The 144179-nt window shown below is 40.8% G+C and overlaps 1 protein-coding gene, 4 long non-coding RNA genes and 1 pseudogene across 25 annotated transcripts, besides 4 other annotated features; 4 read left to right on the plus strand and 2 right to left on the minus strand.

Annotated features, from left to right (window-relative positions):
• Nucleotides 1-12600: 12600 nt before the first annotated feature.
• On the minus strand, nucleotides 12601-17442 carry LOC105375323 (uncharacterized). Of its 4 annotated transcripts, none has more exons than XR_927595.2 (4): nucleotides 17197-17442; nucleotides 14616-14736; nucleotides 13548-13723; nucleotides 12601-12726 (listed from the first exon to the last, which is right to left on the minus strand). It is a non-coding gene; the product is annotated as an uncharacterized LOC105375323 (long non-coding RNA). The 4 variants fall into 4 exon arrangements; XR_927597.2 differs by having other exon boundaries at nucleotides 13910-14736; XR_001745021.1 differs by lacking the exon at nucleotides 17197-17442 and adding an exon at nucleotides 15301-15370 and having other exon boundaries at nucleotides 13910-14736.
• Nucleotides 17443-19684: 2242 nt separating this feature from the next.
• On the minus strand, nucleotides 19685-35656 carry LOC105375322 (uncharacterized). 14 transcript variants are annotated; one of them, XR_007060347.1, is made up of 8 exons: nucleotides 32678-35656; nucleotides 25886-26364; nucleotides 25263-25569; nucleotides 23558-23663; nucleotides 21392-22311; nucleotides 21112-21224; nucleotides 20774-20849; nucleotides 19685-19899 (listed from the first exon to the last, which is right to left on the minus strand). It is a non-coding gene; the product is annotated as an uncharacterized LOC105375322 (long non-coding RNA). The 14 variants fall into 14 exon arrangements; XR_007060345.1 differs by lacking the exons at nucleotides 21112-21224; nucleotides 21392-22311 and adding an exon at nucleotides 24939-25062; XR_001744923.1 differs by lacking the exon at nucleotides 32678-35656 and adding an exon at nucleotides 27513-27807 and having other exon boundaries at nucleotides 21112-22311; nucleotides 25886-26129.
• Nucleotides 32113-32162: an enhancer, noted in NCBI's record as "active region_26055". NCBI's record gives its function as "activates an Ori minimal core promoter by ATAC-STARR-seq in GM12878 lymphoblastoid cells {active_cell/tissue: GM12878}" and the evidence as "EXISTENCE:reporter gene assay evidence [ECO:0000049][PMID:35858748]".
• Nucleotides 32953-33112: an enhancer, noted in NCBI's record as "active region_26056". NCBI's record gives its function as "activates an Ori minimal core promoter by ATAC-STARR-seq in GM12878 lymphoblastoid cells {active_cell/tissue: GM12878}" and the evidence as "EXISTENCE:reporter gene assay evidence [ECO:0000049][PMID:35858748]".
• Nucleotides 39141-81814, plus strand: ZNF736 (zinc finger protein 736). 2 transcript variants are annotated; one of them, NM_001170905.3, is made up of 4 exons: nucleotides 39141-39333; nucleotides 61439-61565; nucleotides 62067-62162; nucleotides 73270-81814. In NM_001170905.3, the coding sequence occupies exons 1-4, from the start codon at nucleotides 39331-39333 to the stop codon at nucleotides 74325-74327; spliced, it is 1284 nt and encodes a 427-aa protein (NP_001164376.1). In that variant the 5' UTR covers nucleotides 39141-39330; the 3' UTR covers nucleotides 74328-81814. The 2 variants fall into 2 exon arrangements, with proteins under 2 accessions (NP_001164376.1, NP_001281184.1); NM_001294255.2 differs by lacking the exon at nucleotides 73270-81814 and having other exon boundaries at nucleotides 62067-62548.
• Nucleotides 39194-39373: an enhancer, noted in NCBI's record as "active region_26057". NCBI's record gives its function as "activates an Ori minimal core promoter by ATAC-STARR-seq in GM12878 lymphoblastoid cells {active_cell/tissue: GM12878}" and the evidence as "EXISTENCE:reporter gene assay evidence [ECO:0000049][PMID:35858748]".
• Nucleotides 48098-48298: a silencer, noted in NCBI's record as "peak6529 fragment used in MPRA reporter construct". NCBI's record gives its function as "represses an SCP1 promoter by STARR-seq MPRAs in K562 erythroleukemia cells {active_cell/tissue: K562}" and the evidence as "EXISTENCE:reporter gene assay evidence [ECO:0000049][PMID:32103011]".
• On the plus strand, nucleotides 80270-81579 carry TRIM60P18 (tripartite motif containing 60 pseudogene 18; annotated as a pseudogene).
• Nucleotides 81815-95701: 13887 nt separating the features above from the next.
• LOC105375321 (uncharacterized) lies at nucleotides 95702-110509 on the plus strand. 4 transcript variants are annotated; one of them, XR_007060355.1, is made up of 2 exons: nucleotides 95702-96780; nucleotides 99747-110509. It is a non-coding gene; the product is annotated as an uncharacterized LOC105375321 (long non-coding RNA). The 4 variants fall into 4 exon arrangements; XR_001744931.2 differs by lacking the exon at nucleotides 95702-96780 and adding an exon at nucleotides 96791-97293; XR_007060353.1 differs by lacking the exon at nucleotides 95702-96780 and adding an exon at nucleotides 97300-99253.
• A 15575-nt stretch (nucleotides 110510-126084) lies between these two features.
• Nucleotides 126085-138273, plus strand: LOC105375324 (uncharacterized). The gene is made up of 3 exons (XR_927599.2): nucleotides 126085-126560; nucleotides 127149-127258; nucleotides 137151-138273. It is a non-coding gene; the product is annotated as an uncharacterized LOC105375324 (long non-coding RNA).
• The last annotated feature ends 5906 nt before the right edge of the window (nucleotides 138274-144179 follow it).

Consider the following 144179-nt stretch of genomic DNA (forward strand, 5'->3'; position numbering starts at 1 on the left):
AGAGACAGGGTTTCACCATGTTGGCCAGGCTGGTCTCGAACTCCTCACCTCGTGATCTGCCCATCTCGGCCCCCCAAAGTGCTGGGATTATAGGCGTGAGCCACTGCACTTGACTGAAAAAGTATTCTTATATTAGTGTTTTCAAAACTTTCAGAAACTTTAGACCACTCAATGAATAATGATGTACATTTAGATCACAAATTTTAAATAAAATAATAGGCTTATTCTAGCTTTTTTTTTTTTTTTTCAGATGGAGTTTTGCTCTGTTGCCCAGGCTGGAGTGCAGTGGTGTGATATCGGCTCACTGCAACCTCTGCCTCCCAAGTTCAAGTGATTCTCCTGCCTCAGACTCCCAAGTAGCTGGGATTACAGGCACCGGCTATCACACCCAGCTAATTTTTGTGTTTTTAGTAGAGACGGAGTTTCAATATGTTGGCCAAGCTGTTCTCGAACTCCTAACCTCAAGTAATCCACCTGCCTGGGCCTCCCAAAGTGCTAGGATTGTAGGTTTGAGCCACTGCACTCAGCTTCATTCTAGCTTTTAATATAAAAGATATTTTTCAAAAGTACCATTAGTGACTCTTTTAAGTAATGGGAGGAATAAGGTCATTAGAAACCATTTACCAACCAAAATATTTGTGATAGGCTTTGTTTTGAGCCCTTTGAACCCTAAATGAAGTTCTCTATACTATCTAGGGGTGAAAAAAGTTGTTTTTAAATTCTGCTTCATTTCTAATAAATTAGAAAATTCAAAGCAAAAATGTTAAATAAAAAATGGAAAAAAAAATTGAGTGAGAGGGGGCTGGCCATAAGGGCTAATATTAAAGCTCGCTATCTGGTGGTCCCTGATTACATCCTGGTTCTGCCACTTATGGGCTGTGTGACCTGGAGACAGTTTCTTGACATCTCTGTGCTTGACTCTTCAGCTGTACAGTAAGGATAATACTGCCTAAATCCTAGGGTTTTGATAAAATTAAAGCAATTAATACAAATGAAGGTGTCAGAAGAGTGCCCAGCATAGAGCGAGTGTACAGAAAATTTATTAGCTCTGGTGATTTGTAAAGTTTTTTAGATCAGGACCAATGTTAAGCCTGGGATCAACAAGGTGGCCACACCAGGGGGTTGTAATTTATGTTCATTTTAATTGGTCAGTTTGGGATTATAATAGTCGATGGATATTTTTAATACTATCCTTGGCAAATTTTCATATATTCTCATACAGCATGAATATAAATACTAAAAAGAGATCCCTCATCTTGTTCTGCTCTTTACCACTCTAGTAACACTAGAGAATAAGCACTTAAATGCTGAGTGTTGTCAGTTTTAAAATTAGAGAAAGAGGCAAATTGTTTTCTGATCTATTTGTTTAATAAATTCTTTTTTGCCAGCTAATTTTTTATGTTCACTTTATAAATTTAAAGGTAGTTTAAAATATATATTTAAATAACTTTATAAGTGAAGAAAATCATTTATGTTGAGAAGATTTTACTTTAAACAGTTGCTTTAGAGTCTGTCTTTGAAAGTATTCTATTATCAAATAAGGCCAGGCACAGTGGCTCACGCCTGTAATCCGAGCACTTTGGGAGGCTGAGGCAAGTGGATCTCCTGAGGTCGGGAGTTTGAGACCAGCCTGACCAACATGGAGAAACCCCGTCTCTACTAAAAATGCAAAACTAGCTGGACATGGTGGCACATGCCTGTAATCCCAGCTACTTGGGAGGCTGAGGCAGGAGAATCGGTTCAGCCTGGGAGGCAGAGACGGCAGTGAGCCGAGACTGCACCATTGCACTCCAGCCTGGGCAACAAGAGCAAAACTCCGTCTCAAAAAAAAAAAGAAAAAGAAAAAGAAAGAAAGAAAGAGAAAGAAAAAGAAAGAAAGAATTGTATTATTCTGAACAGTAATAATTAACATTTTATTATTGAGTGGTAGGTTCAGACTATTCACAATATCAAAAGTTTACTTATCTACATCACTAAGTAAGCAAGCCATGTGTAATTAAAAATATATGTATATTTTCCTGAAATTATAAGATATGAAGAAACATTTATTTCTCTGGCCCAGTTTTTTAAAGTTAATTTAAAAAAAAACATGTATTACTAGTATATTTGGTTGACTAATCAAAATTGTATACATTTATGGGGTACAGAGTAATGTTTTGATATATGTATAAAATATGAACTAAGTCAATTAACATATCTATCACCTCACTTACCTAGCATTTTTTGTGGTGAGACATTAAAACTTACTGTTAGTTATTTTGAGATATACAATACATTATCATTGACTATAATCACTCTACTGTGCAATAGATCTCAAAATCTCTTTGTCCTGTCTGTAAAACTTTGCATTCTTTTATCAACAACTGCCTCTGGTAACCAATTATTCCACATTCTACTTTGTAAATAACAAATACAACTTTATTAGATTCTACATACAAGTGAAATCATGCAGTATTTTTCTTGTGTGTCTGGGTTATTGTACTCAGCAAATATTCTCTAAATTTATCCTTATTTTTTCAATTGACAATATTTCCCTCTTTTCAAGGCTACATAGTATTCCATTGTGTATACTATTATTCTAAACGTATATACCACCTTTAAAATAAAATTGTAATTCAAATATATATTCATCTATTGGTTGGAAAACTCATGTGTAATGGAAAAATATTTGTGTGAAAGCATGTATCAACATAATTCAGCATATAAATATCTCATTAATAATAGCTAATTTGTACTGAGCACTAACAATAACACTATACATGTGTTAATAAATTTTGTTGTCACATTGATGTGGTCTGGCTGTGTCCACACCCAAATGTAATTTTGAATTTTAGTTCCCATAATTCCTATGTGTCATGGGAGACACCTGGTGGGAGGTAATTGAATCCTGTGGTCAGTTTCCCTCATTCTGTTCTCATGATAGTGAGTGAGTTTGCATAAGATCTGCTGGTTTTTATAAGGGACTTTTCTCCCTTTTGCTCAGCACGTTTTCTCTTCTTATCACCATACGAAACAGGATGTGTTTGCTTCCCCTTTCATTATGATTGTAAGTCTCCTGAGGCCTCCCCAGCCATGCTGAACTGTGAGTCAAATTAACCTCTTTCCTTTATAATTTACCTAGTCTTGGGTGTGTCCTTATAGCAGTGTGAGAATGGACTAATAGACACAGTAACCTAATAACAAAGGTATTATGAGCCTCAATTTATAAAGAAAGAAACAGAGCCAGAGAGAGAAATAACTTGCTCACAATAGCAGAGCCAGTATTAAAACACAAGCAACTTTGACTCCAGGGATAATACTCTTGAATACAACAATAAAAACCCTTTCAAACAGAAAAGAAGTTACCTTTAACATCCATTCTTAAAAATTTGACAAAAATTAAAAAGGATACATTTGTATTGTTATATATGTATGTATGTGAATATATAATATAAATGAAAAATACTTCATATAAGCCAGAAAAAGATAATTATTTTAATGAATAAAATTGGAAAGCAGTGAAATTATTATTCGCAGATGATATCTTTGTTTACTTAGAAACACAACAAAAGCAACTGAAAGGCTATTTTAGGTATCTATTCAGGAGGGTAGGCAAAATTCTCAGATGACCCTCAGGTTCCCACTTCAGTGCACACCTGCTGTGTATCCTTTTCTCCTGAGTGTGAGAAAATGTGTGTGACTGTGGTGGGACATTTTTCACGTAATTAGGTTACTAATGTATTGGCTTCCTGTTTATCATAAGAGAAATTATCTTGATTAGACTAAATTTAATCGGAGGTGTTTTTAAAAGAAAAAGCACCTCATGGAAAAACACCCCTGCTTCCCTGAAATTAATCAAACTTCTAGGTAAGCCATGTTGTAAGCTGCTTATGGTGGCCACATGGCCAGGGATATATTTGTATACTGCCTCCATTTCTGCCTTCAACATGTTGCTTTCTGTAGGGATAATTGGAGGATCTCATGGCAGAGAAAAGAGAAGAGATCTCACTTATGCAAGAAATAATCACCCTTCATCTGGGACAGCTTAATAAAAACAGAGGCCAGAACATGACCACATCGATGGGAAACAAAGGCAACTTGGTTGAAAGGGCTCACTGGCATTAGGAAGCAATGTCTACGCAGCTGAAGTAAATGATCAGCCTCTGGGATACCAGTAGTCTACCAACAAGGCTGAATTCATTCTCATTCTGATTAAATTAGCATTTCTGTTCCATTCTGTTAACTCAGTTTTACATAATTCATGACAAAAATACCAGGCAGACCAGTAAGTACTCTCCTAGAATTGAACTTATCGTGAAAAAGCATACCCAATTATTTAATTTCAACACTGGAAAATGTTGAAAAAATAATGAACTTATCAATAATAATTTGACATTGAAATTTCAGAGAATTCTACTCTTCTGTAATAGAATATCGAACTTTGAACATCTTAACATATTTCTTGAATGCACAAATTGTGATGTAGATCATTTCTCTTTTAGATTAACACAATAAGACTAACAATTAGAGAGAACATTTGAAATAAAATAACAGTCATCAGAACCACATCTTTCAATGCCTTGGCATAATTGCCATGCTCTTTGAAATGGTCAAGAAGCAAAGACAAGATTTTGGCTTTGCCCAATTATTAAGTACTTGACCTTTTAAAATCTAATATCCTGGCTAAAAAATTAGGAGGGAATATTTTTTAGGTGGCTGCCTACAGTGTCAAAGGCAATATGAGAAGAATTTTGATAGTTAGGCAGGAAAATGCATATTACATACCCACACTACTCTTCTCTGATTTGCTTTAACATTGAAAGATTGGAAACTGCAAATCTAGTCCCTCAATTGAGGGTAAATTAACAAAGGTTCATGTCTCAGCTGAGCAAGTTATTGTATGAAACTTATAGGTAACAGATGTCATTAGCTGCAAAAAACAAAATAGTATGACTACATTCAGTAACAATCTAGCCATGCAAATGATAGACCAATTAGATTAGTATCCTAATAGTGCATGAAAAAAGAATTTATGTGCAATATTGTGACCCTCCCCCAAGCACTTTTTCTGTCTCCTTACAGAGATACCAGTTTTTCCTGAATGACTCAGGGTGAATACTGGGAACTGAGAATGCTCAGTGTTCAGAGTTGATACCGGGAACATAGTTAACCACATTTCTTCTATGTTATAAAGAAATTTTATGAATCTTACTCTGCCCCAGAAAGGCTTTTAGCAAAAGATTGTTCATGTATAACACTCTATTTGGATTCACGGAAATTTTAAATATTCCATTTAAGTCAGAGACACTGAAATGTCAACCAAATTTCATAAAACATATTTGAATGAGATCAAGCCTTTCTTAGCTAAGAATTTTATTTCATTAGTACATTTAGAGGAAAATAATAAATGTGTGTACTTTAGGCCAGATCACAGTGTTTGCCACATGGGAACGATTCAGACAAGTGCTCTTCATCATTACTCTTAAAGTAGCACTAGCAAAACGCCCATTTCCTGGCACCAGCTGGCCTGTTTTTCACTGATATGAAGTGCAGAAGGCATTGAAACAGTGAAGAAGGGTGATATAAATGGAATGAAGTACAATTGTTAATAAAAAGTAGCATGACCCATAGTTAACCCGGACCACACACAGACTACTCACCAGTTGTCAGGGAGTCAAACACGTGTATCTGTGGACCAAACCGATGACACTTCTCCACACCTACCAAAGGGAATTGGGTTCCCACATGCACTTAGGAAAAAAGAAAGACCACGTGGGCACCAGATATTGGGTGAAATTCACCCCCGATATTTCACGTGGGTCCTTTTCTACTTTCCCCTAAGTGTCGGCTGGTCTGAGAAATAAAGGGAAAGAGTACAAAGAGAGAAATTTTAAAGCTGGGTGTTGGGGGGAGACATCACATGTCGGCAGGTTCCATGATGCCCCCCAAGCCACAAAACCAGCAAGTTTTTATTAGTGATTTTCAAAAGGGGAGGAAGTGTACGAATAGGGTGTGGATCACAGAGATCACATGCTTCACAAGGTAATAAAATATCACAAGGCATATGGAGGCAGGGTGAGATCACAGGACCACAGGACCGGGCGAAATTAAAATTGCTGATGAAGTTTCAGGCACGCATTGTCATTGATAACATCTTATCAGGAGATAGGGTTTGAGAGCAGATAACCGGTCTGACCAAAATTTATTAGGCGGGAATTTCCTCGTCCTAATAAGCCTGGGAGTGCCACGGGAGACCAGGGCTTATTTCTTCCCTCCGCTATGACTGTAAAAGACAGCCATCTCCAAAGCGGCCATTTCACAGGCCTCCCCTTAGGGATGCATTCTCTTTCTCAGGGATGTTCCTTGCTGAGAAAAAGAATTCAGTAATATTTCTCCTATTTGCTTTTGAAAGAAGAGAAATATGGCTCTGTTCCGCCCAGCCCACAGGCAGCCAGAGTTTAAGGTTATCTCCCTTGTTCCCTAAACATTGCTGCTATCCTGTTCTTTTTTCAAGGTGCCCAGATTTCATATTGTTTAGACAATTTGTGCAGTTAACGCAATTATCACAGGGTCCTGAGGCAACATTCATCCTCAGCTTATGAAGATGATGGGATTAAGAGATTAAAGTAAAGACAGGCATAGGAAATCACAAGAGTATTGATTGGGGAAGTGATAAGTGTCCATTAAATCTTCACAATTTATGTTCAGAGATTGCAGTAAAGACAGGCATAAGAAATTATAAAAGTATTAATTTGGGGAACTAATAAATGCCCATGAAATCTTCACAATTTATGTTCTTCTGCCATGGCTTCAGCTGGTCCATCCATTTGGGGTCCCTGACTTCCCGCAACACTGAACCTTGGTGTGAGAGTCACCATCCTACCTGTGGACTGCATTCACGTATGAGAGTCACAATTCCAACTTTTGACTGCCTCTGAGTGTGAGATTCAGGACGTTGTAAGGAGGCTGTGTTCAGGTGGGAGGATGAGAATCCTTATTGTCAGCCAGGTGTGCATATGAGAGTCAGAATCTGACCTGTTTGCTGGTTTCTGTTATGACACTCTCTGTACCACCTGAGGGTTTTATATGGCACATGTGAGACTCACAATCTGCTTTGAGACCTTTGTGCTTGCCCAGGTGTTTCTTACAATACCAAATGTAGGATCTCACCCATTGCCCTAAGCCCAGGCATGAGAGTAAACATCTCTCTTATTTTTGGGTCCAGGTAGGAGAGTCATTTTTGTTCCTGTTATCTGGTTACAGAAATTGGTCAACATCCCTCCTGTGGCTCAATCCACATGTGACAGACATGATCCAACTGTGGACTGTGTCTGTCAGTGAGATTCAGGAACTCACTATTTTGCTGTCTCCTATGTAAAGGTGACAATTTTAACAGTCAGCTGAGTGTGCATACAATAGTCACAACCTCAGTGTGGTACTGGGTCCTATGATGACACTCTCTGTACCATCTGAGGGCTTTACAGAATATGCATGTGTGTGGTAATCACCTGTGATATTTTTTAAAGTAGAAAACCCAGAACTTTATTTTTTGGCCTAATCCCAGCTATGAGAGAGAGCCAACACCTCTCTTATTGGTGGGGTCCAGGTATAAGAGTCATCACTGGACCTGTAAGCTGGGTCCAGATATGATCCACCATCTGACTTTTGGCCAGATCCACATGGGATGTGACCAATATTCTAACTGTGTATTGTGTCCTCATATGAGAGTCAGGACCTCACCAGTAACTTTTGTCAATGTGTGAGGGAGACAATTTTAATTGTCTGCTGGGTGTGCCTATAAGAGTCACAATTTTACTTCTGTGCTGGATGCTGATATGACACTCTTTATATCACCCAAAGGCTTTATAGAATACGCATGAGTGTGATATATTGTGTGATCTTTCTACATGTAGAAGACCCAGATCATTGCCTGTTTTTCTAAGCCTAGCTAGAAGAGTTAAAATTTCTTCTATTGGCTGGGTTCACATATGTGAGTCTTCATTACACCTGTGAGCTGGGCCAAATGTGTGACCATCCCACCTGTGGGCAAAGACTAGGCTGGAGAGTGGCATCAACTAGGTGGTGGCCCAGCGATATGTCAATATTTTTACTAAGGGCAGGGTCCTGACAATAAAACTTACATCTCCTGGGTGCTAGGAAAAGCAATATGGCACAATCCACCCTGTAAACATGTTCCAGGTAGAAGACGGTCACACCATCTAGGTGATGGGCCCAGTGATATGTAACCATTTCTCATGTAAACAGATTCAAGGCAAAGAAGAGTCACATAACATAGGTGATGGGCCAAAGGATATCTCATGGTAACCCCTGTGGACTGGCCCAGGCAGAAAGGGAGAGTCACATCGCCTAGGTGATTGGCCCAGAGATATCTCACAATACCCCGGGAGGGCAGAGCCCAAGCAGGAAAGTCACATTATCTAGGCCCTCAACCTAAGTATAATTTACAATCTAAACCGCAGGTGCAGCCTAGGCAAAGAGAAAAATCAGTCAGATACTGAGTGAAGGTATATGTCACAATCACACCTGTGAAAGTGTCCAGAGATACAATTTACAATCTCTCACATGCCCAACTTCAGGATCAGAGTCAACACCTCCTGTGAGTTGCACCCAAAAGGCAAGTAACAACCTCAACAGTGGACTGGATCCGTGTTTGAGAGCCACAACTCCACCTGCAGACAGTGTTCCACTAAAAAAGTCAAAATATCACAGGGGTGCTGAATCTTGGTCCAAGAGGTGTATGGAATCCATATATGATGGTAACAATGCCAACTTTGACTGCCTCTAAGTGTGAGATTCAGAACCTTAACAGTGCACTGTGTTCATTTGGAAAGTGACCATAGTGTTGGCTGGTTGTGCATATGAGAGTAACAATTTCATCTGTGTTTTGTGCCCTTTTATAATGCTCTCTGTAGTACCTGAGGGCATTATAAGGTATGCACAAGAGTCACAATACTCTCTGAGATTTGCATGCTTGTGTGGACACATGATCTTACTGATTACTTTAAGCCCCGAGGGGAGAGTCAACATCTGTTCTATTTGCTGTGCCCAGGAATGAGATTTATCACTGTGCCTGTGAGAGGGGTCCAGAAATGAGTCACTATCCCACCTTTGTGCAGATCCATATATGACCGTCACAATATCAGCTTTGAACCGCACCCACAAGAGATTTAGGACCTCAGCAGTGATCACTGTCTGTGTGTGAGGGTGACAATCTTAATTTTTGACTAGATGTGTATATGAGATTAACAATCTTAACTCTGTGCTGGGCCCTGTTTAGACCTACTCTGCCTGTACCACCTGAGGGAATTATACCAGTTATACCATATGTTAGGGTTTCATAGTCCTCTGTGACCTCTGTACAGGTAGGAAAAGCAGGACCTTACCCATGGTCCTAAGTCTAGCTATGAGTCAATATCTGTCCGATTGGCTTGGTCTAAGCATGAGAGTCAACACCATGCTTGTAAGCTGGATCTAGAAATGACTCACCATGCAGCCTGAGGCCAGATCCACATATGACAGTCACAATTCCAACTCTGGACTGCATCCATGTGTGAGAATCAGAATCTCACCAGAGCGCTTTGTCCACGTGTGAAGGTGACAATTGCGATTGTTGGCTACATGTGTCTACAAGAGTCACAATCGCCCCTGTGTGCTAAGCCCTGTTTATCACTCTCTATACACCCCAAGGGCTTTATAAAATACATGTGAGTGTCATAATCTTTTGTGACCTTTTTATAATTACTAGACCAAGGCTTTTAGTTGTTGCCCTAAGCCTAGCTATTAAAGTCCAAATTTCTCCTATTGGCTGGGTCCATGTAAGAAAGACACCATCATGACTGTTGCCTGGGCCTAGATATAGGTCATAATCCCACCTGTGGGCAGAATCAGGGAGGAAAGTCACATCACCTGAATGCTGGACCAGGGAAATGTCAATATCCTTCCATGGGCAGGACCCATGCAGGAAAGTTGTATCACCTTTATTGCTAGGCTTAGTAATATGTCACAATGCCCACTTAGGAAGAACCCAGTCAAGAGCCATATCACCTTGGTGCTTAGCTTAGCAATATATCACAATCCTTTGTGTAGGCAAGGCCCATGCAGGAAAGGGGAGTCACAACACCTAGGTGCTGGGCCCAGTACTGTGTCACACTCCACCCTGTTAACAGGGCCCAGTCATGAGAGGAGAGTCATACCACCTAGATAACATGCCCAGATTATATGTCACAAATCTTACTGGAGAAAGGGATAGTCAGGAAAGTAGAGTCTCATCACCTAGGGGATGGTCTCAGAGATACCTTACAATGCCTCTTGTGGGCAGGGCCCAGGCAGGACAGTCACATCACCTAGGTGTTTGGGCCAGGTATGTCACAATCCCAACTGTTGCCTGAGCTCAGGCAAGACGGTAAAGTCAATCAGGTGCTGGGAAAAAATTATATGTCAGAGTCACACCTGCAGTAAGGTCCAGGGATGAGATTCCCAGTCCCACATATTTCCTGGCTCAAGGTATAAGAGAAAACACCTTTTGTGAATTGTATTTAAGTACACAAGTTACAATCTCAATTGTGGACAGAATTCATGCATAACAGCTCCAGCCTCACCTGCAAACACTATCTCATTAGGGCAGTCACAGCCTCACAGGTGTGCTGAGTTTTGGTATAAAATCATCATTCTACCTGTGAACTGCATCCATGTAACAGATTCAACTTACAATGGATGTGGGAGTGATACTCAGAACCTCAACAATGGGCTGTGTCCATATGGAATGATGACATTCCTCACTGTATGTTGTGTGTGCACAGAAGAATCACAATGTCACCTGTGTGATGGGCCTTTGTATTATACCCTCTGTTCTACTCAAGAGCTTTTTATTTTTTATTTTTTTAATGCATGAGAATGAAAACCTGCTCTGAGACCTTCATACTGGTATAAACTCATGATCCTACATATTGCCCCAAGTTCAGGTATGAGAGTCAACGTTTCTCTTATTTGTTGGGTCCAGATATAAGAGTCATCAGTATGCCAGTAAGCTGGGTCTAGAAATTTGTCACCATCCCACTTGTGGATGGGTCCATATATGACAGTCACAATTCCAACTGTGAACTGTTTTTGTGAGTGACATCCAGGACCTCATGAGCAGATTCACATTTAATAGTTACAATCCAAACTGTGGCCTGTGTACACATGAGTCACAGTCTCAATTTTGACAGGAGCCCTGTTTTGACACTTTTTGTACCACCTGAGGGCATACAATATGCATGAGTGTTGTAATTCTCTGAGACCTCTGTAAAAGTGGGAAATCCAGTACCTTATCCATTGCTCTAAGCCTAGATACAAAAGTCAACATCTCTTCTATTAACTGGGAGCAGGTATGAGAGTCATTGAGATGCCTATGAGCTGGGTCCAGAAACGAGTCACCTTCTGACCTATGGCCAGATCCACATATGACAGTCCCAAATTCAACTGTGGACTGTTTGCACATGTGAGATTCAGGACCTCACCAGTGGGCTTTGTCCATGTGTGACAATCCGAATTGTTGGATAGTGTGCCTCATATGAGAAGCACAATTTTACCTCTGTAATTAGCTCTGATATGACTCAAGTATTTTATAGAATATTTATGAGTGTCATAATCCTCTGTAATTGTGATACATTTAGGAGACCCAGAACCTTACTGATTGTTCTAAGCTCAGCCATGAGAGTCAGAATCTCTTCTATTGGCTGGGCTCTCATATGACAGTCATTATTATTCCTGTGATCCGTACCTAGGTATATGCCAGAATCCCACCTGTGGGCAGAACCAGGCAGGAGAGTCACATCATCTGAATACTGAGCCAGGGGTATATTAGTATCCCCCCCTGTGAGTTGAGTGCTGGTAGGAAATTCACATCACTATGGTGCTGGGACCAGTGATGTGTCAAAATGACCCCTGTGGGCAGAACCCTGGCTGAAGGTTTACATCACAGAAGTGCTGGTCTCAGCAATATGTCACAATCCCCTTGTGAACAGGGTCCAGGCAGGAGATGATAATCACTCCTCTGGAAATGAGACCAGAGGTATATCGCAATGCCACCTGCAAGAAGGGATTAGGCAGGAGGGTCACTGTACAGAGGCTATTGGCTTAGGCATATGTCACAATTCAAACTGTGGGCTTTATTCAGGCAGTATAGTCTAATCAGTCAAGTTCTGGCTGGGAAAAGTTATTATGTCACAATCACACCTGTGAGAAGGTCTAGGAATGGAATTTACATTCCTGAACATGTTCTGGGTCCAGGTATAAAAGTACACACCTCATGAACTTTTACAAACCTCATGTGTCCAAGAATGCAAATCACAATTTCTTTGCTTTTTTATTATTTATTTATTTTAATATTTTATTTTTTTTGGAGACAGAGTTGCACTCATGTTGCCCAGGGTGGAGTGCAGTGGCATGATCTCGGCTCACTGCAACCACTGCCTCCTGGGTTCAAGTGATTCTCCTGCCTCAGGCTCCTGAGCAGCTGGGATTACAGGTGTGTGCCACCACACCCAGATAATTTTTGCATTTTTAGTAGAGACGAGGTTTTGCCATGTTGGCCAGGCTGGTCTTGAACTTCTGACCTCAGGTGATCCACCTGCCTTGGCCTCCCAAAGTGCTGGGATTACAAGCATGAGCCACCATGCCCAGCTGCACATCACAATTTCAACAGCAACTTGAATCCACGCATGACAGCCAAACCTCAGACAGCACCTATTAGGAGAGTTAGAGCCTAACATAGGTGCTGAATCTTGGTCAGAGACTCATCGTCTCCCCTGAAGGCTGGATCCACATATAAGAGTAAAAATACCAACTTCTGACTGCCTTTGGGTGTGAGATTCAGAACCTCAACAGTGGGCTGTGTCTATGTGGGAGTGTGACATTCTTTACTGTTGGCAGTGTATGCATATGAGAGTCAAAATCTCAGCTGTGTACTGGACCTTGTTATACTACTCTTTGCGTCAAGTGTGGCTGTATATATGTGTAAGACTTGCAATGCACTCTGAAACATTTGTGCCTATATGAACCCATGATCTTACTCATTTCTCCAAGTCTAGGGATGAGATTCAACATCTCTTCTATTGACTGGTTTAGATATGAGACTCATTGCTATGCCTGTGGGCTAGGTCCAGCAATAAGTCACCACTTAACCTGTGGCCAGATCCACATATGACAGTCAAAATTCCAACTGTAAACTGTGTCTATTAGTGACATTCAGGACCTTAACTGTGGGCCCTGTCCATGTGTGAGATTGACAATTTTAACTGTTGGCTATGTGCTGGGCTCTGGAATGACATGTTCTGTACCACCAAAGGGCATTATAGAATATGCATAAGCTTCCTCATACTTTGTGATCTTACCAGAAGCTGGAGACTGAAGACATTATACATTGTCATAAATCCAGCTAGAAGAGTCAAAATCTTTTCTATTGGTTGCACCCATGTATGATAGTCATCATCATGCCTATGAACTGGACCCAGATATATGTCACAATACCACCTGCAAGCAGGGACTAGGAAGGAAAGCCACATCACCTGAATACTGAGCCTGAGTAGGTCAATGCCCCTTCTGTTGGAAGAGTCCTGGCAGGAAGGTGACATCATCTGGCTGCTGAGCCCACTCACATGTCACAATGCCCTCTGTGGGCAGGACCAAGGCAGGAGAGTCAAATGATCTGGGTGCTGGGTCCAGCAGTATGTCACAAATTACCCTGTGGACAGAGCCCAGGAAAAAGAGGAGACTCTCATGACTTAGGTGATGAGCACAGAGATATATCATGATGTTCTGTGAGAAAAGGGCTCAGAAAGAACAGTTGCATTACCCAGATGTTTGGCCCAGGTGTATGTCACAATCCCAGCTATATATAGGCACTGCTAAGACAGAAAAGCCATATCACCTGGATGCTTGGCCCACTGATTTGTCACAATCCCTTCTGTAGGCAAGATCCAGGCAAAACAGACAGTAACATCTGCTAGGTGCTGGGCCCAGTAATTTGTCTCAATTCCCCATGTAAGAAGGTCCAAGGCAAAAGAGGAGATTCATATCACCTAGGTGATAGGCCCACGGATATGTCCAAATTCCAAATGGGGGTGGGGCCCAGGCAGAAGAGGAGAGTCATGTCACCTAGGTGATGAACCCAGTAATACGTCATAATGCCCCTGTGGGCTGAGCCCAGGCAGGAGAGGAGAGTCACATTAGCTAGGTGATGGCTGCATAAGATATTTCTAAGTCACCTCTGAGAGACTGGCCCAGGCAGGAGAGTCCCATCACCTATGTGCTTGGCCTAGGTATATGTCACAATCCCACATTTAGTCTGAACCCATGCAGAAATGTAAAATCAGTTAGGTGCTGGGCAAAGGTATGAATCAAAATCACACCTGCAGAAAGGTCCAGGGATGAGATTAACAATATTGCATATGGCCTGGCTCCAAATATAAGAATTAGCAGCTCTTGTGAATTCTGTCCAAGTACCTGAGTCACAACCTCAACCGTGGACTAGATCTGTGTATGAGACCCCCAACCTCATCTGCAAATAGTATCCTGATAGGGGAGACACAGCCTCACAAGGGTGTTTGATCTTGATTCAGAAGTCATCATCTTACCTGTGATCTGGATCCATGTATAAGAATCACACATCCAACTTTCAATTGCCTCCAGCTGTGAGATTCAGAACCTCAACAATGGGCTGTGTCCATATGGAAGGGTAATAATCCTTACCATCAGCTGAGTGTGAAAACAAGAGTCACAATTTCATCTGTGTGCTGGGCCCTGTTATGAAATTCTCTATACCTCCTGAGAGCATTGTATAATATGTTTGCGTGTTGTAAGGCTCTTTGACTTTTGTACAAGTAAGAAACCCAGGACATTACCTGCTGCCCTAAGCCTAGTTACTGAAGTAAACATCTCTTCTATTGACTGGGTCTTGGTATTAGAGTCCTTACCATGCCTATGAGCTGGGACCAGAAATGAGTCACCATCCCACCTGTGGCCAGATTTACATGTAACAGTCACAATTCCAACTGTGGACTTAATCAACATGTGAGATTCAGGAGCTTACTAGTAGGCTCTGTCCACATATGAGAGTGACAATCCTAATCTTCTGCTGGGTGTGCCTATGAAAGTCACAATTTCACCTGTGTTCTAGTTTGTATTATGATGCTGTCTGTACCAGCCAAGGACTTCATAATATATGTGTGTGTGTAGGAACCTTCTGTAACCTTTCTACAAGTAGGCGATTCAGGACCTTATCATTTGCCCTAAACCTATCTATGAGAGTCAAAATCTCACCATTTGGCTGGTTCTACATCTGAGAGACATTATAATTTCTGTGTGCTGGGCCTAGGTAGCAGTCACAATTCTACCTGTGTGTGAAAAGAAGGCAAGAAAGTCATATCACTTGGGTGATGGGCCATTGGTATGTCACAATTCTTTCTGTTGACAGTCCATAAAAAGGAGTTACATCACCTGGGTGCTAGGCTCAGTGATAGGGCACAATGCCCTGTGTAGGCAGGCTACAGGCGGGAGAGTCACATTACCTGGGTGCTTGGCCCAGTGGCATTTTTTTTTTTTTTTTTTGAGACGGAGTTTGGCTCTGTCACCCAGGCTGGAGTGCAGTGACTCGATCTCGGCTCACTGCAAGCTCCACCTCCAGGATTCACACCATTCTCCTGCCTCAGCCTCCTGAGTAGCTGGGACCACAGGCGCCTGTCACCATGCCTGGCTAATTTTTTGCATTTTTAGTAGAGACAGGGTTTCACCATGTTAGCCAGGATGGTCTCAATCTCCCGACCTTGTGATCTGCCCACCTTGGTCTCCCAAAGTGCTGGGATTACAGGCATAAGCCACTGTGCCCCGCCCTGGCCCAATGGCATTATAATCCCTTATGTAGAAAGGGCACAGGTAGCAAAAAAGAGTCACATTACCTAGTTGCTTGGCTCAGCTATATGTCACAATTGTTTTAGTTAGCAGGGCACAGCCTATAGAGAGCCACATCACAAACTGGTGAGCTCAGTGACATGTCAAAATGCTTAATGGAGGCAGAACATAAGCAAGAAAGTAGAGTCAAATCACTTAAGTGATGGGCCCAGAGACATGTCACAATGTCCCCTATGGGCTGAGCCCAGGTCAGAGACTCACATCACCTAGGGGCCTGGTTCAGGTATATTTCATAATCTCAACTCCAATTGTTGGCTAGGCTTCCACAGGACAGAAAAATCAATCAGCTGCTGGGCAAAAGTATATGTTACACCTGCAGGAAGGCCTGTGAATAAGATTCATAATCCCACACATTTTCAGGGTTCAGGTATAAGAGTCAACACCTTCTGTGAGTTTTGTCCAAGTATGTGAGACAGAATCTCAATGGTGGACAGGATCCCTGAATGAGAGCCTCAACTCCATCTGTGAACAGTATCTCAGTAGGGTAGCCATATGCTCACAGTTGTGCTGAATCTTAGTTTGAGAGTCACCCTCCTAACTGTGGACCAGATCCACATAGAAGAGTCACAATGTCACCTTTCATCTTCCTTCAGATGTAAAATTCAGTGGGCTGTGTTTATGTGAGAGGGTGTAAGTTCTTACTGTTGGCTGGGTATACACACAAGGGTAACAATCTCACCTGTGTGCTAGGCCCTGTTATTACATTCTTTGTACCACAGAAAGCTTAATAGGGTATGTGTGAGAGTTTCGGCCTGCTCTGAAATTTTAGTGGTGGTATAATCCCATGATACTACCCATGGCCTTAATTAAGCCCAGGCACAAGAGTCGATACTTCTCTTATTGGCTGGATTCAAGCATGAAAGTTATCACCTTGCCTGTAAGCTGGGTTCAGAAATGAGTCACCATCTTATTTGTGGCTGGATCTACATATAATAGGTACAATTCCAACTGTAAACTGTGCCTACAAGTGAGATTCAGGATCTCACCATTGGTCTCTGTCCATGTGTGAGGGTGACAATCCTGTCAGCTGGGTGTGCATAGGAGAGGAATAATCTTATCTCTGTGTTGGGTCCAGTTATGACACTCTGTGTACAGCCTGAGGGCTTTATATGATATCTTTTAGTGTCATAGTCTTCTGTGTACTTTGTACAAGTAGGAGACTCTGGGCATACCCATTGTTCTAAGCTTATCTACAAGAGGCAAAATCTCTCTATTGTCTTAGTCCAGATATGAGCGTTATTACCTTACCTGTGTTTTGGGCCCAGATATATGTCACAATTTGAACTCTGGGCAGGAACCAGGAAGAAAAATCCCATCACCTAGGTGCTGAGTACAGCAATATGTTAAAATCCTCCTTACTACAGGGCTCGCCCTGGCAGGAGAGTCACATCGCCTAAGTGCTTGGCCCAGGTGTATGTAACAATCCCATCTGATGCGTGCTGGGCCCACACATGAGAGTCACATTACTCAGATGTTAGACAAAGGTATATGTCACAATCACACCTTCGGTAAAATCCAAACATGAGATTCACAATCCAGCACGTGTCTCAGCTCCAGGTATGAGAGTCAACATCTCCTGTGAGTTGGGTTCAAATACATGAGTCACAATCTTAACACTGAACTTTATTTGTGCATGAGAACCCCAATCACACCTGCACACTATGTCTTGGTAGAAAAACCACAGCCTATTAGGTGTGTTTAATCCTGGTATCAGAGTCACCATCCAACCTGTGGACTGCATTCATATACAAGGATCACGGTTCCAATTTTTGACTGTCTCCGGTTGTGAGATTCAGAACCTCCACAGTGTGCTGTGTTCACGTGGTAGACTGACAATCCTTCTGTCAGCTGGGTGTACATATGAGGGTCACAATCACAGCTGTGTGCTGGGCTCTGTTACAACACTCTCTGTACCACTGGAGAGCTTTATATGATATGCATGAAAGTTGCAATCAGCTCTGAGAACTTCATTCTGCTATGGACCCATAATCTTACCTGATTTTCTATTTTGAGGTACAAGAGTCAACATATTTTTTTGTTGGCTAGGTCCAGAGATGAGAGTCATCACCATGCCTGTGAGCTGAGTCCAAACATAGGTAACAATCCCACCTGTGAGCACTGACCAGGTAGGAGGGTCATATCACCTGGGAGCTGGGTCAGGAATATGTACCCATTGTTCTAAGCCTAGCTACGAGAGCCAAAATCTCTATTGTCTTGGCCCAGGTAGGAGAGTTATTACCTTAACCTGTGTTTTGGGCCCAGATATACATCACAATTTGAACTCTGGGCAGGAACCACGAAGAAAAATCACATTATCTAGGTGTCCCCTGTGGGAGAGGTCCCGGTAGGAGAGTAACAACTTCTTGGTGCTAAGCCAAGTGAAATGATTCAGTGCCCCCTGTGGGCAGGGTCCATACAGGAGGGTAGAGTCACATCGCCTAGATGCTGAGTTCAGCAACATGTAAAAATATCCCCTTAGGGCAGGGCTCATGCAGGAGTGTCACATCTTCCAGGTGTTTGGTCCAGGCATATGTCACAATCCCTCCTGAAGGCCACACTTGGGCACAAAAGGAGAATTACACCACCAAAGGGATGGGCCCAGAGATGTCACAGTGCCTCTGTGGGCAGGGCCCAGGTCACATCACATGGATACAGGGCCCAGGGATATTTACAATCCCCACTGGGCACGGCCCAGGGAAAATGTCATGAGCCACATCACCAGGTGCTGGGCCCAGTGATATATTACAATCCCCTCTGAGGACAGCATCAAGGCAAGAGTTACATCACCTAGGTGCCTGTGCCAGGTATATGTCACAATTCTATTTGTGGGATTAGCCCAGGCTAAAGTGGCAAATCACTCAGGTGCTAGGAAAAGGTATATGTCAAAATCACAACTGTGGGTGTGAACCAGAAAACATGTTACAACACCTGGTGCTGAAGCAGGGATATGTAAAAAGTATTTCTGTTGGCAGGGCCTAGGCAAAAAAATAACATCTCTTGGATGCTGGGCCCATTGATATGTCACAATTACTTTTGTGGGCTGGGCCTAGGTAAAAAAGGAGGGTCATGTGGCCTAAGGGACTGGGTCCAGGGATATGTCACAATTCTCCTCGTGGGACCCATTCAGGAGAGTCACAGCACTTGGGTGCTGAGCTTAGAAATATGTCATGCCAGGCGCCGTGGCTCATGCCTGTAATCCCAGCACTTTGAGGTGGGTGGATCATTTGAGGTCTGGAGTTTGAGACCAGCCTGACCAACATAGTAAAATCCTGACTCTACTAAAAACACAAAAAAATTAGCCAGGCATGGTGGTGCATGCCTGTAGTCACAGCAACTTAGGAGGCTGGGGCAGGAGAATCACTTGAACCTGGAAGACAGAGGTTGCAGTGAGCCGAAATCACACCACTGCACTCCAGCCTGGGTGACAGAGCAAGACTGTGTCTGGCGGGGAGAAAAAAGGAGTACGTCACAATGCCCTTTGTTGACAGGTCCCAGACAAAAGAGTCACATCACCTGATAGTTGGGGCCAGTGATATGTCACAATTATCCATGTGGGCAGGGCCCAGGAAGAAAAATGACAGTCACATCACCTGAGTGCTGAGCCCATTGATATGTCAGAAGTCTTGCTGTAGGCAGACCCTATGTAGAAGAGGAGAATCACATGTCTTAGGTGCTGGGTGCAGTGTAATGTCACTATCTTTCTGAGAGCAGGGCCCAGGCACATCAATTACACCTATTAGGTTCTTGGCCAAGTATACGGCACAATTTTATTTGTGAACTGGACCCAGTCTGGGGAGTCAAATCACCACATGTTGGGCAAAGGCATATGTCACAATAACACTGTGGAAAGGTCCAGTGATAAGTTCCATCATCCTGCCCATGTCTTGACTCCAGGTAAAAGATTCATCATTGTGCTTGTAATTTGGTCCCAGGTATATGGCACAATACAACCTGTGGGGAGGGAAAGGCCAGAAAAGACACATCACTTGGGTGCTGGTCCAGAGACATGTCACAATCCCCCTTGTAGGCAGGACCCTGGCAGAAGAGTCACATCACCTGGCTGCTGGGCCCAGTGATATATCAAAATCCCCCTTGTAGGCAGAGCTTAGGCAGGAAAGGAGACTCACTTCACCTAAGTAATTAGCCTAGACAGGTGTCACAGTGGCCCTCATGGGCATGGCCAAGGCAGGAGAGTGACATCACCTTGGTGCTGGGCTCAGCAATGGGTCACAATCTCTCCAGTGGGCAGGGACCAGGCAAGAAAGGGAATCCCATCCACCTAGGTGCTGGGCTAAGTGATATGTTCCAATGCTTCCTGTAGGAAGAACTCAGTCAGGAGAGTCACATTATGTGGGTGCAGTACCCAGCTAAATGTCACAATGCACTCTAAGCACAGAGCCAAGGCAGTAGAATGAAGTCACATCACCTACATAATGAACCCAGAAATAAGTCACAATGCTCTTTGTAGGCAGGTACCAGGCAGGGGAGTCACAGCACCTGGGTGGATGCTGGTCACAGTGAAATGTAAAAATGCCCTTGGCAGGCAGGGCCCAGGAAGGAGTTTCACGTTACTTAGGTGGGTGGCCCAGGTATATGTCACAATTTTATGTGTGGGCTGGGCCTAGGAAACAGTCAGATCACTCAGGTTCTGGGCAAAGGTATATTTCCCAATCACACACTTGGGAATGTACAGAAATGAGTTTCACAGTTTCACACGAGTCCTGGCTTCATGTATGAGAGGCAACCCCTCCTGTGAGTGGGGTTCAAGTAAAGGAGTTACAGTCTCAACAATGCACAAATCCATGCACAACAGCCCCAATCTCACCTGCAGATTGTGTTCTGATAGGGAACTCACAGCCTCACAGGTCTGCTGAATCATGGTTTGAGAGTCACCAAACCACCTGGAAACCAGATCCACATATGAGAGTAACAAATCCAACTTGCAACTGTGTTTATGTGTGAGATTAAGTGCCACATTCATAGGCTCTGTTTATGTGTAAGAATGAAGAGCCTGTAGGCTGGGTCTGCATATGAGAGTCACAATCTCAGCTGTTAGCTAGGCCCTGTTATCAACTCTCTGTATCACTGTAGGTCTTCCTATGATAGTCCTGAGTGTTGTAATGTTCTGTAAATTTTATACAAGTAAGAGACCCAGGACATTACCTGTGGCCCTAAGCCTGGCTACAAAAGTCAAAATATTTCCCACTGGCTGTGTCCAGGTAAGAGAGTCATCATTGTGCCTGTGATCTGGACCCAGGTATATGCCACAATTTCACCTGTGGGCAGGAACAAGGCAGGAGAGTCACATCACCAATGATATGTCACAATGCCCACTGTAGACAGCGCACAGGCAGGAGAGTCACATCATCTGAATTCTTGGTTCAGCAATACATCAAAATCCCTTCTGTAAGTAGGGCCCAGGCAGCAAGAAGAGTCACATTACCTAGGTGCTGAGCCTGGCAATATGTCACAATGCTCCCCGATAGCAGGGCCCAGGAAAGAGCAGAGTCATATTGCACAGCTGATTGGCCCAGAAATTTGTCACAATCTCCACTGAGGGCAGGGCACAGGAAGAAAAGGAGAGTCACATTAACTAGGTGATGGGCCCAGCCAAATGTCACAATCTTTCCTGTAAGCAGGGCCCAAGCAGGATACTAGAATCACATGACATAGGTTATGGGCCCAGTGATATGTCACAATCCCTACTGAGACTAGAGTCCTGGAATGAGAGAAAAATTACACCACTTCTTTGATGTGCCCAGAGATATGCCACAATGACCCCTTTGGGCTTGCCCATGCAGAACACAAGAGTCACATCATCTAGGTAATAAACCCAGAGTCACATCACAATTTTTCCTGAAGGCAGGGCCAAGGCAGGAGAGTCACATCACCTAGGTTCTTGGCCCAGCAATATGTCACAATCCCTTCTAAATGCACAAGCAGGAAAGAAGAGTCACATAACTTAGGTACTGGGCACAGAAATATGCCACAATCCCCAATGGAGGCCAAGACAAGGCAAGTCAGTAGAGTCACATCACATAGGTGATAAGTCCAAAGATATGTCACAATGTACCCTGTGGTAAGGCCCAGGCTGGAGAGTTACATCACCTAGGAACTTGGTCCAGGTATATGTCACAGTCCCAACAGTTGGCTGAGTTCAAACAAATTGTAAAATAAATTAAGTGCTGTGTGAACATATACGCCACAATCACACCTGCGGGAAGGACCAGGAATAAATTTCACAATTCTACATATTTCCCAGCTTTAGGTCTGAGAGTCAACACCTCTTGTGAGTTGCATCCAAATACACGAGACACAGTCTTAACATCGGACAGGATCCGTGCATGAGAGCTCCATCTCCACCTTCAAACAGAGTCCCCATAAGATAGGCACAGCCTCACCAGGGTGCTGAATCTTGGTCTCAGAGTCACTATCCTACCTGTTGACCAGATGCATGTATGTGAGTCAAACTTTCAACTTTTCATTGCCTCTGGGCACGAGATTCAGAACCTCAACAGTGAGCTGTGTCTATATGGGAGAGTGACTATCCTCATTGTTGGCTAGGTATGCATAGGAGATTCACAATTTCCTCTATGTTTTTGGCTCTGTTATGACACTCTTTGTACCATCTGAGATCTTCACACAACATGCTTGAGAGTGGAATTCTGCTCTGAGAACTTTATGTTTTTATGGATCCAAGATCTTACCCGTTACCCTAAGCCCAGGCAGAAGTCAACATAATTTCTCTTGTCTGGGTCCAGCTATGAGAGTCATCACCATGTTTGTGAGCTGGGTCCAGAAATGAGTCACAATCTTACCTGTGGTCAGATCTGCATATGACAGTCACAATTTCAACTGTGAACTGTGTCCACAAGGCAAAGTCAGGATGTCACTAGTGGGATCTGCCCACATGTGTGGGTGACAATTCTTACTGTCAGCTGGCTGTGGGTATGAGAATAAGTCTCAACTTTGTATTGGGCTGTGTTGACACTCTCTGTACCACCACAGGGCATTATACTGTATGTGATTTTATGTTGTATGTGTTGTGATTTTTTTTGTGACCTTTGTACAAGTAGAAAACCCAGAACCATCCCCATTTTCCCAAGCGTAACAATGAGAGTGAACGTCTCTTCTGTTAGCTTGGTTCAAGTGTAAGAGACAACACTGTGCCTGTGAGTTAGTCAAGAAATGACTTCCCTTTGACCTGTGGCCAAATCCACATACGACAGTCACGATTCCAACTGTGGTCTGCATCCATATGTGAGATTTATAACCTCACCAGTGGGCTGTGTCTAGGTTTAAGGGTGACAATCCCATTGTTGGCTGGGTGCACCTATGGGAGTCACAATCTCACCTGCGTGTTGGACCGTGTTATGACATAGCTTATACCACCCAAGGGCTTTGTAAAATATTTGTGTCATAATCTCCCATGACCTTTTATAAGAAAACCCAGAACCTTACCTGTGTCCCTAAGTCTAGCCAGAAGAGTAAAAAAATCTGTTGTTTTGGTTGAGTCTATGTATGAGGGTCATTATCATGTCCACTAACTGGGCCTGGGTATATGTAAAAATTTCACCTCTGGGTGTGGATCAGGCAAGAGTCACATCACCTGAATTCTGGGCCAGGAATATGTCAACATTCTTCTTGTGTGCAGTGCCATAGCAGGAAAGCCACATCGCCTGAGTGCTGGGCTTAGTGAGATGTTACAACGCCTTCTGTGGACATAAAATGATAGTCACGTCACTTATATATTGGGTCCAGAAATATGTCACAATTCCCACTGTTGGCATGGCCCAGGCAGAAGAGTCACATCATTTGGGTGCAGGATCCAGCGATATGTTACAATCCTTACTGGAAGCAGGACCCAGGCAGAAGGGAAGAATCGTGTCACCTAGGGGATGGGTCTAAAAATATATCACAATTTACCCTGTGGACAAGGTTCAGGCAGAAAAAGATGGTAACATAACCTAGGTGATAGATCTGGAGATATGTCCAAATTTCCCCTAAGAAAAGGGCCAAGACAGGAGAGTAATATTGCCAAGGTGTATGGCCCAAATATATGTCACTGTCTCATTTGTTGGTTTTATCCAGGCAAAATAATCAAATCTCACAAGCTGGGCAAAGCTATATGTCACAGTCACACCTGTAGGAATGTCCAGAGATTAGATTCACAATCTCACATTGGTCCCAACACCAGGTATGGGAGTAAACACTTGTGAGTTGGGTACAAGTTTGCAAGTCAGAATCTCAGTGGTGACCTGGATTCCTGCATGAGGGCCCCAAGACCCCTGCAGACTTTTTCCTGATAGAATAGTAACAGCCTCACACATGTGCTGAATATTTGAGAGCCATCATCTTTTTTTGTGGAACAGATTCACATATGAGAGTCACAGTTCCAACTTTTGACTGTCTCTGAGCAGAAGATTCAGAAGCTCAGCAGTGACTGAGCTGTGTCCATGTGGCAAAGTGACAATCCTGACTGTTGGCTGTGCCTATGAGAGTCACCATCCCACCTGTGTGCTGAGCCCTGTTATGACACTCTCTGTGCCACTCAGGAACTTTATAAAATATGCACGAGTGTTGTAATCTCTGATCTTTCTACAAGTAAAAGACCCAGTAAATTGCCTATTTCCATAGCCTATTTAGAAGAGTCAAAATATTTTCTACTGTCTTGGTCCAGGTAAGAGAATCATCATTATGCCTGTGAGTTGGGCTTATGTATATGTCACAATCTCACATATGGGCAGGGACCAGGCAGAAGTTCACATCACCTGAGTGCTAGGCAAGGAATATGCCAATATTTCCCATGTGAGCAGGGCCCAGCAGGAGAGTTAAATCAACTGGGATCTTGGCTCCATGATATGTAACAATTTCTTTTAGGCATAGCCTGGGCAGGAAAGGAGAGTCACATCACATAGGTGCTGGGCACAGCAATATGTCTCAATGTCCCCTTTAATTATGGCTTAGGCTGGGGAGCAGAGTCATGTCACCTAGTTTATGGGCTCAGTAATATGTCACAATCTTCAGTGGGGCTCGGCCCAACCGGCAGTGTAGAGTCACATCTCCTAGGTAATGAGCCCAGAGATCTGTCACAATGCCTTCTGTAAGCTGGGCCTAGAAAGATAGGGAAAGTCACATCACTAGGTGATTGGCCCAGAGATATGTAACAATTTCTCCTGAAGGCAGAGCCCAGGCAGGAACATCACATCACCTATGTAGCCCAAGTATATGTCACAATTTCAACTGTAGACTGGGCCCAGGCAAAAATGTAAAAGCAATCAGGTGCTAGGCAAAGGTATATGTCACAATCATACCTGAAGAAAGATCCAGAAATAAAATTTCTAATCCTGCACATGTCCCAGCTGGAGGTTTGTGAGTCAACACCTCCTGTGAGTTGAGTCTACACATGCAATTCACAATCTCAACAGTGGACAGGATCCATACATAAGAGCCTCAACTCCACCTGCGCACAGTGTCTTAGTAGGGCAGACACACCCTAGCAGGAGTGCTGAAGTTTTGTCCAAGAGCTGAGGCAGGAGAACTGCTTGAACCTGGAAGGCGAAGGTTGCAGCGGGCTGAGATCATGCCACTGCACTCCAGCCTGAGTGACAGAGCGAGACTCTGTCTCAAAAAAAAAAAAAAAAAAAAAAAAAAAAAGAGTTATAATTTTACCTGTCAATCAAATCCCCATATGAGAGTCACAATTCCAAATTTTGACTGCTACCAGGTGTGAGATTGAGAACCTCAAGAGTGGGCTGTATGCATGCATTGAGGGTGAAAATCTTAATGATTGGCTGGGTATGCCTAGGGGAGTCACAATTTCACATGTGCACTGGCCTGTGACAACATCTGTGTACCACCCAAGGTCTTTATAAAATATGCATGAGCGTCCTAATAGTCCGTGACCTCTCTATATGTAGAATACCCAGAAGCATACCTGTTGTAATAAGCCTAAGAGCAAAAATCTCTTATTGGCTGGGTCCACGTATGACAGTTATCATCATGCCTGTGAGCTGGACCTAGGTATATGTCACAATCCCATCAGTGGGCAGGAACCAGGTAGGTGAGTCACGTTACCTTGGTTCTGTGCCAGGGATATGTCACAATACCCACTGTAGGCAGAATGCAGGCAGGCGAGTGACATCATGTGGGTGCTTGGCCCAGTGATGTCTTAATCTTTTCTGTAGAAAAGGCCCAGGCAGGAAGAGAAACTCTTATTATCTACATGATGGGCCCAGTGATTGTCACAATCCCCCTTGTAATCAGGGCCCAGACAGGAGAGAAGAGTCATATTGCCTAGACAAAGGGCCTGGTGACATGTCACAATCTTCACTTGGGGCAGGACAAAAAGAGAAGGGTCACATTATCCATGTGATGGGCTCAGAAATATGTTACAATGTTGCTTGTAGACAGGTCCTAGGGAACAGAAGTCAGTCACATTCCTAAGTGATTAACCCAAAGGTATGTCACAATACCTCTTAAAGGCAGGACCCAAGAAATAGAGTCAAAGACTGGGTGTGGTGGCTCACGCCTGTAATCCCAGCACTTTCGGAGGCTGAGATGGGCAGATCGCTTAAGGTCAGGAGTTCGAGACCAGCCTGGCCAATATGGTAAAACCCTGTCTCTACTAAAAATACAAAAATTAGCCAGGCATGGTGGTGTGCACCTGTAATCCCAGCTACTCGAGAGGCTGAGGCAGGAGAATCGCTTGAACCCGGGAGGCGGAGGTTGCAGTGAGCTAAGGTCACGCCACTGAACTCTAGCCTGGGTGACAGAGCAAGACTGTCTCGGGAAAAAAAAAAAAAAAAGAATATATTACATGAGTCCCCTAGACCTAGAAGGTGCTGCTGAGGTTAACACTGCACAGGGCATGAGAGGCATATTAGTCTTCCATTGCTCTGTAACAGGTCACCAGAAAATTAGTGGCTAGGAACACACCCATTTATTAGCTCATGGTTCTGTAGAACTTATGGTTCAGAGTCCGGCAGGCTCCACTGGGCTCTCTGTTTTAGTTTTCAAAACGCTGAAGTCAGAGTAGCAAACAGTCTGGGCTCTCATCTAGAGGTGCTGGGAAGAACCCATTTCTAAACCCATTCTGGTTGTTGCCAATTTCCAATTCCTCATGGTTGTAGGACTGGGATCCTTGTTCCCTTGCTCGCTGCTAGCTAGGACCCACTCTCTGTAAGTAGATGTTTCCCCACATTTTTCTCAAATTGCCCCTCCATCTTCCAAGTCAGCAAAAGCACATCACATTTCCCTCCTACTTTGAATCTCTGACTTAGAGAAAGCTCTATGCTCTCAAAGGCCTGCATAGTTAGGCCAGGCCGACCTGGATAATCTTCCTATCTTGAAACATAACACAATCACGGGACTGAAATCCCATCATATTCAGAAGTTCCCGAGATTTGGACATCTTTGGGGAATTTTAGAAATTCTGTCTACTACAAGAGCTAGGACTCAAAAAAGAGGCTTGGAATCCTAACTGGCAGGTCTTTGACAGCAGCCAAAAATCCAAATGAGACTTCAGTGAGGGTAAAAGTGGGGTCTGAATTCTGATTACCCACCAGGAGGTTTGCCTTTGCACTGCTTGAGTGCACACATTTGTAAAAGGTCTCACACCCACTCCGTTATTTCTTTGATCTCCTAGGGCATTCTGATGGTCATAGTAATTTTGAAGGCCAGGCTCTTCCTTCCTCTGAATTGGGTCGGTGAACCTTCTTGCTGTCCCCATGAAGGGTCCCTGTTATGTTCCATGACAGCCCAGATCTGGAACTCAGTCCAAACAAGCCTGTAATCCCAGCAATTTGGGAGGCTGAAGCGGGTGGATCACCTGAGATCAGGAGCTGAAGACCAGCCTGGCCAACATGGCAAAACCCTGTCTCTAGAAAAAATACAAAAATTAGCCGGGCATGGTGGTACGTTCCTGTAGTCCCAGCTACTCAAGAGACTGAGGCAGGAGAATTGCTTAAACCCAGGAGGCGGAGGTTGCAGTGAGCCGAGGTCGCGCCATTGCACTCCAGCCTGCGCAACAAGAGGGATACTCCGTCAAAAAAAAAAAAAAAAAAAAAAAAAAAAAAAGAGTGTTTTACCATTTATTAGGAGGGCAAAAGTTTTATTTTCATCCATATTTGCGTTGTATTTTAATGCACAGCAGGAACTTATAAGAGAAAACCCAGAAAAGTAATTAGGGTAAGTCTGGGCGCTGTGGCTCATGCCTGTAATCCCAGCACTTTGGGAGGCTTAGGCGGGGGGATCACCTGAGGTCAGGGGTTTGAGACCAGTCTGGCCAACATGGTGAAACTCTGTCTCTATTAAAAATACAAAAAGTTGGCTGGGCATGATGACAGGCGCCTGTAATCCCAGCTACTCAGGTCGCTGAAGTAGGAGAATCTCCTGAACCCAGGAGGCAGAGGTTGCAATAAGCCAAGATTACACCATCGCACTCCAGCATGGGTGAAAAGAGCAGGACTCCATCTGTCTCAAAAAAAAAAAAAAAAAAAAGAATAGAATAATCACACCTGCAAAAAGTAAGTGGATTAGCTTTACATAACAAACTTTAAAGGTGAGGACTGGCCAGGCTCCGTCCCTCTCCAGCTCACTCAAAAAAACTAACAATTATCAAGGGTAAGAAATAGAAAAGGGAAGGCCCAGCTCCAGCTAGTTTCCACCCTCCCCATGAGGCTATTTTTTTGCCAGTTTTGTATCGACAAGAAGAAAATGGAGTGAGAATGAGATCTGTACCCTTCGGGACTCTGGCAGTGAGAAACAAAGTAGAATATGAGATATGCTTAAATATCCTAGAGAAAGATTTCTAGGTTAAGATTTGAAATGCTCCAAAAACTTGTGTGGTGTTAATGAAATGACTCAACCTCTGGGTGTCAGTTTCCTAACCTGTAAAATGGGGATCTATGCCTACTTCATCAAATTGTTGCCAGAGTTAAATTCTTTTTTTTGAGACAGAATCTCGCTCTGTCGCGCAGGCTGAAGTAAAGTGGCACAGGCGTGAGCCACCGCACCCAGCCTAAATTCACTAATATTTAAAAATGGTGGTTACTGCAAGTGTCCACATTATTAATAAAATAGTATCAGTGGCTGGGTGCAGTGGCTCATGCCTGTAATCCCAGCACTTTGGGAGGCCGAGGCAGACGGATCATCTGAGGTCAGGAGTTCGAGACCAGCCTGGCCAAAATGAGGAAACCCTGTCTCTACTAAAAATACAAAAATTAGCTGGGCATGGTAGTGGTGGGCACCTATGGTCTTAGGTACTCCAGGAGGCTGAGGTAGGAGAATCACTTGAACCCAGGAGGCAGAGGTTGCAGTGAGCCAAGATCCTGCCACTGCACTCCAGCCTGGGCAACAGAGCAAGACTCTGTGTCAAACAAAACAAAACAAAACAAAAAGGTATCAGACTTCAAAATATATAAAAGAGATAATATTGATGAGACCAAAGACACAATTCCCAGATTCATAAAGAGTCCAGCAATATCCGAATGAGAAGACTGACAAGTAAGTTGAATTCTTCACAGCTCCACTGGAGAGAATGAGCATGGGGGCTCTAGCAAGATAAGTACCTGGCCAATGTCCAGTCACTAGTCTAGTAAGGGTAGAATCCCTAAAGACCCTGGGAAATACAGTTAAACAACAGGCTAACAGGAAAAAAAGTGGAACAAACCACACAACCCAGCAGATACTACCAGGAATGGGAGAGCAGAGGAGGGTCAGAGCCACAAAATCTAACCAGAAGACACCAAATTGCAAGGAGCTCCTGCTCCGTGCACAGCAGCTGTGGCTGCATCAGGACCAATCTTCTCAGACAGCTGCCGTGAGATGGCTGACAGCACAGTGTCTTTGCAGCCACACACCAAACAGCAGTGCATCTAAACACAGGTCCCAAGACTCCTCTCCGTTAATCCTCATTTTAAAATGATGTGTAGGTTCACATTACAACATTCCCTTTCAACACTTGTGAGCAAGTGTAATCAGACACCCTTACCTAAAGAGGGAACAGGGAGTAGGGTGAGAATACTGAGGGATAGGGGAGGGATGCAAGCACTTTACCACACAGACTGTGACTAAGGGCCTTACTTTTAAAAAGAGCAGCACCCAGCTGGCGTGGTGGCTCACGCCTGTAACCCCAGCAGTTTGGGAGGCCAAGGAGGGTGGATCACCTGAGGTCAGTAGTTTGAGACCAGCCTGGCCAACATCATGAAGCCTTGTCTCTACTAAATATACAAAAATTAGCCAGGCGTGATGGCAAATGCCTGTAAAGCAAGCTACTTGGGAGGCTGAGGCAGGAAAATTGTGTGAACCCGGGAGGCGGAGTTTGCAGTGAGCCGAGATTGCACCACTTCACTCCAGCCTGGGTGACAGAATGAGACTCTGTCTCAAAGAAAAAAAAAAAAAAGACTAGAGCCCCAGTATTGTGCTGTCATCTCCCTATACTTCCTCATCTTGCCACCTGCATAGATGACACATGGTTTCTCTTCCTTTCTTTACAAAGGCAGTGACGAATCTAGGTGTAATTAATCCTGAAGTGGTAAATTCTTCACAAGTTTCGCAAGTACAGTAATAGATTTCCATGGTCACAATCATGTTTTCCCATTTTTTTTGATAGTGTACCACATTCAGAAATCACAAATGAAAAACTATTGGAATGTGTGACATGAATGAACTATCACTTCCCTGTAGATTAACACCCGGGTTATTACAGATTAGATATAAAAACAAGAAAGCTTGTACCAACTTTCTGAAAGTAACTTTCTTTTTTTTTTTTTTTTTTTTCTGAGATGGAGTCTTGCTCTGTCGCCCAGGCTGGAGTGCAGTGGTGCAACCTCAGATCACTGCAACCTCCACCTCCTGCCTCAGCCTCCCATGTAGCTGAGATTACAGGCACACACCACCATGCCCAGCTAATTTTTGTATTTTTAGTAGAGATGGGGTTTCACCATGTTGGCCAGGCTGGTCTCAAACTCCTGGCCTCAGGTGATCCACACGCCTTGGCCTCCCAAAGTGCTGGGATTACAGGTGTGAGCCACTGTGCCCCGCCAAAAGTAACTGTTTCTGAGTACTTAGTATTTTAGGGACATCAATTATTAAGAGGCTACATGGAAGCAGAAGTGCTCCTGGATGTTTCCACTATCTAGACAGAACATTTCAACAGATCAGTCCCAGCAAGTTCAGTTCCATCCCTGACTGCAGAAGGTCATGAGCTTTCCATCCAAAGCAGAGATGTTAAACCTCACAGGTTCAAATGCCTTCCAAATGATCTACACCTTGAAAGTTGCTCCCACAAAGCTGGAGTGCCATCTGTTCCAGAGAGAGCTGGTCACCATCTATGTCTTTGAGACACTGGCCAGTCAGGTCTAAGGTGAGATGAAGCCATGATCACATGTGTAAAATATCAAAACAATCATTACCTTTAGGTTGATTTTTGGAGGCCTAGCCCCTTAAATGGGTTGGTAAAAATGGCCCACCCAGACACATGCCTGGAAACACTGGGGCTTTCTCCTCTGCTTTTAGCAGATCCCGGGTAAGCCAATAATTACTCTCCCTCATGTCTCGACTTCTACTTCCACGAAAAAGGGGTCAGTGAGGTTGACATTTTCACCAAACCACAGCCCATGTTACCCACTGCAAAGCTCAAGTTGTTTACGGGCGGCCCAGGCAGCAAATTTCTCCCAAATGCTGCTGAACTGGCGCTCTGCCTGGAGTAAGCAGAGGCCGGTGGCACAATGTACAATGTCTCAGACAGCCATCAGGCCAGTTTCTGTAGTAGTTTAGGAAAGCAGGCGGCTCCATGGGCTGAAGGAGGCGCGATGCCATGGAAAAACCAGCGGATAAGGATAAAGAGAGGAAGAGCTGCTCAGCCGGAGGTAGGACCTGCCAGATTTGGGCAAAAGCCCAGATTTATCCCTTATATCTCTCTCCAAACTCACTCCCCATGGAGACAGGGCAGCAGGGGGTGAGCGGGCAGCACTGCTTTGCCAGGTCCACACCACCCTGCCCCTCCCACTGAGCCCGGTGCCTGCTGGAATTGTAGTCCTGCAGCCAGGCGACCAGAGAGCCGGGAGCCGTTAAGAGACTACAACGTCCCCGCACGCCCGGCGAGGTGCGCAGCGCCCTGCCTCTCTTTCTTCTTCTTTCTTCTTTCTTCTTCTTCTTCTTCTTCTTTTTTTTTTTTTTTGAGACAGAGTCTCCCTCTGTCGCCCAGGCTGGAGTGCAGTGGCGCGATCTCGGCTCACTGCAACCTCCGCCTCCGGGGTTCAAGACTGCCTCAGCCTCCCGAGTAGTTGGGACTACAGGCGCCCGCCACCACGCGCGGCTAATTTTTTGTATTTTTAGTAGAGACGGGGTTTCACCGTGTTAGCCAGGATAGTCTCGATCTCCTGACCTCGTGATCCGCCTGCCTCGGCTTCCCAAAGAGCTGGGATTACAGGCGAAAACCACCGCGCCCTGCCGCCCTGCCGCCCTGCCGCCCTGCCTCTCTTTCTAAAGCTATGCCCAAACCCCGAGCCCGGAGCATGCCGGGATTGTAGTCCTGCAGTCCTGCAACCTAGGGACTGCGAGAGGTTAAGAGACTACATCTCTCAGCATGTCTAGCTAGGCGCGCACCGCCGTGTCCCCAGGGCTTCGCACCGCCCCCAGACTTGCGCATGCTGGGATTGTAATACTGTCGCCTTGCCACCAACGGGCTACGAGCGGTTAAGAGACTACAGCTCCCAGGATGTACGGTGATGGCACCCGTTTGGACTCCGCCCCTCTGCGCGTCTAGAGCTGTTCTCCCGTGCGGAGGGGATCCTGGCTGTTCCCAAATCTCGCCTGCCTGCGAGGAGCCAGCGTGGCCCGGGCAGCTGATCTCAACCTGTGATTGTGACATCACCCCTACCTGAGGAAGCCTCTTCCAGCCTGCTCAAGGTTGCCGTAGTTAGGTTTACCCTCCCTTCCTTCCCTCACCCCGTCCTTTCCCTCATCCCTGCCCCTTCCTCTGTCCCACGCGGCTTTCAGACATGCATAGTGCAGCCCCTCAGTAAAGGTGCAGCTAATGGCCCGTGGGCCTAGCAGTTGTCAGGCCTTTTGGGAGCCCATGATGGGAGCTCCCTGGTAAGTGAAACCGTCAATTAACTGCCTAAAATGACAATACCCCGTCTCTGGTATCTTTGCACTTGCCTCTTCAAAGCCACCTTTTCCTTTCTCTCTCTCTGGACTGTCACAGATCCTCCTCTGTACCCCAAGAACACCCCATTGGATTTCCGGGCTGGCTGCTTGGCCTACACACCTGGGTCAGGCCTCTCGCAGGGATGCGCCTGCCACTGTAATAAAGAGGAGAAAACGTCACACGGGAAAGGCCTGACTCCTTCGTACAATCAGAATACTCAACTGCACAGAGAAGGGACCCCTTTAAGCCACTTTGGGAGCCACATCCACCACTCTGTGACTCCCACACAGGCTGGTTCCCAGGTATCAGGTGTCCTAGTGTTAACACGGGCCAAAAGGACAAAACAGGACCCTAGGTCCTTCCCAAAACATTAGGAAAGTTTGTGTACTGAGGTAATGTACAATGTCTTTTTGCCCTGAATAGGGCTCCCTTAAAAACTCTTTTAATAATCATTTTTAAATATATCTCTGGAACCACTTTTAGTAATTTGCTGAAGGAACATAAAAGTAATTACCTTAATTCATGTTTTTCTTTTAGTTTTTCAGATTAACTAAGTAATTCATATTGTACATTTCTGAAATTGAAGTACGCACAGCTTCAATTCTGTGCAGGGAGGATGCAGCAGGAGAGAATATCCTGGGCACATCTTTCTGGAGAATCACTTTTACTACAAGATTTGTAAGAAACAAATTTATTTCCAAGGTAAGAAATTAAAACTCTAAAACAAGGCTAGAAAGTCATCTGCCTTTAATAACCCTTAGTCATCTGTGCCTGATATGTGAGACTTTCTCCAAGATAAATCTCTCAAGGATAACCTATTTTCCATCATTATAATTAGTAAAAATTAGAAATTTTAGAAAGTCAATTGGAAGCCCTGTCCTGCCAGTTTCTTAAATCACAATGTGGCCTTTGTACGATTTTACTTGGATTTTCTTTTTGGAATCTGTTGACTGCTTGGATATAAAATGTGGGGTTTTGACAAATTTTTGCAAGTTTTCAGCTATTGTTACTTTTGCACCCCATTTAATTTTTCTGTCCCTTCACTCTTTCTAGGACACAATCTGCCCACAGATTGTAAGACTCTGTTCATTTTCTTCAAACTTTTTTTACTCTTTTTTTCAGATTGAATAATTTCAATTGTTCTGTCTTTTTCTAATCTATGAATCAACCTAAAAGTACTATTTAAAATTTCATTATCTTTCTATTTGGTTCTTTTTAATAATGTGCATTTCTCTGCTGAGATTCCACATGTATTCATTCATTATGAGAATTTTTTTTCTTCACCCCATGACTATAGTTTTAATAGCTGCTCTCAAATACTTGACTGCTGATAACAACATCTTGGACATTTTGGGGATAGCTTTTAATGCCTATGTTTTATCTTGTGTATGGATAACATTTTTGTGTTTCTTCTCATGTCTCTTAAATTTTAAAATTGTATTTTAAAAACTGTAAATAATACTTATAGAGACTCTGGATCCTGTTGTATTCCTTTGAAGAGTGTTGTTAGTTTTTGAAGAGGGAGTTAATTTGGCTGGATTCAAATTCAAATGCCTGTCTCCCTTTCCGTGGGCACAGCTAAAATTATCATTCGCTTCTTATCCCCACATATATCATATGTATGATATATAGATGTGTGTTTCTATATAATATATGACATTGTATCCAGATTTTACCATTATTTGTAAGAGTAGTGTTCAACAAGCTACTCCACTATTACTGAAAGCCAAAACCTCAATTTTATATTCTTTTTGGATTTTACATAAATGACATTATATAGTATGTATACTTTTACATATACTTTCTTTTGTACATCATATTTGTAATATTCATCAATCCTGCTGTAGATATGTAAGTACTGAGATTACAGGCATGAGCCAACGTGCTCAGCCTAAAATATTTTAGGAGGTTAAGGTGGGAGGATCACTTGTGGCTGGGAATTTTAGACCAGCCTGGGCAATAGAGTGAGACCCTCTCTCTACAAAAAAATTAAAAATTAGCCAGGCACGGTGGCATGTGTCTGCTATTCCAGCTACTCAGAAGACTGAGGCAGAAAGATCAGTTGAGCCCATAAGTTCAAGGCTACAGGAAGCAATGATTGCACTCCTGCACTCCCATCTGGGTAACAGAGCAAGACTCTGTCTCTTAAAAAATAATATAAAAATTTAAAATAATTTTATACATTATGTTAAAATACACATAAAATTAACTATTTTAACCATTTTAAAGGTTTCCATTGAGATGAATTAAGTACACTCATTATTTTGCTACCATCATTTCCATATATAAAAAGCATATTCCATTTTTTGAAACTGAAACTGTACCCATTAAACAACTCCTTATTCTCCCTGTAGCCCCTGGGAAACACTCTCCTACTTGGTGTTTTCTATGACTTTAACTACTCTTAAGTACCACATATGAGAAGAATCATATAGTAAAGAAATCATGAGGAAGAATGATAAAAAATGTATCACATGCTTATTAATTTTCAATAAAAACACCAACAGAGATCAGTAGTACCTGTTGATTATAAATAAACAGATAAATGAGAAAAAGGAATTGGCAGTGTGCATTGTATTTATGACAATGGGGCCTCAAGTACCATAGCAGTGAGTCCTCTGCCCCAGGCACAGGGCTGGTCAGTGGTGGAGCTGGAAGCCCAGTGTAGCTGTCTGACACCCGGATCCCATGCCTAACCCAAATGTCACTGAGCCCTAAGGCACTTCGCTCCTGCTGGTCCAGGCAGTGTCCCCTAAGATTCATCATGGCATGTTCTCCATGGCCTTAAGGAGTTGCTGGCCTACTGGGATAAGCGATCCAGCTGGCAGGACAGGTTGTAGCTACAAGTCATAGAGGCAGATGTGAGGTCTCTATGTAGGAGTCACACCCCTAGTCTCCTTCCCAGTGCCTGCCCAGCTGGAGTGCTGGGCCCCCGGGGTCACCATGCAGCAGGGCCTGACACTGACCAGGGAGCCATGGCCACAGGCTCTTGGCAGCTGGCCCAAAATAAATATTCTCCATAACCTCTGCCGATCTGCTGGACCCTCACCTCTCAGTCTCACTGAGCCACTCCGTTAACTGGAGGCAGACCCAAAATTGCTCCACAGGCTGAAGGTGATAATTGTCTACAGCCAGCTGAAGCAGCTGCATCTCCTGGAGAACTTTGATCTCCTGCAGCTAAAGGGGGGGACAAGTGGAAGATGCGGATAGGAGGGTCCAGGAGACAGGGGATTATGAGATTTCAGGGGACAGGCCTCGAAGGGACACCCAAAAGTGAGTAGTCATCCCCATCACCACCCGACAGCACAGGGTGTTGCCTCCATCCTGGACACATTTTCCAGTTATCTGGTGATGGGAAACCCTGCCAGAAAGGATTATATGGATGGGAGTGAGCCTGGGATGGGCAGGGCTGGAACCAGAATCCTGAGGCTTGGGAGAAGAGAATCAGGACTACACCCTTAGATCTCAGCACTTGGCAAACTTCCTCTCATGAGAGCGTCACGGCTGCCTCTGTGAGCTGAGGTATCAGGCCCCTCTTCCCTATGAATGTTGAAGATTCCACACCAGCCACCAGTCCCTGTTCCCTGAGTGATGAAGCTGCAGAGCTGTCTGCTTGCAAAGCCCAGTGAGGTTTTGCCTGAGCTGGACTCAGACTCTCCCTCAGATGGTGCCAATGGAAGGATAGTAAACTTAGGCCTCTCCAAGGGCAGGCAGCTCGTATGTGGCTGAGCACTTTTGTTTTTTGTTTTTTGGTTTTTTTTGAGATGGAGCCTCCTCTGTCACCCAGGCTGGAGTGCAGTGGCATGATCTTGGCTCACTGCAAACTCCGCCTCCCAGGTTCAAGCAATTCTCTGCCTCAGCCTCCTTAGTAGCTGGGATTACAGGTGCCCACAACCACGCCCAGCTAATTCTTGTATTTTTAGTAGAGACGGGGTTTTGCCATCTTGGCCAGGCTGGTCTTGAACTCCTGACCTGGTGATCCACCATCCTCAGCCTCCCAAAGTACTGGGATTACAGGTGTGAGCCACCGTGCCTGGCCTGGCTGAGCACTTTTTTAAATGGGAGCCCTCAGTTTTTATGTCTGTCATCAAAGAGAGTTGGGGTGGGAGGTCCCTGAGCCTCAGCTCCCATTGTCCCCTTTGAACCCCAGAACCTGCTGCAGACCCAAGTCCTGCTTTGTGCACATCCCCTGCCCCTGGTGGCCCTGGCAGTAATGCAGTATGAAGAGTGTGGGGAGGGGACCTAGTCAGGGTCCAAGGGGCCTTTCTGATGACCATTGGCTGACTTCTAGGGAAATGTAACACCCAGAAAGAAAAGGAAGGTGAGCAGCTGGGGCAACATTGGGAGAGAGTGGGGAGGTGAAAGTCAGCAACACCCTGTGCTATCAGGTGGTGATGGGGATGAGTATCCACTTTTGGGTGTCCATTCAAGGCCTGTCCCTGAAATCTCATAAGCCCCCATCTCCTGGACTCTCCTATCCACATCTTTTACTTGAAAAAGCCAAAGACACGCAGCTGCCTCTCTCCAACTCTCTCCCCTCTTCCTAGCTGGCCTCCAAAAACATGAAGCACTCCCTTATTAACTCTGTGGTGAGATTTTAACAAGTCACAATGTTATGTGGTCCCTAGCTCCACCGTTTCCCAAATCCACTCAGCCCAGCTCTTCCAGGCCTTTACTCTGATTTCTCTTATAGAGGCATTTCAGGGACTGTTGCCACAGGAGGGAAGGGCTGAGGGAGAAAGGCCCCTTGCTCTTTTGATGTGGAGGCCTCCAGCTGGGAGGGAGGAGCTCTTCCCTCTGAATCCCTGGAGCTCTTCCCCATCACAGGTACCTGCCTTTTTGCTGCTTTAGCCTCATCTGGGCTTTCTGTGGTTTCTTCTCTAGGGTGGCCAACTTGGGTGTCTTCCTCTGCCAGGGTCAAGGACAAGGTCAGTGATATTATGCTCCCTTCACCCAGTTATGCCCAGTTACATTGACCTGGTACCCTGGATAACTGGTGTGAGTCAAGCTGGTCCAGTGCTCCTGCCACCTCCAGTAAACTCTGATTCTAGATTCACTCCCTGCTGCAACACTCACTGTGTGTGGAACCTTGGGCATGCAGCCAGGCCTCCCTGAGACTGTTTCTCAACTTGAAAGTGTGATGGGAACCACACCTACCTCACTGGGCCTCGTGAGGACTCAGTTATATGTAGCCGTCACCATTGTTCTCATCATCATCTCTCTCAGGAAGAGCCAGGCACAAGCACTCTCAAATTTTTCTCCTTTGAAGCTCCTCATTACCCTGTGAGGCTCATCATCCCTACATTTTTTAGATAAGAAAACAGAGGCCCAAAGAGGGCAGTGACTTGCCCAGGGCTCTACAGAAGAGGCCGGCTCCTCCCCACACCTGGAGGCCCTGACCTAGCTGACTTTACCCCACAGCCCAGCACTATCCCTGACTAGGGTCCCATCTTGGTTCTCCATGCTTGTTTAGGTCCTCAGGCAGGCTCAGCTTTGGTGGGAAAGAGACAGGGTGTTTTGGGAGGCCTGGGCGAGTGGCACCTCTAACCAATCTGCTAGGCCCTCACCTCTCAGTCTCACTGAGACACTCCATTAATTGGAAGCAGACCCAAAATTGCTTCACAGACTGAAGGTGATAATTGTCTACAGCCAGCTGAAGCAGCTGCATCTCCTGGAGGACTTTGATCTCCTGCAGCTAAAGGGAAAGACAGGATGCTGAGACAGGGCCTGCAGCATACACATAACTATAATTCAGAATGTAATATATACACACACACGAAAATATAATCAGAAAGTGATATAATCTTATATGCAAGGTTAAATACAAATGTCTCTCAGGCAGGGCCAGGCCCCCAGCACAGGGAGGACTCGCCTGAAAACGCTGCAGGCAAAAACCTGTCACCCTTGCCTCATTCAGCCCAGTGTCTGATTACATCTTCTGTCACTTAGGATTGAAACGGGTGGGGCCTGGAGCCCTAGCCAATCAGTGGCGCCAGCGTGAAACTGTCCAATCAAGTGCGCAGCTACAGAGGAAGAGGCGGCCTCTTCAATATGGCGGGGCCTTTGTCTCCTAGCTTCCGGGCTCTGATCCTAGTTCGCGTCTCCACTGTTCCATCTCCTCCGTTCCTGGAGTTCCTCGGTGACTCTACTATAGCTTCTGTTATCCTGTGACCTGCAGGTACTGGGAGATCCATAGGGAGGACGGCGGAACATCTGGAGGCTGGGAAATGGTGAGTGCGTGGAGTGGGTGTCCCGAGAATGGGGAAGAGGCTGTTTGAATCCGGCCGGAACCGGCTGCGGTGGTATCTGGGCCTTCTCGCGGTCTGCTCTGGAGTCTGCATCCCCGAGTCCCCGCGGGCACAGCTCAATCCTCATTTCCCTCCATCGCAGATTAGGGGCTGAGCCAGCAGCCAAAACGCTACGTCTTGTTTTGTCCCTAAACTCGAATTTCTCCCCAGCTCAGATCCCTTCCTGGGCAGCTCTGTGCCGCAACCTCGAGTCTCCCTCCTCCAGATTGTGTGGGGGTGTTGGGAGTGTCATAAGACGGGAATTCTCATTTAGGGTCTGGAGTTCCTCCGTGGAAGAAGCAGTGGGCCGTGGGGTCCCTAGTCCCTCCTTTCTCCTTTTAAAAATAAAATCATGGCCCTTTTTTAAATTTATTTATTTTTGAGACAGTGTCTCACTCTGTTGCCCAGGCTAAAGTGCATTTCGGTTCACTGCAGCCTCCACCTACTGGGCTCAGATGATCCTCTCACCCCAGCCCCCCAAGTAGCTAGGACTAGAGGGGTGCGCCACCACGCCTATTTTGTTTTGTTTGTTTTTGTAGAGACAGGCTTTTGCCATGTTGCTCAGGCTGGTCTCGAACTCCCCGAGCTCAGGTCTCAGGTGATCCGCCCGCCTCGGGCCTCCTAAAGTGCCGGGATTACGTGCATGACCCACCACCCTAGCCTAAATTGAGGCAACTTTAGGATATAATTTGGATGTGTTTTCCAGCCCAAATCTCCTATTTAAATGTAATCCCCCATGTTGGAGGTGGGGCCTGGTGGAAGGATTGTGGGCCCGGATTTCTCACGAATAGTTTAGCACCATTCCTCTTGGTATTGTCCTCTCAATAGTGAGTGAGTTCCCTGAAGTTCATCATTTAGAAGTGTACAGCACCCCACCTTGCCTCTTTTTCAAGCTCTTGCTTCACCTTCATCCATGATTTTAAGCTTTCTGGGTGGGGCCTCCCCAGAAGCAGACGCTGGTGTTATGCTTTCTATGCAGCCTGTGGAACCATGAGCCAATTAATCCTCTTATAAATTACCCAGTCTGAGGTATTTATAGTAATGCCAGAAGCGATTAATACAAATAGTTTACTTGCACAAACAGTAATTTATCAATCAGAGAACACCCAGCTATGATTTGTTGTTTGGGGGCTCAAAGGAGGGTCTTGGAACAAAAGGTTGTTTTTTTTTTTTAAGAGGTATGAGGAAGCAAACCAGATTCAATATTTGATTGGTTACAGTTACGTATTGCATTTGCAGCCCTCCGGTGGAAATGTCCTGGTTATGTAATTAGAGCTTTTTATTGGCAGCTTGTGGTTGGTTAAGCCTAAGTTGTTTTGTTGTTGTTGTTGTTGTTTCTCAAAGTTAATAATTTACCAGAAATTCCTTCGACGTAGTTAGGTTTCCTTAGGCAGAATCCCAGGGCACCATGGCCACTTCAGCCTAATTGCTAGCTATTTAATTATTTTAATGCTCCACAGGGTCGTTGGTTTTCTCTGCATTTTTCAAATGTTTGGCAAGCAGGGTCTCAAATCTAAAACTGTTCTCCCAGCCTAACTGTTCTAGGGACTGTATAAAATTCTAAATTTCCAATTTCTTTCCCACATTCCCAAATGCCAACTATCCCTCTCCAAATCACATTATGAACTATCAGTTCTTTATTTAATTTTAAAACGGATGTGGCATTTTGTTTATTTTTGTTTAACAGAGCCGTGGGTGGCTCTTTTTAATATATTAGTCTGTTTGTGCATATTTCACAGGACAGAAAAGCAAAGAGTAGTCACCTGACACTGCGCATCTCCTCTCATCTTCTCTAGGCACGCGCGCCTTCCCAGAATGTCTTTGGATCCTTTGCAGGGTGATGTGTCCTCAGTCACTCTCCTGTGTTTTCCTGGTCCAAGTATTACAGCTTTCTGGGGATGATCCAAGATACCCACAAGGACCATATCTCTTGGAGTGTCTAGCAAACATTAGCCCCTGGGTCATCTCCTTTCAGAGAAGAGCCTGAGGCATTGGGTGGAGCCTCTCAGGGGAGCAGCTGGATGCCCTCGTGCTGAGAGCAGTTTCCTGATTCACCCTTCCTCTAAAAAGCTAACTGCTTTAACATTAAGATTTTTTTCCCCTCAATCCTAGTTTTCATTTCTTGCAGACACATTGGTGGTCAACCAATCAGGTGCTGATATTGAGGGGAAAAGGCACAAATGCATCTTGCCCTCTGGTTTCTCTCAGGCTTGTGAAGGAGAATAACTGTCCCAAAGTACAGGAAAGATCCACTCTAGTGAGGGAGTGTATAAATTTGCAAAGCAAAATACACATCTGCCACACAGGGGGCAAGTGCAGTATCTTTTGGGAGAGTGATGATCAAGTACTTTAGTGAGCAGAATGGGGGTGGGAGAATCTCTCAAGTGATTGACACATGAGTCTAAAACATTTGTGTTCCAGTCAGCACTACTTCTCCCTGTGTTTGTCACCTTCAATATATATGTTCAGTTATTTCAACTTCAGTTTTTCATTAATTGTATAATGGATTTTATCATTAGAGCTTGAAAGATTAAAAAAAAAATTTTCTAAAAGAAAAGAGGTAGATTTTAGAAAAAAATAGTTTATATTCCATTGGTTGAAAATTCTCATTTACCTTTTATATTTCCCACAGTGAGTGTAGTAAGATTCCGCGTCTGTTCTATTTAGCATGATTTCAAACAGAATCCCAGGGCTTAGCTTTGGGAATGCTACCTGGGAAAAGACAGAGGAAATGTCTCTCTCATGATGCCTGCAGAAAAATAAATACATTTCTACAAGAAAGTGTGGTAGATTAACACGTAAATTACAAAACATTCATGAAAACATCAGTTTCTCTCTTGTGCAGGGTGGAGAATTTGTGACAGTGGCCAACTCATTTTTTTAAAAAATTTCTACTTTGTAGGAAGTATTTATGTGTACACAATAAAAAGATATTTCCCACCATACATACATATCTTTGCTCAGGTAATATATGTAACCTAAAGCAATATGATTGTCTAGTATAATCGTAGCCAGTGAATCAGTAGCTTTTTTTTGAGCTGCAATGGATGTAACAGTTTTATCAGTAATTTTTTCTAAGCTTATAAAAATATTTTTAATCATGTGTTCATGGGAGGTGACACCTCACCAAGGCAAAAACATTTTTTTCCAATAAAATGAATGAAGCTGTTTTTTGAAAGCCAGGCAGATAATTAGCAGATTTTTTTCAAATAGAATCTTAATCTAAAACAGATTGGTGGCCATGCCTGTGGAAAAGTTAGAGAGAATTTGTCCAGTACTGGGTTTTTTCAGAGCTATGTAGAGAGAGCAGTGACCAGATATTTTAAAAGACATTACCCTTCAATTTAGTGGCACAGGTACTGGCCAAGAAAATCTAATATGGTTCCTTCCAACAAATTTGGAGTAAATCTTCTTCATAAAAGTAGAAAATCAAATTTTATTTTTATATTATTAATATTAAAGCTAACCTTAGGAAAGCATTATAAACAGATGTATTCAATCTCAATCAGCTTTGACCATACAAGATTTCTGTAAACCTTTTATAACCCCTTAAAATTTTATTTTTCTCTTTCTCCAGCTTTCTATATCCATTAAGTTTACCTCATTTTCTTTATCTTTTTTCTCTCAATTTTATGTATTTTTTAAATAACCTCTAAACTCAGCAAAATTGCCGTTTCTTTAAGAAAAACCACATTCTCACATCTGTTTCTAAAATATTTTTTTTTCATCAAGAAACACATTTTCTTTGTACTGTGTATGTAAAGTTGTTTCTCTCCTTAACAATAGTTTTAGTTACGAATCTTGGGCAGAATTTTAATTTTTAATAATCTTAATTTATAGTGAAAGCCTGAGAAGTAAGCAATTTTAACTATTAGTCATGAACTAAAATTTTATAAAGATATATTTTCTAATTTTTAGAAACATAGGATTTTAAATGGAAACATTTTTAATGTGGAATAGGGCATACTAACAGATCTAAATATCTTTGGTTTCTGTGAAGAAACCAAAAATATTTAGCTTAAACTTGTATTTAAAAATTAATATCTTAGCATTTTGTCTTACTTGGAGATAATTTAGATGTTTAATGAATAGCCATCATTTAATGTAGCTTAGCAACAGTCTACGAGTGTAGTTTCCATAAAGATTTGAGAAACTATTTAAATTAAACACATTACAAAACAATCAGTATTGTAAGTTTATAAACTTTTGTCCCATTTACATGCTTTATTTATTTATTCTTAACAATTATTTTTGTAAAATCTCATGAAACAGACTAATATACTCATCTAAAGTTAAACTTCCTATTATCCATTTTTATATTACCATGTTGGGCAAGTATCATAAAAGCAATAAAGTTAAATATATACATATTTTGCTGAGAAGTCAAAAGACTTTTTTAAAATTAAACTAACAATATTAAACTAGTCATGTTTACCAAAAGATTTACTCAATTCACATATTCTTAAAAATATTGGGCTTATTTTTTTAATTCATGACCAGTTATCTTTAAGTTAATTCAGTACCATGTAGATAATACACAAAGACATTTATAGACATATATATACATGTAGACACAACATATAACTTACTCATGTTTGTATCTAAAAGCCCTAGAGAGGGAGTTCATTGTAAAAGGGAGTAGAGCTTCAGACCTGAAAAGAAACTGTTTACCCACAACTCTGGGGGCTTCATGAGGAAAAACAGAGGTACCCTGCCAAAAAGGAGAAGCCTGTGGCACTTTATCTGTGCTCTTCAAGGGGTCTCAGGCTGCTAGAAGTTTCCTTTAGTTGTCCTCTATAGTGACAAAAGGTTTTAAGTGGAACATGAGACAGATAGAAGTAAATGGAAGAATTAATTCCAGAGGAGACAGTTTGAGAAGACTTTGTTTTCCAAAGAGCCAGTAAAGTTTTACATTATCCTTGCAAAAATCATGTCGGCAAGAGAAGAAACGGACACATAGAGATGCTAGTCTAGGGAGAGAGAAATTCAGTTAACTAAAGACCTTATATGGGAAAACCATAGGCCTCAAATACGTATGTATATGTATGTGTGTGTGTGTATATATAAAATATGTGTATGTATGTATGTGTGTGTGTGTATATGTATGTGTGTGTGTGTATGTGTATATATATATATATATATATATATATATATATATATATATATATATGCCTGACTAAGCCTGACTGTCAATTCTAAATAAATGGACTTTTGACTGTAGAGCTTTTAAATTTTTTAAAATTAGATTTTACCCAGGTAAATAGAAAACATTTCTTCCCTTTTTTTTTTTTTTTTTTTTTTTTGAGACAGAGTCTTGCTCTGTTGCCCAGACTGGAGTGCAGTCGAGCGGTCTTGGCTCACTGCAACCTCTGCCTCCTGGATTCAAGCAATTTTCCTGCCTCAGCCTCCCAAGTAGCTGGGATTACAGGTGCCTGCCACCACGCCTGGCTAATTTTTTGTATTTTTAGTAGAGACAGGGTTTCACCATGTTGGCCAGGCTGGTCTCGAACTCCTGACCTCGTGATCTGCCTGCCTCGGCCTCCCAAGTGCTGGGATTGCAGGTGTGAGCCACTACGCTCAGACAAAAACATTTCTTTACTTGTCTTTTTCTTTCTAAAATTTATCTTTTTCTTTCTAAAATTTACATCAAGAAGGAATTTTGGAGATGGGGCATTTTTGTTTACTGGAGGCCTAGGGTAATCACTATTCAAAGCTGTTTCTCTTTGAAATTTTTCAGTAAATAGTTTTCTTTTTTCCAAACCACAGTATATGGTTTTATTTAGTTCCAGAGAGAAGACTAAACAAACAAAACAACAAAAGTTTCTATTACACTCTAAATATAAACTGAAATTTTAAATTAAAGGGATACCTGAACTAGTGACTAAAAACCAACACAAACATTCATGAGGCCAAATCCAAGAAATCCTGTATGACTTTAAAACTTCAGAGAAATAACAAAAAAATTGTAGCTCTTCTGTAATCAAAACTTCTCCTAAGAACAGCTTACTGCAAGTGGGTTGCAATCTATATTTTCAGGCCACATTTTTTAGTATCTCAGCTTCTCAGTTTACCATCTACCCACAAAGGCCAGACACAAGATTTTAAGAAATGGTTGGTAAAACAGGAGAATGAAAGCTGTCTATGGGAGTAGACAAGTTTACAAATGTGGACTCCAGAAGGTCAAGAGCAAAAATCAAATAATAAAAACAAATACATTAGTAATTAATTATTATGTATGTAATGTTTTTTTGCCTAAGCTAGAGATAATTCATTGAGAAATAAAATTTTGAGGTTTGGTCTAAAAAAACTTCAATTTTTTTTTCTCCAATTTGATCTCAGCTAGAATGCTGTTTTGCTAATTCTCTGGATGTTAACATTTCAAATACATGGTAAGATTTACATCTCCGAGAGACTGAGAAAAGACTGGAAAAAGTTAAAGTATGTATTGTAAATCCTGCAGCAATCAAACAGGCATTTTGAACATTTAAAAGGTTTTTTTTTGAGGAAGTGAAAGAGCCCTCTTAAAATGTACTTTGAAATCTCTTATTAGAATGTAGCCAGGCAAAACAGAAAGAAGGCCTTTCATTAAATTTCATTCTAAAACCTGCCGTTTCCAATTGTGCATGGAAATATATTAATTTAGAAATGTCATAAGACCTTCATTTTTGTCATTGCATTTTGGGGTCATCTGAAGTCATGTCGGTACATTTACCCAGGCATTTGCAAGATGAAGCTCCATAGGTATTATACATAAGTTCAGCTTATGTTTCTAAGGCATGTTACCTAGAAGGAAAAGAATGGTTTTGATGATCAGTTTTCCATAATTTAGAAACTTTTCAAAGGTGATCATGGCCAGAGCAGTGTACCAGGTCTAAGTGTGCTGTGTATGAGCATCACTCCTCAAGGTGTCACCCAAGAGTTGCTGATTATAGTGCTGGGTGAGCAATGCTTATGTTTACTTCCAGCTTAGTTAAAAGTCTCTGCAGGTGTTTTTCTTTTGGGAGGACCCTGTGAGACTGGTACAAAGCATTGAAAATCATCCTAACACCTCTACAAAGTCTCTAGTTGCCTAGAGCACCCAAATGAGTCAGTTAAAGAAATTGCCTTTTATCTTTGGGATGAGAGAATTCACTCCCATGCACCTTTTGCTTTGAAGGTCCCAAAAAGTCAAGTTCAAATTAGAAGCAATAGAAAACAGCTGTGTTTTTTAAAGCATGTTACCTAATTTTAGAACAAAAGAAGTAAAACCACCAGGGCTAGACTGCCAGTATTATGACCCAGATTTTCTGTCTTGAGACAGTAGCAGAGAAAGCAGTTAAAAATATTGAAATTAAAATCTCCTGACTTTAGCCAAAAATGGAAATATTTTTTCTAGAAAGTGAGGGTTGAAAAGAACAGCTCAAGCAAAGTCTTGACCTCATGAAATAGTAGGGAGATCTGAATTCAGGAGGACTCACCCCTTACACTCAACAATGTACTGGGAGCTGGAAGAATACAAGGGGTTCTCATTGACTAGTTTCTGAGTTCAAGAGGGATGTTGGATGGTTGGGGGTGTCCCTCTGAATCCTGCTCACAGCACCAGAAATATCAATCCAAAGGAAGAAGCAGGGGCAAAAAAATAAAATTTTAAAGAATTTACTTCAGCCAAGGTGAGGACAGCTGCCTGGAAGACTCAGATGCATGTTACCTAAGATATGAACTTTGGCCTTTTTAATACGGTTTATAAAGTAAGAAGCAGAATAAGTAGTCAGCCATTGTCAGGAATTCTCGTTAGTTTGCAGAAATAACATTGATTAGTGATAAGCTGTATGTTGTTGAACTACAGTCTGAATTTAGCAATGAAATAGCTGGATCATATAATTCTATGTTCTAAACATAGAAGAAGGTACATTTTATGGTTTTTTTTTTCCAAGAAATGTCCACATTGTTTTTTATAGTGGCTACACCATTTTACATTTGCACCAGGAGTTAAAAATCATTCTAATTTCTCCCTCTTCTTTTTACCGCTTGTTCTTTTAGGGATTATGCTGTTGTTTTTCATATAATAGCCATTCTCATGTGTGTGAAGTGGTATCTCAATATGATAGAACATCAATTTTTATATTTATTTTATAAAGTTTTATTTTTTATGCTGCCACTATGCTAAATCTTGGTATTTGTCAAATCTCTTGAGTTTCTAGGTATAGTATATCATCTACAAATAGAAATTATGTTTTTATTTTTTTCCTTTGGGAATCATGTTTGATAATGCTATGTACAATATGCCAAGCACTGTTCTAAGAAGTGTTAAGATAGTAACATCAAAATACATTGTGAGCAGGAGTGAAGATACAGACATTTCTAAAATTACGGCTGAGAATGTGACAAAAGACATCTAATAGAGAAGAAAGTTCGCTTTAAAAAGGACCTGAAACTTATTCTCACAATTAAAAAGTCAACTTTTATAAGTTACACAGCCTCTTTGTGTCTCACAGCTCTTATTTGTGAAACAGATAATAATAACAGATTATTTATCGTTGAGTATATTAAGAGACAGAAGTAATATCCTGACTTGAAAATTAAAATATTTATTAGTGTAATTAACTGAGATAACAGTAATAAGAATATGTCAATTATTGGAACAGATTAGATAATAGTTTAATAGGACCATCAACATTTTAATTCTATAAAAAATGTATGTCTTTCTGTTTACTCTTTACAAAACTACTTAGTCACTCTCTATTACTTAATTACTAAAGCCTCCTAATTCTTAGTAAGGCCTTTCTAGGGCCACCTAAACTTACAGTCTTTAACCACACTGTTTATGGATTCCCTTCTTTAGCGCCTTCTTTTTTTCCTTATCTTGCCTGGTGCAAACCACAGTTTTGCTCTGCTTTTCTGTCTTATGTGTTTGTATAAAGACATCTGCCTTTATGTAAATTCTAACCAATTACAGCTGTGACATTTTCCTCGAAACATGTAAATTCTGTGAGTTCTTTTTTATTTGAAATCTCTTGTATCTTTACCATATTATGGGCACTCATTTGAAGTAATAAATATTTTTTAAAAATACCGGATAAGAAATTTTGAAACACAGTCAACAAATATTCATAACAAATATTAAACTACAGTTGCTTATTGAGCATGAAACACTTGTGATTACATTTCAATAGGTTCTGTGCTCTCAAAGTATGTTTTAAAAATTTATTTTTTTCAATTAAACTTAAGCAGTATATTGTTTTTAAAAGTAAAACAAAAAAAAATACTATTCACAATAGCAAAGACATGGAATTAACCCACATTGCTTTCAACAGTAGACTGGATAAAGAAAATGTGGTAGGTATATACCATGGAATACTATGCAGGCATAAGAAGGAAAAAGATCATGTCCTTGACAGGGACATGGATGGAGCTGGAAGCCGCTATTCTCAGCAAACTTAACACAGGAACAGAAACCCAAACGCTGCATGCTCTCATACTAATAAGTGGAAGCTGAATGATGAGATACATGGACACCTTGGGGGAACAACACACCCTGGGGCCTGTCAGGGGGCGGGGAAAGCATCAGGAAGAACAGCTAATGGGTGCTGAGCTTAATACATGGGTGATGGGTTGATCTGTGCAGCAAAGTACCATGACACACATTTACCTGTGTAACAAACCTGCACATCCTGCATATGTACCCCGGAACTTAAAAGTTGATTTTTTTAAAAAAGTAAAAAAATAAATACCTAAAAGCAGGGGGTATTTGTGGTACAAAAATTCATAGTAAACACATACCAACTATTTGAAAACATAATCTTATCTCTTAATGCAGTTATATTCTGCTTTATTACTTACATATTATAAAATATGGATTCATGGCATAATTGTCAAAGGCTTCCATCTATTCCTACCACATATCCATTTTTGCTGATTTTGTTCATTTTCTTTTTTTGTTTTTGATTTGTTCATTTTCCAACAAAGCTGGGATAAAAACATCTTCATGCTCATGCTATAATAACTTCTCACAATATGCCCTGGGTTACTCAAAAGAAAATGGAGTTGTTTTGCTCATGTTTTTGACACTTGAGTCAATCATCAACAAATAACATAAGAGGAGCCAAGGACATGTGCGTGCCTGTGAATCACTCAGCAAGTGTCAGGCAGGCCCCGGGCTGAAGGGAGACTCCAGGTGTCTCAGAAAAGGGAGGTTCTGCTCTAGTGCACACAGACTGTCACACTGTAAATTGTTCTGTGATGCCATGTTTCTCCCAGGGTCAACAGGAACTGAGGACACATAGGAAGTGAGTTAAGAGGGCAGACTCCTCCCATTTAGCTACCAGTATGTGATTTTGCCCCCCCGGACACATGCACACTATATAATAATGTGCTCACAACCCTCTTAGGACAAATCTCCATGCTCACATTTCAGCCAGATACAAGTGCCTAGAGGACTTTAGACTTATCCCTGTCCTCAGACGCTAAATCTGTGGCAACAACCTGCTCCATCCAGTCAACTGGGCTTCTGAGTCACCTGATCATAGTCTCATCTACCTGCATAGACACAGAAATAAGCCAGAGCCTAACCCTTTCTGAGCCACTATCTGTAGCACAAATTAGTCTTTCCACTAACTCTGGACTTTCCCCTGCCCATAGGTCCTATGAAACTAAATAATTCAAAATTTAAGCTGTTTGATACTCTAAATTATTCTGGGTCTTAAAGGAATGTAAGTACAAAATCTGGGTAATATGACAGGCAGCAGTAACAAGGCAGCTGTAACCTTTGTTTTTCTGTTTATGGATTACACCTACTTCTACAGCTGCATTCTTTTGTCAGGTGTTGTCAATGGCCGAAGTGCCCCATGGAAGACCTCTTTCCCCTTCACTATTGACTTTCGTTATAGATTAACCTCCCTCTTACCTATGGCTATTGCATTGTCTTAAGATGAAATGTTAAATACACGCTTAGGTTGAAAAGGAAAGAAAAACCAGTTGTAAAAAAAAAAAAAAGTTGGAAAAATACATTGTAACCAATTAATTTTTTGTAAATCTTAAGCCAGCCTTGTATAGAAACTGTTGTAGTCTTGTTAAATTTGTTTTTCGCCTGTAGAAATAAGAACTTAACTTTCACCTATGAAGCACTCATCTTATTTCACTAGAGCTTTTGTCTCCTGGATGACTATTTCTAGCTTTTCACTTGAATAAACTCTACAATTGGATTTTGAGGCTTTATTGATTATTCAGATTATTTCAGATTAACAGTCCTTCATAGCATCTTTCTTCTGCCTTTACTTCCTGACTAAACCCTCTTTCATGTGAACAAATTGTACCCAATGCCACTCGTCGGGTGCCTGATTAAAATGCCTACTGGAAATCAGATGTCCATGAGTTCAAGGTCATGGCCTTAGACTTGGCTGTTGTAAGGGCAAATACAAATTAGAAATACCAGACTTAAATTATGAAACTTGAAGATAAAAAAAGACATTTTACTCTCCTTTTAAAAAATAATTTAAGAAAACTTTTACATGTAAATTTATTTTGTGTCTCTGTTAAATGTATGTACATCATTTAAACAGGTAAATAGGACTTTGTCAGCCTTTTTAACTTAGAAATGTCTTTCTCTAGGACCTGGAAACCATTGCATTGAAATGTAAATGGATTACCTTTCTGTCCTACAGTAGGTAACTTCATAAAATATTATGAAGCCAAGGAAATCTTATTTTGCTTTTGAATATAGCCAATTTAAATTTTCATTGAATATACCCAATATACATATAGGCTTCTCAATTACCCGGTTAATTTAAGATGAACTATATATGACAAATTATGCTGTTAAGTCTTCTACTTAAAGACTAAATATGGTGATTTTTATCTCTGCTTTTGTAATCTCAGCAGATTGCCTATGATGGGTATCACATTGTGGTTTAATTATGTAAAAAAAAAAATTTTCTTTCTCTTGTACCATTTTAGAGTGTCTCTGAAGTTGGAGATAATTTTGTTTTTAATTATGTTTTCCAAACACTGTACAGAATTACCAGACAGGATATAAACACAGGAGGTACACACAAGGCTTTAGTTCAGAGAGGCTTTTCTCTCTTTGGCTTGCCCCAAAATCTGCAGGCAGAATATTTATCTGCCTATTTTTAATACACAGTCCCTTCCAGAGCACTTCAGCCAGATTTGTAGAAAAATAGCTTCACAGCAGAGCAATCAGCCATTCCAGCCCCATCTTTCAATGCACTTGGCACCTTCAGACCTGAAAGTAATTCAAACACCATGGGACCCTGAATCCCAAATCTTTAGCCAATGGGCTAATGTTTTGTAAATTTTATCTTTTCAAAAAACTAACTTTTCATTATGTTTCTTCTGAATTTTTGTTTTTATATTCATTTATTTCTGCTATAGTTTTTATTTTTTCCTTCTAATTTTGGGTTTGGTTTGCTCTTTTCTAGTTCTGTATGATATATCAATAGTTTATTTGGAGATTTTTTTTTTAACTTTTTTTGATGTAGGCACTTACTGCTATAAACCTTCTTAGTACTTCTTTCATTGTATTCATAGTTTTGTTATGTTTTCATTTTCATTTGTTTCAAGAACATTTTAAATTTTTTTCTTAAATTCCTTATTGGCCTACTAGTCATTCAGGAGCATATTTTAATTTCTCTGTGTTTGTATAGTTTCGAAAGTTTTTTCTGTTAGTGATTACTAGTTTTATTCTATTATCATCAGAGAAATTACTTGATATAATCTTATTTGGGGGGAGATTATTTTAAGAGTTATTTTGTGACCTAGCTTATGGTCCATCCTTGAGAATAATCCAAGGGCTGAAGTGTAGCATTTGTATTCTGTAGCTTTTTGATGAAATGCTTTGTAAATTTCTATTAGGTCTATTTGGTTCATAGTGCAGATTAAGTTCAATGTTTATTTGTTGATTTTACTATCTGGATGATCTGTCTACTGTTTAAAGTCTCTGTTGCACTGGAGTTGATCTCTCTCTCTTTAGCTCTAATATTTGCTTCATATATCTGAGTTCTCCAATGTTAGGTGCATATAAATTTGCAGTTGTTGTATTTTCTTGCTGAATTGGCCACTTTATTATAATAACTTTGGTTGTCTCTTTTTATAGTTTTTGTCTTAAAGTCTGTTTTGTTTACCGTAGCTATTCCTCCTCTTTTTTGTTTCCATTTGCATGAAATATCTTTTTCTATCCCTTTATTTTCAGTCTTTCTGTGTCTTCATAGGTGAAGTGTGTGTCTTGTAAGAAACAAATTGTCGGGTCTTGGGTTTTTTGTTTGTTTGTTTGTTTGTTTTAACTCATTTGGCCAATTTGTGTCTTTTGATTGGGGAGTTAATTTATATTCAGTGTTGTTATTAATAAATAAAGACTTACACCTGCCATTCTGTTATCTGCTTTCTTGCTGTTTTGTGGTCTTTTCTCTCTCCTTTTCGCTCTCCCATTCATCCTTTCTTTTAGTAAAGATGATTTTTTCTAGTGGTACGTTTTAATTTTTAGATTTTATGTATGTGTGTCTATTACAGGTTTTTTATTTGAGGTTACCATGAGGCTTGCAAATAACATCTTATAACCCATTATTTTAAACGGATGGCAACTTAACACATATTGTAAAAATGAACAAACAAGAAAGCAAAGAGAAAACTAATAAAAGCTACAGTTTATCTCCCAACTTTTTAACATTTTATTGTTTGTATTTATATCTTATACTGTCTATGTCTTAAACTTGTTGTGGTTAGTATTTTTAATAACTATAACTGCCTCAAAAGTAGAAATATGAGTTATGGCCTTAAGGAGGTAGAGAAAGAGTTATTACTTTTCATAATTACAAGTAGTTATAGACTAATCTTTTAGTCTTCTCAAAATATGAATAGTTTACACACCACATTTATAGTACTAAAAATTTTGTCTTTGTGTCCTTCATATTACCAGTGAGTTTTGTACCACATGTTTTCTTATTGCTCATTAATGTCCTATTCATTTAGATTGAAGAACTGCCTTTAGCATTTTTTGTGGGACAGGTCTGGGGGTGTTAATAAAATCTCTCAGCTTGTTTGTCAGTTGTTTTTGTTTTTTTTTTTATGGTAGAAGGATATTTTTGCTGGATGTATTATTCTAGGATAAAAGTTCTGGCCTGTAAGATTTCCATCTCCTGGTCTGTAAGATTTCCACTGATGAGTCCACTGTCAAACATATTGGTGCTTGTTTGAATGTTATTTGTTTCTTTTCTCTGCTGCTTTTAGAATCCTTTATCTTTGACCTTTGAGAGTTTTATTAAAGATCTTCAGGTAGTCGGCCGGGCGCGGTGGCTCACGCCTGTAATCCCAGCACTTTGGGAGTCTGAGGTGGGCGGATCACAAGGTCAGGAGATTGAAACCATCCTGGCTAACACGGTGAAACCCCGTCTCTACTTAAAAAATACAAAAAATTAGCCAGGTGTGGTGGCGGGCTCCTGTAGTCCCAGCTACTTGGGAGGCTGAGGCAGGAGAATGGCGTGAACCCAGGAGGTGGAGCTTGCAGTGAGCTGAGATTGTGCCACTGCACTCCAGCCTGGGCGACAGAGCGAGGCTCTGTCTGAAAAAAAAACTTCAGGTAGTCATATTTAAGTGAATTGTGCTTGGTATTCTATAACCTTCTTGTACTTGAATATTAATACTTTTTTTTTAGGTATGGGAAGTTCTAGTTATCCCTTTGAATAAACTTTCTACCCAGAACTTTTTCTCTACCTCCTCTTTAAGGCCATATTTCTTAGAGTTGCCCTCTTGAGGCTATTTTTTTTTTTTTGGTCTCATCTGACTGTATCTGTTCAAATAACCTGTGTTCAAACTCACTAATTCTTATGCTTGATCAGTTCTGCTGTTGAGAGACTCTAATGAATTCTTCAATGTCTTTTGAATTTTCAGCACCAGAATTTTTGCTAGATTCTTCAAAATTATCAATTTTATTGGATCCAGATTCTGAATTTCTTTTTCTTCTTTTTTTTTTGTTATTTTGAATTTTGCTGAGCTTTTTTGAATTTCCTGTCTGAAAGGTTACATATCTCTGTCTCAGGATTTGCACACTAGTGCCTTATTTAGCTCATTTAATGAGGTTGTGTTTTCCTGAATAGTCTTAATTTTTGTGAATGTTCATTGAAGTCTGGGCATTAATGAGTTAGGTATTTATTTTAGTTTTTGCATTCTGGGCTTTTTAATACCTGTCTTTCTTAGAAAGGCTTTCCAAGTATTCAAAGGGAATTGAGTATTGTAATCTGAGTCTGATCATTGCAGTCATATCTGCATTAGGGGGCACCCCAATTTGAATAACACTGTGATGCTTGCAGACTTGTAGAGGTACCACTTTGGTGGTCATAGGTAAGATCCAAGAGAGTCTCTGGGTTACCAGGCAGACTCTTTTTCTATTTTTTTACATTCTGCCAAATAAATGGAATCTCTCTCTCTCTGCATGCTGAGCTACCTGGAGCTGGAGTGGGTGTAACACTAGCACCCCTGTGGCCACCATCACTAGGACTACACTAAGTCAGACCCAAAGCCAGCACAGGACTGGCTCTCACATAAGGCCCACAGTGACCACTACCTAGCTACTACTGATGTTCACTCAAGACCCAAGTTCTCTTCAGTAGGTGGTGAATCCAGCCAGGCTCATGTCCTTTCCTTCAGGGCAGTGAGCTCTGGGCTGGGGGTAGCAAAATGCCTTTGGTAGCAAGAACATGGAGTCAGAAACCTTAGGAATCTACTTGGTGCTCTATTCTGTTGTGGCTTAGCTGGCACCGAGGCCATGAGACAACATCCTTCCTACTCTTTTTTCTCTTTTATCAAGCATAAGAAACCACTCCCCATGGCCACCACCACCCAGAGTCCACAACAAGTACTGCTAGGCTACTGCTGATATCCACTGAAGACCTAAGTGGTCTTCGGTCAGCTTGTGGTGAACTCTGCCAGGCCTGCTTCTTTTGCTTCAGGGAAGTGGGGTTTTTTTTGTTTTGTTTTTGAGACGGAGTCTCGCTCTGTAGCCCAGGCTGGAGTGCAGTGGAGTGATCTTGGCTCACTGCAAGCTCCGCCTCCCGGGTTCCCGCCATTCTCCTGCCTCAGCCTCCCAAGTAGCTGAGACTACAGGTGCCCACCACCGCGCCGGCTAATTTTTTTGTATTTTTTAGTAGAGACGGGGTTTCACTGTGTTAGCCAGGATGGTCTCCATCTCCTGACCTCGTGATCCGACCGCCTTGGCCTCCCAAAGTGCTGGGATTACAGGCCTGAGCCACCGTGCCCGGCTGGGAAGTGGGTTTTTTTTCTGACCTAGGGTGGTTCCAGAAATGTCATCCAGGAGCCAAGGCCTGAAATCAGAGACCTCAGGAGCTACCTTGTTACGGCTACCCCACTATGGCTGAGCTGCTAATCAAGCTTCGAGACAAAGTCCCTTCTTCCCTCTCTTTTCCTCAAGCAGGAGTCTCTCCACATGGCTGCAGCAGCTTGGATTGCACTGTACTGGGTCTCACCCGCCGAAGGGCTGCAGCAAGTTACTGCTTACTGGTTACTGCTGATGTTTATTCAAGGCCCAAGGGCTCTTTACTCAGCAGGTGATGAATGCTGCCAGAACTGGTACCTTCCCTTCAAGGCAGTGTGTTCTCTTCTGGCCCAGGGTATGTCTAGAACTGTCACTCAGGAACTAAGTCCTAGAATAGGAGCCTCAGGGCTTTTTCTGATGCCATATTCTACTGTGGCTGAGATGATGTCCCAATTGCAGGACAAAGTTTTTATTAACTCTTCTCTCCCCTTTCCTCAAGTAGAAAGAAAGATTTTCTCCTGGAGCTGTGAACTGCACTGCCTGTGCCTAGGGTAAGGGTAATAATGCAGGCACTTTCTTGGCCATCCCAGTAGGCATCTCACAAGGTCACATGCACTTCAAGTTTTCTGGCTCTGAGCCTAGCAAAGCACCAGGATTTGCCCAGGAGTTGCAGTCCCAGTGGCTTAGACTGCCTTTCAAGTTTATTTAGAACCCCAGAGTGCTTTAGCCTATGGTGGTGGGGCTACCTGAAACTCAGGTTTTGATTACTGAAATGGACAATTCCTCTCTGACTAGGGCTAGTCTGAGTGCTCCCTCTGTAGGCTCTGGCTGAATTCTGCCCCATGCTGCTTTCTGCTATGACAGGCAGCACTGAGTTTTACTGCACAGTCTCACAATCACCGCACTCTCCCTTCTGTAAGCACATGGATTTTCTCTCTCTGCTGAGCTGCACTCCCAGGGAATGGAGGAGGGCTGCTGTTGGCAATTAACAGCTTTCTTTTTTACCCTCTTCACTGCCTCTTTGATTTGATGCTAAAACTAGGTCCTGTGATCACTCCCCAGAGTTTTTTGCTCTTATGAAGATGCTTCTTATTTGGATAGTCATTCTATTTGGTGTTTTATCTGGGGGATGATTGCTGGAGGGTGCTATTTAGTCATCTTGCTCCACTTCCCTTGCAGCCATGTTGTTTGAATTAAGTGCCACATATGAGGCTAAGGTGAGCCCGGGGTCAATCACGAGCGCTTTCAGATACATTCACGAGAGGTGAGTTTAGCTTTAGTTCCAAATGAAGATCATAGAGACTGCTCTGCTTGGATTTGGTAGAGGCAGGTCAGTGTGGCCCATATTCCCATTGCTGCAGTAGAAATTTCTGGCATCTGTGGCAGAGAAAGGCAACTGAGTGATGGAAAGGGGAAACTCACATTTTGGTTTTTATGTAGGATTTTACTGGTTCTGAACCTCTCTTGTGATAAAGAACAAAGGCAGTCTTTATCTGCAATTCTAGGTCCTTCTGCCTGTGGGTGTGGTGGTTTCAGGGGAGGGAGTTTTGCTCATGCTTCAAAGGCATATTCTCAAGAAACAGGTGTAATTTGTGCAGATAATCACACCTGGGAAGGGATCACAGAGAAGGAGAAAAAGAAAGAAATGGCTTATTCTGAGGTGAATGTGTCTCAGGTCAGAGACTGTCCAACTTTTTCTTCTGAAATATCATGTGTGTAGAACTTGCAAATGTTTACTTCTCTACTGTCGGGGAACCTGCCCCCAGTCTTTCTATTTTCCATAAGTGTCGGCCGGCTGAGAAATAAAGAGAAAGGGTACAAAAAGAGGAATTTTACTAGGCCACCAGGGGTGACATCACATATTGGTAGGACTGTGATACCCACCTGAGTCTCAGACTAGCAAGTTTTTATTAAGGGTTTCAAAAGGGGAGGGGGTGTAAAACAGGGAGTAGGTACAAAGATCACATGCTTCAAAGGGCAAAAAGCAGAACGAAGATCACATGCTTCTGAGGGAACAGGACAAAAGGCAAAACAGAACTGATAAGGGTCTGGGTTCAGCTGTGCACGTATTGTCTTGATAAACATCTTAAACAACAGAAAACAGGTTTCAAGAGCAGAGAACCCATCTGACCACAAATTTACCCGGGCAGAGTTTTTCCCCACCCTAGTAAGCCTGAGGGTACTGCAGGAGACCAGGGTGTATCTCAGTCCTTATCTCAACCACACAAGACAGACACTCCCAGAGCTGCCGTTTATAGACCTCCCCCCAGGAGTGCATTCCTTTCCCAGGGTATTAATATTAATATTCCTTGCTAGGAAAAGAATTTAGCAATATCTCTCCTACTTGCATGCCTGTTTATAGGCTCTCTGCAAGAAGAAAAATATGGCTCTTTTTGCCCGACCCCGCAGGTACTCAGACCTTATGGTTGTCTTCCCTTGTTCCCTAAAAATCACTGTTATTCTGTTCTTCTTCAAGGTGCAATGATTTCATATTGTTTAAACACATGTTTTACAATCAGTTTGTACAGTTAACACAATTATTACAGTGGTCCTGAGGTGACATACATCCTCAGCTTACGAAGATAACAGATTAAGAGATTAAAGTAAAGACAGGCATAAGAAATTACAAAAGTATTATTTGGGAACTGATAAATGTCCAAGAAGTTTTCACAATTCATGTTCCTCTGCCGTGGCTCCAGCTGCTCCCTCCATTCAGGGTCCCTGACTTCCCGCAACACGCTACTTGTGATGTTTTGCCTTATCAGTTTAACTCCTTTTTCACTTTTTATTCTCATGATAGTCAAGGGGCTCTGAGAAATACTTTTTCCTTATATACCAGAGCCTTCTCCTTATTCCCTACGTCCCAGCTTTTAATAAGCCGTGAAAAAATTGTCACCATGAATTTATACCTGCAACATTACAAATGTTTCTTCTGTGGCTGTCGAACATGGAAGGGTGTGGAGACCCAAGATTCCTGTTTGAGATGGGATCAGGTCTTTGGTTATCAGTGAAGAAGGAGACCATGTACTGTTTAGCTTCCATTAAATCTATGCAAAACTGCTTATAAAAATGCACATTTAATGAGAATGGTCTTTATTGCCCAGGATAACTCAGAAAGTTCTGAATAAAAAATAGAAGAGACTTCCTCTCTAGGATGCTAAAGCAAGGAAGTAAAAGAGGACACAAATGGAAAAAAAAAATCCGTGCTCATGGATAGGAAGAATCAATATCATGAAAATGGCAATACTACCCAAAGTAATTTATAGATTCGATGCTATTCCCATCAGGCTACCATTGATTTTCTTCGCAGAATTAGAAAAAATACTTTAAATTTTATATGGAACCAAAAAAGAGCCCATATAGTCAACACAGTCCTAAGCAAAAAGAGCAAAGCTGGAGGCATCACGCTACCTGACTTGAAACTATACTACAAGGCTACAGTAACCAAAACAGCATGGTACTGGTACCAAAACCGGTATATAGACCAATGTAACAGAACAGAGGCCTCAGAAATAACACCACACATATACAACCATCTTATCTTTGACAAACCTGACAAAAATAAGCAATGGGGAATGGATTCCCTATTTAATAAATGGTGCTTGGAAAACTGGCTGGCCATATGCAGAAAACAGAAACTGGACCACCCTCCCTTACACCTTATACAAAAATTAACTCAAGATGGATTAAAGACTTAAATGTAAAACCTAAAACCATGAAAACTCTAGAAGAAAACCTAGGTAATACCATTTAGGACATAGGCATGGGCAAAGACTTCATGACTAAAACACCAAAGGCAATGGCAACAAAAGCCAAAATTGACAAATGGGATCTAATTAAACTAAAGAGCTTCTGCATAGCAAAAGAAACTGTCATCAGTGAACAGGCAGCCTACAGAATGGGAGAAAATTTTTGCAATATATGCATCCGACAAAGGGCAAATACCCAGAATCTACAAGGAACTTAAATAAATTTACAAGAAAAAAGCAATCCCATCAAAAAGTGGGTGAAGGATGTAAACAGACACTTCTCAAAAGAAGATATTTATGCAGCCAACAAACATAAAAAAAAGTTCATCATCACTGGTCATTAGAGGAATGCAAATCAAAACCACAATGAGATACTATCTCACACCAGTTAGAATGGCGAGCATTAAAAAGTCAGGAAACAGATACTGGCAAGGATGTGGAGAAATAGGAATGCTTTTACACTGTTGGTGGGAGTGTAAATTAGTTCAACCATTGTGGAAGACAGTGTGGTGATTCCTCAAGGATCTAGAACCAGAAATACCATTTGACCCAGCAATCTCATTACTAGGTATATGCCCAAAGGATTTTAAATCATTCTACTATAAAGACACATGCACACATATGTTTATTGCAGCACTATTTACAATAGCAAAGACTTGCAGCCAACCCAAATGCCCATCAATGATAGACTGGATAAAGAAAATGTGGCACATATACACCATGGAATACTATGCAGCCATAAAAAAGAATGAGTTCACGTCCTTTGCTGGGACATGGATGAAGCTGGAACCATCATTCTCAGCAAACTAACAAACTAACACAGGAACAGAAAACCAAACACCGCATGTTCTCACTCATAAGTAGGATTCAAACAATGAGAACACATGGACACAGGGAGGGAAACATCACACACCAGGGCCTGTCAGCAGATGGGGGCAAGGGGAAGGAGAGCAATAGGACAAATACCTAATGCATGTGGGGCTTAAAACCTAGATGACGGGTTGATAGGTGCAGCAATCCACCATGACACATGTATACCTATGTAACAAACCTGCACATGTATCCCAGAACTTAAAGTTTAAAAAAAAAAAAGTTTAGCCAAAAATTAGAGATTACAGAACATGGGAGATATTTGTAGCTTACATTTTGCCTAAAACTGATGTTTCTTCATGACTAGACTCAGATTGTTGACCCTTTTTTGTGTTAATGTTAATAATAGCACAGTAGTCTTGTATCCTTCTTTGTTAATCAGCACCTGATACAAATTTCTTTTAATATAGTTGATCTTAATTTATTTACTTGGTAAATACGCTTTCTGACAGATATTTTTCACTCTACAGTTCATTATTTTTCTCTATTAATAGATACCTTGGGGAGTTTATCAAGTGATGTGCAAAAACAAGATTTAGCCATGTTTAATCTGACAGCTCTTCTTTCTTCCTACCTTCTCTTTGCATATCGCTTGCTATGGAAAATGAAGGCTCTCGTCTTTCTTTACTGGTCAAATAAACTAAAAACCTAGGCTGTGCCACTTACTGAATTTTTGACAAAATATTCTCCTTGGGCCAGAAGCAACGATACCACTGGCAAACTTCTTACAAATTTGGAAACTCAAGCTTTACGCTAGATCTTCAGAGTCAAAATCTAGGTTTTAACAAGATCTCCTGTTCATTGCTATACACAATAAGATTTGAGAAGTATGCTTTTAACTCACCATGAAGTTTCCATATGGGAACTATAGACAGCTTTTCTTGTATTATGTAAATGTAGCATTAAGAAATGTACATGCCTGTGTTAATGTCCTTTATTTTATACTGTATCATCAAGAAAAGTATTGCACATACACTGGTTTCATGATCTTATGCCATCTTTTCTCAGAGTTAAAAATACACTAGAGAATATTTCTGTGCTAGAAAGTATCCTACTGGATAACTCCAGTAACTCATATAAGTCAGAACCAGCTATCTTTATTCTCATTTTACCTGATGTCAAATCAAGAATTCTTTCTATGGTCACTTGGTAAATATGTTTTGTTTTCCAGGGAGTGTTGACATTCAGGGATGTGGCTGTAGAATTCTCCCCAGAAGAGTGGGAATGCCTGGACTCTGCTCAGCAGCGTTTGTATAGGGATGTGATGTTAGAGAACTATGGAAACCTGGTCTCCTTGGGTGAGAATAACTTCAATATACAACTCATATTCTACATTAAATATTTTATTTTCTTCTGATTTTTTTGGAGGTTCTGCTTTGCATAAATGAGTTTCAGAATCCTGCTTCAAAAAGAAAAAATTGGGTATCTGTTGAGGTAGAAAATATAATCTTCAAGATGTTTCATCTTAACATTAATCTTTCCCTTTTTTGAGCTCATCTGTATACTTCAGTCTAAATTAGTGGTAATATCAGAAATTTAGTAGCATAAAATATTGTTACCCACACCTAAAAATGCAATTTTCACAGCTGATTTTTGATTCAGTATTACTGGGTAATAGAGCTAAGAACCACAAATTTAAAATACTTTCTAAATATTCTAAAGTTTCTGTTAGGAAACAGTATATTAAAATTAATTTTCTAGAGTCTTCTATAATGTTCTCTCTTCTCTACTGAGCATAGTACTAGATTAGTAATCAGATTATCCTAGCAAGAGTCATGTTTTTTTTTCTAATAAAACAGGTCTTGCTATCTTTAAGCCAGACTTGATGACCTGTCTGGAGCAAAGAAAAGAGCCTTGGAAAGTGAAGAGACAGGAGGCAGTAGCCAAACACCCAGGTAGGTGGGAGTGAATGAAGCAGATGACACAAATGACGGATCCCAATGTCAAGGAGGAAGCCAAACCTTTAAACATGCTTCCAGAAGCTCTGCTCCAGTGGAAATGGTTTCTGAGAAACCTTCATTTCTTTCTCTTGCTTTAACATAGGGACATTTTTTGTCCCATTCTTGTGAATTTTCCAAGCACTGTACTTCCCCTTCAGTAATGTGTGTGTGTGTGTTGTGTGTGTGTTTTGTTTTGTTTTTTGTTTTTAGTTTACAGCAATAATGAAAGTCTTTCATGGCTTGACAGAAAATGTGTGATTTGACTGCTTTTCCATTGCTTTGGGGAAACAGCAATATCTGTATTTTTGAGAAACTATATTAAACCATTTTTTTAAGTTCTGTTTTTGGATAATGTCTAAATATTTAAGTTTTGGTGATATTACAGTTTGGATCAGAAATCCCAGGAATACCACAAAAAGATGTGTGCTTCCTGCTTTATAATTTTCTATTCTATGGAACCTTCAAACGTGATTTTACAGAAATTTATACTCAGTAATTATATCAAAACACTAAGCATCTCCCTAAATGAAACAAACTCTAAAATTGTGTTACTTCAAATGTTATTCTTTTCATATAAACAAATGTTGGTAAATATGGCCAAATTCCTCAACTGTATGTATTATAGTTCATTGTATCTACTTCATACGTTTATTAAATATACTATGTCATTGGGGAGCTTAAAACATTGCTGAGTATTTTTTTTGTTTTGTTTTGTTTTGTTTTTTTTGGTTTTTTTTTTTTTTTGAGACAGAGTTTTGCTCTTGTTGCCCAAGCTGGAGTGCAATGGCACGATCTCGGCTCCCTGCAACCTCCGCCTCCCAGGTTCAAGCGATTCTTCTGCCTCAGCCTCCCTAGTAGCTGGGATTACAGGCATGTGCCACCACACCCGGCTAATTTTGTATTTTTTAGTAGAGACAGGGTTTCTCCATATTGGTCAGGCTGGTCTCGAACTCCCAACCTCAGGTGATCTGCCTGCCTTGGCCTCCCAAAATGCTAGGATTATAGGTATGAGCCACTGTGCCCAGTCTGCTGAGTACATATTAAACTCTCAATTTTAACTTTATTTTAAACGACATCGTTTTGTGGTTTTATTTAGTATGAAGCTCACTGTGATTGTGTCATTCATATGTATATATATAAACACATTTATATACGCATGTGTATGACACACATATAATCCCAGTAAGGCGAATTTTTTCACAAATAATAATTGAATACCTATGTATTGTATACAGTGTATTGATTTTGTATGTGTATACATAAAGAAATGATTAATACAATCAAATTAATGAACAAACACATTTATGACCTTACAAGTTACCTTTTTTGTAGTGAAAACAATTAAGATCTCTCAGCAAATTTTCAGCATACATAACAGTATTACTTTCAGTAGTCATAAAGCTGTACCTTAGGTTACCATAACTTGTTTGTCTTTTAACTGAAAATTTGTACCATTTGAACAACATACTCCACTTTCTCCACCTCCAGGGCCTAGCACTCACCTCTATACTCTCTTCTTCTAGGAGTCCAACCTTATTATATTCTCCATAGAAGTGAGATCATACAGTATTTGTCTGTTTCTGTGATGTTTCACTCGGCATAACATCATCTAGGTCCATCCATGTTGTAGAATGTCAGGGTTTTATTATTTTTTATGGCTGAATAATATTCTATTTTGTATACATGCCATGTTTTTTTTTTGTGCAGTCAGTTTCCACAAACACTTTAGATTGCTTTTGTATCTTGACAATTGTGAAAAATGTTTCAATGAACATGGAGGTGCAGGTATTTCTTTGAGATAGTAAATTTATTGTATATGCAGAAATGAGATAGCTGAATTGTATAGCAGTACTATTAAAAAATTTTTAAAAGAACCTACATACTAGATTTCATAATGTCTCTAAAAAATTGTACGTCACTAAAATTGTACAGCATCTTTTCTTTAATATATTGTCAACACTTGTTATAAATCTTCTTGATATTAGCAGTCCTAACAGGTATAAAGTAATATCTCACAATGAATTTAATTTGCATCTGCCAGATTGGTGACATTGAGCACCTTTCTATATACCTGTTGCCCAACTGTATGTTTTCATTTGTAAACATTTATTTAGTCCTTGGCTTATTTTTAAATTTTGTTATTACTATTATAGTTGTTGCCTTTTATTTGCATGAGTTTCTTATATATTTTTGATACTAACCACTTATCAGATATGGTTTTCTTATTCTATTTTTTCTTGGTTCTACAGAAGTGTTTTAGTTTGATGCAGTTTAATTTGTTTATATTTGCTTTTATTGCTGTACTTTTGCTGTCGTATCCAAAAATTCACTTCAAGACCAATATTAAGGTTTCTTCATATGTTTTCTTTTAAGATTATTAAGAATTTATGTCATTCATTAGAGTCCTTATTTTATATTTAGTTAATTTTTAAATATTGTAAGAAAAGTGGTCTAATTTTATTCTTTTACTTGTGGATATTCAGTTTTCCCAGCCCCAAGTGTGGAAGAGACTATATTTTCTGCATTATGCATTCTCAGTGGCTCAGTGTCAAAGATGAGTTGATCTTACAAGGATGGATTTGTTTCCGGGCTCTCCATCCTGCTCCACTGATATCGGTGTGCATTTTTATGCACACATCATCCTGTTTTTATTACAGTAGCCTTCATATGTAGTTTAAAATCAGAAAGTATAATGCCCCTAGCTTTGTTTTTAATCCTCAAAACTGCTTTGGATATTCAGTGTTTCTTGTAATTCCATATAAATTTTAAGATTGAATTTTCTATTACTTCGAAAAATTGTACTAAAATTTTAATAGGGCATTTATTGAATCTAAATTTTCCAATTTTATAAACTGCTCTCAGTAGGTACAAATCTTCTCTTGGGTCAATTAGCTGATAGAATCTTCTTGGGTATGCAGTGGAGAGGGGTTATATGTGGGTCACATGGCTGTTTCTTGGTCTGTTGTGGAGTTTGCTTTTAGTGGGTTTGTTACCAGGAGCCTGGGTAGTTGTTAATCCTGTCTTATTTCTTGGCAGACGGAATTGCCTTTAGGACTTGGATCTGTAGGGCCAGCACTAGGGCAGTGTTCTGCAGTACGGCTGGTATATGGTGTGCCTGATGTGTGTTTCTTACTGAGTATGTGGCAAGATTTCCCCAAGTAACTCTTTGAGTACTTAAGTTGGCAGAACTTGCCACAAACTGTGACTATCAGTGCTGAAACTGAGTCACTGAACTGTTTCAGAGAGCACAGTAAAGGCCAAGGTCTGCAGACCTACTGCTGTAACCACAAACAGGCATCTTTCTCTGGGTCTCTGGATATGCAGAACCACTCCTAGGCTATGGCTGGAAGGAGCTGGAGATGGTTATGGAGTCACTACAGAATTTTAAGTCAAGTCAAAATAGTTGAACCATTTCTTGACCTGTAGCCAAAGAGCAAGGGTTTTCAAGTTTGCCACCTATATGAGGACCTGCCTTTTCAAAATGACTTCAATCAATCTTTAGTTCTAGCAGGTTTTAAAACCCTCTCCTTGAAAAACAAAATTATTATAAAGGTCTCTTCTTTGAGAAGGAGTCTCACTATATCACCCAGGCTGGTCTCAAACTCCCGGCCTAAAATGATTCTTTTTCTGCCTCAGCCTACAAAGTTGCTAGGATTACAGGTGTGAACCACCATGTCTGTCAACATAATGGACTCCATGTAGTAGTTCTTATAAGACTTTTCTAGGGGTAATGAACACCCTTACCTTTGGTTCATGTTAGAAAGTCTTTATTGTTGTCTTATTTTTAAAGTAAATTTCTCCCAGATTAAGTATCCTTGGTTGGTAGCATTTTTTTTCATCACTTCGAAATTTAGGAAGTTCTTAGTGAGTCCCTTTTTTCTTCAAATAACCTCTCTGTGACTTTTCTCCTGCATTCTTCTTCAAAGACTCCTTTCATGAATACATTGGTCTCCTTAATCATATCTAATAAATTAGTTACATATTCCGTGTTGATGTTTTTCAACTTTTTTTGTTTTATTTTTTCATGACTCAATGTTTATAAATGTCTTTAGTTTTCTGATTTTTGTTTTCTGATCATTAATTCTGTTGTGACTCTACAAAATTTTTCAACAATTATTTTTCTGCCACAATTTCTACTGGTTTCTTTTTTTAAAATCTTTGTTCTATTTTTGTTATTGAGCATACTTAGTATCATTATTTTGACATCTTTGTCAGATAATGCAAAGATCTTCTTAAGGATTGAGTTTTGGAAATTTATTTCTTCAAGTGGGGTATGTTTTCTGTCTTTTTTTTTTATGTTACGTGATCCTTTTATGAAATTTGAAAACTTAAAAACAGCCATCTAATCTAATATTTAAAGACTTGCTTAAAGAATGGCTGTAGCAATGAGCCACGCTATAGATTTTTTAGTGCTTCACAAACATGTTCTCAGTTATGTCTTTGAACTTTTGTGTGTAATTTCTAAGTTAAAGAGATTTTTTCCTCATTTTCTTGTCAGATTCTATAATCTTTTGCTTCCTTAGATGACTGTGGCATGGCAGTTCCTCTAGTATTATAACAACATTCACCTTCTAGCAGATACAAACTGTAATTCTCATTACTCCATCATTTTCATGTTAAGGGAGACAGACTCTATTAATCAGAACTTTAAACAGACCTGTTGTTTTAGATTTCTCTTGAGGATAATACTGGGAGTTGATTGTGTTTTACTTAGACCAATTGCTGTTGAAGGAAAGAAAGGTTGTGTTGGAAAGTCTTTAAGCTAGACCTGGTTACCTTCTGCAGCATAGAAAGTATTACTGGAATGTGAAACGAGTGGAAAGAATAGCCATACACTCAGATAGGTATGAATGATTTAGCAGATAACACATGTGAAAGGTCCAAAGGTGAAGGAGAAAACAAGAGTTTAAAATGTGGATTGGGAGGCTGTTCTCCAATGGAATTGATTCTTGAAAAGCCTCTTAATGTCATGGAGGACAATTTTTTGATGTATGCTTATTAAGCTTTTGAATTCTTTAAGTCTTCTATCCATTTAATCTGCTGGTGCATTCACAGTGAGAGACAACTCCTTTTTATGCTGTAAGGATCTAAATAATCTAACTGCTCTTCTATTGCTTTGAGGGATCTGGAAAATTTGTCCAAATTTTTGGAGGTGTTTTTAAAAATCTGTGCATTATGTTAGAGAGGAGTAGGGAGATTTGGTTAAGAGATTTGAGAGAGGCCCGGAACAGATGTCATATGTTTCTGCTTTATAATTTCCAATCAGTTGATCATACAGAAAATGAAAGTGAGAACTTTTATCAGAGCACAAAGCATCTGATTAAGTACAAGAAAATCTAAACATCTATTTCACTTCAAAAGTATATTTTTCTTAGTAGGAACTAAACTTAGAAATTTAAATTCTATATGACAATTGCCTCTACTGTGGAATAGTTGATTTTATCTACTCACCTCACAGAATTCCTAAAAACACTAATACCATAGGTTACTTAGAACACTGTCCAGCACATAATAAACATAATAAATTCCAAATTGTTACCTATTTCTTAATAACTATTATTTTATAATTTTATCTTCTTTACTATGAAGACTACTAGGGCTGTGTCTTATATATATGTTTTTCTTTCTGATTTGTGTGTAACAACTATGCCTGTAATTTCACAAGTTCTGAAGTAATGTGCTCAAATGTATATGTTGTATAAAAGGTAAACTAGATAATTAATAGGCACACCATATATTATAATCTTTGATTTATGTTTAAGTTTACTGCATACAAAAAGATACTAGCATTTTCATCAACTTTTCTCAAACTTTGTCTATGTGATTGTATAAATTTATTTCTAATTATTTTATTTTATTCCATATTGTACTGTATTTATATTGTTTATATTATTTTAGTAATGTAATGTTTTGCTTCCAAAGGTTGCCTTGCCTTTACATTTTGTGCAAAAATAGCAGCTATACATTAATGACATAATAAGTATGTCTAGTATTATTTAAGTGCCTATTCATATTTTCTCATCAAAGCTTTTTATGAATGATTATAATGCATTTTCTATAAAATGTTATTGCTTTCACTGTATACCAGTGATTCAAACTTTATTGTCTTCAACAGCAATGACATGAAATCACTCTAGTTGCCCATCAGAGGTGGATTGGATAAAGAATATGTGGTACCTATATACACATTGAAATACTACACAGCCAAAAAAAATTGTGTTCTTTGTAGCAACACTGATGCAGCTGAAAGCCCTTATCTTAAGTAAATTAATGGAAAAAAACCAGAAAGGCAAATACTGCATGTTCTTACTTACAAGTGAGAGCTAAATATTGAGTATACAAGGATATAAAAATGAAAACAATAGACACTGGGGACCACTAGAGGAGGAAAGGAAGAAAGAGACAAGGCCTGAAAAGCTACCTATGGGGTACTGTGCTATCTATCTGAGTAGTAGTAGCAGTTATCCCAAACCTTAGCAATACATAATATACCCATGTAACAAACCTAGACATGTGGCCTCTGAACCTATAGGAAAAGTTGAAATTAAACAAAAATACCAAAATATGTGCTCTTTATAAATGTGCAGTCACAGTTAAAATGCATGGCTATCTAGAATAATTATTGTTTGGTAGTACACTATGTTGATTCAATATTTTTTGGTTAATTTTTTTTGTTAAATTTTGTTCCACCATTTTATATTTTAGTGGCTTATGTTTTACAGTAGCCTATGTCACATTAATTAATTGTGTTTTTAGTTTTTATGTATCATAATTTTATATGACAATAATTCAACTCTGTACACATTAAAACAATGTTTGGACAAAAGTCAGATATTGATCAGTCATACATATTTTGCCAATATAATTATTTCTGTGTTTGTTTGCCTGTGTAAATATTACCCCTATTTTATGACTTGTATATTTGCTTTTTTTTTTTTTATTTTTTTGTTAGTAGTCAATGATTGTTTTATTCTTAAGTGTAAGAAATACAAGGGCCGAGCATGGTGGCTCACACCTGTAATCCCTGCACTTTGGGAGGCGAAGGTGGGCAGGTCACCTGAGGTCAGAAGTTCAAGACCAGCCTGGCCAACATGGCAAAACCCCGTCTCTAGTAAAAATATAAAATTAGCCAAGTGTGGTGGTGCGCGCCTATAATCCCAGCTCCTGCAGAGGCTGAGGCAGAAGAATCACTTGAACCTGGGAGGCAGAGGTTGCAGTGAGCCAAGACGGCACCACTGCACTCCAGCCTGGGCTTCAAGAGCAAAACTCTGTCTAAAAAATAAAAATTAAAAAATGTATACTCTTTAATATTTTCAGTTATATAGTTCAGCTTTGTTAAGTATATTGACATTTTTAGCAACATATCTTTAGAACTTTTATTTTTGTAAAAGAAATATGCTATACACATGAATCCACTACTCATTTTTCCCATTGTCTGGCCCTTTACAAACATCATTCTATTTTCTGTTTTTAAGGATGTAACTATTTTACATATTCCATGTAAGTAGATTCATACAGTATTTTTGTGTGTGTGGCTGGCTTACTAATTTAGCATGTTGTCTTCAAAATTTGTCTTTATAATAGATATTAGAAGATTTCCTGCTTTTAAAAAGCTGATTAATATTCCCTTTTTTATATTTTAAATTATATTTATCGATTAATTTGGTAAGGAAAGTTTAAATTGCTTTTACCTATTGGCTTTTGTGGATAATGCTTCAATATGGTGTACAAATAACTCACTTGACCATATATTCAAGAGTTTATATCTGTGCTGCATTGTGTTTCATTACTTTGGTGTTCTACATTTATACCAGTACCAAAGTGCTTTGATTGATGTAGTTTTGTTTTGTGTTTGGAAATTGTTAAGCATAATGCTTCCAATATTTTTCTTCTTTTTAAAGATTGTCAGGCTTTTCATGTTACCTTGAGATCTTATGTAATTTTGTGGGTTTTTTTTTTCTTTTTGGAAAAGTAAAATTTATTTTATTATTTATTTATTTATTTATTTATTTTTGAGATGGAGTCTCGCTCTGTCACCCAGGCTGGAGTGCAGTGGCGCGATCTCGGCTCACTGCAAGCTCTGCCTCCCTGGTTCACACCATTCTTCTGCCGACGCCTCCAGAGTAGCTGGGGCTATAGTTGCTCGCCACCGCGCCTGGCTAATTTTTTTTTTTCTAGTAGAGACGGGGTTTCACCATGTTAGCCAGGATGGTCTCGATCTCCTGATCTCATGATCTGCCCGCCTCGGCCTCCCAAAGTGCTGGGATTACAGGCGTGAACCACTGTGCCCGGCCAGGAAAAGTAAAATTGAAAATTGAAAAGGGTGTGTTGAATGTGTGGGTCACTTTAAGCAGCATGGACATCTTCACAATGTTATGTCTTCCAACCCTTGAAAAAGAGCATGCTCAAAAGTGTGTTGTTGGTTGGGTGCGGTGGCTCATGCCTGTCATCCCAGCACTTTGGGAGGCCGAGGTGGGCACATCATAAGGTAAGGAGATCGAGACCATCCTGGCCAACATGGTGAAACCTTGTCTCTACTAAAATACAAAAAATTAGCTGGGCGTGGTGGTGCATGTCTGTAGTCCCAGCTACTCAGGAGAGGAGGCTGAGGCAGGGGAATCACATGAACCCAGGAGGTGGAGGTTGCAGTGAGCCGAGATCGTGCCACTGCACTCCAGCCTGGTGACAGAGCAATACTCCATCTTAAAAAAAAAAAAAAAAAAAAGGTGTGTTGTTTAATTTTTATGTTTTTTGAATTTTTCAGCTTTTCTTCTGTTACTGATTTCTAGTTTCATTCCATTTGGACCATAAATAATTGTCCGTAAAATTTCAATTAAAAAAATTGTTAAGACTTGTTTTGTGGTGTCACAGGTCATCCATCTAGGAAAATGTTTCATGAGCTATTGAAAAGAATGTGTATTCTGCTGTCTGTATACATTTGTTAGGTGTAATTATTTTATAGTACATTCAAGTTTTTTGTTCCCTCATTGATATTCTGTCTTGCTTTATGTATTAGTGAAAGTGGGATGTTGATGTTTCCTTCCATTATTATATTGCTGTCTATTTTTGCTTCAGTTCCGTCAATGTTTGCTTTATGTGTTTGGGAAAACTGTCTTGTATTTATAGGTTCTCAGTGAATGAACCCTCTTATTATAATTGAATGTCCTACTTTGTCTCTTGTGAATTTTGACTTAAAGTAAATTATATGAAATATGACCATTTTCAACTTAATAAATTGTTGCCTCTTCTCTCATTTGGTTAACACTTGCATAAAATGTATTTTTCATCCTGCCATTTTGTCTTTTTTTTTTATTAGATCTAAAGTGAATCTCTTGAAGACATGATATAGTTAGATCTTGATGTAGATCTTGATATATGTCATGATATAGTTAGATTTTTTTTTTCATTTTGGAAGATACTTTTGCTGGATATAGTATTCTTGCTTAGACTTTTTTTTTTTCCAGTGCTTTAACTATGTCATCCTGTTCCCTTCTTGCCTGAAAGATTTATGTTCTTAAATTTACTCGTAATCTTGCAGAAGCATGCATATAAATAACACGTCTCTTTCTTCTTCCTGAATTCCAGATTCTCTTCTTGTCTGCGACTTTTAAAACATTGCTTGTGTTATGTCTTGTTAGAAATCTCTTTGTGTTATCTTAGTTGAAGTTTGCTGAGCTTCTTGATTTTCTTATATTTTTTACTAATGTTGAAGTGCATATTAGTCTTTTTTTGTAGTTCTACTACACAATTTTTATTTCTTTCTGTGCTTTTTATCTTTTTGTTGGTTTCATTTTTGTTATTTCATTTTGTTTTTTTAATTTCCATTTTACTCATTGAGCATCATTGAGATGTAATTTTGATTTTCTAGGGTAATTTATTTTTTTCTTTTAAAAAATAGATCAAGACTTTAATTCAAATTGTCTCACATAATTTTTACATCTCCTTTTTTTAATAATTGATTTCTGGATATTCTTTTTTTTCTTTGAGCCATATTATCTTGATGTTTTGTTTATGTTGTAATGTTGCAATTTGTATAATAAAAAGCCACATGTCAAAATCTGTATTAAGTGACTTTTGTCTGAGGGAATATGATACCAATTTTTTAGGCTAGGGAGTCTTGGAGTCTCTCAAGCCTGTTCTATGGATGTTTTCTCTGAGCTTGTGTGTTTTTTAGTTAAAAAATGTTCGCCTTTTTTTTTTTTTTTTTTTTTTTTGAGTGTTACTCTTGTTGCCCAGACTGGAGTGCAATGTTACAAGCTTGGCTCATTGCAACCTCCACCTCCTGAGTTCAAGCGATTCTCCTTTCTTCTGCCTCAGCCTCCCAAGTAGCTGGGATTACAGGCACCTGCCACCACGCCCTGCTAATTTTTGTATTTTTAGTTGAGACAAGGTTTCACCATGTTGGCCTGTCTGGTCTTGAACATCTGACCTCAGGTGGTCCGCCTGCCTCAGCCTCCCAAAGTGCTGGGATTACAGGTGTGAGCCACCACTCCTGGCCATTCCCTATGTTTCTTATTGAGATCCCTTAGTCACTTGCTATACCCATTGTCTGTCTATGATACTGAAGTCTTTCTTCTCTTGTAACAGTCATTTACCTTTGGTCTCAGCTGTCCGAAACTGTCAGTGCATACCACCTTTCCTTTCAACACTGTCATGGAATATAGAAATTAGTCTTTGGTAAGGTCTCAATAAGCCAGAAGCATGGACACATGTGCCACTATTTTATTTATTTTTGGAGGGGGTAGACAGGAGTTTGGAGTCTATAGTTAGAGTCATCATAGGATGAAGAATGGCTGTGGTGGGTAAATATGAAATACTTTTATTACACTTCTATGTGGTTCTTGGCGTTTTGCTCACTTGGTGTGCCGCAAATGCTTAACTGGTTCTTAGACTTCTCACAAAGGCATTTTGGTCAGTATATTTCTGTTAGGTTTATATGTCTATAAGAATATAGAGCCTGTGGTATTTTATTATCGTTTTATTAATTGCTTTGTATAATTATATATTTGTGAAGTATATTCACCTGAGTCTAATGAGGGAGAATTTTATTTTTTTTCTCCAGCTGGTTCTTTTCATTTTACTGCAGAGATATTGCCGGATCATGACATAAAAGATTCATTTCAAAAAGTGATTCTGAGAAAATATGGAAGCTGTGACCTTAATAATTTACATTTAAAGAAAGACTACCAAAGTGTGGGTAATTGCAAGGGGCAGAAAAGCAGTTATAATGGCCTTCATCAATGTTTGTCAGCTACCCATAGCAAAACCTGTCAATGTAATAAATGTGGCAGAGGTTTTCAGTTGTGCTCAATCTTCACTGAACATAAAGACATTTTTAGCAGAGAGAAATGCCACAAATGTGAAGAATGTGGCAAAGACTGTAGGTTGTTCTCAGATTTTACTAGACATAAGAAAATTCATACTGTAGAGAGATGCTACAAATGTGAAGAATGTGGCAAAGCGTTTAAAAAGTTTTCAAACCTTACTGAACATAAGAGAGTTCATACTGGAGAGAAACCTTACAAATGTGAAGGATGTGGCAAAACTTTTACCTGCTCCTCAACCCTTGTTAAACACAAGAGAAATCATACTGGAGACAGACCCTACAAATGTGAAGAATGTGGCAAAGCCTTTAAGTGCTTCTCAGACCTTACTAATCATAAGAGAATTCATACTGGAGAGAAACCCTACAAATGTGAAGAATGTAACAAAGCCTATAGGTGGTTCTCAGACCTTGCTAAACATAAGATAATTCATACTGGAGACAAACCCTACACATGTAATGAATGTGGAAAAGCTTTTAAGTGGTTCTCGGCCCTTAGTAAACATAAGAGAATTCATACTGGAGAGAAACCCTACATCTGTGAAGAATGTGGCAAAGCCTTTACCCGCTCCTCAACCCTTTTTAACCACAAGAGAATTCATATGGAAGAGAGACCTTACAAATGTGAAGAATGCAGCAAAACCTTTAAGTGCTTCTCAGACCTGACTAATCATAAGAGAATTCACACTGGAGAGAAACCCTACAAATGTGAAGAATGTGGCAAAGCATCGAGCTGGTTCTCACACCTCATCAGACATAAGAGAATTCATACTAGAGAGAAGCTCCACAAGTGTTAAAAATGTGGAAAAGCCTTTACCAAGTCCTCATACTGTGTTCAACATCTGAAATTTAATACTGAACAAATGCAGTATAAATGTAATGACAGTGGAAGAACATTTATCATCTTAGAGGGTCTCTAAGAACTTACTTTATAATCTGGTTGCTTATATGTTGGGTACATATATAGCCCTTTGCTATTATGTAATGCCCTTTTTTTTTAAATCTATGTTAATTTCAAGTCTGTTTTGTCAGAAACTAGGATTGCAACCCCTGCTTCTTTTCCTGTTTTCTATTTGCTTGGTAGGCTTTTCTTTTTCCCTTTATTTTGAGCTTATTTGAGATGGGTGTCTTGATTAAAGCATACCATTAGATCTTGATTCTTTTTTCAGCTTGCCATCTGTGCTTTAATTTGGGTATTTAGCCCATTTACATTTAAGGTTAGTATTCATATGTGTGGATTGGATTCTGTTATTAGGATCTTAGCTGGCTATTTTGCACATTTGTTTCTGTGGTTGCTTTATAGTGTCCACAGTTTGTATACTTTAGTGTGCTTTTGTAGTGACTGGTAATAGTCTTTTTCTTATTTAATGCTTTCTTCAGAAGCTCTTTTAAGACAGATCCTGTGGTAACATTTTCTCAGCATTTGCTTGTCTGAATAGGATCATATATATTTTTTACTTCTGAAGCTTACCTTGGTCAGATATGAAATTCTGTGTTGGAATTCTTTTTTTAAGAATGTTGAATATTGGCCCCTATAATCTCTTTTGACTTGTAGGATTTCAGCTGAAAGATTTGTTGTTTTCCTGATGAGCTTCTTTTTAGAGGTGACCTGGCCTTTCTCTCTAGCTGCCTTTAACATATTTTTTCTTTCATTTTGACCCTGGAGAATCTCATGATTATGTGTCTTGAGGATGACCTTCTCCTGGGGTATCTTACTGGGGTTCTCCACATTTCCTGCATTTGAATGTTGGCCTCTCTAGGTTGGGGAAGTTCTCATGGATGTTATCCTGAAATACGTATTTCAAGTTGTTTTCATTCTCCCCATCACTTTCAGGCAATCTCTTGCATCATAGATTTGGTTTCTTTACATAATCCCATATTTCTTAGAGGTTTTGTTCATTCCTCTTTATTCTTTTTTCACTGTTCTTGTCTGTCTGATTTCAGAAAGCCAGTCTTGAGGCCCTGAGATTCTTTCCTCTGCTTGGCCTATTCTGCTGTTAATATATGTGATTACATTATAAAGGTTTTGTATTGTGTTTTTCAGTTCTATCAGGTTGGCCACATTTTTTCTCCAGACTGGCTGTTTTTTCCGTCAGTTCCTGCAATTTTTTTTCCTCCCTTGCATTGGGTTGCAAATTACTTTTGTAACTCAGTGAAGTTTGTTTCTACCCATATTCTGAATTCTACTTCTGTCATCTTAGGCCTTGCTGGAAATGTAATTTGGTCATTTGGATGAAAGAAGTCACTCTGGCTTTTTGTGTTTTTATCTTTGCACTGATTGTGTCTTATCTTTGTGGGCATATCTTTGAGGTTGCTGACCTTTGGGCTTTTTTTTTTTTAATCCTATTTGATGGTCTTGAGTATTTGATTGTGGTATAAGATGGATGCAGCCAACAGGCTTTGTTCCTGGGAGGTTTTTTTTGTTTTGTTTTGTTTTGTTTTGTTTTGTTTGGTGGTGGTGGTGGGTGGGCAATGCTCAGCTCACAACTCAGAGGCTGCATACTCTAACTCCGGGGGACTTGTTTTGAGCCCCAACTGTGTTCTCTGGCTCCTTGAGATTTGGAGTTTGCGAGTTTGTGGGATGAAGGTGCCATAGCTGGAGCAGAGTGCTAGTGGATATGGGATTTCTGCCTGTCTTTGGGTACTCACCTCAGTGGCAGGAGCAAAGCAGCTGGGAAGGGAGTGGGGGATACCTGCTGGAGGCTGTGTGCTGTTGCACTAAAGGTGGTGTTGGCTTGGGGCAGGATACTGGCCAGTAAAGGTTTTGATGCCTTCTCTGTGCCCCCCAAGAAAGAGTGATTGTTCAGAGTGTGGGAGGTTACCCTGTTCTCTGCACAGTGTTAGCACAAAGGCAGGGGTGGAGTTTTCTGGCTCTCTGCCCACCAAAGTTTCATCTACAATGGCAGTTGCTGGGGGTGGCGGGGCATATTGCATTCCCATTTGCTGGTGGGGCAAGCAAAGCCAAACCTGCCTTTGCAGACATGTGCCAGCAAAGAAATATCAGGAGTTGCCATGGTGTCACGGGAAGCTGCAGTATGGGGAAGAAATGTGGGCTGGTGCAGTCATAGGGGCTGCTTTGCTGGAGCTCTTCATGAGTCAGGCATGTCCCTCCAGTGCAGATGCTCTGGTATGAGCTTCCAGGGTACCTGAGACTGCCCTGTAAGCAGCTGTGGCCAGACTGGGTCCCTGGGAGAGGCCAGCAGACCAAGGAGTGCTCAGTTGGACCAGCTTCTTCTGATTTGCAAGACCATCCTGCAGAAATTAGGCCCAACAGTTCCCGTAGGGCTAAAGTCTCTTATGGGAGACAGTTGAGCCTAGAGAAATGGCCATCACTGGCCACACTTTACTACAGATGCTCTTGCACCAAACCCTCTGGCCACCACATGAGCTGGCTTGCTGCATTATCTCTTTGCTTGTCTTCTGGGGGCTGCATCTCAGAGAGATGTAGGTCAGCAATTACTCAGTGCAGCCAGCCCAGGATGGAAGATCTTTACTTTTGGCCAAGTTAGGGGTTTACTGTCTGCTGAGGAGCAGTGGGTAGTTTGTGGGACCCATGGAGGATGGGCTGGCTTCCTCTCCTTGGGTAAACTGCAGTTTGAGGTGTGAATAAGGCACTTAGGGTTTGGGATTTTTTATTAGTCTGAGGGTAGCAAGGACAGTTGTACTGCAGAGGCCCCTGGAGGCTCTGTCCAGGGAGTTGCTAAGCTGCTACTGGCTCAATAGCTCTGGCAATGATTGGCTAGTGGCCCGGGCCTGGAGAACCTGCCTCGTGAGAATATATGAGAACAGGCACTCACGTAACAGTCCGACCACTTCTGAAGGGCTGCTGCAGTATGCTGGGTGTCCACTACAGTTTCTAGTCACCTCAGATTTTCCAGTACTGGAAGTTATCACCACTGAATGCTGCAAAACAGCAACAATGGCAGCATGCCCTTTTCTCTGGGAGCGCCATCCCAGGGAGGTATAGACCTGTTGCCAGCCCAAAAGCACCTGTAGGAGGTAGCTGGAAGCCCCTGTTGAAGGTCCTACCCAGTGAGGAAAACATGATTGGGGACCCACTTAAGAAAGCAGTCTAGCCATATTTTTGCAGGACAGCTCTGCTATTCAGAGGTACCACTTCCACCCCCAGTTTATTTGGATTCTCCAAAGCCAGAAGGCTGGAACAGCTAACTCACACAAACAGCAAAAATGGCAGCTCACTCCTCCCTCTAGGAACTGTATCCCAAAGAGGTTTCAAAACTCCATCAACCAAAGAGCGCTGGTGGTGGTAGCTGGAGACCCTCATTGGGAAGTACTTTCCAGTGAGAAGGAATGAAACGGGGGACCTGCTTTAACAGGCAGTCTGGCCATGTCTTTTTAGAGCACCTGTACTGTGCTAGGAGATCCTTTCCGCCCCCCGGTCAGCTTGGGCTCTTCAAAGCCTGAAGGCTGGAATGGCTAAGTTGCTCAAGCAGCAAAGATGGTGGCCCACTCCTCTTTCTGGTAGCTCCATCCCAGGGAGGTGCAGTGCTGCTACCAATGGTTGGCTGGAATCTAAGCCAGTAGGTCTTACCACGTGAGGCATTGTTGAAGTGGGTCCTACAGACCATCACTATCAGCCCCCTGGATTCTGCCTCTTTCCTATGGGTATGTTCAGGGGTGTAACCTGCTTTGCTCGAGTTGCAGCTACTTTTTCTGGGAAGCCTGGAAAGCCAGTATCTAAGGCTCTTGAATCTGCGCAGGCCTAAGTGGCTTATCTGCTGAGACTCCATGTAGCTCTGTGTGTTAAACTGAAGGCCTTGGTGAAGTGGGTTCATGAGGGTATCTCCTCACCTGAAGGTTGCAGAGATCTGTGGGAGAATCATGGGTTTCTAGGGTCACACATGCACTCACTGCTTTACTGGGTGGGGAGGTTCCCTTGGCTCCATGTTGTTCCCAGGTGGCCCATTGTCCTGCCTTGCTTTACTCCATTCTCCATAGATTGTTTCTTTGATTATTCCCAATGCAAGTACCTGGATGTTTCAGTTGCAGGTGCTGTATTTATGTATACCTTGCATTCCTGTCTATGAGAACTGCACAGTCTAGCTGCTTCTAGTCAGCAATCTCGATCACTTTTCTCTAAAGGGAACCTACTTTTTTATATTAAAAGGATTCAATATTTTTCAAAAGCAAATTTCAATATAATTTAACTCTTACATTTGATGCTGTGTCTTCATTTCTAGAATTTATGTGAAAGAACATGGTCAGTGGTTGCACCAGAGTTGTGAGAGGTTCTTCTATATTAGATGGACAGATTTATATACTTTTCCATGGAGGATTAAGTAAACTGAAACCTAAGACACACGAAGAAATTCTAAGTGGAAAGGCCACTTATTAGTTTACAGCAGTATCGTAAGTGACAGGATGATAGGAGTGTGGTAAGTGATCAGGATAATAATCTGCTTAGTAAGAGAAACAATTTGAATTTTAGAAGGAAATTGCCTTACCATTTGCAAATTAAGGTAATTAAAATACAGTGAATTTCAAAATGCCTTTTTAATGACAATGTGTGAACTTAATTTGTTTTAATAAACCAAAATTATTGTTATTGTGTTAAGGCTATTTTACATTGAATGTGTATCTTGCCACTGATGTTAACTTATCCCATCTTACCCAAGGTTGTAGGTAACAATATACTATTGGGTGACAGTGGACTAACATCTCTAGTGATCCCTTTGTCAGTGGTCTTTAACTTAAAATAATTTAGAGAATATGGTTTCTACAACTTACATTTTTGTTTACTTGTAACTACAGATTATTATGATGGTTGTAATGAAGATTATGAGTATAATTGGAGCTATATGTTTCTGAATTCTGAACAACTATTTATAAAATTTTATCCTACTTTTTTCTGTTGAACATATGACTTCTCTGGTCTGCTAAACACATACAGACCTTTAGTTTTGGTTTACATGGATTTAAATATATAGATATATCACTGTAAAATAAACTTCAGGTGTAACAGATTTATAGAGAAAGTAATCATATTTGTTTATGGTTGTGTACCTACTTTGAGAAGAAAAGAAAAATATTAGAATGAACAGATAATTTTACAAGTGTTGATCACTTACCAGCAAACCAGAAACTTCAGAGATTTTGAAAGCAAATCTATTTTCTCTGCTGTGTATTAAATTCATTTATCTAAAATGTTATTGCTCCTGGCTTAGAATCATCTTGTGCAAATTCTTTTTTTGTTGTTTGTCTGTTTGCCTGTTGCTCACCATAGACATAATTTTCTTTTCATAAAACATTCTTTGTATAATCACCTCAGAGATTATGAAAGTGACTTTGATAAAATTTAATGGTGTTCACAAAATAATTTTCACGTGAGTAATTTCACAGTGCGTGTATTGTATGTTATTTAGTGTATTTTATATTTTGTTTCAATTAGAGAATGCTATTGAATCCAGTTTTTGTTTAGTTACTGTTCATTTTACTTTATAAAATTGACATAATTGAGTTTATTAAATTTATTGGGCCAATTTAAGTAAACAGTTGAACGTTTCATAAGTCATGAGGTCTTTTTGGCATATACATGAAGTAAACAAAGACAATACTAGCTATGTAATAGAAGCTACATAATTAGAAGTAAATATTCTTTTTGAAATTGGCCTGTGGTCTCAGGTGAAAAATGGAAAATATCTATAGTAAAAAAAATGACATTAATTCTGCATATGAAGAGAGCATAATTGTACCCATGCCACACAATTGACTCACAATTGAAACAAGATGAAGAGATGGACATTTTAGCAAAACTAAGTGAAAACCTTGTAAAATTTTCAGATTATGTTTCTACATTTAAACATCTACTGGGGGAGGCAGAGGCCAATTCTATGCAGTCAAACCTGGAATTGCTGACACAGGTTAAGAGTATGCACCACAGGTATCGAAACCTAAAATGCCCTGAACTCTTTTCATATAGATTAATAAAATATGGTTTTAGTCTTCCTTCTCTATATTCTGGCTTAGACAGAACTATCAAGCCATTTCAAGTAGATTTAATTCTAGATCTTTTTTTTTTTTTCTTTTTTTGAGATGGACTCTTGCTCTGTCACCCAAGCTGGTGTGCAGTGGTGTGATCTTGGCTCGCTGCAGCCTCCACCTCCCAGGTTCAAGCAATTCTCCTGCCTCACCCTCCCAAATAGCTGAGACTACAGGCACCTGCCACCAGGCCCAGCTAATTTTTTGTATTTTTAGTAGGGATGGGGTTTCACCATGTTAGCTAGGATGGTCTTGATCTCCTGACCTCATGATCCACCCACCTCAGCCTTCCAAAGTGCTGGGAATGCACATGTGAGCCACCGCGCCTGTCCTTGATTTTAGATCTTGACACAGCACATCCTCAACTTATTGTCTCCGAGGATAGAAAAGCTGTGTGATGGAAGAACAAAACCAAACATATGTTATAACCCAAGGAGATTTTATTTCTGCCCTGCTTTCCTGGGCTCTCAGAAGTGTAGTTCTGACAGACATTACTGGAAGGTAGAGGTGGGAAACAAGCCTAAATGAAAATTAGGTGTGTGTCAAGATTGTCTTCTTAGGACCTGGCAGGATCAGCCTTCAGTTCTGGGTTGATTTGGGGGCAATTGGATGATATATAGAGTGGTTATGCTGCATCAGGTCCTAAGAAAACCCACCTTCTGCCAGTAGTAAAATCCAGTAAGATTGGTATTCTTTTGGACTATGAATTGGGTGATTTTTTAAAGTAATATAAATAATAGGTTTGTTCTGTATATTTTAATGATCTTTCACAAGAGCTGTTTGGCCTTATTTCTATGCTGAAGCAGATTCTGAACGTCTTAAAATCTGTTCATTATCAGATGCTGAAAGATAAAGAGCAAGTAAATGAATCTATTTCAGTTTTTGTGGGTAATTTAGCCAGTAAATTTAATCTTATTTCTTTAATCTTTAAGTTTTACTACTGAAGGCCAGAATAGATTTTTTTCTCTTAAATTTTTGGCAAGTATAAAAGCACATTCAGAATGTCACTTTCATAGATACTATGAATATCAATTGTCAAGTGTGTTGATTTCTAAGATAAAATATTTGAGAATTAATATTACCCAACTTGTCCAATAAAATGTTTTTAAGTTGCCTATTTTTAAAAAAATCTATCAATTTTGAATTGCATACCTAGCTAAATTTTTTTAAGATTGAGGATAATATGTAAAATAATTTATACAAGTAATATAAACTAAGTTTACTTAAATTATTTACTTATTTAAGAAATCTAATTACATTTTAAATAAATTGCTGTTACCTGTTAGTATTTGTGTAGCATTTTTTTTTTAAGTTTTTGCCTCTAAAGCAGGTAACAATTTGAACAAAGAAGAAAACAAAAATTCAATGATTGGGAGGAAAATAAAAGGTTTGTATGATGACCTAATTAAGGTAATGTAAAGGATAAAAATCTTAATATTTGTTTTTACACATTTTTGGGCAAAAGTAACCCTGAGATAGTAATGTGCAGAAAATACTATTAATTATATTCTTGAGACTCTTACTGACTTTGGCACTTAGAGAACCTCCAGCACAGGCCCAGGATTCCCTAGGCATTTCTTATGGAAATGAAGCAGAAGGCCATGTCCACAAAGAGAAATGAATGCTCATCTTCCAGAGACCAGTAGGTACAGGTTGCAGAAAGAGTAGGCCCTTCTTGAAGGTCCAGGAAGGGGCTGTGGGCACCATCCTAGAAAAGGGGTCTGGGGCTCCATGGAGTCCTCCTGCCTGCAGGAGCCTCAGAGGGCCCTGGGTGAGGCCAGCCAAGGTGCTCTGTCCTGTCCCTGGCCCTTGAGTCCTGCCTCACCTGCTAGCTTTTTCCACCAAGAAATCAGGATGGCAACCGCCAATGCAGCCCCACTAGAGGAAGGAGATCAAGAGTGTCAAGGCCCACACCCATCTTGGCACATTAAGTGACCCATTGATTAACTAGTCAATAAGTTAGAGCGGAATGTGCTACTGCAATCCCCTGAGATCACATTCTAGGAGAAAACCTGGGTGGCACCTGCCTGAGGCTGTACACTGAAGGAAAGATGGTCAGGCCACCTGGGCTTGGAAAGAGCATGCAATAAGGGTAGCATACAGCATACATGGTGAGCTGTCAGGTGGGCACAGCGGGGTAGACAGGAGGAGTCCCTGAGGGGGAGAACCCTCTCAGGGCCCTGAACTCAGCCCAGAGATCCCCCAGCTTTTTGAAGCACAGGCTGTACCTGGAGCTGCAGAGTGAGCACTGTGCAGTGGCCTGGTAAAAGGGATGAGCAGCCAGTCACTGAGAGGCTTTCATTGCCCATTTTTTCTGATGAGCAATGTGAGCCCCCAAAGCCACAAGCCAGGAGGGGCAAAACACTGAGCTAAGGCATCACCTTTTTTCTTCACTTTCTCCCATGAGCCTCAGATCTCCCTGGGCTTGCCTTTAGAGAAGAAGATCTCTCTTGTGAGTGTAGGCATAGAAGCAACCAGTCGTGTGGTAAGCCTACCCAAAGTGTTCAGCACCCAGGCCAGAGCCGAAGTGGGCCTGTTAATCCCACTGCACAAGGCCCAAATCAGAGAACTGGCTTGACTGTTCAGCTGCACCCAGGCAGTGTGTGTACTGTCCCAAGCAGGTCCCATTCTCTTCCTGACTCCAATTATTTCACCTGCAACTTGTCATTTGTACCAGCTCTTTCTCTGCCCCCCACATCCTATGGTTTTTGAAATTCCTCTGAAGACTGTATGAACCAAGCTTTAAGGGTCACAGTGCTCTAGCCTACTCAGGCTGTGCCAGGAAGAGAGATCTCTCAACCTACCTTGACACTTAAGAGTCATGTATAAATAGTACCAACCCTAGCAGGAGGGCTGTCGCAGACTCTACTCTGGTCTCCATACCAAAAGATACATTAGAATGACGAGGAAAATAAGACACAGACCTGGCAGTTCTGCCTTTTAAAGAGCAGCCTCAGCCTGGTCACCTTGAACCACAATTCCAGGGTCTGGCTCAGCATGTCCCACCTTGGAAAATGGTGGAACTGGGGCCCCAGAATGTTATGGTCCAGTGAAAGTCTAGAGAAGAGGCACGTCAGCAGCCTGTACACACCCAGTCACACCTGTAACAGGAACAGGCCCTACCAACTGTGAAGCCATCTCATTAACTTAGACAACTGTACCAGCAATGTGCACACACATCAGGCCTTTTAGTAAACTGTCAACCCCATGATTGAAGAAAAAGCAAAAACTTTTTGAATCTAGAGTCTCAGGAAGAAGAACCTCTAGTGCCTGAACCAGCCTGTAATGATGGATGCAACTGACAGTATTAACTTGACTTGGGCATACCTGGAGACTGACCATGTATAAAAAAATGCTTCTGAATGTTCAGTTTTAAGCTAAAAAGTCTAGTAGGGGCCAATCTGGTGATTATTTTTTATTTATGAGGAACATCTTAGCCCTGGTCTGTCCCATCCTGTGGCGTGGAACACAGGCCACACAGGGGATTGAGGCCATTCCTTTTTTGTTAAATGAAGTCTGACAGGTGAAAGGTTGTTCAGAAAAAAAGTGCTAAATAAAAATGCTATACAAACTGCATAATTTTTGCAAGTGGGCATTGTTATCCTGCTAATCCCACTGATACTGGACCTTCTCCTCTCTATGTAAGTCCCCAGTAAAACCTCATCTCATTCACTGGCTCTGAGTCTCTTTGACACCTTGAACCTGGTGCCATTTCCATGGGAGTCGAATTTGACACAGCTTACCCCATAGTGAGGAAGAGTTTCAGACTCTGCTCAGTGTGCTTCAAAGCTCACCAAGGCATCAGCTATGGAAGGATGCAGTTGTTCTCTTACCACTCTCATCCAGGCCTCTTTTCCTTAGATGCACAATCAGTGGAATACCGAGAAAGATGAGTAAGAAACACATCATGGTCAGAAGCATGATTAATGCCAGAATAAGCAGTGACCACTTGGAAAGCAAAAGGGAGCATTTTTCTTTCTCCTGTGGGTAGTCCCTGACTTCTGTCATTACTTTCTGGATTCAGGAATGATTTTTAAGTTCATCCTGCCTCTGGAGGAACCGTAGGCCCTGAGTGGTAAACACCTTCACTTAATCCTGCAACAAAGCTTTCTCTTGACAATCATGACCTCTGTGATCATGAGCTTCTAAGCAATCTGGACAATACACAACCTGAAAACCTATGGAAGGGAGATGAGTAGGTCTGAGGGAAACAATTTCCCACTTTTTCCCTTGGCAAGTTGAAAAAATTATGATGGCAGACAAATGTGCAGAAGAGGACAGCATACTATAATTCCTCATCATGTGAGTTTGCAACTAAGAGTTTTTAATCCTAGCTGTGAGAGCTCCGAATGAAAACCAGAAGTTACGTCACTGCATCTATCAGTGATTAGATTGCACAACATTTTGTCTGTCATACTGAGGAGTCTTCACTGAGGATTTTCCCATTGAACATATAAAGACAGGAAAGGGTAAAATAGCAACCCTATGAAATCATTAAATACAATGTAGAAATGTTCATCTTCTCACATGATTAGCATTTTTGCACATATTTGCATGTGTATCTACCCATAAAGCTGACATTTTCATAATTCAGTTATATGTCAAGTTAAAATTTTTTTTTTTTCTCAACTGGGCACAGTGGCTCACATGTGTAATCCCAGCACTTTTGGAGGCTGAGGCGGGTGGATCACCTGAGGTCAGGAGTTCGAAACCAGCCTGGCCAACATGGTGAAACCCTGTCTCGACTAAAAATACAAAAAAAAAAAAAAGTTAGCTGGGTGTGGTGGCACACACCTGTAATACCAGCTGCTTGGGAGGCTGAGGCAGGAAAATCACTCGAACCTGGGAGGTGCAGGTTGCAGGTTGCAGTGAGCTGAAATCACGTCACTGCACTCCCCCCTGGGTGACAGAGCAAGACTCCATCTCAAAAAACAAAAAAATTCTTTTATAACAAAGACACACATATTGTCCAGACATGCCCTGGTGCAGTGGAGTGGGTGTGGCCCTCTCCTGGGAAAGAAGTCAGTGCCCTGGATTATGTGTGGGGGATCCATTGGGACACAAAGAGGCAGTCAGGGTCTTGGCCTGGCAACACTAAGACTTCCAGGGGGCTTCAGAAAGCAGCAGAAATGGCCCATGACACTGAGTGCCAGATGGGCCTGTAACAATGAAAGATCTGCCGAGGGATCTTAGCAATCTTCCTAGGAGGCCCTGACTATACCCTGGGTTGGAGACTCCTGGGGTAGAGTGGCTGCCAGAGAGCCTCAGCAAATGAGTCTTGACCACTATGGCTAGGCCAATGTAAAATAGCTCATCCCTTCTGTTTTACAAAGCAAAATACAGAAAAATAAAGTGAAACAAATGAAATCAAGAGAAAGAAAATAAAATTTAAAAATAAATTTAAAGTAATTGAAAAACAGGACAAACTGAAATAAAGAAAAACAAACGTAATTAAGATCAGTGAAAATAAAATGAAGATGAAGATACTAATTACAATAAAAACAGAAGTAAACAAATGCAATAATTTGCAATAAAATAAAATTTTAAGAAATGAGAAATGGAAAAAGAAACATGGAGAAAAATAATAGGGGATATGAATGGAAATAAACAAGAAATTAAAACATGACAAAAATTCTAGAAAATTTGAAATTAAGAGAATGTAATGAGAAAAAAGAAAAAGAAATAAAATTAATAGAAAGAAAGTAAAAAAAGAAAATAAAGATAAAGGCAAATGCAGAGAGAAATAAAAGGTTAAAAAGAAAAATAAGACCTGGGAATAATCTACAAAACATTTCACTTGACAATAGCATAATACGTAATATTTCTAATTGCATATGGCACATATTCTAAGATAGGCAAACTTCTAAGCTGGAATGCAAGTTTTAGTGTAAACAAATGGTAATCATAAAAATATTATTTCTGACTACAATGAAATATAACTGGAAGTTAAAAGCCAAAAGAAAACTAGCATACCTGCATATATATGAAAACTCGACAAATTCTTTAGCATACTATTTTTCAAGAGTTAGAACATGCAAGTTTCTTTAGATGTTAATGGTATTCGAAATGATCTACAAATCAATGAGATCTCTTTCAAAAAAACCAATGGTACTTTTTGCAGAAGTACTAAAATATTCTAAAATGTTTGAGTCAATATTTAGCTGTGTCACCCAGGCTGCAGTGCAGTGTCATAATCATGGCTCAGTGTAGCCTTGACCTCTCAAGCTCAATTGATTTTCTCACCTCAGCCTTACAAGTAACTGGGACTGCAGGTGTATGCCACCAGGCTCAGCAAGTTTTTGTATTTTTTGTAGAGACAGAGTTTCACCATATTGCCCAAGCTGCTCTCAAACTCCTGGGCTCAAGCAATCCACCTGCCTTGGCTTCCCAAAGTTCTGAGATCACAGGACTAAGCCACCAAAATATTGCCCTATAATTTCTATAAACACTCAAAAAAAACCACAAGTAGCCAAACAACCTGGAAATAAATGATAAACTCAGAGGCATAATTCTTTTTTTGTTTAAAAATATATTGCAAATTTACAGTAATCAAAATACTGTGGTGTTGGCATAAAGACAGAAAAATGTTGAAACATAGAAGCCAGAAAGAGACCCACATGTGTATACTAAGCTTATCTTAAATGAGGGTTCCAAATCTTCATGTTGCAGAACTTTCCTTCAGCAAAATTGGGTTCTTGTCACATGACTAGGAAAGATTAGGCTCAGAGACACTCTGAAGGGTGAGGAGTAGAGTTGATTGGGTTAAAAACCAGAAAAAAAAAAAAGTGAGTCGGAGTCCTGTTTAAAGGCCCCCACCTCCTAGATTGGTGAACACCAGACCATCACACAGAAACTGAAGAGGCCAGGCTCCTCCTCCCTGCACAAGGGGTAAACTTTCCATGGCTCCACTCCCTTCCCCCCAGTGTGCAGGTGGACATTATTCAGTTAGAAAATTATTCATAATCAGTTAGAAAAAGGCAGGCTTCATCTGGGACCAGCAGTCTGATTTTTTAGTCTTCAGGCTGTTTTAGGCTTGAAGATGGGGTTTCACCCAGGACCCTTGGCTGTTTAACTCTGTTATTTCCCCCTCTAAAGAAGCACATCTAACTGCTGTTAGAATCAAAATAAAGATAAGGACAAAAAACCATTTTTAACTGCTTCCTGATGACAGGGGACACTGTTTTGGAAAAATGGCAGTCAGATCTCCCTAAGAGGCCTATCTAAGAGTTCCCTGTGAAAGGGGCCATTGTCCAAGGCTCTGGTTGTGTGACTCTTTGAAGTTTGGTAGCCTGAAGGTGGGAAGAATCAAACTGGGTTATTTAAAAACATGTATTAAAACGAAACAAGGGGAAGGTGGCAAGGAAAGCTAAGAAATCCCAAGGTCTTTTACCAGTTTGCATAGGGAAAGGGAGACCAAAAGCCCAACGGGGGAAAGAAAGAAAGAAAAAAAAAAACACCTTTTACCCTTTTGCCAGCATGTCAGGCTTCTGGGTTCTTTTGTCTTGAGTCCAATCCTAAGCCACCCAGTCTAAGGTTTGGAAAATTAATTCTTCCAAGCTTGGAGGATGCATCTGAGGGGACCGTCCCATAGTATGAAGACATGATTACCTATCTGTAAAGAGAAGACAGAGGGGATAAAAGGAAAAAAGCATGTTTTCAAAGGAGTCCCAAGGGTTCAGGATGCATTCGAAAAGGATATAGACTGAAGATGAATGAATGGTTACTCATCTAGAAAGAGAGGAGCAGGTGTCCCTGGTTCCTTTTTCATCCTAGCAAATACCCAGGTATGTTGACAGAAGAAAGAATGTTCTCTTTTCCCCTTCCATCCTTGTATCCCCAAGTCCCAGTGATTGTGACAGGGTGCCACCCATTGGTGTCCAAGCAGCTTCCACCCTGGTTAACAGGGAGGCCTAGGGGGGTGGAAATATTTGCTCTTATCCTATTTCCCCTTCTGTCAGTGGTTCTGGAGTTCACTAGACCTCACTTATTCCACAGATCCTAGCATGATATTTATCTATGAAATGGGAGGCTTGGTTTAATCGGCTGGAATTAGTCATGCTCACCTGCACTGTGCCTTTTAACCTCCATTATCTGCCTGTAGATTTCTCAGATCCAGTATTCTTTCCTAAGGCTTCAACTTGAAGCTTGGAATTGAGGTTGGGACAAAAATATGTCTCAGGGGATTGCATAGACTCCTTACCATGAGCTGAATGCTAAGATGAAGCTGTGGAATTAAGTCCTCTTTCCACAAGGGAGAGAAAAGAATGTCTTTTGACACACCCAGATAACTAGTGGCTATAGTTATGCTTGCTGAGATTGCGATGGGCACCCTATTTATTCCCATTCCTCTGCAGGATTTGCAGAATAATTGCCCAGAAGTAGAATATTAATCCAGATTTTTACATTACCCATCCCTTTTTGTTTCTTCTGAGCTGCAGTTGAAGATCGCCAGGTGGTTCACCGGAATAAGCAGGATTGGTCTAAAATGTAGGCAAAAACTCAAAACTAATGAGTTTAGAATTTAATGACAATTGTATAATAAGTTTTGAAACATAATCTTTATCCAGTCCTCTTTTCTGTTAAAAACGAATCATGACAGGACTGAGTTATTTGTGAAATAAACATTAGTCTTATACTTGGCCTGATTATTTGCATAAAGTGCAGCAAGAATAATTATTTTTACATAGGTCTTTTACACTGGCTTCGATGGAACTCTGTTCCACAAGAAATTTTACATAGGACTTTCTGAAGTCAAGCCCAGCCATGGGTTCGTACTATCAAATACTTATGAGTTGGGTGATCCTCTCCTCTTGTGGTCCCAAGATAAACTTGGGGCTCCTGGGCCTATCAGAAAGTGTCATTCTTTACTTACCATAGATCAGGAACGGAACCCTGCACAAGGACTGTGTAGATGAGTTATGAGGCCAGTTTTTCCAAGGGGCTTTTATTGGCTCTGCAAGTTGAGCTTGACTCCATAAAGGGAAGCATACCCAATGCAAACAGCCATATTGCCATAGGTTAAGAATACTCACACTATTTTTCAAATTCTGGAGAAGCCAGGCAGAGAGAGACAAACATGCTCCAAATTTTGTTCACAGGAGTACACCTTAGTCAAATATTAAAGGCTGTAAATAGCTCAACATAAGTTTCTTTGATGCTGGTAAACAATACAAGGATCAATAATGTTACAAGCAAAAGTCGGAACGATTACTTCAGTTTTCTGTTAGTCCAGTCCATTCAGTTAACTCTTGTTGTGTTTGATATTCATGAACATTTTAGCTCTTCATGAGTCCTGTATGTTTTTCCTATATGCCAATGTCACAAGCTCCAAAGTTATCAGAAGCATGCATTTGAGAGCACCTGTCAAAGTTCTATAGCTGATTAAAAACGATTTTTTTTGAAAAAAATCAAAACAAGACAACAGTTGTCTGTGTATAACAAAATGTCCAGGGTAGTTACAGTCGGAAACATGATTGACAAAAAATTTTGGTTATTTCTGTGGTTTACAAGATAGCATATACTTCAGACATTAGAATTTTAGAAATCCCATACAATTTTGGAACACGTATTAGTATTATTCACCACAGTATCATCTAAAGAATATTGAACACCATTTTGGCGATTGTATGTAACTAAACCTGTCATATAATCCTGTTTACCTCTCTTGTGGATACTCCAGGAGCCCTCTTTAGCACCAAAAAGCCAGGAATTAGGAAAGACAATTTTGTAACTAGAGTTTGATTTTGAGAAGGATGTTACATGTTAGGGGTTTAAAACACTTGATGTTATGAAATAAAATTTCAGATTACCATAAATTACTTATTTAACCAAAATGATGACTTAGAAATGTAAAAAGCAAAAACTTTTAATTTTAAATTCTTTACAAATGTTGCTAAAGAGCAGATTAGTGCCTTAAGTGTACCTTGTTGTGCTTTTATGTCAATGCTCAATTTATAAAAAACCCATATAATACCTTTTTGAATTTAATTAATATTCACACAGAATTTTTTTGGCAAGATTTATTTTTACAATCCTTCTACAACTTGTTTGAACTTTTAGCTTTATCTTGTGTAATTCAAAACAATTGTTTGACTCTAGGCAATAATTTATATTTCCATGCCTTCTTACAATCTTTTATTTAAAACACATTTGACTGTTCTTACACACCTTGTATGTAAATCTACTTCCAGTGGTTTCAATTACATGTTACAATGGTAACTTCTAGCAATTTCTACTTTAATGTAAAACCAGGTAAATTGTTTTCATTATGTGCTAGGTGCAGCCAAGGGTTTGGCTGCTTTCAGCATAATTAAGGGTGTGGTTAATTCCATTTGTCTTCCGGTCTTACAATTGTGAAGCAAAGTTGAACTGTTCCAAAAAACCAAAAAAGCAGTTTATAACCTTAAAACATATAGCAAACTTAGTATCTGACCTGCATAATTTAGTTCACCTACTCATATATTGATGACATTTGTGTTTTGTCAATAATCTTTAAGGCTGTTTTCATTTCTCAAAGAGTAACAGTCATGTGAACTAAAAGGTACACAGCTTTTTTCTTCCCTTCAAAAAATATTTGATCCAAGTGCTTATCATTCTTTAAGTAAATTTATTAGAGCTCTTTTTTATAGACATCACACACACAACACATACATAACTACACAGACAGGCAGAAGAAAACCCAGTAGCCATAAGGTTTTTTTATTTGCCAATTTCCTTATTGAATTACTGGCCTCTCATGCATGCATTACAGTGGCAAGACAAAATAAAAAATTCAATTGGCTGAGAAAAAAACCTTTCCCCAGCAAAACAAGATCCCAGAAGAGAAAAACATAAAGGTTTTTTAAATATACCTATAATTTGGATATCCACTTTTAATTAAGTTGAGCACTCTTTAAGAAAATCCTTTTAAATTCCTTATTACCTGACTCTAGCAGTGCCAAGTAGCCAGTATTTCTGGCTTTCAAACTTTATCAAAGGTAACTTACCAGGTGCTCAGTGGAAAAACAAAAAATTAAGGCAGTTTGTGAAGGGGAAGAGAATCTGCAAATGGCAAAATTTACATGCTGATAGGAAACCAGAAGGGACTTATTCCCTAAGCCAGGATTAAACCTGGGCTACCATTGTAAAATGGCAGAGACCAAAACAGAACATTGCCACGTGGTTACAGGTCATGCTCCTGAAAACATAAAACAAGATAGAGGCCTACAGCAAAATTTCCTGACAACCATAGAGAATGACATACAAAGCACACCAGATTGGCCACAGCTCAAGACCAACTTCACAAATACCCTTTCACTATTAAAACTCTATAAAAAATATAAGCAGTGACCATTGAGGTCCTAGACCAGCAAAACAGTTTCTAAGAAGAAGAAGAAGAAAGAAGAGGAAGAAGAAGAAGGAGGAGGAGGAGGAGGAGAAGAAGAGGAGGAGGAGGAGAAGAAGAAGAGGAGAAGGAGAAGGAGAAGAAGAAGAAGAAGAAGAGGAAGAAGAAGAAGAAGAAAGAAGGAAGAAGAAGAAGAAAAGAAGAAGAAGAAAGAAGAAGAAGAAAGCCTGTTGCTTAAAAGTACACTGCTGACAGGGTGAATAAAAGGGGGGGAAAGGCTTAAGTGTAGGGCAGGGAAGAACATTTTCATTCTTATGCAAATGATTCCTTCAACAGAGGGAAAAACTTAATTGTTATTGGATGAGGCTGGATCGCTTGGCCGGTGAAGGGGAAGACACCGTGAATGCCTGGCATTTTCCAGCCCAGAGGAGATGGGGGTGAGGAGCCGCCATTCACCTGTCCATCCCGCATATGCCTGGGGCTGTTGGGGTGGTGCACAGTTTCCTCTACCCTCGGAGAAGTCCAAGGATAAAAAGGCTTACAAGCAAAGTAGAAAAAGATATTTTGGTTTACATCTTACCCTTCCTCAAGCCCCACATCTAGACACCGAAATGTAGAACTTTTTCCGTAGTTCGTCTAAAACTAGGATCTTATCACATGAACAGGAACGAATAGGCTAACAGACATACTGAAGGGTGAGGAGTAAAGTTTATTGGGCAAAAAGGAAAAAGAAAAAAAACTGTCAGCAAAGTGAGAGGGACTCCTGTTAACGGGCCCCCACCTCACATATTGATGAACACCAGGTCACCACATAGCAACTGAAGAGTCCAGTCTCCTCCTCTGCCAAAAGGTGTGAATTTCTATGGCTCCAACTTCTTTTCCCAGTGCACAGGTGGGCATTATTCAGAGAGAAACAGTCAGGAAAGGGCGGGCTTCATCTGAAACCAGCAGTCCAGTTTTTCAGCCTTCAGGCTGTTTTTTAGGCTTGAAGGCGGAGTTTCGCCCAGGACCTTTGACTGTCTCCTGTCTCTGACTCAAAATAGGAAAAGGTCCCTTGGCTATCTACTGTCTCTATCACTCAAAATGAGAAAGGAACAGTCTTTTTAACAAATGGGTTGGAGAATACTGAATATCCAAATGACAAAAAATAAAGGTGAACCTTACCACAAGCATGAACTTAGAATGAAGTAGGACTTATTTTTTATAGCTGTAGTAAGTGATTTTTTTCTTGAATTTTTTTTCAGATGGCTTATTCTTGTCATGTAAAAATGTTCCTACTAATTTTTGTATGTTAATTTGGTATTCTGCCACTTTACTGAATTTCTTTATTAATTCTAACGATTTTTAGTGTAGTATTTAACTTTTGCTATATAGACAATTATGTGATCTGCAAACAGAGGCAATTTGACTTTCACCTTTTTTATTTGGATGTCTTTTATTTATTTCTCTTGCATAAATGATCTGACTGGGACTTCCAGTACTCTGTTGAATAAAAGTGGTAAAAGTAGACATCATTGTCTTGTGGTTTGGTGATGCATGATTTAGCACACCTGTGAGGCTGGGACTCCCCTACTGGAACACAATCTTCAGGTGGGATTGGGCATCTTATACATGGATCTTGCCCATTGTTGAGATTGTGAGTCCTCTGCTTTGACCAAAATCACAGGAGGTGTTGACTCACACACACAGAGCCAGGACTTGAGTGGGACTGTGAAACTTATTTCTGAATATTTCGAAGTGTGTAATTAGACCATAAAAGCCCAGCTCCTGAATAACGACTCTTCTTTTCAGGTCATGACCACAGATGAAACTGTGACATATGTGGACCATACACCTAAGCAAAGGTGCCTGGGCCTGCCTACCAAGGGCAATTTTATGAATCACTGGGACCAGCACCCAAGTGATGAGAATTCTTTACCTGATCCCTGCCTATAAAAAGCATTGTGGCTGGCCGGGCGCAGTGGCTTATGCCTGTAATCCAAGCACTTTGGGAGGCAAGGCGGGTGGATCACCTGAGGTCAGGAGTTCAGGACCATCCTGGCCAACATGGTGAAACCCCGTCTCTACTAAAAACACAAAAAATTAGCCAGGCATGGTGGTGGGCACCTGTAATCCCAGCTACTCCAGAGGTGATGCAGGAGAATCATTTGAACCCAGGAGGCGGAGGTTTGCAGTGAGCCGAGATTGCACCATTGCACTCCAGCCTGGCAACAAGAGTGAAACTCCATCTCGGGGAAAAAAAAAAAAAAAAGCATTGTGGCTTATATCTAGGTCCATCATGTAAGTGAAGTGACTCCCTTCTACTGCCTTGGCCCTGCACTTATGATGCATTGTGACACATAACTGGGTACTGCACCCAGGTGATATGACTCTGCGCTTTGGGTTGTGCCAACAGGAAGCTTTGTTAAGCACCAAGGTGATTTTTCTCCTCTCTTGCCTTGCCCTGACCACAGAGGAGATTGTGACATATTGCTAAACCCAGTGCCAAGGTGAGGTCACTTTCATATCTTGGTTTTGCACATAGCGGCCATTGTGACACAGATCTAGGCCAATTGCCTAGGTGAAGTCAGTGTCCTCACCTTACTAACACCTGCCCACAGGGGGAATTTTGATATATCACTAAAACCAGCATCCAGATGATGTGACTCTTCTTCCAGGGTCCTGCTCACAGAAAGATTGTGACATCTCACTGGACCAGCACCCGCGCAGATGATGTGACCTTCCTGCTTGTTCTCTGTTCACAGGTGATATTGTGCCATATACCTGAGGCCAGATAAGAGAACTAATCCTGACTCTTAAATGTGGAGCCAGGTCATATGCAAAATGGTGACTCCCATTCCTGGAACTTTCCACCAGTGTTATTGTGACATATACCTTTGCCTAGCTCCTGAGTGATTTAATAATCCTGCCTAAGTGTAACCCACAAATGAGATTTGGAAAATTACCTCAGCTGAGCATCTTGGTGATTTGACTCTCCTGTGTTAACAATATCCTCAGGAAGAATTGTAACATGTCTCTGGACTTAACCATCTAGGTTACCTGACTCTCCTCTCCTGCCTGGACCCTGCTTGCACTAGGGATTGTAGCATTTCTAAGCACTGCGTCCAAATAATATGATTCTCTTGCCTGGTCCTTTCAACAGGAGACATTGTGACATATCTCTGGGCCTATCATTTAGGTGATATGAGTCTCCTTTCTGGACACTGCCCACAAGGGGCATTGTGCCATACATCTGGAGGTAACCCCCAAGTTATGCAACTTTTCTGCCAGGAACAGGCCTATATGGAGAATATTGGAAAATTTCAGGCTCAGCATTTATGTTATTTAGCTGTCGTGCCTGTTTCATTACTGTAGAGTAAATTGTGACATACACCTAGGCACAGTTCACAGGCATGATAATGACTCTCATATGTGGATCCCACAAATAGGATTAATTTTGACTCTCATAACTTTCTTTAGAAACACAAGTGATTAAATCTCTTTCTGTTAAAAAAAAAAAAAAGGAAAAGAACAAAGAAGATTATAACAGCCTCAGATATTTTATAAAGCCCTTGGCTTGTACAGAGCGTGTCATAACAACCCAGCAGAAAGGTGAAATAGTGAGTCTCTTTTTTTTTTTTTTTTGAGACGGAGTATTGCTCTGTCGCCCAGGCTGGAGTGCAGTGGCGCGACCTCGGCTCACTGCAAGTTCTGCCTCCTGGGTTCACGCCATTCTCCTGCCTCAGCCTCCCAAGTAGCTGGGACTACAGGTGCTCGCCACCATGCCCGGCTAATTTTTTGTATTTTTTAGTAGAGATGGGGTTTCAGCGTGTTAGCCAGGATGGTCTCAATCTCCTGACCTCGTGATCCGCCCGCCTCGGCCTCCTGTAGTGCTGGGATTATAGGCATGAGCCACCACACCCGGCCAATTGTGAGTCTCATATGCACACCCAGCTGACAGTAAGGACTGTCACCGTCTCACATATATGAAGCCAACTGTCAGTCATGAAAACAGGACATGTGGTATTGTAAATCTTATCCTGGAAATGTTCTGCCATTGTGATTGTCGTATAAATCTTTGCCGAGCACTTGTGTGATTTGACTCTCCAGACTGGGTCCAGCCCACATATGTTATTGTGATCTCTACCTGGGCCAACCTCTAGGTGATGTGACTCTCTTGCCTGGGCCCTGCTTTCAGTAAGAATTGTGACATATCACTAGATCCAGCACCCAGGTCATGTTACATTTTCTCCTGAGCCATGCCCACAGAAATCATTGTGACATATCACTGTGTCAACCACTTAGGTGATGTAATTCTCCTCATTAGAATGGGCCCTGCACCCAGTGGGGGATAGTAACATATGGCTGGGTCAGGCGCACAGGTACACTTTTGCTAGGGTCATGTCCTAAAGAGGGCATTGTGACAAATCTCTGAACCTATCACCTAGGTGATGTTGCTCTCCTGCTTGGGTCCTGCTTACCTGGATAGTGACATATTGCTAGGCCAGGCACACAGATGTTGGTACTCTTTTGCCAGGGCCATGCCTCAAGGAGGACATTGTGACATATCTCTGGGCCTGTCACCTAGGTGATGTGACTCCCTGCTCAAGCCCTGCCCACTTGGAGCATTGTGACATAAGGGTAGAACCTGCACCTTTTTGTTATAATTCTCTTGCCTGGGGCCTGTCCTAAGGGAGCCTTGTGACACATCTCAGGACCCAGCATCAAGATGATGTGGCTCTTCTGCTTGCTTTCACCTCTCATGTTAGATTGTGTTATATACCTAGGGAAGCACCTAGGCGATATGACTCTTCTCTTCTGCCCGAGCCCTGCCTAGTTGGGACATTGGGCCATATATCTGAGCCCGTGTCCTAAGTGACGTGACTCTTTTCTTCTGCCTGAGCCTTTACAATGGGGTGATATGACATATTGCTAAGCCCAATACTTAGGTAATATGACTCTTCTTTTTGTCTCAAACCATGCCCGTGAAAAGGAATTTTGATGTATTGCAGGGCCCAGCACCCAGATGCTGTTCCTCTTCTGCCTGGGTCCTGCATAAGAGAGAATTATAGCATATTGCTGGGCCCCCACCTGATGATATAACTCTCCTGCCTGTGCCAGAGAAGCAGAAGGTGTTTTTACATATCTTGGGCTCATTCTGTAGGTGTTTTTGCTCTCATCATTTGTCTGGGTTTTTTTCCACATTTGGGATTGTGTCATATTGCTGGGTCCAGCACCCAGTTAATGTAACCCTCATTTTTAGACCCTGCTTAGAGAGGGCATTGTGACATATTGCTTGCCACAGCACCTAAGTTGTGCTACCCTCCTGCCACTTTTTTTTTTCTACAAATGGGATTTTGAAATTTACATTGCTTCAGTTCACAGGCATGATGATCAAAGTTAAATTGGAATTCCACCAAGAGTAGATATTTTGCCTCTCATCGCTATGCTTAGGGCAATAGGTAAGGTTATGAGTTGCATATTGTAGAAAGCTCACAGAAGGTTACAACACTAACTCATATTCTGAAAACTCCTTGGGTGGTACACAGAGTTTCATAAGAGGGTCCAGCAAAAGGTTAAGGTCATGACTTTTGATTACACATGCAGGTGAGAGCAAAAGTCACCATCCCACTTTTACAAAGCCCACTGTTGAAGTCCTGAATCTAACAAGTAAATAAAGTACAAAGATAAAATTGTGACTTTCATATGTGGATCTTACTACAGGTGAGATGGTGACTTATTTCTGGACCCAGATCACAGGCATGATAATGGGTCTCCTGTCTGAACCCAGCCTATAAGAGAGATGTTGACTATCATAACGGGGTTTAGGGCAATATGTAAGTTTGCGAGTCAATATGACCATGTAGGCCTCAGAGTGGTTTGCAACTCTTATGCATGTTGTATAAAGCTTTCAGATGTTGTAGAGTGTGTCATACAATGACCCAGAAAACATGTGAGATTGTAACTCTTATATACACACCAAGTTAACAGTTAAAGATGTCACCCTAAGAGATGAGGAGATTGTGTCATATCACTAGGCCTAGTACCCCTGTGTTGAGACTTTTTGGCTTAAACTCTTTCCCACAGGTGCGTTGGGAAATATTGCTGGGTCAGAATCATAATGTTACTCTTCTGCTTGGACCCAGCCAACAGGGGATACTATCACATATCTCTGGGCCTATCAGCTGGGCAATGTCTCTCTCTTGCCAGTGCCCTGCTCACAGGGGACACATATCACTAGATATGGCATGTAGCTAATGTGACTATCCTCCTCTGCCTGGATCCTGCCCACTGAAGAAATTGTGACATACCTCTGAGTGCAAAACCTAGGTGATGTGACTCTCCTCTTTATCCTGGACTCTGCCAGGAGAGGGAATTATAACATTGCTGAGCCTAGCATCTAGGGAATGTGACTATCCACTATTTTTTCAATCCTGCATACAGTGGGCATGATGACATGTTATTTGAGACTGTACCCAACTGATATGACTCTTCTGACTGGGTCCTGTCTATAAAGGAGATTATACTGTATCCCTGGCTCAGCACCCAGATGGTGTAACTCTTCTGTGTTGTCTCTGTCCAAAGGTGAAATTGTGACATATACTTGGATTCAGCTCATATGCACAATCATAACTCCCATACCTAGACCCAGCCAGGGGTGATATTTCGACTCTCATAGCCAGTCTTACGGCCATGGGTAAAGTCCTAGATCTCCCACCTGTAAGAATTTGCAGGAAAGTATGCTGCCCAGGCATGTCATATAAAGCCTGAGTGGTACAAAGAGTGTCATAACAGGCACCAGCAACCAGGTGCTATTGTGACTCTTGGATGCATACCCAGCTGACACGATTATCATTCTCACATATGAAGACAGCCTACAAATGAGGTACTAAATCTCACACACATAAGCAGTCGAAGCTTAAAATTGTTACTCTCATACATGAATCTGATCCACGGGGGGTTTGGTGATGTTTGAACAATGATTTAGCAGACCTGTGGTGCTTTGACTCTCCTACTGGAACACAGTCTTCAAGTGGGATTGGGACTCTTATGCATGGATCTTGCCCATTGTTGAGACTGTGACTCCTGTGCTTCGACCCAACTCATAGGAGGTGTTGACTCTCATACCCGAAGCCAGGACTTGTGTGGCACTAGGAAACTTTTTTCTGAACATTTTCAAGTGTGTGATTGGGAAGTATGACTTTGCCCAGCATCTGAGTGTTTGGACTCTCCTTTCTAGGCCTAGAGCACAGTTGAAATTGTGACATACGGGGACCAAGCACCTAAGCAATGTATAACACCTTCTTTGGCAGTGCGACAAAGGGCACTTTTACATATCACTGGGACCAGCACCCAGCTGATGTGAAATCTTGGCCTGAACTCTGCCTACAGAGCATTGCGGCTTTTATCTAGATTCATCATGTAAGTGATGTGACTTCCTTCTATTGCCTTGGCCCTGCACTTATGGTGCATTGTGACACATAACTGGGTACTGCACCCAGGTGATGTGAGTCTTTTTTGGTGGGGGGGGGGGGGTTCTGTCAATAGGAAGCTTTGTAACATATCACTAGGCTCAGCACCTAGGTGAAGTTTCTTCTCTCTTGCCTTGGCCCTGACCACCAGAGAGATTGTGACATATTGCTGAACCCAGCACCAAGGTGAGGTCACTCTCCTGCCTTTGTTCTGCAGGTAAGGGCCATTGTGACATATATCCAGGCCAATTGCCAAGGTGAAGTTTGACTCCTCTCCTGCCTAAGCCCTGCCCACAGGGGGGGATTTAGATATATCAGTGAAACCAGCATACAGGTGATGTGACTCTTCTTCCAGAGTCCTGCCTACAAGGAGGAATGTGGCATTTCACTGGAACAGCACCCACTCAGCTGATGTGACTTTCCTTTCTTCTCTCTGCCTACAGGTAATATTGTGCCATATACCAGAGACCAGATCAAAGGCCTAATAAGGACTCTTGTACCTGGAGCCAGGACTTGTGCAGGATGGTGACTCTCATCCCTGAACATTTCCACAGGTGTTATTGTGACATATACCTGTGCCCACCTCCTGAGTGATTTAATAATCCTGCCTGTTATAGCCCACAGATGACATATTGACGTATACCTGGGCCAAGAACCTTGGTGATTTGACTCTCATATCTTAACAGTGTCCTCAGAAGGGACCGTCACATATCTCTGGACCCATCATCTAGGTTATGTGACTCTCCTCTCCTACCTGAACCCTGCTTCCAGTGAAGAGTGTAGCATTTCTAAGCACTGCATCCAAATGACATGACTCTCTTGCCTGGGCCCTTTTAACAGGAGTTGTGACATATCTCTAGGCCCATCACTTAGGTGATGCGACTCTCCTTTCCTGCCTGGATGTTCTCCACAAGAGGCATTATGCCATAGAGCTGAGCCTAGCACCCAAGTTTTGTGACTTTTCTGTTAGGGCCCTGCCTACAAAGAGAATATTGGAATATTTCTGGCTTAGGATTTAGGTGATGTGGTTGTCCTGCCTGTTTAATAACTACAGAGGGGATGGTGACACATACCTAGGCACAGCTAACGGGCATGATAATGACTCATATGTGGACCCAGCCAATAGGAGAAATTTTGACTCATAACTAGGTTTAGGGACATGAGTGATGTAAAGGGTCTCCTTCTGGTAAAAAGGTCACAGAAGATTATAACACACACATATTTTATAACACCCTTGGGTTGTATAGAGAGTGTCAGAACAGGGCCTAGCACATGGAGAAAATTGTGAGTCTCATATGCACACCCACCTGACAGTAAGGACTTTCACCATCACAGATGGATGAAGGCAACTGTCCTACATGAAAACAGAACATGTGTGGTATTGTAAATCTAATCCCTAAAATTTTATTTCATCGTGATAGTCATGTGATATAAATTTCATGTGATATAAATCTTTGCCAAGCACCTGTGAGATTTCACTCTTCAGACTGGTTCCAGCCTACATATGGGATTTTGATATCTACCTGGGCCAACCTTGAAGTGTTAAAGAACTCTTCTGCCTGGGCCCTACTCTCAGTAAGAATTGTGACATCACTGGATCCAGCACGCAGCTGCACCATGCCCACAGACATCATCGTGACATATCTCTGTGTCCATCACTTAGAAGATGTAACTCTCCTCTCTGGAAAAGACCCTACACACAGGGCAGAATAGTGACATATTCCTAGGCCAGGCACACAGGTGATGATACTTTTTTGCCAGGCCATGCCCAAAAGAGAACATTTTGACATATCAGAGGGCCTATCATGTAGGTGATATGGCTCTTCTTGGGACCTACCACTTGAATAGTGACATATTGCTAGGCTATGCAAAAAGGTGATGGTACTCTTTTGCCAGGGCCATGCTTTAAGGAAGGCTTTGTGACATATCTCTGGGCCTATCACCTAGGTGATGTGACTTCCTGCTTGGCCCTGCCCACATCGAGCATTGTGACATAAGGGTGGAACCTGCACCTAGGTGATGGAACTCTCTTGCTTGGATCCTTTTCTAAGGGGGACTGGTGAATATCTCTGGACCCAGGACCAGGTGATGTGGCTCTGCAGCCTGGGTTCTGCCCACATATTAAATTGTGACATATACTTAAAGAAGCACCTATATGATATGACTGTCTTCTTCTGCCTGAGCCCTGCCTACTGGTGACATTGGACCATATCTCTGAGCCCCTGACCTAAGTGATGGGACTCTCTTCTGTCTGGGCCTTTACAATGGGAAGATTGTGACATGTTGATGAGCCCAGCACTTCGGTATTGTGACTCTCGTCTTGTTGCTGAACAATGCCCGTGAACAGGACTTTTGCCGTATTTCAGAGCCCAGCACCCAGTTGATGTTACTCTTCTGCATAAACAGGTCATGCATAAAGAGGGAATTATGGCATATTGCTTGGCCCAGCCCCCTAATGATGTGACTCTCCTGCCTGTGCCAGAGCCACAGAAGGTATTTTGGCATATCTTTGGCCCATTTTGTAGGTGTTTTGGCTCTCATCAGTTTGCTGGGTTTCTTCCACGTGTGGTTGTATCATATTGCTGGCTCAAGCCATCAGTTAATGTGAGCCTCTTTCCTAGGCCCTGCCTAGAGAGAGCATTGTGACATATTCCTTGGCAAAGCACCTAAGTGATGTTAACATTCTGCCTAGATTTTTTGCCCACAGATGGGATTATGACATATACCTTGCTTGAGTTCAAAAGCATGATTATCAAGCTTATATTGGGATTCAGCCAATAGGAGATACTTTGCCCCCTACCACTAGGTTTATGTCAATAGGTAAGGTCCTTCATTGCATATTTGTACAAAGCTCACAGAAATTTACAACATTAACTCATATCATAAAAACTTTTTGGGTGGTACAGAGAGTTTCATAACAGGGCCCAGCAAAAAGTTAAGATTGTGACTCTCAACTACACACTCAGGTGAAAGTAAAAGTTGTTACCATCCTACATTTACAAAGCCCATTGTTGAGGTCCTGAATCTAACAAGTGAAGACAGCACAAAGTTGGAATTGTGACTTTCTTAAGTGATTCTGGTCACAGTTGGGATGGTGACTCATTTCTGGACCCAGCTCATAGGCATAATAATGTTCTCATCCCTGAAGCCAACCCAAAGGAGAGATGTTGACTGTCATACCTGGGTTTAGGGTATGTGTCCACCTCATAGGTTATGTAACTCTCCTCTCTGGAATGGGCCCTGCACAAAGGAAGGATAGTGACATATTGCAAGGCCAGGCACAGAGATGAGAGTACTCTTTTGCCAGAGCCATGCCCAAAGCAGGGCATTGTGACATATTTCTGGGCATATCACCTAGGTTATACGACTCTCCTGCTTGGGCCCTGCCAATCTGGAGAGTGACATATTTCTAGGCCAGGCACACAGGTGATGGTACTCTTTTACCAGGGCTATGCTTCATGGAGGACACTGTGACATATCTCTGGGCCTATCACCTAGGTGAAGTGATTCCCTCCTTGGACCCTACCCACATGGAGCATTGTAGCATGAGCAGAGAACCTGTACCCAGGTGATGTAACTCTCTTGGCTGGGTGCTGTCCTAAGAGAGCCTTGTGACCTGTCTCAGGACCCAGCACCCAAATGATGTGGCTCTTCTGCCTGGTCTCTGCCCACATGTTACATTGTGACATATTCCTAGGGAAGCACCTATGTGATATAACTCTCCTTGTCTGCCTGAGTCCTGCCTGCTGGGGACATTGGGACATACCTCTGACCCCATGACCTAGATGATGTGACCCTCTTTTTCTGCCTCAGCCTTCACAATAGGAGGATTTTGACACAATGCTGAGCCCAGCACTCAGAATATGTTACTCTCCTCTTTTTGCTGAACCATGCCCACAAAAAAGGAATTTGGACCTATTGCAGGGCCCAGCATCGAGATGATGTTACTCTTCTGCCTGGGTTCTGCAAAAGAGGAAATTGTGGCATATTGCATATTTCTTGGCCCAGCATTCTTATGATGTGACTCTCCTGCCTGTGCTGGAGCCACCGAATGTATTTTGACATATCTTGGACCCATTATGTAGGTGTTTTGGCTCTTATAACTTGGCTGGGTTTTTCCACGTGAGATGGTGTCATATTGCTGGGTCCAGCACCCAGTTATTGTGGCCCAATTTCCTATACCCTGCCTAGAGAAAGCATTGTGTCATGTTGCTTGGCCCAGCACCTAAGTGATGTTACCCTCCTGCCTAGTTTTTGCCCACAAATGGGATTATGGCATATACCTTACTTCAGTTCACAGGCATGATGATTAAACTTATATTGGGATTCAGCAAATGGGAGATATTTTGCCTCTCATCATTACGCTTAGGGCAATAGGTAAGGTCCTGAGTTGCATATTTGTACCAAGGTCACAGAAGCTTACAATACTAACTTATATTGTATAAAGTCTTTGGTGGTAGAGAGTTTCTTAACAGGGTCCAGCAAAAAGTTCAGATTGGGACTGTCAATTACACACCCAGTTGAAATTAAAAGTTGTCACCATCCCACGTTTACAGTGCCCACTCTTGAGGTCCTGAGTCTAACAAGGGAATACAGCACAAAGTTGGAATTGTGACTCTTATACGTGGATCTGGCCACAGGTGGGATGGTGACGCATTTCTGGACCCGGCCCACAGGCATAATAATAGGTCTTCTCCCTTAACCCTGCCTAAAGGAGAGATGTTGACTATCAAACCTGGGTTTAGGGCAATATGTAAGATTGTGAGTCCATACGAGCATGTGGGCCTCAGAGAGGTCTGCAACTCTCATGCAGGTTTTATAAAGCCCTCAGATGTCATAGAGAGGGTTATACGTTGGCCCAGCACACATGTGAGATTGTGACTCTAATATACACACTCAGCTAAAAGTTAAAGGTGTCACCCTCAAAGATGATGAGATTGTGTCATATCACTGGGCCTAGTACCCAGGTGTTGAGACTTTATTCCTTAAATTCCTTTCCATGGGTGCATTGTTACATATCACTGCGTCAGAATCATATGAATGTGACTCTTCTGCCTGGGCCCTGTCAACAGGGGATATTATCACATATCTCTGGGCCTATGAGCTAGATGATGTGTCTCTCCAGCTTGTGCCCTGGGTTGTATGTATCTCCTTTCTATTCTGGACTCTGCCAAGAGAGGGGATTATTACATATTTATGAGCCCAGCAACTAGGTAGTGTGACTCTTCTCTTTTTCTTAAACCCTTTCTATAATAGGATTGGTGACATACTACTTGAGACTTTACCCAGGTGATGTGACTCTTCTGCCTTGTCCCTGCCCACAGGAGAAATTGTGCCATATACCTGGGTTCAGCTCACATGCACAATAATAACTCTTATACCTGGACCCAGCCAGTAGAGATATTTTGACTCTCATAGCCAATCTTACAGCCAAGGGTAAAATCCTGGTTCTTCCACTTGTATAAAGTTCACAGAGGATTATGACACAGGCATATTATATAAAGCCTGAGTGGTACAAAGAGTGTCATAACAGGGACCAGCAACCAGGTGAGATTGTGACTCTCGGATGCACATCCAGCTGACACGGTTGTCATTCTCACACATAAACAGAGCCTATGTGTGAGGTACTAAATCTCACACACCAAAAGCAGTTGAAGGTTGAAATTGTTACTCTCATACATGGATCTGATCCACAGTAGGTTTCGTGACGTTTGAACTATGATTCAGCACACCTGTGAGGCTGTGACTCTTCTACTGGAACACAATCTTCAACTAGGATTGAGGCTCTTACACATGGATCTTTCCCATTGTTGAAACTGTGACTCCTGTACTTCTACCAAACTCACAGGAGGTGTTGACTCTCATACCCGAAGCCAAGACCTGTGTGGGAGTGTGAAACTTATTTCTTAACCTTTCCAAGTGTGTGACTGGGACATATAACCTTGCCCAGCACCTGAGTGATTTGACTCTCCTTCCTAAACCCAGACCACAGGTGAAATTGTGTGATACGTGGAACAAGCACCTAAGCAATATAAAACTCCTTCTTAGGTTCTACCTACAAAGAGAAATTTTACAAATCACTGGGACCAGCACCCAGGTGATGTGAATTTTGTGCCTGAACCCTGCCTTCAAAGAGCATTGTGGCTTATATATAGATCCATCACGTAAGTGATGTGACTCCCTTCTACTGCCTTGTCCCTGCACTTGTGGTGCATTATGACACATAACTGGGTACTGCACCCAGGTGACATGACTCTCCTTTTTGAGCTCTGCCAACAGGAAGCTTTGTAGCATATCACTTGGCTCAGCACCTAGGTGATGTTTCTCCTCTCTTGCCTGGGCCTTGACCACAGGGGAGATTTTGACATATTGCTCAGCCCAGCACCAATGAGAGGGCACTCTTCTGCCTTGGTACTGCACATAAGAGCCATTGTGTCATATATCTAGGCCAATTGCCTAGGTGAAGTGAGTCCCCCTTCTTGCCTAAGCCCTGTGCAAAGGGGGGACTTAGATATATCACTGAAACCAGCATCCAGGTGATGTGACTCTTCATGGGCAGGAACTTACTTCTTAACCTTTCCAAGTGTGTGACTGGGACATATAACTTTGCCCAGCCCCTGAGTGATTTGACTCTCCTTCCTAAACCCAGACCACAGATGAAATTGTGTGATACGTGGAACAAGCATCTAAGCAATTTAAAACTATGGGCAGGTTCCTGCCCATAAAGAGGTGTTGAGGGAAGTCAGGGACCCCAAACAGAGGGACCGGCTGAAGCCATGGCAGAAGAACATGGATTGTGAAGATTTCATGGACATTTATTAGTTCCCCAAATTAATACTTTTATAATTTCTTATGCCTGTCTTTACTGCAATCTCTAAATTGTAAAGATTTCATGGACACTTATCACTTCCCAATCAATACCCTTGTGATTTCCTATGCCTGTCTTTACTTTAATCTCTTAATCCTGTCAGCTGAGGAGGATATATGTTGCCTCAGGACCCTGTGATAATTGCATTAACTGCACAAATTATAGAGCATGTGTGTTTGAACAATATGAAATCTGGGCACCTTGAAAAAAGGACAGGATAACAAGCAATTGTTCAGGGAATAAGAGAGACAACCTTAAACTCTGACCACCGGTGAGCTGGGTGGAACAGAGCCATATTTCTCTTCTTTCAAAAGCTAATGGGAGAAATATCGCTGAATTCTTTTTCTCAGCAAGGAATATCCCTGGGAAAGAGAATACACGCCTGGGGGTAGGTCTATAGATGGCCCCCAGGGCGTGGCCGTCTTTTATGGTCTGTAGACTGTAGGGGTGAAATAGACCCCAGTCTCCCATAGTGCTCCCAGGCTTACTAGGAATAGGAAATTCCTGCCTAATAAATTTTGGTCAGACCAGTTGCTCTCAAAACCCTGTCTCCTGATAAGATGTTATCAATGACAATGGTACCCAAAACTTCATTAGCAATTTTAATTTTGCCCCAGGTCCTGTGGTCCAGTGATCTCGCCCTGCCTCCATTTGCCTTGTGATATTCTATTACCTTGTGAAGTACTTGATGTCTGTGACCCACACCCTATTCGTATACTCCCTCCCCTTTTGAAAGTCCCTAATAAAAACTTGCTGGTTTTGCGGCTTGTGGGGCATCATGGAACCTACCGACATGTGATGTCTCCCCCGGATGCCCAGCTTTAAAATTTCTCTCTTTCGTACGCTGTCCCTTTATTTCTCAAACTGGCCGACACGTAGGGAAAATAGAAAAGAACCTATGTGACTATCGGGACAGGTTCCCCGATAAAGAGGATTGTGACATCTCACTGGACCCACACCCACCCAGGCAATGTGGTTTTTCTACCTTCTCCCTGCCCACAGGTGATATTGTGCCATATACCTGAGACCAGTCCTCTTATACCTGAAGCCAGGACATGTGCAGAATGGTGACTCTCATCTCTGGACCTTTCCACAGGTGTTTTTGTGACATATACCTTTGCCCAGCTCCTGAGTGATTTAATAACCCTTCCTAGGTCTAGCTCACACATGAGATTTTGATATATACCAGGGCCACACTCCGTAATGATTTGACTCTCCTGTCTTAACAGTGTCCTCAGGGGGGGGATTATAGCATACCTTTATACCCAGCATCTAGGTTACATGATTCTCCTCTCCTGCCTGAACCCTGCTTCCTGTGGAGATTGTAGCATTTTCAAGCACTGCTTTCAAATGATATGACTCTTGCCTGAACCCTGTCCACACAAAGCATTGTGACATACCTCTGGGCCCATCATTTAGGTGATATGAATCCCCTCCCTTGCCTAGACACTGCCCACAAGAGGCATTGTGCCACAGAGCTGGGCCTAGCACTCAAGTTATGTGAATTTTCTGCCAGGGCCTTGCCTACAAGGGTAATAGTGGAATTTTTCTGGCCCAGCATTTAGGTGATGTGGCTGTTCTGTCTGTCTCAAAACCACAGAGGGGATTGTGACATGTACCTAGGCACAGCTCACAGGCATGATAACGACTCTCATATGTGAACCCAGCCAAGTAGGGAAATTTTGACGCTTGTAACTAGGTTTAGGGACAGGAGTGATGTCCTGGATCTTTTTCTGCTAAAAAGTTCACAGAAGCCTACAACACCCACACATATTTTACAAACCTTTTGGATTATACAGACAGTGTCATAACAAAGCCCAACACACAGGTGAAATTTTGAGTCTCATATGCACACCCAGCTGACAGTAAAGACTGTCACTGTCTCACATGAATGAAGCCAACTGTCATACATAAAAACAGGACATGTATGGTATAGTAAATCTCATTCCTGAAATTTTCTGCCAGTGTGATTGTCATATAAGTTTTTGCCAAGTGCTTGTGTAATTTGACTCTCCAGACTAGTTCCAGCCCACATATGGGATTGTGATATTATTTACCTGGGCCAACCTCTACGTGATGTAACTTTTTTTGCTGGCCCCTTCTCTCAGTAAAGATTGTGACATATCACTGCATCTAGCACCCAGGTGATGTTACATTTTTGCCTGCACCATCGTGACAGAAATCATTGTGACATATCACTGTGTCCACCACTTAGGTGATGTAACTCTCCTCTCTTGAATAAGCCCTGCACACAGGGAGAATAATGACATATGTGTAGTCCAGGCAGAGAGATGATGGTACTCTTTTGCCTGGGCCATTCCCCAAGGAGGGTATTGTGACATATCTCTGAGCATATTACCTAGGTGATGTGACACCCTGCTTGGGCCCTGTCCACATGGAGCATTGTGACATAAGGGTGGAACCTGCACTTAGGTGATGTAACTCTCTTGCCTGGGTCTTGTCCTAAGGTAGCTTGTGACATATCGAAGACCCAGCACCCAGGTGATGTGGCTCTTCTGCCTGGTTTCTGCCCACATGTTACATTGTGATATACACCTCGAGAAGCACCTAGGTGATATGATTTTCCTTTTCTGCCTGAGCCCTGCCTATTGGGGACATTGGGACATATCTCTGAGCCCATGACCTAAGTGATGTGACTTTCTTCTTCTGCCTGGGCCTTTACAATGGGGGAATTGTGACATATTGCTGAGTCCAGCACTTAGGTAATGTGACTCTCCTCTTTTCTGAACCATGCCCACAAAAAGGGAATTTTAACATATTGCTGGGCCCAGCACCCAGATGATGTCACTCTTCTGCCTGGGTCCTGCATAAAGAGGGAATTATGACACACTGCTGGCCCCAGCACCCTGATGATGTGACTCTCCTGCATGTGCTGGAGCCACAGAAGGTATTTTGACATATCTTGGGCCCGTTCTGTAGGTGTTTTGTCTTTTATCTCTTGGCTGGGTTTTTTCCACATGTGGAATTGTGTCCTATTGCTAGGTCCAGCACGAAATTAATGTTACCCTCCTTCCTAGGGCCTGCCTAGAGAGGGCATTGTAACATGTTGCTTGGCACAGCACCTAAAGGATATTACCCCCCTGCCTAGTTTTTTGCCCACAAATGGGATTATGACATATACCGCGCTTCCATTCTCAGACTTGACAATTAAGCTTATACTGAGATTCAAACAATAAGAGATATTTGCCTCTCATAGCTAGGCTTAGGGCAATAGGTAAGGTTCTGAGTTGCATATTTGTACAAAGCTCACATAGTTTAAAACATGAATGTGTATTGTATGAACTTTTGGGGTGGTACAGAGAGTTTCATAACAGGGCCCAGCTAAACGTTAAGATTGTGACTTTCACCACCTCTTATGATGGCGCTTGTCTTTCATGTGCATCTGATTCACATCTTTAACAATTGTGTTCAGAGCCCCTGCTTCCTTTCAGACAGAGGGTACAGAAAGTGCATTTCTCCCAGGAGCCCAGGCTTTACTCACCTCCTCTGTGAAGCTAAAGACAAAAGTGCTACAGAGCTCAGAGGCTGCTTTATACAGAGGTTTTATATGCACAAAACTGAGTCTTGGTGTGTGGATTGGTCTAAATTACATTTTGAATTTATTTTCTCTCCCAATACCTGTAAATCTGGTGTTTGTAAAATAATATCTGTGCCTTTTTTGGTGCTGGCCATTCATTCCAGAAAGTTTGTATTGCTTTCCATATGGATTTTCAAGTTGCTACTGATTGCTTTGGGTGCAATGCTCTAACATATGAAGGTGAACTTTTGTGATTGGTGACCTGGTATTGTGTTTTTAACTAACTTCAATTCTCACAGTATTAATCATAATTCCAAGAAGACTATTTTATGATAATATTTATGGACTTTGAAAATCTGACATAAAGTCCCCTGTTTCAGCAGCAAGTAAACATTAATTTTTAAAGGTTAGTGTTTTTAGAAACTTCTGCTAAACAACAATCTGATTATTGTTGTTGGAATATAACCCAGGTATTATTACAGCAGCTGCCCACTGTCAGTTTTGTGATATATAAACATATCTTTATGTAATAATTTTATCTATAACTTTAAGATTTTTTTCTTATATTTTTCTTATTTTTCCAAACAGTGCTGGCATATTTTTGGATATATTACACAAAATGTATGACAAAATTCTAAATATTTAAAAGACCTTGGCTTCCTGACCAGTGTAAATTTGTATTTTTTATCTCCATTTTAAACTGAATTATAAATTTCTGTGTAAAGTTCTGTAATTATTTTTTCAAAAATATTTGCAATGTTTTTGTCAGATAAATAAAAACTAATAGTTTGGGTATCAGATTTCCTTCCTACAGTTTAAGTTTTGTAATGTCCTGTGTAGTAAATAGCATCTTTCTAAAGAATACAATTTGCTGACTTTTACACAAGGATACAGCAATGAAAGCATCACCACATTCCAGATTCAAGATAATAAACACATTCCTCCCTCTCCAAAGTTTTCTCCTCCCTCTTTCTAATTCAGCTGTCCTTCTCCCTCCATTCTATTATTCTTCCCCTGAGCTGCCACTTCATGTAATGGAATCGTACAGGACAGGTATTTTTGTTGTTCTGGATTCTGTAAAGTCAGAAGAATCATTTTCACATTGATCCATATCATTTTAAATGTTAATGGTTTGTTCTTTTTCGTTACTAAGTAAAATTCCTTTGTATAGTCATGTGACAGTGTGTCTATCCTCTACCTTAGAAAGAGACATGAGGCTTAATTTTTCCATTTGGTCTTTGTCCTGAAAACCAAAACCCAGAAAGCAGCCCCTTTGCAAGATTTCTCTGTGTATCCTTGCATTTTGCAATTCCATGATCAATTGACAGGGAAAACGTCCAATTGATATTGTGTTTAAAATTGTTCAAACATATAGAACATAAATAATAATTATTTTGGAACTCTTCTTGAAAGGAAAAATCACTGACATGAGACAAGTGATTTTTGCAATTACCATCAACATTTTATTATAAAAATGTTCATACATAGAGCATTGATTTGTTAACATTTTAATGAACATGACTTAATGCATATCTACCCATCTTTCCATTCCTCCATCCACTCATCACCTCATCTTGTTTTAGATGTATTTCCAACTAAATTGGAGATATCAACATACTTCACACTGAATGGTTTAGCAAGACTAACGTTAACTGAAATTCAGTATTTTTTAATAAAATTTTCTTCTAAGGAACAGTGATATAGAAGAAAATATACAAATCCTAAGTGTGAGTTTACTAACTTTGAAACCAGCACACTCCCACCCCCTTTCAAGATCTACAATATTATGTCACCCCAGAAAGGAAACTGTCTCTCTTCCCAGCCAATCCCTTTCTCATCATAGGTTAATTTTGCTTAATCTAGAATTTCATGTATATAGATGCAGGCCATGCCATAGGTACTCTTTTGTGTCTGCCTTATTCTGCTCAACACAATGTTTCTGAAATTATTCCCATTGTTGCATGGATTTCTAATTCAATTCTTTCCATTTAGGACTCAGCATATGTGTAGTCCTACCTGTTGAATGCCTGTCTCTGTTTAATTCATCATCTTGAAAGAAATATTTAAAATTAAGATGTTTTCAAGAACATACAGCTAAATCCTGAACAATCTGTGTAAGAATCTTATCAGAAGCCATTATCATTGTGGATATTGTGTTTTACAAAAAAAATTCAGGGAAAAGATTTATTAGCATAATAATTATAAAAAATCTGCCATTAACATTATGAAAATTAAATAGTTTGATGTTCATTTAATAGAATGTCAACAGAGCTTTCAGTCAAAAATAAGTTTTTTTTTACCATTGTGTTCTTTATCAGAAATAAAGTATGAAGTTTCACCACTTAAATAGAAAATTATTTCTACACTTTTCTGCCTTATAGTTCTATGGTATGGGTGGAAGGAAAGCTTCTACTTTCCTCTCTAAATGTTCACTGCAGAAATAATCTGACAACAGACAGCTTAACAGAAGAAGAAAAACATACAACCTTATTAACAGACATAAACATGGGAGCCAGCCAAAAAATGAGACTACAACAAGAGCCAGATTCTTGATGATTAAAGAGCACCCTCTTCCCAGGGGAGAGGGAGATGGAGATGTAGGTAATTTAGAGGGGCACCACATGATTTTTAGGGGAAATGAAAGAGCTCAAGGAACAAACAATTGTCCTGACACAAAATTCCTCTGAGATTGTAGGGAAGAGGCGACAAACTGCAGGAAGGTGAAAAAAAGAACAGCACTGCATCTCATGAGGAAGAGAAAACCCTCCAAATAACAAATAAGAAGTGTGTCTGGATAGGGTAATAAGTTGTCATTTCAAATGACATCATTCAAAGTGCATGTTCCCGGTTGCAATTGGAGAGAGATCAGTATGTCAAAAGTCTGTACTTGATAAGAATTTGGCAGCTAAGTTGTGCCGTAATTTAGCTTTTAAGCCTTTTTATTTATTGGGTAAACTGAGCTCTACATTTTCACTTGCTATTCATTGTAGTAAAAGTGTCTGGGTGTCTAGGGTCTGAACCTTCTTCTGAACAATGATCTATAAAAAATGCTAATACCACAATAATTGTTTATATTCAAGGAAAGAGAAAGTATGTTTTATTTTTACAACCCAGATAATTACACATCATTCAGCACTGCCCTTCAAGATATGTAGAAAACAGAAAATATATAAGTTATGAAGATATCTAGGCACATTAAACAGTCCCTACCCCGCTTAGTCTTGAACAGAGAATTTTCAATGTAAATTGGAGAAAGTTTTTTATTGAACCACTTTTTAAATATTCCATTAAGAAAAGTTCAGTCGAGCTGTTTGACTTGGACATCTTTGCACCTTCTCATGCATCTCATGATGCACACTTCTGCATCATCTCCTAAGCAGGGAGGTTGCGGGTGGCTCACAGTGTTTCTTCACTTCTCATTTCTTCATGTGTTTGACATTTCTCCTAGCTCTGAACTGTGCCAGCTACTTTTCCCATGAAACCAAGCAGTGGCTGTGGGATAAATGTGGTTGCTCTTTCATCTTTTTAGATCACCTATTGTTTCTATCAAAATCCTACTACAGTTTTTGTTTCTATTCTAGGTGCAAAAATCAGAAAAAAAATTTCTACAAAGAACTTGAAAGATGCTATTTCAATAAATAGCTCAGGAATTTCAGAAGCATATAACCCATATCTGTCATAGGATTTACATTGCATCTTGGCTATGATGAAAACAAATATTTCATGTCTTAGGAGATTAAGATCATACAATCTCTATATGGAATTCTTTGTGATAATTCATTAGTTGGTGAGAACGTTTTGTTAGGTTTAAACCAGCCTCAGTGAAGCTGGTGTCAGGGAAGGGAAAGTGGACTTTGAACAGAGCAGAAACAGAAGAAAGATGCTCTGCTGCAGGTCAGGAAAAAGCAGGGGGTGAAATGTTACAAATTCTAGAACTCAGAGAACTGAAGGTAATTACTTCCTTTTCAAATTGTGAAACATTTTAACCTGTGGTAAAATATTCATAACATGATAATTACCATCTAACCACGTTGAAGTCTACAGTTCAGTTATTTGAAGTATATTCGTGTCATTGCTCAATTATTATTTGCTAAATGTCTTCTCTCAAGTCCTTCTTAAAGTCATAAAATGTAAACGATGAATCCATGGATTAACAGTGGAAAGCCTGGAGGTCCAATAGCCTTAGCCAGGAACATATGCTATCTGTCAGAGTCCCCATAGCATGAAAGTGAGTTCGCCCTGGAAAGGGAAAAAACAGCTTTTTGCCCTCAGCTTTCTCACCTTCTTCTTTTCCCACCTGAACCAACGATTCAGGTCCACCTGTATGCATACAAAGAAAAGGGGTTTATCTTTTCCAGGAATTAAAATTGACCTGCAAGACGTCTTTACTTCATGGAGATCTGTAGAAGCTGAAGTCCAAAATGTGACGATGAAGCTCGGCAATTACAAAATCTATAGATAAAGAAAGACTGCCAAGGAAGAGTAAGATATTCATTGACACAAATGCTGTTGTATGAACCATGTCCCAATGAAAGTAGACAACTGTAATGTCCTTGAGAATATTTTCTGCAATATTTGTGGCAAATTCAGTGGGCATAAAATTGAGTTTTTTCTTCATGCTTTATTAGTTCAATCTTCATATTTTCTTTTCCTTCCTACATTCTTGTTTGTAATTTTTTAGGGGGAAGAGGAGGTACTGGTACTGGCATCATTCAATTTAATGCTTGGGTCACCTCTGGATTCATTATCACAGTCTTAGCTTTTGGTCATATTACATTGTATTTTTCTGCCATATGAATACTCTATTTAAATTAATTGTGAGATGCTGATTAATAATCTTTAGCAATGAAACGAAGCCTACTAGCATTTTATCTTGCTGCAGAAAAGATGGGAGTCTACTTCTGGGTTATGGTCAGGGTTCCTAGCACACCTGGATGCCCTTTAGATAGTCAGCCCTCTATATACTCAGCAACTGAGGTCATCAGTGCAGGCTCAGCCCCTACAAAGGCCAGGGTATTTCCTGTCCACCTCTATTGCTGGTGTGTGATTCTTCTGGGTTCCAACCAAAGCCAGTGGACTTCAGTAGGGGTCACCTTCATTGGCAGACCCTCAATCCACTTCTTTTCCATCTAATCCCATGCATGTGTGCAAAAGCTGCTCTGCTTCTTTGCATCTCAGTAGTCCCTTTCAGAATCCAAAGATGAAACTCAGGGAAATGGGCTCCAAATGTGAGACTGACCTTCTTTCTGAGTTTTCTTCTTCTCCATCTCAGCCTCATGTCCGTTTACTTCTGTGTTAGCAATTTGATGAATTAAATTATGGGTTTTATATACTGTCTGGTGTTTCCCATTGTTCTCATAGGAGATCAGAAACCTCAGATGCACTCGTGTCTACTCAAGAGCAGAATCCTTCCTTAGATTCCTTCCAGACTCAGGTTTTGTGTTTTTTAGTTTCCAAGGGCACAGCAGGAGTAGTGATGTCCTCACTAGCTTTTCACTTGCACTAAACTGTGACCTCATTTAGGGTGAGGACAGGAACCTGCTCCCATTTCAGCTTTAGCACCTCACAACACACTCCTTGCTTGAGGTCACTCCAGGCAGCATGTGTTGAAGGATGGCCTGGGTGGTCAGAAACAAGTGCATTAACTTTCTCTTTGAAGAGTTTTTGTTCCTGTTTCCTAGAGTTATTGGAATTTTACATGTCCTCCATATGAAATCAAGTATTAAGTGAGATCCTTGGAGTCAGAACCATGAATCAAGTAGTGTGAAGGCAACACAGCAAACCTACCTTTTTAGGCCATTTTCTTTTTCTGCACTCACTCTCTATGAACTGAACCTTGTTAAAGTTGCTCAACAGCAGGGTGGATGATATGCAGTTGTCACCAATTTTCAGGACATAACACCCTGACTAAGGAGCCATTTAGATCATTTCTAATTCAGTATATATGCCCAGCACTCAAATTAGCCTTATCTCTCAATAAGGAGCTTTAAAGTCGATGATGAGAGTTCCATTCCTCAATTATGGAAATGTACAGTGGTGAACTGCAGGGTTAATGACACCATGTTCTGGAAGGATCTCTCTAAGACTGATTGTCAGGATTCTGACATTAGCCTCTGATAGAGAATCAGATCTGCCACGGGAGGAGAAAGATGAGTAGTGATTCCTACTCCATCCTGATAGAGTTAGTTTTGATGATTTGGTGAGGTCTGGTTTTCCACACTAAACTAAAATGAGCTTTTGCCGTGTCAAGCACAAGGCTGACCCCAGAAGCAGACATAGTGCATCTCACAGAAGCTTGTAATAGTCTTTACTTACTAAAGAATAGGACTATAGACCTATTAAGATGAGCTGGAAATAACAGGTTACTTGCTAGCAGGCCAGAGTGATTTTTCTTTGTCCCTCAATGGGAGGTGTCAATTCTTCCTCCAGTTGTAAGGATCAGTTGCTTCACTTATGGGAAGGTTGGCAGAGGACCTTCGAATCATGGCCTTCAGACGTCAGAAGGGAAGAGAGAATCCCACATGGGCTAGTGAATCGTGTGCATGTATTTCCCTTCTCACCTCAGGAAGCTGGGAATGAAAGAACGTGAGTGAGCAGAAAAGAAGAGACAGCTGTCAGAGGCAGAGGAAAATGTAAAATTGATTATGGAAAAAATAGACATCTACATGTGAGTTCAGAAATTGAACACCAGCCTCTTGGGAAACTTCCATTGGAGTGTTTTGTTTTCAACTTTTTTACAATGTTTAGACCCAGTTAACACAGAAATAGAAACAAATGGTCAGAAGACATATCTAAAGAGAGAATTCACACAAGGGAGAACAAAGTACCTTAAGATTTAACAGTGACCAAAACATGTGAAGTAGCAAAACATCTCCTGACCCCAATGCAGGTCAGGCTGTGAGGAATCTAGGTTCATACCAGCCTTTCTAGGGATTGTGTGAGTTTTTGTCATCCTTAGAAAAGCATGTTGTTGTAGGATCAGCCGCATTCTTCAAACTGACTGTGCCTGTTGAGAAGCCCAGCTTTTTCTGCCCTGTGAAATATGGCAAAGACATTAATACAAGGAGAATGGAGCTTTATGATAAAAGATGACAAGTGAAGGATGAATTAGGGACATACCAAGAATAGGTAAGAAAATTGTCAACTCAGAAACCATCAGGCATTAAGTAAAGCAGGAGGAATCATTATAGCAACACTTTTGATCATACTGTACTTTTATAACCATGTGAAAAACGTTTTCTATGTATAGATTTACATAGGATACAGTTATGGGGATAACAGGAACATTACAGATTATTTAAAATCATACTGAAAATGGTGCTTTATCTGATGAAAGTGATTCTAAATCATAGGAAAATGATTTAAGACATGCAAGAGCTGTGGCAGCAGGTAGAGGACTACTATAGATGCGAGTTAAGAAGCCTTCCTCCCCACAGTTACGGAAGCTTTCAGTGCTGATGCAGATGATTCCACGACACTTGGACTCTCTCAACATGTAATTTTTCATGTGTTGGCTTTTTCATATCATGCCTTCTGCAAGAAAGGCTCTCGAAGAATCCTGTCTCCCAAGGGAGGAGTCAGACAGGGATCAAGAAGAGTCAGACAAGAGCGATCTCCTGCCTCCCAGATGCTCCATTTTGACTGAGTTAGTTGTGAACTTGTTAAATACTACAAAAAAGTGTTCTGAACTTGTTGAATCAAAACATGGGTTTTTTCTTTGATATAAGGTAGCACATCACAAAGCATTTACTCAGATAGTTGTTTCTAGCTTTTAGGACTGGATATTTGTATGTACCCATGAAAGCTCAATGGGCTCAGACATGCCACTTCTTAAATTCTACAAAAAGAGTATTTGGAACTTGTTTTATCAAAAGGCATGTTTAATTCTGTGATATAAACAATACATCACAAAGTGTTTTCACAAATAGCTTATTTCTAGTTTTTAGGGCTGGATATTTCTATTTTCATGCAAAAGCTCAATAGGTTCAGAAACATCACTTCTTAGATTCTACAAGAAGCCTGTTACAAACTTGCTGAATCAAAACAGGTTCCATTCTGTAATATAAAATAGCATACCCCAGAGCATTTTCACAAATAGATTATTACTCACTCTTAGAACTGGATATTCATATGTCTCTGTAAATGTTCAATAGGCTTTGAAATGTCACTTAGATTCTACAAAAGAAGTATTTGAAACTTGTTTCATCAAAATGAAGGTTTAATTCTGTGATATAAAACAGCACATCACAAAACGTTTTTACAGATAGATTGGGCTTTAGGGCTAGATATTCATATTTTTTATAAGGGCTCAATAGGTTCAGAAACATAACTTTTTAGAATCTATAAAAAGAGTGTTTTGAACTTGTTGAATCAAAACAGGTACAATTGTGTTATATAAAATAGGAAATAACAAAGTGTTTTCACACATAGCTTGTTTCTAGTTTTCAGGGCTGGATTTTTGTATGTTGCTATAAGGACTCAATACACTTAAATATGTCACTTTTTAGATTCTACAAAAAAAGCATTTGGAACCTGTTTTGTCAAAATGCAGGTTCAGTCCTGTGACGTAATACAACATATCACAAAACACTTTAACAGATAGCTTGTTACTAGTTTTTAGGCCTGGATATTCATATTTTCTTATCAGGGCTCAATAGGTCAGAAATGTCACTTCTTAGATTCTACAAAAATCATATTTTGACCTTATTGAATCAAAACACAGGTTCTATTCTGTGATATAAAATGGAACATTACAAAGCATTTTCACAGATAGCTTGTTTCTAGTTTTTAGGACTGGATATTCATAAGTTCCTATAACAAATTAATAGGAAATGTTCCTTCTTAGATTCTACAAGAAGAGTGTTTGGGACCTGTTTTATCAAAATTCAGGTTCAATTCTGTCATATAAAACAGCACATCACAAAGAGTTTTCACAGATAGCTTGTTTCTAGTTTTTAGGACTGTATATTTGTATTTTCTTATAAGGGCTCAATAGGTTTAGAAATGTCACTTTTTAGATTCTATAAAAAGAGTGTTTCAATCTTGTTGAATCAAAACACAGGTTCCATTCTGTGATAAAAAAGAAAAAACAGCAAAACATAAAGCATTTTCACAGATAGCTATTTTCTAGTTTTTAGGGCTGGATATTTGTATTTTCTTGTAAGGGCTCAATAGATTCAGAAATGTCACATCCTAGATTCTACAAAAAACTGTTTCAGACTTATTTAATCAAAACATAGTTTCCATTCTGTGATATAAAATAGCACATCACAAAGCATTCTCACAGCTTGTTTCTAGTTTTTTGGACTGGATATTTGCATGTTCGTATAAAAGCTCAATAAGCTCATCTATGTCTCTTCTTAGATTCTACAAAAAGAGTGTTTTGAACTTGTGGAATCAAATTACAGGTTCCATTCTGTAGTACAAAACAGCACATCACAATGTGTTTTCATACAGAGCTTGTTTCTCATTTTAAGGGCAGGATATTCATATGTTACTATAAGGGCTAAATTAGCTTAAAAAAGTCACTTCTCAGTTTCTACAAAAAGAATGTTTGGAACATGTTTCATCAAAATACACATTTAATTTAGTAATAAAAAACAGCACATCCCAAAGTATTTTCACAGATAACTTGTTTCTAGTTTTTACTGCTAGATATTAGTATTTTCTTATAAGGGTTCAATAGGTTCAGAAATGTCACTTTTTAGATTCTACAAGAAGAGAGTTCTGAACTTGTTGAATCAAAACATAGATTCCATTCTGTGATATAAAACAGCACACCACAAAGCGTCTTCACAGATAGCTTGTTTCTAGTTTTTAGGATTGGATATTCATTCATATGTTCCTATAAAGGCTCAATAGGCTCAAAATTGTTACTTTTTGAATTTTACAAAAAGAACGTTTGGAACCTGTTTCATCAAAATGCAGGTTCAATTCTGTGGTGTAAAATACCAAATAACAAAACATTTTTACAGATAGCTTGTCTCTAATATTTAGTGCTGGATATTCCTACTTTCTTATAAAACCTGAATAGGCTCAGAAAATTAATTCTTAGGTTCTACAAATATAGTGTTTCTAACTTGTATCAAAACACAGGTCCCATTCTGTGAAAAAAAAAATAGCACATCACAAAAATATTTCACAGATAGATTGTTTCTGGTTTATATTGCTAGATACTTGTATTTTCTTATAAAAGCTCAATAGGCTCAGAACTGTCAGTTTTTAGATTCTACAAAAAAGGGTTTAAAATCTGTTTTATCAAAATGTGGATTGAATTCTGTGATATAAAACAGCACATCGCAAAGCATATTCAGGGATAGCTTGATTCCAGTTTTTAGGGCTGGATATTTGTATTTTATTATATGAGCTCAATACGTTCCTAATCATCACTTCATAGATTCTACAAAAAAGTATTTTAAACTTGTTGAATAAAAAAAGGTTACATTCGTTGAAACAAAACAGCAGAACACAAGCGTTTTCACAGATAGCTTGTTTCTACTTTTTAGGACTGGATATTTGTATTTTCTTATAAGGGCTCAATAGATTTAGTAACATCACATATTAGATTCTACAAAAAGACTTTCAAACTTGTTGAATCAAAACACGGGTTCCATTCTGTGACATAATACAGCACATCACACAGTGTTCTCACAGATAGCTTGTTTCTAGTTTTTAAAGCTGGATATACCTATTTTCTTCCAAACACTCAATAGGTTTGGAACCGTCACTTCTTAGATTTCACAAAAAGAGTGTTTTGAACTTGTTGAATCAAAACACAGGTTCCATTCTGTGACATAAATACCACATCACGAAGCATTTTTACATATAGCTTGTTTCTAGTTTATAGAACTGGATATTAATATATTACTACAGGGGCTCAATAGGCTCAGTAATGTCACTTCTAAGATTCTACAGAAAGGCTGTTTGGAACCTGATTTGTCAAAACACAAGTTAGATGCTGTGCTATAAAATAGCACATCAGAAATTGTTTTCACAGATAGATTGTTTCTAGTTTTTAGGACTGGATATTTTTATGTTCCTATAAGGGCTCAATAGGCTCAGAAATGCCATTTTTAATTTCTACCAAAAGAGTGTTTGGAACCTGTTTCATCAAAATGCAGGTTCGCTTCTGAAATATAAAACAGCACATCACAAAGCATTTTCACAAATAGCTTTTTTCTAGTTTTTAGGACTGAATATTCACTTGTTCCTATAAGGGCTTAATAGGCTTGGAAATGTCACTTCTTTGATCGTGCAAAGAGAGTGTTTGGAACATATTTTATCAAAATGGAGGATCCATTTGGTGATATAAAGCAGCAAATCACAAAAGGTTTTCACAAATAGGTTGTTTCTAGATTTTAGGACTGAATATTCATGTGTTCCTATAAGGGCTCATTGGGCTTGGAAATGTCACTTTTTAGCATCTACGAAAAGAGTGTTTGGAACCTGTTTCATCAAAATGCACGTTCAATGCTGTGTTTAAAAAGAGCACATCACAAAATGTTTTCATAGAGGGCTTGTTTCTAGTTTGTAGAGCTGGATATTCGTATGTTCTCATAAAAACTCAATAGGCAAGGAAATGTCACTTTTAGATTCTATGTAATTTTTGCTTGGAACCTGTTTCATTAAAACACAGGTTCAATTCTGTGATATAAAACAGCACATCACAAAGAGTTTTCACAGATAGCCTGTTTCTAATTTTTAAGACGATATTTGTATATTTTTATAAGGGCTCACTAGGCAGGGAAACGTCACTTCTTAGATTCTACAAAAAGATTATTTGGAACCTGTTTCATCAAAATGCAGGTTGAATTCTTGGATATAAAATAGCACATCCCAAAGCATTTTCACAGATGTCTTGTTTCTAATTTATAAAACTGGATATTTGTATGGTCCTAGAAGTGCTCATTAGTCTTGGAAATGTCACTGCTTAGATTCCACAAAAAGAGTGTTTGAAACCTATTTAATCAAGATGCAGTTTCAATTTCATGATATAAAACAGCACATCACAAAGTATTTTCACAAGTAGGTTGTTTCAAGTTTTTAGGGCTGCGTATTCATATGTTTCTATAAGGGCTCAATAGGCTTGGAAATGTCACTCGTTGGCATCTACACAAAGAGTGTTTGTAATCTGTTTCACGAAAATGCAGGTTCAATTCTGTGATGCAGAACAGCACATTACAAAGTATTTTTACAGATAGATTGTTTCTAGTTTTTAGGACTGGAAATTCATATTTTCTTATAAGGACTCAATAGTTTGGAAACATCACTTTTAGATTCTATAAAAAGGGTGTTTCATCCTTGTTGAATAAAAACAAAGATTTCATTTTGTGATATAGAACAGCACATTATAAAGTGTTTTCACAGATAGCTTGTTTCTAGTTTTCAGGGTTGGGTATTTTTATGTTCCTATAAGTGCTCAATAGATTCAGATACGTCAATTCCTAGAATCCCCAAAAAGAGTGTTTCAAACATGTTTCATCAAAATGCATGTTCAATCTGTGAGACAGAACCGCAGATCACAAAACGTTTTCACATATAGCTTGTTTCTAGTTTTTCATGTGTATATATGTACTTTTTAATAAGGTCTTATTAAGTTTGGAAATGGTACCACTTAGATTCTACAAAAAGAGTGTTTCAAACTTGTTGAACCAAAATACAGGCTCCATTCTGTCATATAAAACAGCACATCACAAAGCATTTTTACAGATAGCTTGTTCCCATTTTTTAGGACTGGATCTTCTTATGTTCCTATAAGAGCTAAGTAGGCTCAGTAATGTCACTCTTTCAATTCTAAAAAAAAGAGTGTTTGGAACCTATTTCATTAAAACACTGATTCAACTTGGGGATATAAAACAGTGCATCAAAAGCATTTTTACAAATAGCTTGTTTCTAGGTTTTAGGGCTTGATATTCTAATTTTCTTATAGGGGTTCAATAGGTTTGGAAATGTCACCTCTTAGATTCTACAGAAGAGTATTTTGAACTCGTTGAATAAAAACACAGGTTCTTTTCTGTGATGTAAAACAGCACATTACAAGGCGTTTTTATGTACAGCTTGTTTCTGGTTTTTAGAACTGGATATTTGTATTTTTTCATAATGCTCAATAGGTTCAGAAACACAACATTTTAGATCCTACAAATAGACTGAAAGTTGCTGAATCAAAACACAGGTTCAATGCTGTAATATAAAACAGCACAACACAAAGTGTTTTCACAAATAACTTGTTTCTAGGATTTTGGGTGGATATTTGTACTTTCTTGTTAGGTCTTAATAGATTCACAAATAGCACTACTTAGATTCCACACAGAGTGTTTTGAACTTGTTGAATCAAAACAAAGCTTCCATTCTGTGACATAAAACAGCTCATCACAAAGCGTTTTTACAGAAGCTTGTTTCTAGTTTTAGTTTTTAGGACTGGGTACTCTTATGTTCCTATAAGAGTTCAATAGGTTCAGTAATGTCACTTCTTACATTTTAAAAAAAGATCATTTGAAACCTATTCATAGAAACACTGATTCAATTCAATGATATAAAACAGCATATCACAAATCATTTTCACAGATAGTTTTTTTTTTTTTTTTTTGAGATGGAGTCTCACTCTGTCACCCAGGCTGGAGTGCAGTGGCGTGACCTCAGCTCACTGCAAGCTCCGCCTCCTGGGTTCATGCCATTCTCTTGCCTCAGCCTCCCAAGTAGCTGGCATTACAGGTGCCCGCCACCATGTCCAGCTAATTTTTTGTATTTTTTAGTTTCACCACGTTAGCCAGTATGGTCTCGATCTCCTGACCTTGTGATCCACCCGCCTCAGCCTCCCAAAGTGCTGGGATTACAGGCGTGAGCCACTGCGCCCGGCCTGTTTCTAGTTTTTAAGGCATGATTTTTGTATTTTCTTATAGGGGCTCAATGGCTTCAGAAATAACACTTCCTAGAGTCTACAAAAGAGTGTTTTGAACTTGTTGAATCAAAACACAGGTTGTATTCTGTAATATAAAACAGCACATCACAAAGCATTTTCACAGATAGCTTGTTTCTAGTTTTTATGGCTAGATATTCATATTTTCCCATAAGGGCTCAATGGGGTAAGAAATGTCACTTCTCAGATTTTACAAGAAGAATGTTTGTAACTTGTTGAATCAGAACGCATGTACCATATTGTGATATAAAACAGCACACGACAAAGCATTTTCACAGATGGCTTTTTTGTAGTTCTTGGGACTGAATATTTGCATATTCTTATAAGGGCCCAGTAGGCTCAGAAATGTAACTTTTTAGACTCTACAAAAACAATGTTTTGAACACTGTTTTATAAAAATGCAGGATCAGTTCTGTGATATACAACAGCAAATCCCTAAGCATTTTCACAGATACGTTGTTCATAGTTTTTAGGGCTGAATATTTGAATTTTCTCATAAAGCCTAAATAAGTTTGGAAATGTCACTACTAAGATTCTACAAAAAGATTGTTTTGCACTTGTTTCATCAAAATGCGGGTTTAATCATGTGAAATAAAACAGCACATCACAAAGCATTTTTACAGATAGCTTGTTTCTAAGTTTTAGGACTGGATATTCATATTTTCTTTTAAGGACTCAAATTTGGAATGCCACTTTTTAGATTCTACAAAAAGAGTGTTTGGAACCTTTTTCATCAAAACACAGTTTAAATTCTGTGATAGAAAACCACACATCAGAAAGCGTTTTTACAGATAGTTTTTTTTGTTGTTTTTAGGGCTGAATATTTATATTTTCTAATAAAGGCTCAATAGCTTTGGAAACTTTACTTTTTAGATTCCAGGAAAAGTGTGTTTAGAACTTGTTGAATCAAAACAGAGTTTCCCTTTTGTGATGTAAAACTGCACATTACAAAGCATTTTCACAGATAGTTTGTTTCTATTATTAAGGGCTAGATATTGATATATTCCTATAAAAGCTCAATAAGTTCAGAAAGGTCGCATCATAGTTTCTGCAGAAAGAGCATTTGGAACATGTTTCATTAAAATGAAGTTCAATTCTGTGATGTAAAACAGGACATCACAAAGTGTTTTCACAATACGTAACTTCATAATTTCTACAAAAAAAAAGTGTTTCGAATTTGCTGAATCAAAGCATAAGTTTGACAGATTTTTACATATACCTGGGCCAAGCACTTTGATAGTTTGACTCTCCTTTCTTAACAATGTCCTCAGAAGGGATTGTGACACATCTCTGGACCCATTATCTAGGTTACATGTCCCCCCCTTTTGCCTGGACCCTGCCTTCAGTCAGCATTGTAGCATTTCTCAGCACTGCAACCAAACAATACGACTCTTTTGCTTGGGTGGTGTTTACAGGAGACATTGTGAAATATCTCTAGGCCCATCGTTTATGTGATATGACTCTACTCTCCTGCCTGGGCGTGCCCAAAAGGGGCATTGTGCCATAGAGCTGGGCCTAGTCCCCAAGTTTTGTGACTTTTCTCTCAGGACACTGCCTACAAGGAGAATATTGGAATATTTCTGGAAAAGCATTTAGGTGATGTGGCTGGGCTCCCTGTCAAAACCACAGAGGGGATTGTGACATATAGCTAGGTACAGCTCACAGGCATGATAATAACTCTCATATGTGGACCCAGCCAATAAGAGAAATTTTTACTCTCATGACTAGGTTTAGGGACACTAGTAATGTCCTCAATCTCCTTCTAGTATAAAGGTCACAGAAGATTACAATACTCACACATGTTATATAAAGACCTGTGTTGTACAGAGAGTGTCATAACATGGCCCAGCACACAAGTGAAATTCTGAGTCTCATATGCACACCCAGCTGACAGTAAGAACTGTCACTGTCTCACATGTATGAAGCCAACTCTCACACATGAAAACAGGACATATGTGGCATTGCAAATCTCATCCCTGGAATTCTCTGCCAGTGTGATTGTGATATATATCTTTGCCAAGGACCTGTGTGATTTGACTCTCCAGATTGTTTCCAGCCCATATATGGGACTGTGATGTCTATCTGGGCTAACCTCTTGTGATGTGACTACTCTGCCTGGGGCCTGCTCTCACTAAGGATTGTGACATATATCTGGATCAAGCACCCAGGTGATGTTACATTCTTGCATGCACCATGACCACAGAAATTACTGTGATATGTCACTGTGTCCACCACTTAGTTGACATGACTCTCCTCTCTGGAATGGGCCCTGCATATGGGTGGGGATACTGACATATTGCTAGGCCATGCTCACAGGTGATGGTACTTTTTTGCCAGGGCCATGCTTCACATAGGACATTGTGACACATCTCTGGGCCTATCACCTAGGTGATGTGACTTTCTTCTTGGGTCCTGACCACATGGAGCATTGTGACATACGGGTGGAACCTGCACCTAGGTGATGTAACCCTCTTGCCTGGGTTTTGTTTTAAGGGAGCCTTATGACATATCTCAGGACCCAGCACTCAGTTTATGTGGTTCTTCTGCCCAGTTTCTGCCCACATGTTAGACTGTGACAAATACATAGGGAAGCACCTAGGTGATAAGATTCTTTTTTTCTACCTCAAGCCTGCATACTGGGGAAATTGGAACACATCTCTGAGCCCATGACATAACTGATATGACTTTCTTCTCTTGCCTGGATCTTTACAATGCGGGGATTGTGACATATTTCTGAGCCCAGCCCTTAGGTAATATGACTATCCTCATTTTTCTGAATCATGCACACAAGGGGAAATTTTGATCTATTGCAGGGCCCAGAACCCAAATGATGTTACTCTTCTGCCTAAGTCCTGAATTAAGATGGAATTATGGCATATTGCTGGGCCCAGCACCCTGATGATGTGACTCTCCTGCCTGTTCCAGAGCCACAGAAGGTATTTTAGCCTGTCTTAGACCCATCCTTTAGGTGTTTGGGCTCTCATGCCTCATCTGTGTTTATTCCACATGTATTAGTCTGTCACATTGCTGGGTCCAGCACCCAGTTTATGTGACCCTCCTTCTTAGGGCCTGCCTAGAGAGGGCATTGTGACATACTGCTAGATCAAGCACACAAGTGTTGGTACTCTTTTGCCAGGGCCATGTTTCAAGGAGGACGTTGTGACATATCTCTGGGCCTATCACCTAGGTGATGTGACTTTCTGCTTGGGCCTTGCCCACATGGAACATTGTGAAATAAGGGTGGAACCTGCACCTAGGTGATGTTACTCTTTTGCCTGGTGTGATGGTTAATACTGCATGTCAACTTGATTATACTGAAGAATGCAAAGTATTGATTCTGGGTGTGTCTGTGAGGGTGTTGCCAAAGGAGATTAACATTTGAGTCAGTAGGCTGGGAAAGGCAGACCCACCCTTAATCTGGCGGGCACCATCTAATCACCTGCCAGTGAATATAAAGCAGGTAGAAAAATGTGAAAAGGCGAGACTGGCCTAGCCTTCCAGCTGACATCTTTCTCTTGTGCTAGATGCTTCCTGCCCTCAAACATCGGATTCCAAGTTCTTCAGTTTTGGGACTCGGACTGGCTCTCCTTGCTCCTCAGCTTGCTGACAGCCTGTTGTTGGACCTTGTGATCATGTAAGTTAATAATAAACTAACTCCCATATATATGGGAGTTTATTTTATATATATAATATTTTATATTTATATATATGTGTGTGTGTGTGTATATATATATATAGTCTGTTAGTTCTGCCCCCCTAGAGAACTCTAATACAGATTTTGGTACCAGTATTGGTTCTAACAGAATATTAAGGATGGAGTTCTTTTATTGGTTTTGGGGTTTCTGGAGTTGGCTGCTTAATATGATTAGACCCCAAAATGCTAAGGAGTCTACTTCTAATAGTATGAAGAACACTGATAGTCCTTGGCATGAACTGTTTAGAGAGTTATGCAAAATAAATGCATTTGATGCTCCTGATTTACTGCTTGTGAGGGGCAAGAAGTTTAGTGACTCTACACATAATACCTTTGACCATATGTGGAGAACCATGGAACATAGTGAAGCTTGTTGGTTGCTCCTAAGTTCAGCAGACAAAGTGATGAAAGAAAATGACGACATCAGGGATGCCATCTCCTGGCTTCAGAAGCAAATACGGAGCCTCAAATCTGCTAAGATTGCCCTGAATGAGAGTCTTATCTGATGTAGAGAAAGAGCTGAAATTGTGGAAAAACAGACACAAGCTTTTACCATGCAAGTGGCTGACCTGCAATGGAAGATGCATGCACAGCCTCTCCAGGTGTCTACTATTAAAGTGAGGGCATTGATTGGAGAAGAATGAGATCCTGAAACTTGGAAGAGGGATGTGTGGGAGTACCCTGATGAAGCTGCGGACACCGAATTTTTAAACTCTGATGAACCTGTTTTACCAGAAGGAACAGCTTCCCCATCCCCAGGAGTGGCAACATCCCCTTCCCAACCCATGCCATCAGCCTTTCCACCTTTGTCTGAGGAGATAAACCCTGGGTTGCCTGAGAATATTCTGTTCCTCTAGATGGCCTCCCCTGAGGCAGTTGCCAGGCAAGATAACGTTGATTCTCCACAGGAGCCACCCCCAACATCCCATTTGCTTCTAGACCTATAACTAGACTAAAGTCCCTGTGGGCCCTAGAGGTGGGGTTCAGAGTGTGACCCTGAGAAGGTATGCTACACTCAAAAAGAACTGTTTGAGCTCTCTAATTTATATAAACAGAAATCTGGAGAATGGGCATGGGAATGGATATTAAGGGTAAGGGATAATGGTGGAAGGAACATAGAGTTGGATAAGGCTGAATTTACTGATTTGGGCCTACTAAGTAGGGACTCTGCTTTTAATGTTGCAGCTTGGGGAGTTGAAAAAGTTTCTAACAGTTTATTTGCTTGGTTAGCTGAAATATGGATTAAAAGATGGCCCTCTGTGAGTGAGCTGAAAATGCTTGATCTCCCTTGGTTTAATGTAGAGGAAGGTATCCAAAGGCCTAGAGAGATTGGGATGGTGGAGTGGATTAGTCACTTTAGACCTACTCATCCCAGCTGGGAAGGTCCAGAAGATATACCCCTGACCAATGCCTTCTGATATTGTTTGTGATAGGTGTGTGGGGGCAGCACCCGCATCTTTGAAGAGCCCTGTAATTGCTCTTCTCTGTATGTCAGATCTAATGGTGGGAAATGCGGTCACTCAGCTACAAAATTTAAATTCAGTGGGAATCATTGGATCCCAAGGTGGCAGGGGCCAAGTGGTGGCACTCAGCCATCAAAGGCAAGGTGGGTGTAGTTACCATAATGGACAGCAGAGGCAAAGTGGCAGTCAGAATAGTCTCACTTGTGCAGAGCTCTGGCATTGGCTAATTAATCGCGGTGTTCCTAGAGATGAAACTGATAGGATGCCTACTGCATTCCTACTTAATTTATATAAGGAGAAAACTTCTAGGTTGAATGGACAAAAGACTAATTTAAATTATAAAAACAGAGAATCATGGCACCTCAATCAATTTCCAGACTTGAGCCAGTTTACAGACCCAGAACCCCTTGAATGAAGGAAGGGGAGGCCAGATTGTCTTGAGGAAGGACCCCACTACATTACTGACAATTTACGTAGTGAATCTTTTACCCATCCTTCCCCAAGCAGACCTCCGTCCTTTTACCAGGGTAATTGTGTAGTGGGGAAAGGAAAATGATCAGACATTTTGGGGACTACTGGACACTGGCTCTGAGCTGACGTTAATTCCAGGGGACCCAAAACGTCATTGTGTCCCTCAGTTGAAGTAGGGGCTTTCTGGCCTCCCAGAATACTAGGGTGAATTTATATTTATTATTTATTTATTTATTTATTTATTTATTTATTTATTTATTTATTTATTGAGACAGAGTCTTGCTCTGTCGCCCAGGCTGGAGTACTGGAGTGCAGTGGCCCGATCTCAGCTCACTGCAAGCTCCGCCTCCCGGGTTCAAGCCATTCTCCTGCCTCAGCCTCCTGAGTAGCTGGGACTACAGGCGCCCGCCACTACACCCGGCTGATTTTTGTATTTTTTAGTAGAGATGGGGTTTCGCTGTGTTAGCCAGGATGGTCTGGATCTCCTGACCTCATGATCCGCCCGCCTCGGCCTCCCAGAGTGCTAGGATTACAGGCCTGAGCCACCGCGCCCGGCCGAATTTATTTTTCTGTAACACCGCCAGGATTCGATGGTGCAAGTCTTGTAGTCCAGAGACATCTTCCTGACGCTGCTCCCCATCTTGTGCCCTCTCTTTCCTGGCATCCTTCCCCTTGCAGAAGGAGGAACTTTTCTCATGTTCTTTCCAGTCCCTCCCTAACAGGGAAGCCTGGAGACTAGGGTGCCTGCTTTCCACTGCAGCCACAAAGTATGGGGGTGCCAGCTAGGAGGTGGTTTCCTGGGGTGCCCTCCCGAGGGTGCTTGGTAGGAGCATCTGCTGTGCTCTGCTCTGAGGACTTTGATCCTCCTGGGCAGAGGACACTGGCATCAAGGGGGCAGCAAGCAGCCCTGCACCCTGGCCCTTTCCTAGCTGGCAGCTGTGGTGTGTCCTACTACCATCTAAGGTGCCCAGGAAAGAAGGGGGCCAGGGCCTGGTCATGGGGGCACCTATTGTTCCTTGAAATTCCATTGGCGGGGTACATGTTTTACTGAAAACTGTCGGTGTGGAGTGCACCATCCTTGCACAAGGTGGGGGGCTTGGTGCCTGGTGCGATTGTGAACCCAGAAAAAAAGACAGGGGTCCTTCTCCCACTGGAACAATTTTTTTTTTTTTTTTTTTGAGATGGAGTATCGCTCTGTCACCCAGGCTGGAGTGCAGTGGCACGATCTTGGCTCGCTGCAGCCTCTGCCTCCCGGGTTCGAGAGATTCTTCTGCCTCAGGCTCCTGTAGCTGGGAGTACAGGCACCCACCACGCCCGGCTAATTCTTGTATTTTTAATAGAGACGGAGTTTCACCATGTTGGCCAGGCTCAAACTCCTGACCTCAAGTGATCCGCCCGCCTCAGCCTCCCAAAGTCCTGGGATTAGAGGTTTGAGCCACTGCCCCCGGCCCTACTGGAACAATTTGTCGCTAGTTCTGGGGCTTCCCTTCCTCCTCTCATACTGGCCCACAGTCTAGTGTTGCTACCTCTGCCCCTAGCAACAGCCTCTGCCGGGGCCCCCTCGCCCCCTCCCCACTCGCCTCTCTTAGAAAACTGCTACCCTGTTGTTTCCTGACTTTTTAATGATCGCCATTCTAACTGGTGTGAGATGGTATCTCATTGTGGTTTTGATTTGCATTTCTCTGATGGCCAGTGATGATGAGCATTTTTTCATGTGTTTTTTGGCTGCATAAATGTCTTCTTTTGAGAAGTGTCTGTTCATATCCTTCGCCCACTTTTTCATGGGGTTGTTTGTTTTTTTCTTGTAAATTTGTTTGAGTTCATTGTAGTTTCTGGATATTAGCCCTTTGTCAGATGAGTAGGTTGCAAAAATTTCCTCCCATTCTGTAGGTTGCCTGTTCACTCTGATGGTGGTTTCCTTTGCTGTGCACAGGCTCTTTAGTTTAATTAATCCCATTTGTCAATTTTGGCTTTTGTTGCCATTGCTTTTGGTGTTTTAGACATGAAGTTCTTGCCCATGCCTATGTCCTGAATGGTATTGCCTAGGTTTTCTTCTAGGGTTTTTATGGTTTTAGGTCTAACATGTAAGTCTTTAATCCATCTTGAATTAATTTTTGTATAAGGTGTAAGGAAGGGATCCAGTTTCAGCTTTCTACATATGACTAGCCAGTTTTCTCAGCACCATTTATTAAATAGGGAATCCTTTCCCCATTTCTTCTTTTTGTCAGATTTGTCAAAGATCAGATAGTTGTAGATATGCGGCATTATTTTTGAGGGCTCTGTTCTGTTCCATTGGCCTATATCTCTGTTTGGTACCAGTACCATGCTGTTTTGATTACTGTAGCCTTGCAGTATAGTTTGAAGTCAGGTAGCGTGATGCCTCTAGCTTTGTTCTTTTGGCTTAGGATTGACTTGCTGGAGAGGATGTGGAGAAATAGGAACACTTTTACACTGTTGGTGGGACTGTAAACTAGTTCAACTATTGTGGAAGTCGGTGTGGCGATTCCTCAGGGATCTAGAAGTAGAAATACCATTTAACCCAGCCATCCCATTACTGGGTATATACCCAAAGGATTATAAATCATGCTGCTATAAAGACACATGCACACGTATGTTTATTGTGGCACTATTCATAATAGCAAAGACTTGGAACCAACCCAAATGTCCAACAATGACAGACTGGATTAAGAAAATGTCGCACATATACACCATGGAATACTATGCAGCCATAAAAAAAGATGAGTTCATGTCCTTTGTAGGGACATGGATGAAGCTGGAAACCATCATTCTCAGCAAACTATCACAAGGACAAGAAACCAAACACCGCATGTTCTCACTCATAGGTGGGAATTGAACAATGAGACCACATGGACACAGGAAGGGGAACATGACACACCAGGGTCTGTTGTGGGGTAGGGGGAGGGAGGAGGGATAGCATTAGGAGATATGCCTAATGTAAATGACGAGTTAATGGGTACAGCACACCAACATGGCACATGTATACATATGTAACAAACCTGCACGTTGTGCACGTGTACCCTAAAACTTAAAGTATAATAATAATAAAAAAATAAATAAGTAAAGATAAAAAAAAAAGAAAGAAAACTGCTACCCTGATGTTTGCTAAGACACAGGGGAGGTTCTTCCCCTCACCGACCCCCTCCCTAGGAAGCGGCATGTTTTCTGGGCCAAGGGCGCATCGAGGATGTGACCCACTCCCTGGCCAAGTGTGAGGCCGGGGCGTGGCGGCTGATCCCACTGCTCGGCGGGGCACTTTCCTTTCCAGGCAGAGAGGAGCCCTGGAGGGCACCGGGATCCCACCCAGCGCAGAACGCACTGGCCAGCGGGCCGCTTGGCAAGCGCCATGGGCCGCTGGCGACCCTCCTCAGCTCTGCATTAGTGAGAGGTTATGTAGAAGAGGAAAGAAATTTTCCTTGCTTAGCCGATTTGTCCTCCCTCTCTGCTTACTGGTTAGGAGATAGAACCCAGATCCGGGTGGCAATTCACATTCCATTACAAAACTCTACACAGCTTCCGGGCTAGCACCAGCACACATTTGGGGAACATCGGAGGGATTTTCTTCTTCTTTTGTGGGTGGTCATGATCGTGGTAGCGGAGAGACATAGAAGGGTGAATAAAAAATATAACGATTTGGTAAGTCAGAGCACCTGTCTGGGATTTTTATTAACGGAAAATTAAACCTTCGTTCTTAAGAGTTTAAGCTTAGCCCTTTCTAAGTCAATGGAAACAAAGTGCCTGTTGGATAAGAATGCTGAAATAGTAAGACATTTCTGTCTTTAAAAACCTTAAAATGATTTCTGCCAAGACAGAGTTTCCAGTATACCCACATATATTTGAGAGGGTTTGTTTTGTTTTGTTGTTTGTTTGTTTCTGAGACGGAGTCTCACTCTGTCGCCCAGGCTGGAGTGCAGTGGCACGATCTCGGCTCACTGCAACCTCCGCCTCCCGGGTTCAAGCGATTCTCCTGCCTCAGCCTCCCAGGTAGCTGAGGCTACAGGTGCGTGAAAGGGTTTATTTTTCCTTACATATGTAGTTGTCTCTGAATCTGTGCACGATTATTCTGAAGGAAGTTTAATAGAAGTGGAAGGTGAGGGAGAGAACTGCCAAGAGAAGGATGTGATTTTGTTTTCATTTTTTCACACTCATGAAAAGCATCCTCTAGATTTTGTGTTTTTTCAAGTAGGCAGGTATAGTTTTGAAGCCATATTTTAATTAGGGAATCTGAAATTAGAGGCCAAAGTCTTGGCTAAAACCTCTTTGAAAAAACAAAAAGATGCTTAGTTCAGTGCTACATTCAATTGCCACAGAACTTTTGCAGGAATGGGTATGAATTCCTTCTAAAGGATCCTGTGCTCCATTTCAGGTAAATAAAGTTACACTGTCTTATCATTCTTGAAAATACAGCTGGCCGGGCATGTTGGCTCATGCCTGTAATCCCAACACTTTGGGAGGCCTAGGCGGGCAGATCATCTGAGGTCGGGAGTTTGAGACCAGCCTGACCAATATGGAGAAACCCTGTCTCTACTAAAAATACAAAATTAGCTGGGCATGGTGGTGCATGCCTGTAATCCCAGCTACTCGGGAGGCTGAGGCAGGAGAATCGCTTGAACCCTGGAGGTGGAGGTTGCGGTGAGCCAAGATTGCGCCATTGCACTCCAGCCTGGGCAACAAGAGTGAAACTCCGTCTCAAAAAAAAAATATGGCTAAACTGGTAGCATATTAGGGTGTCTTGTTTTTCAAGGGATTTGCTGGATGTGTGATACTTTTAAAAATGCCATGGATGCTCACTGATATATGGAATATCATTCTCTGGGGTTTTCTAGATACCATTTTATTTCTCATCAGAAATTCAGACTCTAAGTTGAAAAATCAGGCAATGAAAGGAGTTCTGATGCTCTTACGTAGCATAAGATCTACTCTGATGGACTTAAGCCATTGTAAAAGTCCCAGCTTGGTTCCTATCAAAAGCCTCTTTCCATGAATGTTATGCTTACAAGTCAAACAGATAAAGCATCACTAAAGCAAACATAAACTACAAAGCTCTTAAAATTTAGGTGTACATTTCATTTGAAAATTATTCAAAAGCTCAAGCCATCTATAAGAAATGTCTTCTTTGCCTTTTAGTATCAAGAAATTAAAAAGAAAGAAGAAAAAGGAGAAGTGGGCAGACACGTGTTTGTTATGTGATAGGGAACATGTATCTCACTGAGCTGGTACAGGTGGTGCACCCATTCCTAACTTGTTACAACCATCCAACAAGTGACCTTTTGATGAAGGGATCTTTTATTTTAAGTTTCTTCAGGCAGATTCCTGAGGTCTTATTTGCATCTGACACAGGTACAGCATGTTACCTTTACCTAAAGCATTTTTTTCTCCTTTAAGAGAAAAAATAAACCTTACCTTATAAGTCCTGCATTTAATCAATAGCTTTTTATTGGCTACCTGGTTTATGCCAGGCACTATACAACATAGGTGTGCTGGTAATAAATGCAACTGCCCTACATCAGGGGTCGCCAACCCCTGGGCCACAGACTGGTATAAAGAGAGACTGTTGCTAGTCTCATAGATGATATGTCACATTGAAAGAGACTCAGCCAGCCATGAAGAGGTCATTTATATCTGTGTTAACTGCTAAAAGTTAAGTATGACAAGAACCTATGAAGTAAAGTTTGGCCTTTGTGTTGGGGGGAGAAATGGAGGATGCTGGGATGCAGGTCAAGGAAGGCATCCCATGGAAGTGACATTTTAACTAATATCTGAGGGATGGGTGACAGGAGGGAAAGAATGCTTCCGAGAACAGTTGGTACAGAAGCCCTGAGGTTGAAAAGGTGGATGTGTCCAGGGTAGTGAGAGAAGTACAGTGTGTTTGGAAGAGGAAAAAAATACTGAATGACGTAAATGACAGGAATGGTGAGGAAGGTAGGGAGTTGACCAGGTTTGTAAGAACTGTGGAAAGCTGTGAAAAGTGTTGGCCCAAAAAGCAGCATGATGATTAGCTGGGCACGGTGGCTCAGGCCTGTAATCACAGCACTTTGGGAGGCTGAGGCAGGCACATCACCTGAGGTCGGGAGTTCGAGACCAGCCAGACCAACATAGAGAAACCCCGTCTCTACTAAAAATACACAATTAGCTGGGTGTGGTTGCACATACCTGTAATCCTAGCTACTCGGGAGGCTGAGGCAGGAAAATCACTTGAATCTGGGAGGCGGAGGTTGTGGTGAGCCGAGATCGCACCATTGCACTCCAGCCTGGGCAACAAGAGTGAAACTCCATCTCAAAAAAAAAAAAAAAAAAAAAAAAAAAAAAAAAAAAGCAGCATAATGATATTTGCATGTTAGGGACTATTTTTCCCCTGGTAAGAGGAAATAATAATTGGCCTTCTCTTTGGAAGGAGATCAGTTAGAAGGCTAGTTTATGAAAATTTTGAAAACTAGTGGTGGCCTGGAGCATCGTGGCAGTAAAGATGGGAGCTCAGATGGATTTGATAGAGAATTAAGAGGTAGGAAAAGCTTGCCAATAGAATGGTGTTGGGAAGGGATGGATGACTTTCCGATCTTGGCTTTTATAGCTGGGTGGATGCTGATGCCTCACTGATACTGGAATGTTGGATTAAGCAATGTTTATGAACACAGCATGTTTTCTACCCTTTATAGAGTTATGCACATGTTTTTCATGTTTTTAGCTTTTTCTCTACTTGTAATGTGTTTTAGTTGGTTAAAAGTTATGTACCTGGCATGGATGAAGCATAAAAAGTACTCATGTAACAGTGAAAATTCAATGTCATTTTCTTACCTATTAAAATAATTAAATGGTTTCCTACTGCCCACTTCTCCTTTTTCTTCTTTCTTTTTAATTTCTTGATACTAACAGGCAAAGAAGACATTTCTTATAGATGGCTTGAGCTTTTGAATAATTTTCAAATGAAATGTACACCTAAATTTTAAGAGCTTTGTAGTTTATGTTTGCTTTAGTGATGCTTTATCTGTTTGACTTGTAAGCATAACATTCATGGAAAGAGGCTTTTGATAGGCACCAAGCTGGGACTTTTACAATGGCTTAAGTCCATCAGAGTAGATCTTATGCTACTTAAGAGCATCAGAACTCCTTTCATTGACTGATTTTTCAACTTATTTCTTAATTGGAACCCCATAAAGAACATGAGTGGTCTTCTGATACCCTTAATGTCTTAGCATTATATCAATATTTTGCTTACCAGTAATCTGTGTGAAAATAAAGTTTATTTAGTAAACGAAAGTTGCTGTGTATCTACTGTATGCTAGGATCTTCACTAGATCTGTGGGTGCCAAAGAAAAAGATCTATTTTACCCCTTTTGCAAAGAGTGAAACTTATTCCCACAGAGTGATTGTCTAACCAGCACTTAAATACATTTGGTGATGGCAGACTTACTACCTACCCCTCGACAGCCCTTGGGTTCCTACTATATTCATTCACTTCTTTTTTTTTTGAAACAGAGTCTCGCTCTGTCGCCCAGGCTGGAGTGCAGTGGCACAATCTCGGCTCACTGCAACCTCCACCTCCCAGGTTCAAGCAATTCTCCTTCCTCAGCCTCCCAAGTAGCTGGGATTACAGGCACCTGCCACCATGCCCAGCTAATTTTTGTATTTCTAGTAGAGACAGGGTTTCACCATTGTGGCCAGGCTGGTCTGGAACTTCTGACCTTGTGAACCACCCGTCTCGGCCTCCCAAAGTGCTGGGATTACAGGCGTAAGCCACCACGCCCAGGCTAATTCATTTTCTTTCCCATGACAAATAAAATCTTTTTGGAACAAGATAGATTGTGATGTGTTTTCTGCTGAGTTGGTACATGCTAGAAGCTGTTGTGCAGACATGTTGTTCTCTGCTTTATTCAACTTAGGAGACAGTGTGCAATCTGATCCCCAGAGAATTCTATCGGGGCATGCTTCAACTACTCAGCAAGTGGACATCTTTTACATGAAGATTTCTGCTCCTGAGAGAAGATATCTGTCTCCTTGGGCTGCACAGCCATCCTCTTATGTGTGAACTGGGCCACAATCCTCTTAAGACAATCTCACATGGAAGTCTTATTGGGACTCTCATTTTGGGCAATGCTTGTCTCTGATGTCATCTAAACAACTTACCAAAACCTCAGGTAACCCCCACTGTGCTCCAAAGAAGGTTCTCTTTTGTGGTGTCAATCCTGACAGATGCAACCTGAACATCCCTTTGGGCCCCAGGGAGCACTGGTCTCTCCATTTTGGAGAGAATGTGATTTTTCATCTCTTGCTTGGGAGCATGGATATTTCTGAATAACCACAACCATAAATTCTATTAAGAGAGACACCACACTTTATTTCATCTCTCTATTAGATAAGATAAACTGAATAGGAAGGAATCAAACATTAAAAAGCCCTCCCTACTCCTCATTTTTTAAAATTGGAATAGCTTGGTGAAGAGATGCTAAAGAGAATACTTCTAAAACTAAGCTTAAGTGTGATTTTTGAAAATTTAAATTTTAAGGTACTCTACAAATAACTCAGAGTGCTTTGCCTCACTGTGACCCAACCATATGTGTGGGTTTAGAAGCCTAATTATATGTTATTTATAAATATAACTTACCAGATAATTGCCTTGTGTGAATATCCAAGATTGAAATCAATAGTATGTTTAGAACCAATTTTTGGTGATGAGCATATATAAGCTAACTTTTGGATAAGCCATGCATAGCTACTTATTTTAAAGAATGCAGGATAGTGGTGACCACACATGCTGTCTGTTGGGTGATGAATTTTTAAAAAATATTTGTGTATTTGCACTATTATAGTGTTGGCTTCCTCAAGGCCCTGGTGTGTTGAATTTGCTATGCTTTGGGGTATGGGCATGTGTTACATACAGCTGTCTTCTAAATATGTTAGACCATCTATTGTGGTAAGATTAAGTGAATGAAAGTTGAATATATTTTCTGTAAGTCCCTGAGAAAATTAATGAAATAAGTGAATAAAGAAATACATGTTTTCGAATTTTAGTGAGTTTACTTCAGAGAAATTAAAAATTGTATCAGGTAAGCCAGGCCATGTAATGTGTCTTAAGGGTGTCTGTGATATGCTCATTCTTTGCACACTCAAAACCACTGTTGGTTAGGCGCAGTGGCTCACACCTGTAATCCCAGCACTTTGGGAGGCCAAGGCAGGTGAATCACTTGAGGTCAGGAGTTCGTGACAAGCCTGACTAACGTGGCAAAACCCCATCTCTACTAAAAATACAAAAAATTAGCCAGCCATGGTGGTGTGCACCTGTAATCCTGGCTACTCGGGAGGCTGAGGCAGGAGAATCAATTGAACCTGGGAGGTGGAGGTTGCAGTGAGTGGAGATCACATCATTGCACTCCAGCCTGGGTGACAGACCGAGACTCCGTTCCAAAAAACAAAACAAAACAAAACAAAACAACCACTGTCATCTTGCTAAGAATGTGGCATTGGGTTACATGCTGTAAAATCACCTTTTCCTCAGAAAAGTGGATGTTCTGCCTTAGAATGAGAGAGTGTGTGTGCATGTTTCATCTTCCTCTGACAGTAAGTGCTGAGAACAGAATAGCCACTCACTTTCTCAGTTTCTCATTGATTTTGCCTCTTTTTAAAAGCAGCTCTAGATTTAGATGGGGTGAGCATGGTGGTCTGTGTGTTCTGAAGCTTGCTTTGTACCTTCATTTATCTGTTCTGCACTGGAGAGTAGATGGTGGGTGGCCACGTGTTTGTTTTGCGTTATGCTCAAAAAAAAGGGAGAAGTATATGTATATTGGGAAAGTGGAGTGGTTAGCACTGATCAAATTCTTATGTTTATAGATTCTGATTTATTTCATTATTACCTTTATAGTAAGTGATTTTTTTTTTTTTTTGAGACGAGTCTCATTCTGTCACCCAGGCTGGAGTGCAGTGGGGTGATCTCGGCTCAGGGAAACCTCTGCCTCCCATGTTCAAGCGATTCTCCTGCCTCACCCTCCCAAGTAGCTGTAATTACAGGCGCCTGCCACCATGCCTAGCTAACTTGTGTATTTTCAGTAGAGACAGGGTTTCACCATGTTGGCCAGGCTGGTTTCAAGCTCTTAACTTCAGGTGATCTGCCCACCTCGGCCTCCCAAAGTGCTGGGATTACAGGCACGAGCCACCACGCCTGGCAGTAAATGAAATTTTGTAAAATCTCATTGGACCAGCTTGTCTCTAAGAAGTCTGATAGTAGCTACTGCTGTCTCTTGTGTCTCTTCAAAAAAACTAAAAACACAGAAATCCTGGCTGGGCACAGTGGCTCACGCCTGTAATCCCAGCACTTTGGGAGGCTGAGGCAGGTAGATCACCTGAGGTCAGGAGTTTGAGATCAGCCTGGCCAACATGCCAAAACCTCATCTCTACTAAAAATACAAAAATCAGCTGAGCACGGCGGCAGGCACCTGTAATCCCAGCTACTCGGGAGGCTGAGGCTGGAGACTTGCTTGAACCTGGGAGACGGAGGTTGCAGCGAGCCAAGATTGCACTACTGTACTCCAGCCTGGGGGACAGAGTGAAACTCCATCTCAAAAATAAATAAATAGACAAACAAACAAACAAACAAACAGAAATCCAGTCTGAAACATCAGAAACTACAACATGCTTATATTACAAATGAATCTGTCTAGACTATTTTTAAATAAGTTTAACCTACAGCATCCAAGTTACAGACAAATTTTGGTGAAAATCATTTCTTAGCCAGACCTGCCTGTATTTGCTTTAAATCAGATAAACCAGAAATTAAGTATTTCATTTTCTCTTCTGCCTGTGCTAGACTTATTACCCCAATAGGTCTCCAGTTTGACAAGTCAAGAATCTAAAGTTATACTTTAATTTTTACCCTTTGTTTGTTGTTAGTTTATGTAGAAACACACTCAGCATGATAGCAGTAGGAGCAGAAGTCAGAAGATCTAACAATTATTGAGCACTAGCTACCAGCATCCTAATTTTTTTTTCTTGTGACATCTCATTCATTCATCACAACAACTCTTTTACACAGAGATGTAGATGTAATTATTATCCTCAGGATTCAAATGAGGAAATAGAGACCCAGGGAGGCGGCCAGCTATTAGAACTCAAACTGTTAAGTGTGTCTCTAGGGCTGTGCTTCTGACCCCTTCCAGACTACCCGCCATAGAGTCATGATCCATTCACCAAACAAATACTAACTGAAAACCTCCTCTGTGCATAGTCCTCCCTGTGAGGCACATCAAGGGAAAAGATGGGCACACCAAGAGAGAAAAAGAAGTGTGCCAGCACAGGGTTCTGGCTTCCAGAAATAGATTACAGCACATTCTAGCTAGTATTTGACAATATAAGTTAGACCTTCACTTCTGTGATGGTCAGGAAGTGAGAGGGATGTTTTGCGGAGGGAGGGGCTTGCAGAGGTGGTGGTAGTACATGAAAGAACTGACTGGGATTTGTGTGCCCTTAGAAAAGGGGAGGTCAACAAGACACTAAAGCAGAAGGTTGACAGAGTGAGATCCAGTGGCAAACTAGAATGAAACTTTGGACAAATCCTGCCAAAGACTGAATTGTTACCATGTTCTTATTGGAAAGGCTAGGCTGTGGAATGGAGATGGTCTTTCACATGGTGGGAGATGTCCTAGAAGTGGAGAAGTGGGCGTGGACTCTAACATTCTGATGGTCTTCTGTGTGGTGGCTGGTGGGGGACTCTTCTGCCTTTTAAAACCTTCCTTGTGGACACTGACTTTTAACCTCACTGAAAGTGCTGAGCCCTGTTCAAAGACTCATATGTAGCTTACTTTTGAAGAGACTTGAAGCTGTAAACTTCATAAGTGTTTGGGAAATTTAGTTTTCTTTGGGTAGGGCCAATGCCTTGAGAACAGGTCCATTGTTTTGTGTTATAAGAGGTTATTGTTATTTTACATAACATAGAAACTCAAGGTTTTGCCTCGGAATTTGTATTGGGGTGATCCCAAGAGGTTTATAACATGTGATATGAGTCAAGTAAGGGCAACAACTGTATTGACCTAATTACTAATCAAATCTAAAAATTTGTCCAAGTTCAAGTGTGATAGCCTCTGGGAGATATTATTTTGTTATTGTTGTTTTTGAAGCAGGAGGAGTCAAGTGTACTGGAGGACAGTAAAGAGGAAGACCTTCTATCTCTCTTAGAGTGTGTCTGAGATGGGGGTCACCAGTGTGCCTTGTTTATTTTATGAGGGTGCCTGAGCAAGTTATGGAATTGGAAGATTTTGCACTGTGATAAGCACTTGAGGGTCTGTTTCCTGTTTTTTCCTATCTGTGGATGAGGACTATCTTGAAACTAGCAATAAATAGAGAATTTAAGTCATGCATGCTACCAGCTCAATTATAACTGACTTATTTTGTGTATTTAGTACTAGTATCATTATTATCATTGTTATTTTGCTAATGACAATGGGGGAGTTTTAGCAAAATAATAGTGAAAAACCATCTGGATTAGTAGACAGGCATTCTGGCTCATTTTCTCATCTGTTGAATATCACCATCAGCAAGTTTGCATTGGGAACCATTTTTTGACAATTACCCCAGCGCAAGGCTCTAGAACTGCAAAGATGGATAAAATATGATTCCAGTTCTAAAACTCACCAGTGCCTCACAATCAGCAAGAACAAGTGGAGAACATTCAAGTGGAAAGAGAAAGTAATGCTCTCAAATGTGCAGGGTTTGCCATGTGGAAAAGAAAGATGTGGGAATGGGAAAATGTACATTTAGGAAAAAAACAGTTTAAGTATAGGCCTTGGAGTATAAAAATATGAGGCTTACTTGAGGACCGAGTAGGACAAGAAGTGGAGTGTGAGTAGAGAATAGAGTTTGGAAGTGTTGCATAGAGTTGTGATAATAAGAGGTGTTGACCTTGGAAAAATGAATGGGGGGTCGGTTGTGCTGGCTGCTATGAGCCATCAAATGTTTTGGAACAGGGCTGTCATGTGAGCAGCTCTGTGTTTCAGAGAGAACACAGCCAACACAAAGGCAATGTGTTTAGCAAAGTGCAGTGTGAACTTGGAATTTGGTCCCCTCTTTGACAGAATACATTTTCCCTTTTTAAAAAGAGATTTATCAGCCTAGAATGTATGGGCTCCTTTCTATACATGGTTAAATAATAATGGAAAGGTAAGAACATTTATTTTCCACAAATAAAGTTCAATTAGATAATGTTTAAACTTCCCTAATTGTGTTTGAGTAATTGGTACTTGTTTAAGCTCTTTAGAGAGTGGAAATCTTTAGAGGGGAGGAAGTCCTTTTCTCTCAAAAACATTGAGAATGAACACTGGAATCTGAATGGAGATATATATATATAATAATTTTGGACAAATGGTTACTATAATGGGGAGCTCATATGAATCACTAAAATATTAAATAATTGAATAGCAAAATAAGCAGAAGACATGACTAGGCAATTCAAAAAGTAATACACTAAACATATATAAAACCAAGTTACCTAGTTACTAAAATGCATATTAAAATAATGAGATGCCAGTTTTTTACATACCAAAATGGAAAATGTTTTTAAAAATAACATATTTCATTGAACTATTCATAAATGGTAAGTGCAGGGAAACAAGAGCTTTGTAATACTTTTTTTTTTTTTTTTTGAGACGGGGTCTCACTCTGTCACCCAGGCTGGAGTGATGTGATCTCAACTCACTGCATCCTCTGCCTCCTGGGTTCAAGCAATTCTCTTAACTCACCCTTGTAGGGTTACAGGAGTGCACCACCATGCCTACTAATAGAAAAAAGTTTTTTTCTACTAAAAAAAAAAGTTCATATTTTTAGTGGAGATGGGGTTTCACCATTTTGGTCAGGCTGATCTTAAACCTCTGACTTCAAGTGATCCACCTGCCCTGGGAGCCTAAAGTGCTGGGATTACAGGTGTGAGTCTCTGTGCCTGGGCTCTAAGTATAATTGGTGTCCTATTTGTATATGGCAGTTATTGCACTGTGCATCAGCAGCCTTAAAATGTGCTATATTTCTTAATATAGCAATTTTAACTAATAAATTTATCACTTATAATGAAGCAGTGTCGTCTGTCTGGGGTAAATACTTGGGTTTTGTCGTCTCATGCCAAGGAAATTGAGTATGTGGACACACAAGAAGTAGGTTTAGAAGTGGAGGTTTAATAGGCAAAAGAAAGAGAAAGGAAAATAGCTCTCTCTCCTGTGAGGGAGAGGGTTGCCTGAGTGGACTTCCGGCCTGCAGCAAAGCGCACCAGATTTTATAGACCGGCTTGAGGAGGCAGGGTCTGATTTACATATGGCCCAAATATTGGTTGAGCCAGGTGTGATGTTTACACAGTGCACGGGGAAGCTGACTGCCCCCACCTAATCTTCTATAATGCAGATGCGGTCTTTGCCTGGCTGATGCCATGTTGCCTGCTTCTTACTGTACACATGGTTTACAAAGGAAAGGGAAGATAGAGCCACCATTCTGAACATGCCTAGTCCCCAGGTAGCACCTTTTCTTATTGACACAGCTGCCGGCGTTTATCTGTGCAAGCTTCCGTCTTGCTTATCTATGTCTGCAGCTCAATTTTACACACTGCTCTATGTTAGAAAAGAAATAATATGGGGGCTGTTTTTATTAAAATTAAAATTTCTTTTTAGCTCCTGCATCAATAATAGTTAATGTCATGGGAAACATTCATAATGTATTTGCATTTATAAACAAACAAGATAGTAAACTCTTGTGGTTCTTTTTAAGTTATTTATACAAATGTATGGGGTACAAGTATAATTCAATTACATGCATATATTCCACAGTGGTGAGGTCAGGGCTTGTAGGGCATGCATCACTCAAATAATGTAGATTATAGCCATTAAGTAATTTCTCATCTTCTACCCCATCCTAACCCCTCACCCTATTAAGTCAGGTGTCATACT

This window comes from Homo sapiens, chromosome 7 (assembly GCF_000001405.40).
Source record: "Homo sapiens chromosome 7, GRCh38.p14 Primary Assembly".
Classification (NCBI taxonomy): Eukaryota; Metazoa; Chordata; class Mammalia; order Primates; family Hominidae; genus Homo; species Homo sapiens.

What these genes read in the sequence shown, in the direction of transcription:
- ZNF736 (NM_001170905.3), top strand. An exon ending in TGGAAACCTGGTCTCCTTGG is followed by an intron (nt 61,566 to 62,066) that starts GTGAGAATAACT and finishes CTAATAAAACAG; the next exon opens with GTCTTGCTATCTTTAAGCCA. An exon ending in GGCAGTAGCCAAACACCCAG is followed by an intron (nt 62,163 to 73,269) that starts GTAGGTGGGAGT and finishes TTTTTTCTCCAG; the next exon opens with CTGGTTCTTTTCATTTTACT.